Source organism: Hyposmocoma kahamanoa, unplaced genomic scaffold (genome assembly GCF_003589595.1).
Source record: "Hyposmocoma kahamanoa isolate Upper Pololo Valley unplaced genomic scaffold, ASM358959v1 180, whole genome shotgun sequence".
In the NCBI taxonomy this organism is placed as follows: Eukaryota; Metazoa; Arthropoda; class Insecta; order Lepidoptera; family Cosmopterigidae; genus Hyposmocoma; species Hyposmocoma kahamanoa.
This window is the reverse complement of record NW_020653711.1, coordinates 1,734,025-1,870,204: the sequence shown is the minus strand read 5'-3', so window position 1 is coordinate 1,870,204 and position 136,180 is coordinate 1,734,025. Positions and strand designations below refer to the sequence as shown.

The window sequence follows — 136,180 nt, the reverse complement described above, 5'->3', positions numbered from 1 at the left end:
AAACTTATTTAAAAAGTTTATGGTGTTCCTTTGATTTACAATAATGATACTTAAAAGGAATTAATCTTTATACTTAACCCTTTCTATTGCATCAGTTCATATTACAATAAAGTGTTTTTTTTTTACATTTGGTCGGTTCAACTGCCATATGACATAATAATGTTTCTATGAAGCAAAATATCCTATTAAATAGGATTACCTAACGCCCTTAATTAGTAAGGATAAGAGGTAAAATAAAAATTTAAGCAAAACGTAAATTACTCAACCCAATTTTATTATAAAAAAATATAATGATTACATAAGGGTTTTATACATTTTTAAATAATAATCATCCTTGCAAACATCCAGGAATTCTTTCCAGTTCGTTGATTTTTATTTTCTCGCAAAACGACAACTTTGGCACCGAATTAATGTCTAATTTTAAAAGATTCTACTTTTTTAGCTAATACTTGAATTCAAAGTCTACACAGTCATGCTGCAACTACAAGATTTATTATTTTAAAGCCTGCCTGTGATCTATATACAAAATAAATGCACCGCTAGTGTTGGAATTATTGTTAAATGAATGGAATTTTCGATGGTTTAAAATACCCATCACAATAATAAATATCTGCAAATATAAAATAGTCGTTAATTTTCGAGTTACAAGCATTATCAGCCTTCCTTTATCTACTGACTACATTCCAAGTTACCCTTAGATTGATTGCAAATGAAAAAGATACCGAATCGAATGACTCTTGTATTATAATATGGGTGACTACCAATTATAGGAATAGGATGTTCTGAATGAGTAGATAAATGACTAGATGTCAATACAAGGCGAAACCAGCAAATATTAATTAATTACTGTTTCCGTATTACGGATTATCGGAAATAGTTTTACTGCATTGTTGGATACATTTTTCACACAGAAAGCCGAAGTTAGCTTTTAAAATAATTCTAGTAGCCATGTAAAAAAATGCAGTAGATAACTAATCTTTCACCAAAGTAAAATTGTTTTTTAAAGCTGCAAGCAAAAGCTTATTTTATGTCGCTAATTTTAAATCTAGGGCATTATCAGTATCGTGTCTAGTTTGTACGTTACGTAATTGACATAAAGTTTATAATACTATGTAGTACTTCACTTCCAATCCGTTCCGCGGCAATGTAAATTGAGCCTTATGGTGTGGAACTGTAAGCATACATGATAATAGGTTTAATGGCATATATACTTACAATTTACGATAACAATGTCTTTTCTATTTGCAATCATCTTCACACTTGTTATTGACAATAAAAGGTTATATACTGAAAATCTAATACTTAAATTACAATTATCGAGACAATGGAAAACACAATATCAGTCATTTTATAAAATATTTAAAATTAATGAATATAAAATAATACTTTTATAATAAGATTAAATTAGTAACATGATATGAACGGTCTACATCTAGTGAATATTCAATTACAAGATCAGATGTAAACTACATTCCCGGACACATAATTCGAGTCACCGTGCATTTATATTTTTAAGGCGAAATGGTATTGTGGTTGCGTAGGCTTTGAAGCGTGTGAGGTCTACCGCCGAGAAATTCATTGCACGATATTTAAACATTTGGCTTTCAGAAATAAAATATTCTCTCTTAGTGAAAAATGAGCTCATAGTCACCTGACGTCTTTTATGATTACGGAACACGGGACACAAAATTTCATTAAAATATCTCTAAAATCGAATGAAACTGACTTTTCCGTAGATGCAACGTAATAAATAATGAAAACTTTCCGGAATTTTGCGATTTTTTTATCGAGCTAAGTTTAGTCAATGGAGATTCGGGCCCCATACCGTACTTTCTGATTTTATTTTATTATTTTATTTAGCATTAGCTATACGGCCATTAGCTTAAAGAGGTAACAAATAATATTAAGAAACTCAAAACGTAATAAGTACTTAAACGAAAAATGAACTCGTGTAAAAACTAAGTACAAAACCCGCCACTTTCTTTTCTGTTAAGTTTAAATGTTCGAAGGACCAAAACGAAGAATTATTTATTTATTTTTTAAAGTCTAATTCGTATTTTTTAATATCAAAAAGCTGATTTTCCGTGTGGTCGAGATACGTCAAAGCGTCTATATTGTGGCTCACTACACCTCTGGGGCTCTAATTCAAGCCAGTTTGATGAATCAATTTTTTTTTTAATTTAGGGCATTTATTACTGAATATGAAAGTGGCTCAAATTATGTGTCCGAGAGTATACTTTTAAAGAAATGGCACAAGACGGTAATAATGTCTAAAAATGAAATGCACATAATCAACATACGGACGCGTTAGGACTAACCATCGTTTTCTTAAACACAAATTATCCCTAAAAATAGAAACTTTGGCCTAAATTTATGTTTATATACTGATAGCATATTTTTGCAGGGAAACATTTATTATTGATGGTATATAAAGGGAACTTGGCGCCGCGCAAACGCATGTCTTGTGTTGGATACAATTGGTGTTGGGTCATGGAAAAATTTACATTTTGAAAAAATCATATTTTTCAGAAAAATAAATATTTTTCCGGATATTTATCCAATGTTTTTCCTTTAATTTTCCACATTTGACGTTGACACCTGTCAAAAGTTTAAGTTACTGAACCAAAACGATAGAGCCATTAAAAAGGTTTTTTTCGTTGTTGCGTCATTCATCAATCATTAACCGACTTTAAAAAAAAGGAGGAGGTTCTCAATTCGACTGTGTTTTTTTTCTATGTATGTTACGCGATAACTCCGGTATTTGTGAACCGATTTTCATGATTCTTTTTTGTTCGAAAGAGGGTACCTCCATAGTGGTTCCATTTAATTTTGAAGAAAATCATCCACCTCTAAGGGTGGCTGTTTACGCATGAAGGTTCATTTTTATAAATAGCGCCTAAATTTTATTATAAGGAAAAATTATTTTAATGGTTGATTTTGCTATTATCCAATTCAAGGCGTTTTTCTCTCAATATACTTTGAGTAGTGAGAACCTATTTTTATTATCTCCTGTGTCAAGTCCCGTATAGTGGCGAACTAGGGGATGAATCCGGGTTTGCTCACTTTCCGGCAACCGATTTCAATAAAACTTGGTAATTATATGTAATTCCACGTACTTTTGAAGTCGGTTTTTTTTACACTACGTACTGAGATTATTTATCTAAGACATGATACACGTTTGCGCGGCGCCTTATAGAAATGTGAAATTATTTATAATTAGCTAAATACTAAGGAAATACGTAGGGTTAAAGTTATCAATTTATTTGCGCCATAGTCATAGTGTAGCTTTTTATCGCTTTTAATGGCAATATTAATAATTTTCTAAATTTATAATATATTCGCTAAAGTTGTTTTATTTTTAAATTACTATTACTTTCGCTCCAAAATAAACTTGTGCTCTAAATATCTCAAATATTCGATAACGGTTACTTTTCATTTAATTTTCTAAACAATATTCATAAAACTAATGATGCCCTTTTCAAATGAGTCCAAAATGAAAGAGTAGACGATATTTTTTTTAAACATAAAATGTTGACCAAAACATTAATTAGCTTCACATCCCATATCGTATGTTATTAAATGTACGGGTAATATCATAGAGAAATATCTATTCTTTATTATATCTTTCTAGATAAATATAATAATTCCTACATTATTATTATTATAGACGATTATGAAAATAATACAAATCAAATTAAATGAGTATCAATCAGATCGACTGAAAAACGGTCTACATACACGATCAAACAACTGCTATTTACTTAACTGCTATTGCACTACCGGCTGCGCAATTGTGTATGTTCTTTTTTTACATCATTTCAGCGTGTTCAGTTCATCATCATCATCATCAACCCATTTATACGTCTCACTGCTGGGCACGGGTCTCCTCTCAGGCGAGGGTTTAGGCCATAGCCCGACACGCTAGCCCAATGCGATTTGGACACTTCCCACATTGCCCGAGGATTGAGAACCTGCCTTGACGTGCATGTTTCATCACGATGATTTTCCTTCACCTAAACGCTCATGGTAAATTTGAAATTAAATTCAATTTTGCACATAATTCCGTGACATTCAGAAGTGCGAGCCCGGGTTCGAAAGCACATTCGTGCAAAAAACAAAATAAACTATTGAAAACATCCTAACAATGGATTTTTACTACTTGTTATTCAACATATTTAGCATGGTAGTTTTGATCATGTGTATAGGCCCTATAACCGAGTTTATATAAGACAACAAAAGCTCTGTGACGAGCCTTAATAATCTCATACAAGATACATGGAAAATTATTGTCTATAATATTCATTAAAATATTAGTTAATGTAATAAATTGAAATATAGTTTCATATAATTGAAATAGTAATTATTTCTGCGTCACTTGTTCTCTATAGTTAATTTTAATATTTAACATACCAGTTAATATACTAAACTGACAGTTCCAAAGTTTGTGGCAGTTGAAATTGCATATTAAGAATATTTATTATCCTGCAATAACCTCTGTCTGATAGGTGGGCACTTCCGTTTGTCTGTTAGCCCATATGTATATTGCAAACTGAATACCCATAAAAATCTATGAATAAGCTAATCTGCCCTCCTTATCTAACCATGGACCAATAAATCAAGAAGACTGCTAATCTCCATTCTACAGATCGTAACAATAAAAAAGGTCGAAATTCCGTTTTATAGATGGCGCTGATCAATAGCCTGAAAGTAGGTTATATATTGTGTAAATGTTAAATATAAAAAGTCAAATTTTTCTTTATAATAAATAAATAAATATTGATCATAGCGATGCCTTACTTTCTAAAAACTCGTATTTTATAAAGGGTGATTATTCAGGAGATGGCAAAACTTTCTATTTATTTATAATTTTTTTATCAAGGTTGTTAATTTGGATGCATTACTTTAAGAATAAGTAAAACTCAGTGTGTGAATATGAAGGAAATGTGATGTGAAATCAGCCTGCAAAATTTGTATATACAATCCATTATTTGAATTTCAGTAACTTTGTGGTTTAAGATACGAGTTTGAGAAACTAAGGCGACGATAAGCAAAAAATATTTTCTGAACTTTGACAAATATACATGTTAATAGATGGCATTGTGTGTTACAGATGTAGTGAATAATCCTTTCCTTTCGTATTTTCTCGGAAATGTTCGTTTTTGTCTTACTACTTCACTCGCACTCAGTACCCCTCGAGACAACGTAGGGAAAGGTCGCATTGCAAGAGGAAGTATCTATATAGAGTAGTTAATACCACAGAAATATATTTATGTTAGATTTTGTGATAAACTTCATGGACTCGTGTATAGACCTTTTACATGTCACTCTTGTCTGTCATTTTTGTAAATAATAAACATTGATTTTATTCGATCCACATTAACAATTTATAACAGACATGCCGAAAGCACTAAGAAAAGGGAAACGTTTAGATCGGCAAGCCTGCGAAGTTATTTTCAATATTTATTTATATTTCTTAGCTGAAAATGATAAATTCAAACATACCAACTATACTGCTTACTTTTGTACAGTCCAAAAACGAGTTTCGGAGGCCAGTGGAATTTCTCAACGAACAGTAAATAAAATATTGCAAAAAGAATACATAAATCAATCTACCTCCAATAGTCCGAAGTCGGCAAAGTTGGGTAGACCAAATAAATTATTTTGTCTAGGTCTTGACGATTTTGACTACAACGTTATACGCCGATTAGTGTATAATTTCCATTTGATATACAAACAAGTACCTGCAATTAAAGCCCTGAAGTCCAAGTTATCCGAAGCCATACATTTTAAGGGATGTGACTTTACGCTAAGAAAAATTCTTAGAAAAATGGGATTTCGGTATAAAAAAGTTGAAAACAACAGAAAATTACTTATCGAGAAAGATGATGTTCGTTTAAAAAGAGTAAAGTTTTTAGCCGCGATAAAAAAGTACAGATTGCAAGGGAGAGAGATTGTTTATATGGATGAAACATACATCCATACCTCACATTTGGCAGATAAAAGCTGGGCTGACTCGTCAGAAAACGGAGTGAAACAGTTAATTTCTAAAGGACAACGTCTTATAATAGTGCACGCTGGTAGTAGAAAGGGGTTTATACCTATGGCATTGTTAATGTATCAGTCTACTGATAAAACAGGTGACTATCACAACGCGATGAACAATGAAAACTATGAAAAATGGCTTCGTAATCAACTCATTCCAAACTTAGCTCCACATTCGGTACTAGTAGTAGATAATGCTGCATATCATAATAAGTACGTAGAAAAACCTCCTAATTCAAATACCCGTAAGCAAGACATGATTGATTGGCTATCCAAACTTAACGTTCCGATTGATCCGTCATTAACAAAAATTGAAATATCGTCGGTTAAAAGGTAAAACTCATTAAGTGACATTTTGTTCAAAAACTAGATTTTTTCAATTTTGCTTTATTGGGAAGAACATCTATGACAAGAAAAATTCAGTAAGTCTGTGGTGTCCTTCATGTTTTAATACATACCAGTCCTTTAGTGATTTTTCATAATGAAAAAATACAAAATCTTAATTATCTCCCTTTGGCCAATTAGGCTATTAGTGAGTTTTACCTTTTAACCGACGATATATGAAATTATTTGCAAGTACAAACAAGACTTTGTAGAATACTCTATAGATAAACTTATGAACGAATATGGACACAGCGTACTAAGATTGCCACCATATCATCCTGATTTCAATCCGATTGAAAACATATGGTCTCAAATAAAGGGATACGTATCCAAAAGAAACATCAGTATGAATATGACTACTGTGAAACAATTGGTACAGGAAAAGGTTAATATGATTGGTTCCGATGTTTGGGCCAAAGTATGTGACCACGCCATCAAATGCGAAAACGAGTACCGAAAACACGAACCTGAGTTGGAAAATTATATGGCTAGTTTTGTAATCAACGTTCATGAAAACTCTGACGATGATACACCAGAAAATAGTTCTGAATCTGACTGTGATATGGTAGTTGGAAGTATTGTTTCGCATCACACTGTCCACCCCGCTCCTCCTCCTCTTATCCCGCTGTCATAATCGAAGTCGTTCATCCAATCAGAAAATTATATTTATTTATATTAATTTCTCTGCTGGTTTGTTTTGTTTTATGTTGAGGTGTCTTTTTTGTTATGTCATAGTATTTTTAATTAATTAAAAAAATCAATTGTTATAAAAAAGGTCTGCAAAATCCTACTGTAGTTTTGACTTATAGTTAGACTTTTGGGGTTCCAATCCTTATAGAATCATTAGATCATCCCAAGCGGAATTTGGTTTTTATCAGTGCGTTTTATTGAAATAAAACGTCCTCGGTAACTAGTTATATTTTTGTTTACCTAACGAATTCTTTATATGATAGAATCGTGGTGGTTTTAACATCTCAGTGTAATATACGTCAAACGGGCAGTTTGACATTTGACATTGATAAATAAAGTATGCGATTTATTTAATACCTACACGTAATTTAATAATACAGTAATTCATAGACACATCGGCACCATTCGGGTGTTATCGTTGTTCCGAGTTTTGCCGATAGGAAAGGATTATTCACTACATCTGTACCAAGTTATTTGTAAGTAACGCTTCCTGTTATGGGTAGATGGCGTTAATCCTATACAAAATAAAAAAATAGCGGGCACTATCCATAACAATTTGTGCAATAAGCGTCATCTAGTTGATTTGTTTGTCACCACTTGAAATTAGAGTATTATTATTAGTTACAAAAATAGCTATTTGGTTCCCATCACGCGACATCTGGTATACCAATAGGTACTAAATATCCGACTACGTTCTGTCCTGTATCGCAATTAGTAGGGATGCACATTACGATTCGATTTTTATGAAGATAGATTCAATTGTATACGAACTAGTGATTTATTGAAATTGAATTAAATTGAATGATTTTTAAGCGAATCGGTTCAAATTTAAGGCGAATCGTATTCATAATTTAAACAAAAATCTCATCTTATCAACGCTTTCGTCAAGTACAGAATAAAGAGGATGACAATGCTTTGGACATTAAGTTATATATGATATTATTATTCAAAGATTTAGGTAGGTGTAAAGGATGGGCATCTGTGAAAAGCAACAAAAAATATTTACATATTATTATGGCAATTAAATCATGTAATAAAGGCGTTTTATTTATTACAAATTTTGAAAAGATTTTTATGAGATCGGTTTAGTAATATACATACGATCCGACCCCTGGATCGATTCAGGGGCATATGATCCATTACGATTCAAAAAATCGTGCATCCCTAATTAGCAGTCCTTATTGGTCTATGTCATAACTAACGTAATCGTCATTTTTAGCGAAATATAGTTATTAACATCCAGGATCAGTGAAACACGGTCTACAAGCCCCTCTAATCAGTTTCTTATTCCATTCTATTTAGGCTCAGTCTAGTTGTTAAACAAAATCAACGATAAATGACTTATTTATTAGCAAAAACTCTTTAGATGCCAATATTTCGAAAAGTACCGAAATGCAAATGCATTAGTTATGAGAAGGAGGGTTCTTACCCGAATTGTATGAGAAGTGGAGAACTTTATGTAAACACGTACATCATAATGTTATTGTTATAATTCTAGGAATGCCATAATAAGAGATATTGGATTAATTAAAATTAACCCTGTATACTTTGATGTTGATTACGAATAGGTGACGCAGTAGGGGATGGCGTAGAGTATCGAGGTGACCACGTCGCACGTTGCCAGCCGGACGCGACTGCTGTCCAGCTGGGAAACAATACAGGCAATGAAGAATCTATATCACTTAGTATTAAGAACGGTCAATAGTACATCCGAGTGTGTTGTACAATTAATTACACGTAACAGCATGGATGCAAGGCACCTTAAAATGTGATTGAAGGGAAAGTTAGTTCATGCAACAAATTCGCGGCACGTCTGCTGCAAGAGTTTTAAATCGCAAAGATCTCATCATAACTTGACAAGGCCCATGTGTTTGTAACTTCACCAGTACCTTCAAAACCGGAAATCAGTAATTAACATGATAGCTTGGTGGCAGAAATCGATCCCTCCTACGTAAAGTATCATATGTCGAACTTGCCAAGTTTCAGGGGAGCGTTTCAAAGTTTTGAATTTCCTGAAATGAGCATAACACGTGAATTTAGCATTTCTCAGTTTTATTCCAGAATGAGTTTTAAAATAACGAGCTTTGCCGAATAAAACTGAGAAATGCTAAAGTCACGGTGTTTGATATATGTATATGAATTCAAAACTTTAAAACGCTCCTCTGTAAACTTGGCAATTTCGACATACGATACTTTACGTTGGAGAGGTCGAAATAGGTAAGGTAGCAGTATTTCCCTGGACGTACTCTTTCACAAGGAACAATGCAATACTTCTGCATGCAAAGTACATTAAAATGTGATTGTAGGGAGTTTTAGTTCTTGCGCCAAATATTAGATTATGTATAAGTGCGTGTAACTAAAAACTTTCCAGAAGGTCTATTTAACACAAATTGGTACAGCTACGATAGAATAGAATAGAATAGAATCATTTATTTCATATTATCGATTTCATAATATTACAATTCGAAATATAATGTCAAGGGATAACATGATCGTCATATAATATACAATTGCAATAAAAATGTTGAATGAAATATTTATTTATTGAATATCATGATTTTTACTATCATGATTTTCATATATTATATTTTTTGTAAAAGAAAGATAAATTCCTTCGATCTGACCTGACTTCGAACCAGTGACCGTTGCCATGTCGGGGCCACCGCTTGGCCTCTCGGTCTCTAGCTCAGTTGATTAAGTATTCATATTAATAATAATAATAAATTTGTGGAATACTCCATATTATTGATACTATATCAAGTGAGCTATTAGAGACCGAGGGGCCAATTGACATGCTTGTCCATAACAGGTGCAGTGCCAATCAGGGCTTTAAATAACAAAGATCTAACTGCCACAGCACCCGTAACCCTGAGACAAAAGTTAATAAATACCCTTCAAAACAGAAACGGAATGCTTATTACATTACTGCTTGGCGGCAGAAATAGGTAAGGTGACAGCACTTCTCTGGAAGGAGCTCTGTTGCTGCTAACTAGATATAACTATAACTAACATGGCAACAGACAATGGTTCAAGCCCTGATAGCTCGAAGGAATTTTTCTTTGTTTTGTTTAATCTTTGTGTTCATAATAATGTTGAATGAAAGTTGCATCCTCTTTTTTTGTATGTGATCAAATGCAATACATTTTTATTAAGAAATCGCATAAACCCTGTAGTGCGGGTAAATTGTACCTGTGCAAGAGACTGGCACTATGCAGTTGTTGTATTGGCCTGCTGCAGTTGCATCTGGCGCTGCATCTGCTCCAGCATCTCCTGCATACGACGCAGCTCCGCCTCCTGATAATTACAACCATGTACGTGACACTAAAGTTTATCACAAACTTCAATATCACAAAAATAAAATTAAATACATGTAAAACATACCTATATATTAACACAATATATCTATGTACAAGCGTAGGTTGCAGGGAATTGTATATAGCAAAATTAAAATTCCAATGTCTTAGAAAATATTGATTGAAATCATAAAATGTTCTACATAAAATATTCGACCTCATCGTCACTTCCCATCCAGGTGTATACATTTTATTGCAGGCGACTGTACGAACCTAGAACTCCAGACTGTTATTATAAATTTTAATAAACAACTGTCCCTTTTTATTTGATTTTTAATTCGGGACTTAATCATGTTTGAATTACCTGCACGTTTTGGACATATTTTAACGTCCATGTTCTCGAAGGGACTGAAGAGGCGGGTGTCAGCATCTTCAAGCCGTGCGAGTTTTTCCAACTACCCGCACATGATCCTCATTATTTATTTGTGCTAGCATTGTCGTTGTCGAGGTAATTAAATTATGTTTTATACATGATTAAGTCCCGAATTAAAAATCAAATACTGTGTGAAAATCGGGAATGTCCCTTTTTAAGTAATATAGGTATTGAAAAGTAAAAAAAGACAAGATCAACATCTTACCTTCTCACGTAGGACTCTTTCACGTTCAACGGCGTCTTCGGAAGAGCCATTGGAAATACCGTTAGAGTCCGCTTCGCTTAACCCACTTTCCGTCGACCTACAAACATGAATAACAAATAAATGCGTATAACAGATTTCGCAACCAAACCAACCAACCAAACGTAAATAAATTTAAAAAAGCGTACACGACCTTGGCCATTTGGCTCGCGATAAAAGATTTTTTGTACATTGTGCTATATAGGGTTCCTTGTGTAAAATACTAACAACCTGGTGAAATTACAGGCACATGGAATTTGTCAACTTATCGTCGCCTTACTTCTCAAACTTGTATCTTAACGCAAAAAATATACAAATTTTGCAGTCTGATTTCACATAACATTTCCTTCATATTCACAAACTGGCTTTTGCCTATTCGTAAAGTAATGCATCCAAATTAACACCCTTGATAACAAATTTAAAATAAGTAGAAAGCTTTGCTATTTCCTGAATAATCAATCACTCTTTATAAGATATGAGTTTGAGAAAGTAAGGAATGGTTATGTCTCAAGGTAACGGGCCCAGTGGCAGTGCCCATAAGATCTTTGCGATTTAAAGTTCTGAGTGGCACTGCAACTGTTTTGGATAGGCATGTCGTATACCATCAGGTGGACTTGTTCGTCTCATAACTTATAAACTTATAAATTTTGTTTCGCCTGTTCTGTTTTTATTATTTTTGGTAATTGAAAATGGCGGCCTTGTGTTTTGTTTTGTACCTGGTGGCAACCAGGCGCACGACTTGTTCGTCCCGTCACTTGGTATTACAAAACAAACCTCACAGGACTAACTTTTATTCCATAACTTTTTACAAAACACGATGCATTTACCAAAAATAGACTTTTATACTTGTTTTTTTGTACTATCTGACACTTTTTAAATCTGTATTGGGTAGTAAAGTAGTAAGTTCCAACATGAAAGCGTCCGCCCCGACGATCCACACGGTTCTGCGTTTTGCACAGAGTTATCAGTTTAGTGCGATCTTTTTATATATTTTTATGTTTGTTCGAAAGTAAAATATGATGAACTATTAAAAAGGGTGGAACAAAACTTGTTGTTTGTGGTGTTATTAGTATTTTCCAAGTTGCACATGAAACTCAGGGTCGTATTCCAGAACTCTACTCAATGCTCAAGTCAGGATTTGAGCAGTATGATTTTAAGCACTGGAAAACGGCAAGGGCTTGAGTATGATTTTCAGTGCTCACTGTAATACTCAAGTCCTGACTTGAGTATTGAGTAGAGTTCTGGAATACGACCCTAAGTTTTGTCGTAACCCAAAATCGGGGAATTGAGAAAACCATTTAAAAATAAAAAAAATACAGAATGGGTCGTACTGCGAATAATCTGATTATTTTCATTTATGGATAAAAAGTCGATACAACCTCAAGTGATTTTGGTTGATTCCGCATAACAGTGAAGTACTGGATCAATCACTTTGGAAAAATATAATAGTAAAATTGATGTACACTGATTACTATACGGTGTGAAAACATGATTCCTAAAAATTTCACGACTGGAAAAAAAAAAACACAAACGTACCTCGAAATTTTACAAGAAAATCGCTGTAATCAATAGGTACTTTACAAATAACAATGATTTTTTTTACACTACTAACTAAATAGAACACGATATACATTTTTCAAATGACTTTAATTTCGTTAGTAAAAAAATCTAAAATAAAGCCAGTGTTTCTGCCGCTCAACCCAAGCACAATGAACCATATTAGTATGGGAAAAATTTTAATTCGAGCTGAGATATTAACGACTCCTAATTATCCATTTACAAATAAATTTCATTAATAAGTTTCATTTAATTATTTTTTAATTTTCAAATCGTGTTTTCTCAATTCCACAATTTTGAGTTACGAATAATACATGGTTTCGTGTGCGATGTATATATTTTATTGTATATGTTTTATTTCGTGCGTTTTTTAAACTTTATTTTTCCAAATAACGTAGACACACATTTCGAATTTCGATTTTTCGAACAGGACACATCTCACACGGTGACGTAATGAAACTCCGACTTGACATAAGGTTGACTATAATTTAAAAATAAATTAATTCACTAAGTGCTTCGGTGGAATTCTGGGTACGGTAGTGGGCTTCTGTCGCTGAATATCATATTCGCAAAATATCATGTTCGCAAAACGTGATATTCGCAAGACATCACTTTCACAAGGTATCATTTTCGCAAGATACCACATTCTCAAGATATTACATTCTTAATACACCATATTCGATAAACACCACATTCGCAAAATATCATATGTGCGATTTACAACATTCTGTACTGTTAGGAACCAAATACAAAATTACAATTTATAAATTCTTCATTTTCTGTCATTGTTAAAAAAAGAGGCAATAATATAAAATAAAAAAAACATTTCACTCATAAAAAAAGAAATAGAAAAATAATACAGAAAAACCAGAACAAATATGAGTATAGTCAAAGATAGCGTAAATAAAATAATAAATATTCAAGTGTGTCTGGACCGGTTAAGTGTACTACAGAATCCGGATCACTGAAGAATTTTAATTTTAGTAATGAACAGATACTTTATTTTAAAATGTGTATTATGTTTCGTCATAAATAACTGCCCTCTCCGTCGGCGTCGCTTCATACTCCATACTTCATGCATCATTATGTAGTGCATTTCGAGGTATAAACGAAAGGAGTTTATTTATTTTTGTTTATTTTTTATTTTTTTTTTATTTCATGATTATTTGCAATAAGTCTATCGCATGGTTTTCGTAAGTTACGATACAGATTTGATTTACGAAATTCTATATCCAAATGTAATAGGTATCATGAGTAGGGTCTTATTTTAAAAGGATGCTATTGATTTCGACTTTACCCTGTATGTAGGTATACATTATATACCTACACATATACATATAACCATCCATAAACTCCCTTAATATTTTATTTATATCCTATATTATATATATAGACATAGAAAATAGGAGAGGGTTTATGGAAATGATTTTTTTAACTATAAATGTACACCATTAATATACACCATTTTAACGTAACTGCACAAAAAATTGCAAGGGGTCAATTTTTTATTTCCAGTTACATAGAGTACGTCTAATACTACCTAATATAACCCTCTGTCTGTCGCTAGTAAGACCTGCTGTTTATTACCTGTACTTAGAATGTTGTGTTTAGCGAATATGGTGTTTTAAAAATGTAATATCTTTGAATATGTTTATTTATTGAATATCTTTGTAATATTTTAGCTCTGCAGGAAGAAATTTCTATTAGAAATAAGCAGAACCTTTTGTTTTTAATTTCCCTTGTATTCTTTGTGACTTGTTGTACTTTTCCTGTACAATAAACTATTAAATAAATAAATCTTGAGCATGTGATATCTTGGGAATGTGATATTTTGTGAAAGTGATGTCTTGCGAATATCATGTTTTGGGAATGTGATATTCAGCGACAGAGGCGTAGTGGGCAACTCTGAGTCGATGGGCCTTCGCGAATACAATGAGTTAAGGCCCATTTAGATGGAGAGTTTCTCGTCTCGAAGATACGATTATCGAAAGAATATAAAAAAACTTTCGTCGTCTAAACATTCGCGATTATCGACCGTCCACGTGAGTGATAATCGCCTCGCCATGGAATATCGAATGTCTCCATGTAAACAGAACATGAAAGCAAAAATCGTATTTCAAGTTTTTGTGCCAGCCAGTCGCTAACATGAGTTCAGTGCGCGAGGGTGTTCTGCTTTTCTAAGACAAGAATTAATGAAATTAGAACGAAAATAAATTTTGGGTTAAGAAATGTTATAAAATTTAAGAAAAGTATAAAAAAATATATATTTCTATACAGTGCAATGAACTTAATATTGACAACAGTTCCAAATTTAAATGATTTTTGCGTCATTTTGGTATATCCATAGTCACTAACGCAGTAATCACTGAACTTGAATGGCAATTCTCGCACTCAAAACGGTTCGAACCGATTTGTACGATTATCGTATGAACTTGAAAAAATGTCATACGAGATCGTGTTTAGACACGTCGTAAACTCGTAAGCATGAATCTTCTTACTACATTATTTCTCTGTGTTAACAGTCGAGGAGGCGATTAAGTTGCTTGCGAATCTTGTATGACATAATCGTAGGCGAGATTTTAGTTCCTACCTGAATGTAAACATTATGATACGATAATCTTATGGCGAAAAATCGATACGATTTTTCGTCACGAAGCGTGCGATAAACTCTCCCCATCTAAATGGGCCTTTAACTACTGAGTTGAATAGTATTTGATGCACACAAAAAATACTAACGTATGTCTCTTAGGCACTTGTCCGTTGCGCGCGAGTCGCTCGGAGCGGTAGTTCTCGTAATGTACCTCTTGGGTCACTTCTTGCAAGTCTTGCATGTGAGTACTGCAAAACAAATGTACAGGGTGCAACAAGTGTAAAACAATGAAATCAGTACAGAGTCCTAAAACAACCGACTTCAAAAGTCATTCATCCCCTTGTTTGCCACTCTTAGAGGTGGAATATTTTCCTCAAATTTAAATGGGACCACTACTGGGTTACCATGTTTCCAACAAAAATAGAATCATCAAAATCGGTTCACAAATTTGTTATCGCAATGAAATGTTATAAAATGAGTTATCGTGTAACATACATACAAAAAAAAAACAGTCGAATTGAGAACCTTCACCTTTTTGAAGTCGGTTAAAGATATAGATAATGACATCAGGTTTTCGCGGTTGTTACAAATCAGAAAGAAACTATTTTTTTCGAATCTAAATCGTATTTTGTTATTTCAAACAAACCAACGTTTCCGATTTCAGGTCCGCCGTGACCATGGTATAACCTATAGTCTGTCTTTTTTGACGACGGAGTAAAGTGACATTTGCAGGGTTACCAGTTTTAATAAAACTTTAAATAGTCATGTAGTTGTTTTCGAGAGTTTTATCGATAGATTGAAAATGAAGGTAAAATTTTGCCAAAAATATTTGAATTGTGAATGTCACAACGTTCTAATTGTTGTTAATTGCCTTATTGTCATCTTTATTTTTATTTTAACAGTTGATTTACTACTATCGAAATCAATTTTTATATACACACATATTAATAAGAACAGGTGAATTTGATTATCTATATTAAATTAAAAACTTTCATATACGTCACCTCTTTGTATTTTTAATAATTATAACAGTTTTAAATGTAGAATAAGATGTACGAACTTGCAAAAATTGACGATTCAAATGTACCCAGCAGTTGTACGAATGGCCCGATGACGATTCAAATGAAATAAGTTCGGTTATATATTGATAAACGTAACTAACATTCAATCGATAGCCGATAGAATATTTATCGACTGCAATCACTGGCTGCTTGCAAGCGGGCAACACTTTTGCGACATAAACTGTTATTATACTCCGTCTTCAAAAAACATAAACACATAGTCTTTGAGAAATGAGTATGCGGAAGCCTCAGTCGACAAGATTTATTGTAAGAGATGATAAAAGAAGAAAAGAAAGACTGGAACAAACAATAAAATGATATAATAAAAGGTGCAATTATAATTATTTTAATTATTTGTTATCCTTTCTATTACAATAGATGAATAAAGCCATTAAAATTTCTTCTTTCTTGGTCCATCGCACCAGTCATGGGTGCGGTAAATGCCTTGTGATATAATTATCTGCGTGGCAGTCCAGCATTATAACCGTTCCACGAAGGCAGTTTCTTTTTAATTAGTTCCCTAAAATTCCGCAACATGGCAACGGTCTTTATACAACTTTTCTAAACACGCTGTTGGCATTTTCTGCAAAATCTGGTACTTATACTTACATAAGCATGGTCCTCAATTTAATAAAGTCACAATGCTCTGGGTTTTCGACCTCAACCACCCCCCACGGGTAAAGGCGGCCTCTGACACGGCGACCGCGTACTTCAAGCTGCTGCCCTGCACCGCAAACTGCGAACGGCACTGCTGCTTTCAGTTGACGTACCTGTATAGAGAGAGATATAGTCGATAAGTTCGAAAGGCGGGTGTGACCGTGCTATGTTATAAGATAGCGAGTGTAGTTGTCAATAATGACCGTGACACTTTATACGTTCATTTTGATATCAGTAAATCCAGTGTTTTAATTATAACTAATTGTGCGAACACCACAGACCGGATAGAGGAAGTCCATGAAAGAGGGCACTTCAAAAGTGAATTGTATAAGTAAGACTTAATGCGAAACAAGTATGTAAATAAGATCACCATTTGCTTGATGACATATGACATTACAATATCTGACATACTTTACATTAAAAAATATTATAAAAAAATATATTAAAACATAAACAAAAAAATAAGAAAACCTCTGCCGTCAGTGGGTACTTTACATATGCCAATGATTTTTTTAATGTCAACTAAACTAAATAGAACTCGTATACTAACTATACGATACACATTTTTCAAATGGCTTTAATTGCGTTTGTTAAAAAATAAATTCTGAAATAAGGCCGATGTCCCACACGCTCGACCTAAGCACAATGAACCGTATTAATAGGGGAATGAATGAATGAATTCGAAATGAGGTAGTAATAGAATAGAGGTTGACTTAATAACAGTACAAATGGGGATAAACCCGATAAAATCTATTAATAGGTTGATTGAGCAACCAGGGGGCCTAATATGAACTCTTTTTTCAACGCAGTTTACGCCGTAAACTAAACTGCCTTGTAATTTCGTATTATGAACTGGTAGTATCAGCCAGTCAGCGGTCACGTGACACTAGGCTATCTTCTGCCTGAAGTTTGGCTGGCAATATCGTGTTACACGCGTTATTTTGACATTTTGTCCACGTTTGATCTGTCAAAAGTAACAGCAGTAAACCACTCAGTATACTGTGTCTTGGTGTAGCGTTTATTGAATTGTTTTGTGTATAATTGTATAATACTAATTATAATTTTGAGTTTACATTAGGTATTTTAGGCAATCGTTTCGTCATGTGCGATGAATATGAAATGTTTGAGTATCGCGAGTCTCACAAAGTTTCACACGATAATAATTTGGAAAAAATCCAAAGGAGACAACTGCGAGATCGTAGTGATCCATTTGAAATGGATGCACAACAATTTATGAAAAAATACGGGCTTAACAAAAATATGGTCCAAAATCTTTGCGATGAACTTAAACCGCACATGTCGAGGCCTACAAAATCCACCGATTTATTAGTTGAGACTAAGGTTATTTTTCACTAAAGCCAAGTATAATTTCTTACAATTTTATTTATAGTCAAATATTCTTAAAATATTTTTGACATGTTTTCAACAAACTACAAAGTAAAAATTTACCCGCGAAATTTCGTCGACGTTTGAAGTCGTCATACGGAAACTTAATTTGCGCTTTTCTCTTATTTACAAAAATTAAAATATAACACTTTTAGTATATAGTGTCTTTATTTATTTTCGTACATGAATAATATGTATCTATTTTTTTTCTCTTACAGTAAGTGACAAATACAACACCGTAATTTACCGGTAAATATTCATCCATGTTTTTGAATGTTACATTATAAAGCACGAGCTAGTCAAGTTCCAGTCATAGACAAAATAACCAGCGAGAAGTCGGCGAAAAATATGTATGTCGTAATACAAATTTTATCCAGACAGTTTTTGGGCGTAAAAAGAATTGCCCGGAACTTGCACGGTTTTTTAAAAGTTCATAATACGCCAGGTCCAAACGTAGAGATAATTTATAGGAATTTGTGCAAATACATATTAAATGGACTTTAACCCGGTTATCACTATTTGTAACCATATTATAATGCAACGCGACAGTTTAAAAATGTATAAGAGGTTGTAATTTTCACGTACCTGCTCCTTGTAATCTTCATCTTCGTCGCTATCACAGTCTGGGAGCGGGTAAATCTTGATGCCTTCTCTTTCGATTTCTTCCATCACCTGAATGGGGTAATTAAAATTGATAGACTTTTGAAAGGCAAATTTTCATTTTTAATATTTTTCAAAGTGATCTGATAATTTAGCATGATGAGTGGTTTTAATTCTGGCTTCTGTACCAAGTTTTAAGAAAAATGTTATTTTATTAATTTGATACGTTCCATTGTTTGGCAAGGATGATGTTTATCGGGATGGTAAGTTATAATAAAATAATTCATAATTCACGAATTACAAACCAGCAGAAATATCAGCCAGCATGTCTGACGATCAAAAATCGACGACTTTACCGATATCAGCAACAAAAAAATTATTCGTGCCTGATTAACCAGGGCATGGTATGTATGAACTCAAGTTTTGCATGAACTTTTGTTTGACTTAACTTCATGCTTTTTGACCTTATAAAAAATATTTTCCTCTAAACTTTTGTCACGTCACAAACCCACAGCACCATGCAGTTTTTATTAAGGGCGCGTTCCCATTATGTCGTAACGTTTATTTTATCGTTGAACGACTGTCGTGTCTAGCTGTTCCCACTTGATCGTGACGACAATTTATCGGATCACGGCTGCCGTCTTAACGTTTGCACGACAAAATAGTTTGAAGCTGCGATTATCTGTCGTCACATTTCTATCGTGACGTTTTACTTATAGTCTGACGGTTGTCGTTCTAGCTCTTCCCATTTTCACGACACTCTGCCGTCGTAACGGCAAAAAAGTCGTGAACGACAGTTAATCGAGTTGTACAGTTAATATGTGAACCACTTCATTTAAAACTACAAGTCACGACACCTTAAACTGCACGACTGTTTGTCGTCACGACATAATGGTATCGCGCCCTTACTCTGTTTAAGGCTTCTGTATAGTCTGTCTTGTTTGAAGACGGAGCAAAATTATATTTGCAGGGTTGCCAGTTATAGCAAAATTTTAAATAGTTATCTAGAGTTGATGTCGACATTGTTATCTATAGATTGTAAAAGAAGATAAAATGTTGCCAAAAGTTTCCGAATTGTTAATGTTAGGGCGCGTTCCCACTATGTCGTGACGACAGATTGTCGTGCAGTTTACAGTGTCGTGGCTTGTATATTCAAATGAAGTTGTTCACATATAGTACGACACGATTCCAGTCATTCACGATTTTTTATCGTTACAACGACAAACTGTCGTCACAGTGGGAACAGCTAGAACGACAGTCGTCAGACGATAAAAAAACGTCACGATAAAAACGTGACGACAGATTGTCGCAGCTCCTATTGTCGTCACGATCTAGTGGGAACAGCTAGTCACGACTGTCGTTCAACGATAAAAAATCGTCCACGACAGATAGTCTTGATATGGGAACAGGCTAGACAGGACAGTCGTCCAACGATAATTAAACGTGACGACATAGTGGGAACGCGCCCTTACGACGTTCTAATGACTGCTGTTCTTAATTTGACAGTTGGCTTACTAGTATAGAAATCAATTTTTATTCATATACATTTTGTAGTAAGAAGAGGCAGATCAAATAAAAAACACACGATTTGATTTGAAAATGAAAAACTTTAAAATATTTACCCTCTTTGTATTTTTAATAGTCATAGGTGTAAATGCAGTGTATATATGAACTTAAAAAAATTGACAATGCAAATAAACCTGTGTCCAGCAGTTGAATGAATAATGGGCTGATGATGATTTAAATGAAACAGGTTCGACTATTTATATAAGTCGATAGAATATCTATCGACTGCAAGCACTAGCTGCTTGTAAGCGGGCAACACTTTCGCGCAATGAACTGTATTTTACACCACCTTCAAAAAAGGCGCACGGCTATAGTTTATTTTGATATAATAAAATACAACGAATATATTTTATTCAATTATGTAAAATATGACCTCCAAAATTTTCAAACTGTAATATCTTTAATCCGAGACTTCTCAGCACAGTAAACCCAAAACCAAATTGTTCAAGAATTTAAACTATATTTTACATATTTTTCATAAACAGACGCATACAAATCATGTGAACAAAATTTTATATAGGAGTTCGCCATTGTTCTTTATAAACAAAGTAACCATAAGCTCTCTCTCCAAAAGCATTTTTGTAATAGAGAACTTTAGTGAAGGACGGGCGAGAAAAAAAAAAAAAAAAAGGTCGACGTTAGTCAAGGAGAAACAGAAAGAGAGAGAGAGAAATTAAGGTCTACAAATTTTTCGCTCGGGTTACACATGTGTTCTATTTGGTTCTATAATTTCTTTTATAAATAAATAAGTGTGCCTTAATGAAGTTACCAAGTGACTGCTTCTTTACTTAGAACAATCCACAGCCACGTATATCAACAAAGCTCGAACAGTGAGCAAAAGGGAATAAGACAGAAAAAAGATGGCGCACACGCATTTTTCGAACTTGGTTGTTAGAATGATTTTATTTGATTACAAAAGTGAATTGAAGTTAAGTAATTGTATGCTCTGTATTTTAATATTACCAAATCGATTGAAGTCGAGCAGTTGGTTTGGTAACACTCTAATGCGCCAATTTTGCTGATGGTAATATGTATCTATCTTACCCTAGTCTTGAGTCGCTGCACTTCCTTCTTAGTCAGGCAGTCGGCTTTGGCGATCACGGGCACGATGTTCACCTTGTTATGCAGTTGTTTCATGAACTCGATGTCTAACGGCTTCAGTCTATTCACAAAAAAGTTTTCTTATAAATTATACCATAAAGGGGTCTGTTAAATGAGAAAAACTCGTGGTCCACCACGTGGATGTTGGAGGTTCGTGGACCTTCTATAGTCCGTCTATTTTTGAAGAGGAGTAAAATGCCATTTGCAGGCTTGCCAGTTTTCAAAAAATATTATATAGTCACGTAGTTGTTATCGACAATTTTATCGATAGATTGTGAAATTGAATGATAAAATTTTGCCAATAATGTTCGAATTGTGAATGTTACGACGTTCTAATGATTACTAGTTGCGTTATAGCCTTCTTTATTGTTATTTTGATAGTTGGCTTACTAGTGCCGAAATTATTTTTTTTTCCTACACATTTTAACAAGAAGAGGCGGATCTGATTATCTGTATTGAATTAAAATGAAAACTTTAAATATTATATTTAATAGACTAAATAGTATTTTTAATAGACTTAGTTCTAAATGCAATGAACTTACAAAAATTGACCGATGATGATTCAAATTAAACAATCTCGGCTATTTATTACATAAGTGTGACCAACATTCAGTCGACAGTCGATAAAATATTTATCGACTGCAACCACTACCTGAGGGTCCATTCAGAACTTGACGACAACTCAGTTGTCGACGGATTTGATTTGATATCGTACGATTTCTTTTTATTTTTATTCACAATCACCCGAATCGAACGTCAAACTGCGTCAGAAGAAGTGATTCAGAACACAATTACCGAATGAAAGTTACCGAACGTGCCATTGTTTACAAAGCAAGAATTAATATGGAAATCTCTTTTATTTTAAATAAAGTCTGGATTTTGTTCAATTTTATTAATTTATTTTAATGCAAGACTAATGCATTCCTATATTTTAGGCCTTTAAATTCTTAAAAATGTATATAAAAGGATTTTTCTTATAATCTATTTCGCCGACTAACTCCGTAAACGCTGTTGGATAAGGATATCGTATCCGAATCCGAATCGAACGCTGAATAGTCCAAACTAAATATAAAATTATACGGTAAACTACTACCGACTATATCCGTTTTGCCCGAATTAGAATTTAAAAGAAAGATAAAAAAAATTTTATTAATTGAAAATCCATTTTATAAAGTTGACGAGAATATTTTGACCTTATGCATTAAAAAAAATGCTCATTATTTTATGACATTTAATGTTATTGATGATGATTACTTATGCGATTTATTTCATAACAATATATTATTATTATTAAATTAACATTTTCATTACGTGTATATGTGCAAATCTTTGAATTTAGTTTTGTAATACATTAAACGTTACTAGTGAATGACTTTGATAAGATATTTTGTACTATTGACGTGTTAATATCAAATGTAAATGTTACGAGCTTTGTGACGGTGGCAAATAAAAAATCTCAATTTGAAAAACACATGGTAGCTTGTGCACAGTGTTGAGGAGATCCCCTCATCTGGCCGCCATTTCCAATTACCAAAAATAATAAAAACCGAACAAGCGAAACAAAATTTATAATTTTATAAGTGATGGGACGAACTAGTCGTGCGCCTGATGGTAAACGACACGCCTGTTCAAGGATCTGAGGTGCACTGCCACTGCGCCCATCACCCTGAGACATAAGTTGAAAAGCCCCATGTGCCCGTAATTTCACCAGCACGTGTCCTGTACATCTGCATTTTACGTCTACAGCTTTTGTTCGCTGTCGTATCTTCACGATTTATATGAGAGAAATGCCGAGGATGGCGCGCTCCTTTGCCCTTTGAGCTACTCTGATATATACTCTACAATTATTTAATTGGTTAGTTCAATAACTCGGATTATTTAGATGCTGACGTACACTAATAACAAATAGCTAAATTAAAGTATACTGCGAGCACATTACCCGTGTCCAAAAGGTGATATGAAGTAGAAGCAGCAATGTATGCGGTTGTCGATGATGTTGCGACGGTTGAGGCCGCTCTCGTCACGAAGGAAACGCTCGAACTGCTCATCGATGTATTGGATTATCGACTGCGGACAAACATGTGTCATACAGGATTGGATACTACTAATGTACGCGTCACGACATGTAGTCGTTACTGAAGGGATATTGGCAAGTTTTTACAATAGATTTTTGACCATATTAAGCCCGAAAATAGAGCAGAGTACTGCGTTCAAGCAACCAAGAAATATATACGTATATATTAGACCACATCACTTACGTTACTCTGATTCCAAAGTAAGTAGCTAAAGCCCTTGTGTTATGGAAACCGGAAACAACGATGGTACTATAAACACCCAGACCCGAGACAATATAGAAAGTTAGTTTTCTACACTCATCCGGCCGGGGATCGAACCCGGGACCTCAGAGATGATGACACCATGGAAACCGGTGTGCAAGCCACGCGACCACTGAGGCTATTAAGTACCAATACCAGACCAATAGTTTATTTATTTTATTAATATGCTACATATTGCTTACAGATAAATATCCAAACGCAATAGTAAATCCTTAAGGCTAAGTGGATAATATCCAAGCGTAAGATCGTAATTTAAAAAAGAAATGTAATAATCTAAAATACAATCTGTTTAAAAAAAAAAGATTATAGAGACATGTTGACCATGACAAGTAAGTCTTAGGTTAATTAATCAATTAAAGCCCGTACCTAACTGGTACGCCACAATGGTCCCAACCAATTTCATATATTCCATTGTATACCAGCTATTATGTGGGGAAAAAATATGCTATATAAAACTGTAAAACTTAATATACCAGTAACGATAAAGATATTTCTGCAGTATGTTGATTGTCACATCGATTTGGAGTGAAATAACTTTTGTAGGAGTTAATTTTAATGAAAATTAAATTATTATATAATGAATTATCACTTTGAAACTAAATACAGTAAAAGTGGTTAGCTGGCGTCTGACGCGTGCCAACTATAGGTCTCGAAAGACCCCCGTCGAGACCTGTCCTCGTAGAGTGGGTAAACCGGTCCCACGGGCCACTGTCGTACCACCTTGTGCAGGCGCTGACCGGGCACGGCTGCTTTAGTCACTAAACGCACAAGGTGGCGAGGAGGGAACCGTCCCCGTCGTGCCACGAGTGCGGCGCTGGGGATGACACCGCGCAGCACACCCTAGAGGTGTGTAGCCAGTGGGATGAACAGCGCCGCACTCTGACGGGGACTGTAGGGCAAGATCTCTCGCTGCCGAGCGTGGTTGCCGCCATACTCGATAGCGAGGAGTCCTGGGAGGCGGTGGCCTCCTTTTGCGCAGAGGTTATGTCGCAAAAGGAGGCCGCGAAGCGGGTGCGCGAGGACGCGGCGGACGCGCACCCGGTCCGGCGCAGACGTACGGGGAGAAGGCTAAGGCAGTTCGCTGCTCGCCTGCCAGCGGGCTCTGGACAGGGACTACGGAGCCTGCATTGCACGGCCTCACGCACCAAAAATATTATCCGTGGTGGTATTTCATATCATCGGAAAGTCTTATTTTTAATAAATTTATGTTTATTGAAGTATTTTTTTGTTACAAGTAACGAAAGTAAAACTTATAATACCCTTGCAATAGTCGCTTCTTTTTTGGAGAACTATACTAATAACTCCAATACGTCGTCGTTTAGCAATTAACCGCTAAATGGCAATACATTGATTGAAATTTTAATATAATATCAAAACGTCGTGACATGCAATAATAGGTATTGATGGTATTGAACTTTCAACGATATGCCAACAGAGTAAATTTTAATTATATTAACAATCCAGAATTTGTTATTTCTTTTTAAATTTGAAACTACGACCAATCAATATCAAGGAGTGTTTCAAATTAAGAACGTGTGAGTTGTGGCGACATCGATTCTCATAGTAATCGAGGCATAAGGCACTTCCATTTTTTTTTTCTTTCGTGACTTTGACAGATGATCACATGTGGCTATGTTATACTAAGAGTAAGTCGTCGGTCAGGCTTACGTTTTTTTTTAACTTTAAAAAATACTTACACGGAAGCAGTCAGTATTGTCGATAGCGTCTCCGTAGCCCGGCGTGTCCACCACCGTCAGGCGAAGTTTCACTCCACGCTCCTCTATTTCTACGGTAGACGCATCCAACTTTACCGTTTGGTTTGTTTTCTCTGAAAATAATACAGAATTTAGTGTATGTTTTTAATGATCATAATTTATCGAGATATTAGGTTTTCATTTCGTGTGTGGTTGCTACACATACGAAATGAAATAATTTTTTCAAATGTAAATCGCGCATATTTGTCTCTGCAAAAGAAACCAACGTTTCGGGTTCTCTGAGTCACGGTTGACTGTGATGGTTCTGAGTTATGTCCACTATTAACAAAAATTATTAAATTAACTACTTTATTTTAATTTACCATAAACATAATCCAATTTACGTTACATACGTAAAATAAAACAAATATAGGAAAGATATTTCCAATGCCACTCCTCAAACCTCAACAATCAATGATATAAATATCTGTTCGGCTATGTTTTTCTAAACACGTGTTACTGTTCATTGTTGATTTGTATTGTATTATGAAATTACATGACGTGATTTTACTGTTTGTGTTTTTGGTATTGTTTTTTGTTCAATAATGTTTAGAATAATATTTTTACGCGTATTTGTAACTAATGTACAAACTAATAATAAGTCTAAGGCGCCGCACAAACGAGTCTTGTTCTATTTTCATACAATTGCGGTTGCGGCAACCGGGCACTGTCGCCGGTTGTGGCAACCGTAATTGTATGAAAATAGAATATTCGCTTCTAGTTGCCGGTTGCTTGTACGCAACACAAAACATGTTTGCGCGGCGCCTCATATTATGTTGACTTATACAATCGATTCGTATAGGGAAGAACTCTTAATTAACAAATTCCTTTAAGTTTTAATAACACGAGCCCATCTGATGGCTTTCGCCGTCACACCCTGTGTTGTCATTTTCATTTTTTAAATTCCCCATCCTAACGAAATCGACAACTAATTTTGCAAATTTAGTAATTAGTGCTAAGCATTTTAAAGTAAATAATACATACAACAATAGTTTTTGCTAACAATTATAATAAATAAATATTTTACATTAAAAGCTAGGCTGCATTTACAAATCTGCTGCGTTACTTCCGCTGTGAATAGTTTGTATGAATCCGTGTAAATTATCTGAGCTACACAAAACCACAAAGGTATTTAATCGGAAATGTATTACCTATTTACTTACCGGCTACATATTATGTAGTTTTATTATAACTAACTGTTGTTTAGAATTCACAGTTCAAACACGAGTCCACGGAGTTAGCATTAACCATCGTCATCATCGCAACCTATAGTCGTCCACTACCAGTCACAGGTCACTCACAAGAATCGCCATTTTCTAACGGTCCTGCCCTTTAGCTTCCAATGGCTTCCCACAACTTAAATGACGTCTCCGGTCGATGTAGTAGAAAGCCGAGGCGTATTCCGAATCGAGGGCGCCACTCGAAAATTTAGCGCCCCATATTATTACATGGACTTATTGTTATGGTGGCTTCATCCAGGGCCTATACAACCCCTTATCAGAGCGACCATTAACTTATCTATTGTGATCACCACTTATTACAGTTCGGAGCGAAGGCCAACAGCATAAAAAACTGAAAGACTTTCCCGGCTTCAACAGTTTCTATGCCCTCTGGCTGTGGCCTGCATCTTTTATGTAGCTTCGTTCGCCCATCAAGTGTCAGGACTCCCATGGACTTAGCATTACTCTAGTACTATAATGAAAAACATTCGTGGCTAACACATTTGGGTGTGGAAGGACAGGTAAGAGTGGAAACAGTAGAAATCCTTGTCCTTTTCATAGTCTGGCGATGATGACGTTGTCCTTCTTGTTTGCTTTTACTTCTACGAGTTTTAGTAGCAGCAGAGTTCTTTGTGAAAGGGTTCGTCCACGGAAGTTCTGCCACCTTACCTATTTCTGCCGCCGTCTTTGGAGGGTATTGACTTATGTCTCAGGGTGACGGGTGCTGTGGTAGTCAGATCTCTGCGATTTAAAGCTCTGAGCGGCAGTGCAATTGTTACGGACGACAGGCGTGTCGCTTATTACCAGGCGCACGACTTGATCGTCCCGTCACTCGGTTGGTTTCATAAAAAAGGCCTCTTAAAAGTCTATGGAACAGCCTAAGCACTCACCAATGGCGTCAGGAATAACTCTCTCAGGATACAGGTCAGTGAGGAACAGCGAGTTAACGAGGGTGGACTTGCCCAGTCCGCTCTCGCCGACTACCATGAGAGTGAACTCAAAACCTTTCTTCACAGACTTGCGATGAACTTGGTTGGGCAAGTTGGCAAACCCAACATACCCTGGAGTCTCCAGATTGGAGAATTGCTGGAACAATATTTTTACATTAAAAATTGTATAGTGATGCCATAACGATTAGTAGCAGCACGGAGTAAAGGCGTGTTCCCGTTATGTCGTAACGTTTTATTAATCGTTGGACGATTATCGTGTCTAGTCTGGACCCCGATTCACAACTCTTCCATATCTTAACCCAATCGTTCGATTGGATATCGTTCTCGAATCGAAGGATGCTTTCCGAGCTATTCAGAACATTCGAGTTAAAACGTTCGATTCAGATTCGGATACGATATCGTTATCCAACAACGTTTGCGGGGTTAGTCGGCGAATATAGATTATAAGAAAAATTAAATCCTTTTATATACATTTTAAGACTTTAAAGGCTTGAAATATAGGCATGCATTAGTCTCGCATTAAAATAAATTAATAAAATTGAACAAAATCCAGATTTTATTTAAAATAATAAAAGATTTCCATATTACATTCTTGCTTTGTAAACAATAGGACGTTCGGTAACTGTCATTCGATAACTGTGTTCTGAATAACGTTTGTAGCTTTTGTCGGTCGAGAAGTACCAGTAATCGTATGAGAGTGACGTCATTTCGGTTCGGTTTCGAATACGACAGTTTGACGTTCGATTCGGTTATTGTGAATAAAAATGAAAAGAAATCATACGATATCTAATCGAATCGGTCGACAACGTAGTTATCGTACGGTTCTGAATCGACCCCTTGTTCCCATATCACGACGATCTGTCGTGACCATGTCGTGGACGTTTATGTTACCGTTGAACGACTGTCGTGTTTAGCTGTTCCCACTCGATCGTGACGACAATGTGTCGTTTGCACGACAGAATTGTTTGAAGCTGCGATTATTTGACGTATACATTTTTATCTTGACATTTTATTTATCGTCGAACGACTGTCGTTTTAGCTCTTCCCATTGCCACGACAGTCTGTCGTCGTAACGTCAAAAAAGTCGTGAACGACAGTTAATCGTGTTGTTCTATATATGTGTGAACAACTAAGTTTCATTTTCATTTAAGTTTTCATTTGAGTATGCAAGCCATGACAATTTAAACTACACAACTATCTGTCGTCACGACATAAGGGAACGCGCTAAGGAGTAAATAGCAATTGTACGAATTTACTTCGTGGTAGTGGTTTTGTGTGGTGCAATAACGATATTATATTCAATTGTACATTCTTGCCTCATTCGTCAAAGAAGCGCAATCCAACGTAATTCCTAAAAAAGGATGTAATTCTTTACCAGTTCAACCATTAGCAGCCAGAATAACGTTGTACGTATTCAATATAAATTTGTACAATGTTGAGTTCTTATGTTGCGTTTTCGCGATTGTTACAAATACAAATTGTTGGAAATAAAACTATTTTTTTCGAATCTAAATCGCGTATATTAGTTTTTTCAAACAAATAGATAGGTATACGCGATTAAGTGTGCTGGTGAAACTACAGGCATATGGGACTTGTCTACTTAAGTCTCAGGATGACAGGTGCAGTGGCACTACAGCTGGTTTGTACAGGCGTGTCGGTTAACATTAAGCGCACGATTTCTTCGTCCTGTCACTTGATATCATAAATATTCAATACATCTCTGTTTTAATTAATGAATCTAGTTTTCACTAAGCCTTTAAAACTCGAGCGTTATTGCCGTCATTAAAATAAAAAAATACTGATACCTACATGAAGAAGCTGTACGTTCTAACGTACCGCTTCTTCATGTAGGTATCTACCGGGTATATTCACTCTTATACCCTCTGTAGATGTTTCTATAATGTTTTGTATTGTGCATTCGATAAAAATGGTCACAGGGTGTTATTTGTTAAATTTGCCGATGACATAGCTGTAATTACAGAAAACAGAAATCAATTGGAAGCCCTACTCAATAAGATGAATATAATTTTTAAGGAATTTAATTTGACGATTAACAAAAATAAGACCAAAGTATTAGTAACTGCAAAACATCCTTCCAAAATTACACCCAACAAAATAAATGACATTCCAGTAGAGCAGGTAACACATTTCAAATATCTTGGAAGTATTATCACAGAAGATTCCAAATGTACCACTGACAAAAAGACTGGGATTGCAATAACAAAACAGCTTTCCATAACAAAAAACACATTTTCACCTCTTAAATACCTATACAATCGAAAAAAATATTCATCAAAACCTATGTCTGGAGCACCGCACTGTACGGATGCGAGACATGGACAATAACATTAAAAGACAGAGAGATTGAAATCATTTTAAATGTGGTGCTTGAGGCGAATGGACAAAATAAAATGATTGAAAAGACATCAAAGGAGGAAGTTTTACACATAAATGGCCTCTGGGGTTGTTGTAAACAAACAAATGTCAATTGCCCCTGTGGCCGAACGGTTACTGTTCTGGATTGCCACGCCGAGGTCTCGGATTCGATTCCCGGGCCGGTAGAAATGTTTGTATGGCCTACATTTATTTCTCTCGTGAGTTCGGGTGTACTTTGTGGGTGTCTGTATTAATTATATATAACTTAATGTAAATGTAATCATGTGACGACCTATTTTTCATTTATTTTGCATGCCTAAATTATCTTCGGGCGAAACATGCTTGAACTTATATGTATATTACTGTGTTATCATGACCACCATGTTTTATGCAAATAAACGATTTGATTTGATTTGATTTGATTTGATTTGATTTGATGGTACCCACAATAAAGGGTTTCCCAGTGTGGGCCTATGAGTATGTAAGTTATTATCGTTATTATTATGTAAAATATAATAATAATTATTATTTACTTATTTCCACAAATACAAATTACAGAAATACACTTTCGAAAATTCTATATATTGGATCAGGGTAGGCACATTCAGAGTGTTAAATATTAGTTTTAATGTGAAGTGGTATATTATTGCAACATAATTTTGTGTTTTACACATGCATTATGATGATAATTAATGTAATTAAATATAATAATAAAAATGTGATATTTACAACATATAAATTCACATAATGATGTCAATTTAACTTTTTTTGAAAATTATGCCATTGTTTTTAATTATATTACTCAAGTGATGTCAAAATTGGGACAGATTTATAGCGATCGATTGTTTGTCGCTGTAGAATTGACCTGACTATCATGTCTTCGGCATGATAGTCAGGTCAATGACCTTAATTGACATGCCAAATAGCACAAAGTATAAATATGGATTTGTGGCATCAATGTTTGTTTGTTAGCAGGGTTCGAAGTGAAATCACGATAATTATGTTGATAACTATACCTTGATAATCTCTTGTAAAACGTTCATAAGAAAAAAACCACCCTTAACATGGTGCCTAAACTCTACAAGAAACTGCCACAAAGATTGAAAATCCTATCCTTGGATATGTGCAGGAAGTAATTGTCAATGCTATGGATTAAAAAATGTTATTACACGGTTGATTTGAATGACAATATAATGTATATGCTTATAATTGAATATATACATTGCACTGCTATTACAATAATGTTGTAACTCAAAGTATGTGAAATTCAAGGTTATGTCATTGCTGAATGCAAAGTTCGGCTCTAAATAAATGTAGGCCATACAAACATTTCTACCGGCCCGGGAATCGAATCCGAGACCTCGGCGTGGCAATCCAGAACAGTAACCGTTCGGCCACAGGGGCAATTGACATTTGTTTGTTTACAACAACCCCAGAGGCCATTTATGTGTTACGGTGATTTCTAATATGGCACGAAAACAAGAACACGTTTGCATATTACTTTAAACATGGCCAAAAAGGGTAATTGCTTACTAACCTAATTGACGTGCTAAACGGCACTTAGTACATATAACACCGCGTTAAAAAGATACAAATGCACAAAACTGTAGTAGCAAAAAGAAAGATATATGTATAGCCATATAACTACATTTAACATAGCAGTGATAAGACATATCCTGTGGAATGCTTACGGAAATTAGTTCACACATGTGTCGATCACTTATAATGACTAGTCAAATAAAACTGAACTGCCTACAACAGCAGTTTAAAGTACATTTTTGAATAATTGGAATTGACTTTTTAAAATACTTAGACAAAGGCATTTTTCGATTTGATGGTAACTCGTTTTATGACTACAAAGTAAAACATCCCATTCCCACATGTAGTAAACATCATTTAGCCAAAGATATTTTCAACACAATTCACTTACGGCTTTCTTAAGAGGGACCTCAATTACTTCTATTAGCTTTAATTAGGCATACATACGTACTGGGAGCTAGGTGGTAGGAACCTGGCACAAAAGACTAAGAACGCTAACTGTGCAACCAATCATGGTCAACTTATCCAAGGAAAGATTGCAATTAGAGTCCCCTTTCATTTACACAGTATTTCAGTTTCAGTTTTTAATTATTTTACTCTCATGTATTGAACTGTATTAAAAATGTTCTCTTCACCCTTTTCCCATTACATACATCAGTTTGGTTAAAATTACTGTGCAAAACTGTCAAAATGTTTTAAAATCAGCTGTGACCTTGTGGTCATGTTTGGCACTTCTTTTGCAGCCATTGGTCGCGGCACTCGCAAAGCGACAAAAATATTACGTCACAGTGCTCGCCATGTTAGCTATTCACTTCACTTTTTATTTTTATGGCTCCATCATTATGAGAAATGATGTTAGCTATTGTGATAAAAATTTTGAAATGCTGGTTTATCACTAGAATTTGACAGCTAATTGTGGATATAATAGCTTTATAACTTTTGAACGGTAGACCAACTAAATCTAGTTTTTTGCAATTATATTATATTAGGGCTGACTAAATAGGGACTTTTTAACTGGCTAGTCAAATTTCAAAAACTCAACCATGGTCACGCTGGAGTAAGGCACGCGTTTCTTTAAAATTATTATTTAAGTGCTATAAACAGAAGAAAATATCAAAACGGCCCATATAATTGTAAGCCTAAATGAACAAGTTTACAGAGGAATGTTTTCATGTATTGAAAGGATTAAAATGAGTATAATACCTGCGAAGGGTAGGGGAGCTGGTGAAATTGCAGGCATTTGGGACTTGCCAACTTATGTTCAGGGTGATGGGGGCTGTGGTAGTGTGCCATAGATCTTTGCAATTTAAAGCACTGAGTGGCACTGGAACTGCTATGGACAGGCACATTGTTTACTACCAGACACACAGCTTGATTGTCCCATCGCTTGGTGCAATAAGAATAAAATGATTCTGAAGGTATTACAATTAAATTTGACACATACACATTGTTTTTCATGCTTTATAATTTTACTGCTGAATTTACATAATATATTGACTCATCCGAAGAACAGAGTCGGATGTGATGATACAGTAAAAAAAGGATAAAACATAATTTCGTTATTCAAAAGGTTTATCTAAAGGTGCTTCAGATATTTTTTGTGCATTTATTATTTCATATTGTTTCATTTCAATATAAAATCGAACAACAGTCGATCTTGACTGTGGATATCCACAATCAAGAACAACAAACGAAATGTACAATGTACTGACAATAAGCAGCATCTTGCACTTAGGTCTTTGTTCTACGGTTGAGTCGATATCTACATAAAAATAATGTAATTTATGAAAAACTTTATACTATTTTTGTTACTTGTGATAGATTGATACGAGTACGAGTTGATATAAGGTTACGGATCAGAGGTTTTTAAATTTTCATTTAAAATGTAAATAATAATTGGTTTATAATGCTACTCACTAACGGTAATGAACTTAAATCAGGCGAATACTGCCGTAAAGGTACGCAACATTGCAATTCCACATATATCCAGGCAAAGGTAAATATCCGCAGCTAACTGTTTCGAATCTAGAACGCAAAGCACCCGGTATGCATAATAAAACATTCAAAACATAAATACCTACGGTCCTACTACGTGACTCATACTTTAAAAAAATGTCAATTCTTCTCAATACTACCACAGGCTGTAGACTACAAACATCCCAAATACTTCTTGCCACCTAACACATTTACTGATTATCAGCTAAAAATAGTAATTAAACTTAGAAAGCGATAAATACATACTTGCTTTCCCGTTTCACTTGACATTCCGATTTCACTTCAAACTAAATCAAATTTTTAAATGGAAAACGGACAATATGTAAGTTGAACACTATTCAACACGTTTATTATTGAAAATTTAGAAATTATGACTTAATTGCTGTACAAATCCCAAATTATATAAATTGTCGGCAGTGCTAGCGCTAACGTTTGACAGAACGGATCACAGAACACTATACCCACATCACAAGGAATAAGCCGACAGAAAATTGATCACAGACAAGATTTAAAAAAAAAGAGTGCTTCATGACCTCGCACTTCATAAACAGCCACATGTGGCGACATCTAGCTCACGTATCACAGCTACAACCATAGCACAAAAATATAATAAATACCTTGTTTCTTATATCAATGCTATAAACAATAGGCTTGTATAGTTCAGGAACTACAAACTATTAGAAATATATTCCCGACACTGACCGACATGAACTAGTTCGTCTTGGATGGTTTTAATAGTTTATCATTCTTTTTAGTTCAGTACGAACTAGGAACTGTTTGCGTTGATAGTTCACCTGTCTTTTATTCAGTAGGAACGGTGCGAGCGGGACAAATAGCGACCTTTCACTACTTTTGGTACAAGTTCGAGTGGGATGCACGATTGAACGTTGCCAGCTCGTTCTAAGTCCCTAATAGGTATCTACATTGTGTATATTATAAAAGCTTGCAAAAAAAGTAATATTTTTTGGTAGGTGTGGTAGGTATCTGTATGTATAATATCAACCTACGTGTACGAATATATGAAATAGTTGTACCCAAATATTGATTTTTAAAGACACGATTCTAACCAACATTCTTATATATATAGCAGTTCATGTGAATAAAATTACTAGTTTGGAGCGTTCGTTCAATGTCCAAGCAAGGACAAGACGAACTAACTAACTAGATGAAGTAGAAGACCGACCTAGTTCAGTTGACCGATTGAAATAACTAGGATCACTCCCTCTAAGGACCGATCATGTACAAGTCTAATAAACAACTATATCTATGTACTAGCGTACTAGATGCGGCGTTCCATAGACACGCTGTTTCACTGATGTGCGGTGAAGACGCTTCAAATCATTTAGTCGGTTATCAAACATTCAAGATGGCGGAAACAGATGCGGTCCTCTTTGAATGTGAACAACCATGTTGTTCACATTTCGCTATTTGACTAATTGTGTGAACATAAATTCAAAATTTTTAATTATTCGCATTGATTCGGTAAGTATTGTTGTGGTTTTGGATTAACAAAGTATGTATAATATGATTATAAGTTATCAAGGTTACCATACAAATGTAAAAAGTATAAAAGAGACTAGGTTCTACGATATATATTTACTTGACTAGGATACGTGGTCTACAGATCTTTGCCTTTCCACAAGGAAAAGTAATTATCATAATATCAATCATTTTAACAACTCGACTGTATTTCTTTCTTTTAATTAATTTGTATTTCTTTTTAGTAATATAATAATTATAAATAGTAAGTGGAAGGCCCTGGGTCAAAGCAAAATGAAATGCATTGTGCAACTAATAGCGACTTTGCCAGGGGCTTTACGTTAATTCCCCAACTATGGATAAATACAATTGGTAAACACTCAATATTATCTGCCTGTCTAACTCATTCCTAATAGTTATAGACTGTTACGTCTATGGACGGTACTAATACGGTACTGATACTCTTTGCCAAAATTCAACACTAAAATAAAACACTATCACTATTAATAGTGTTTTGTTTGGAACATATAGTTGCTGTGAATGTTCTTGTCTATAGATTGAAATCGTTGGCTATAAAAAAGGCATTCGCGATTTTGTACTTGCTAAAGATTTTAACATTCTTCCAATTACACGATACTTTCCTTTAGAAAAAAGAACGCATCTTCAAAATTTAAAAAAGCGGAAAGTACAATGGTAAAAATTGTATTTTCATAGGAAATATAAGTTTACTTTATTAAGTAAGGTACGGTTCTTCAAATCAATTATTTGACGTAAGACTTATTATGCCTTAATAAAACCATAACTCATGTCTTGTGTCGGTCAGTTTTGCTGAACATTCTGAAAATTAATTATAAAGTTTCATTAAATTTGCTCTAGATGTCACTACTAGTCAACCAAAAATGATAAAATAGTAAAGGCAGCATGCGAACTTAACTACTCTATGGTACTGACTAAACAAGACTTACATAAAGATCGCCGTTCACGGCCTAACAGTCTGTCACTGTCAGTCAGTTAAAAAAAATACGTACTGACTTGCCTTCCGTCCTGTTAATCATTATTCAATGGTAATCAAGATTACTTAATAGAGACCAAAATTAGATTACTAACTAAAAAAAGAAATTATTTCTTTGTCCTGAAATATAAGCAGACAAAATTGTGAACTAAAAAAATGAGGTATTTATTGCATCATCGCTATGCTACTTATGTTGGTAGCAATGGTTGATTTAATTATTTTCCCAGAAATGTGTGTGTATACATGTGGTATAGATAAGTTAATCGACAATAAACATACATATATTTTATACTGTGCATAAAGTGCTGCGTACCAACATGATGCCAACGCACACAATGTTCGCTTCCGATAAAGAAGATCTTTGAAGGCCGAAGGACGAATGAGCAATCTTAAAAGCATTAGATTTGTCTAGGCTGTTCTTCCACGGAGCGGAGGAGACTTTCAATCTATACTGAGAAATGAGCCACAATCAGTACCTAGTCAAATAGTGTATTTGTTGTGACAAGAAATTATTATAACATTAAAGGAGACGATACTGACACCACAATAACTGGCGACCACCCAGTTACCACGCCTTCATGTACATTAATGGCGAATCTGAATTCTATTTATTGTGCAACAACATTTAAATTCCTCTTAATAAAATTACCGCCCGGCCGCCGCGGTCATCGCGCGCGCCACGCGCCGCGTAGGCCAAATTCAAGCCAAGCTAGCCTGCGTGCCCGGAACGCTCAATTAAATTAAAACGTAAAAGCTAAACTAGTAGAGCGTATTTTGCCATGAGAGTCAGCCGCCGCGGACTCCGCTCGGCGACTGTGAGCGCGATGAAATTCGTGTCGAATAAATGCGCCATAAATGTTCTAATCCCCAGGATGGCGAGGACTTTTTACCATTAGGGTCGTATTTCCATTGCTCGATATCATACTCAAGTCTGCTCAAACGACCCAGAGAGTCGTATTCTAGAACTCTACTCAATGCTTAAGTCAGGATTGCACTGGAAACACAAGCACTGGAAATACGACCCTAAAGGCAGGGATTTGAGTATGATTTCGAGTGCTTTAAACCATACTCAAATCCTGACTTGAGCATTGAGTAGAGTTCTAGAATACGACCCTAAGACACCGACTGAGCTCTCGACTCTCGATTACACCTTGTGAACATCAACTAATATTAGGGGTTAAAGTATGAAATTGCCGTTTTATTGCAATAGGTTCTTTGAATTTTCATAGAATCTTCATGGTTTGAGGTTTTCGAATGAAACTTTTTTCAAATGGTTTCTGTGATTTTTTTTTTTCTTAAATTTGAAACATTTGAATATCGACTTTCAATTGTTTTTGTTATTCAATTTAGACAAGAAAGATGGATACTGCGAAAATTCGAGTGATTTTTGAATACGAGTTCCGACGCGGAACTAACGCGGCAGAAACAGCCCGCAATATCAATGCTGCGTTTGGAGAGGGGTTTACTAATGAACGCACCGTGCGATTTTGGTTTAAACGCTTTCGTGATGGAAATTTCGACTTAAAGAACGAGCCACGAGGAAGACCGCCCACACAGGTGAATAACGATGAATTAAGAGAGATAGTGGAAGCCGATCCTAGTCAAACTACCCAGGAATTAGCGGCATGGTTTAACGTTACCTTACCCACAATATTGACTCACTTGCGTCAAATCAATAAAATAAAAAAATACGAAAAATGGGTGCCTCATGATTTGACTGATCTGCAGAAAGAAACGCGTGTTGAAACTTGTGTTGCCTTGTTGAACCGGTACAGAAATGAAGGAATATTGGATCGAATGGTAACATGTGATGAAAAGTGGATTCTTTATGATAACCGGAAAAGAAAAATGCAATGGCTGACCCCAGGTCAAATGCCACAACAGTGTCCTAAAGCAAAACTTACCAATAAAAAGGTAATGGTAACTGTTTGGTGGTCTCAGCATGGTGTTATTCACTATAGTTTTCTCCGATCTGGTCAAGCAATAACGGCAGATGTCTATTGTGCCGAACTCCGAACCATGTTGACAAAACTAGCAGTAAAACAGCCCCGACTCATGAATCGATCTTCACCATTATTGGTCCACGACAACGCGAGACCTCACACAGCACGAGAAACCATTTTGACCCTTCAGGAACTGCAGTTAGAAACCATTCGTCATCCTCCGTATTCACCAGACCTTGCTCCAACGGACTACCATTTTTTTCGTGATTTGGACAATTATCTACGTGACAAGAAGTTTTCTTCCCAGGAGGCAGTACAAAATGCTTTCACACAGTTTGTGCAGTCTAGATCGTCGGAGTTCTATCGCAAAGGCATTAATAACCTTCCCATTAGATGGCAGCAATGTATAGATAATAATGGCAACTATTTTGATTAAATAAATTTGTTAAAAATTTAAAAAATAAACAATTTAGATTTTCAGTACAAATCGGCAATTTCATACTTTAACCCCTATTATTATATTTAATTAAGAGATTGCTCAAACTATTGTTATATGTTTAAGGATGATTCACGCTACACCGTGTCGCGACCGGGCCGGGCCTCGGCCGGGACACGTCCACCGTGCGCCGGTCGGCCCAGTCATTCATGTTACACCGGGCTGTTTGAGTGTATTATTTATTTGCACGAAATCTGTGTTATGTGGTTTTTGTCAGCCAGTGATTTCATCTGTCGATAGGCGTGACGCTTATGTAAATATGCAATTTTCACAATGTAAGTTGAAATAAAACTTACTACTTACCAGATTGTTTTATTTCGTCTGAAATTGTTTTCCAAATAATATTTTTGTATTTGTTATCTAAATACTTAGGATGGCTCATGTCGTAAATCACAGGGTACTTGCGCACACATTCTAATAATTTTTCATCGTCCATTTTGGTGTTGAGCTGCTCACCTTACTAAGATTTGACGTTGACTGCTCTTCGGGCGCCCGGGCGCATATGTTCATGTTACAACGTGTTGGGGCCGGACCGTGACAGAGCCGGGAAACAATACCCACCGACATTTCAACGCCGTGCCCCGGCCGAGTCTCGGCGGCGCACGGCCGGGGCAGGGCCGAGTCACGGTCAGGCATGAATCACTTCATACAAAAAGTATACCATAGTGTTTGACCGTGCCCCGGCCGGGGCACGGCCCGGTCGCGACCCGGTGTAGCGTGAATCATTCTTTATGCATGTTTGTCTTATTCCTGTCGGTGCGTGCTGCTTATGCAATCCTATATAAACAACGTAATATTTATTTTATTTCCATTTGCGGTTTCGCGCGTAATAGATAAGCAGTACTTCAACACTTACTTACGTATTTCTCAAAACAAAACAATGTCGGAAGTAAAAAAGAACAGACGGCAATACTGTGCGGAATATTTTAAATTCGGATTCATTGAAACTTCTACAAACCCGATGTCTAAAAACATTTTCGGATGAAGCAATGAAGCCTCCAAGACTGCAAGATCATTTGAATAAAATGCATCCAGATAAGAAATACAAGAATGTAGCATATTTTCAAGACCTAGAGAAGAACCATAATACTCAGCCAATTGTAGCAAAACTCTTTTCGGCGGCTGCTAAGCAAGATGACGACGGACTTTGAGCTTCGTACAATATCTCTTTGTCAATTGCTCAAAAAGGCAAACCACACAACATCGGAGAAGAGTTAATTTTGCCAGCAATAACGGAAGTAATAACTACTGTGTTTCATAAACCTGCCGCAGATATTATCCGAAAAATTCCTTTGAGTAATAATTCTGTGCAAAGACGAATTGATGAAATGGCTGAAAACATTGAAGAATCATTGTGCAATCATCTGAGGACTAGTCAATTCTCAATTCAGCTCGATGAGTCCACTTTACCAACTAATTGTTTACCAACTAATAATATTAAATAAAAAGCATTGTTGCTGTCTTATGTGAGGTTTATTAAAGATGAGAAAATATGTGAAGAACTATTTGTTTGCTTCAAATTTAGAGACCGATACAAAAGGCGAAACCATATTCCATACATTGGAAAAGTTTTGTGATGAGAAAGAGATTCCCTTGACAAATATTATATCAGTTGCTACGGATGGCGCTCCGGCTATGACAGGGTGCCATAAAGGCTTCATAGCGTACTTAAAAAATAAAATTCCAGATGTCCTTGCTGTACATTGCGTTATTCATAGACAACATTTGGTTGCTAGAAATTTAAGCGAATGACTATTTCAATCACTGCAATATGTCATCAAAGCAGGCAATAAAATCCGTAACAGCTCTTTGAATGATAGATTGGGATTCGGAATGTTCTTCGTCAGCCAAGGAAAGAAATCGGGCAGAACTTGAATTCACATGTGACTTATCCTTTGAGAATTATTTAACTTTCCAAAAGATTTCCGCTCACACGAGAAGATTTCTGAGCAAAAAGAAATTTCAAGGATGGCGTGCATTCTGCGAATCTCTGGAACCCCGCACCCACCCGTCTACAGTCTGGAAGAGAATAAAATCCTTTCGCAGATCTCAGACTGATCACAACAACACCTCGTCTAACGACCCGACACCCTGGCTTGTGGATTTTATTACAAAATTATCCCCCCCTTTTGTTCCTTCAGAAGCTCCTGCCGTTATAAACACCTCCTTGTCATCTCCTGACAGTATGAATGCCCCCTTCTCTTTTGAAGAACTAAGCTGTGCTTTGGACCATTTAAGGGATTCGGCGCCGGGTGCGGACGGCATTCCCTATTCGTTTATTACCAGGTCCTCTAATCCTACCAAAATTTTTTTTTTGAATATTATAAACACAATTTTTGAATCTGGCATAGTCCCTATTTCATGGAAAACCCAAATTATCATTCCAATCATAAAACCTGGGAAAGACCCATCTAATGCAAACTCGTATCGACCTATCGCCCTATCATCTGTTTTAGCTAAAATCATGGAACACCTAATAAAAAACCGTCTGGAATGGATAGTAGAGAGCAAGGGATTGTTACCCAGAAGCCAGTTTGGCTTCCGAAAAGGCATGGGCACTATGGACAGCCTAAGCATTTTTACATCAGATGTTCGACTAGCCCTCTCCGAGGGAAAACACGTCATAGGTGTGTTCTTAGACATAACATCAGCTTATGATAACGTGAATCTTCCACTACTCTGGCAGAAGATGCTCAATCTGTGTATTCCTGTGAAGATGATCAATGTCATTTACAACATGTTTATGGGTCGCTCTATCGCAGTGCGTGTTAACGGTTCCACAACCCCCTCCCGTATGGTCTGGAACGGCTTGCCTCAAGGTTCCGTTCTTAGCCCTCTCCTTTTCAGCTTGTACACGTCTGACCTCGGCACTTCAGTCAATTGCTTCTGCAAAATCTTGCATTATGCAGACGATATCGCCCTGTACGCTTGTTCCAAATCTTTTTCAGATACTGAAAGACGCCTCAACTCTGCCCTTTTTTACCTAGACTCTTGGCTTACCGATCACGGCCTCTCTCTTTCAGCTAACAAAAGCACAGCTGTCGTTTTATCCCGCAAGAGACGTCTTCCTGAAACTGAAATACATGTTAATGGGGAAAACATAGAACTGAGGGAAAAAGTAAAATTTTTAGGCATTATTTTGGACTCAAAATTATCTGGCATCCATCACCTCAACTATATTTGTCAAAAAGCTGAAAAAAGCATAAATGTCCTACGTGCACTTTCTGGTGTTCGTTGGGGATCACATCCGTATAACCAAAAGCTCCTGTACAACGCAATCATTAGAAGTCATTTTGATTATGGCGGCTTCCTTCTGGAACCATGCAACAAAATAGCCTTGGCTAAGATGGACAGAATCCAGGCAAGATGCCTGAGAATAATCACAGGTACCATGAAATCCTCACCAACAAACGCTCTTCAAGTCGAATGTCTGGAGCCCCCTCTACATCTACGTAGACAATTCCTTGCTAATAGATTCCTCTTCAAGATCTTTCAATATTCTTCTCACCCTTTGCTTCCCGTATTGCAATCCTTGTCGGAGATTATCCCTTCCTCCAATTATTGGTCACACAAGAAACCCCCCCTTCTTATCAACAGTTTTAACAAAGTTTCCAATCTCCCATTCCCTATTTACCAAAATTATATGAACCCGTTGTTTGAAACTGATTTTAAATGTTTAACGTTTCGCCCAACAGTCTACCTTGTTTTGGCATCATGAAAGATACCCCTGGAGCAAACCAAGTCTTCAACGATATAGTTGAGAGAGAATGGCATGGCACTGGACTACTGTTTTTACCGACGCTTCAAAATTACACGAACATGGCGACTTGGGAGCCGCGGTTTGGTTCCCCAAGTTCAATGTCGTACTCAGTTTTAAATCCCCCTATCTGAATTCGGTCTTTTCGGGAGAGGCAATTGCAATACTCGAAGCCATTTTATATATTGAGTCCCATAAAATTAATAAATGTTTGGTTTTCTCAGACTCACTAAGTTGCCTCCAAGACATTATTAAGCTACCGTTTCATTCCAAAGACAATTTCTCCATCACCCTCCAAATTAAGGAAGCTCTGTACCGATGTCATTGTGCGGGAATTGAGGTAACTCTGGCCTGGATTCCCGGTCACAGTGGGATTAGTGGCAACGAAGCAGTAGACGCCTTTGCAAAGGATGCGACAAGAATTGGCGTATGCAAATACTGTAAGTGCTTTCCCAGAGATCTGCTCGCCATGACCAAACCCCAAATGCTAGCCTCCTGGTCGGTCCTTTGGCAGGAATCACGACAAACTGTTGGTAGACACTATGGTAACCTCCAACCAAATCTACCCACTAAACCCTGGTTTTTTAAACGTCGCGATTTGCCTAAAAACATCACTTCCACTATTATTCGTTTGCGCTTAGGCCATGTTTGCACACCTGTATTTTTGCGTAAAATCAGAGTTCGAGACCACTCTCTGTGCGAGTGCGGCCTAGAAGACGGTACCTTGGAACACATTTTTTTCAATTGTCCTAATATTGCTGTTCCACTTTATAACTTACTTTCTCCAAAATTCCCCCGCCCCATTAACATAAACAACCTCTTAACTTTAGTGTTCTCCCCCCATATTGTTACTCTATGTAAATTTATCCACTTAAATAACATATATTTATAAATATTGTTTTGCTGTTTTGTTTTACATTCTCAACTGAGTACTCCCGTAGTCCAACTTACCAACACCGGTTAATGTCCTATTAGAGCTTAGCGAAAATTTTTTTTTGTTTCGTTTTTTTTCTTTCAACTGTGACATTGGCAAAATCATCAGTTCTCATATTGATGGAGCCATAAAAATAAAAAGTGAAGTGAATGATAGATTATTTCATCAGCTTTGTATTACTAATGACGAAGATTTCAACCGTTTGCTGTTTCATACTGATGTTCGTTGGCTATCAAGAGGCAATTTTCTGACTCGATTCTACAACCTGTTTGACTCTGTGATAGAGTTCTTGGAAACTAAAGATACAAAATTGCGCAACAAGCTCATTACATTAAAGAATGATATAGCTTACATGACAGACCTGTATAAATTGTTCAACGACATGACTCTCCAACTGCAAGGCGATGAACTAAATTTAATTAAAACAAAAAATGTCGTTGCTGCTTCCGCAGCCAAACTGCTTCTACACAAAAAGAATATGGGCAGACGTGAGTTTCACAATTTTCCGAATTTATCAGTATCCTGCAGTGACGACGACTTGTTTGCCTACTGCCAACATTTGGAAAACCTCCACATTGACTTCACCGAACGATACCAGGACATTTTGAACTTGGAAATACCAGACTGGGTGCTGGATCCTTTTTCAAATGTCAACACAGCAATATCACCTCAGCTGGAAGAAGAACTTATAGAATTGACAACGAACGAGGAAATAAAAATCAAATTCAAAAATGGCTACCAAGAATTTTGGCTACAAAAACCGATCCCGCAATTGTACCCTGGATTGTGGTCAATCGTTCAACGATTCTTGATAGCATTCCCATCGCCATATTTGTGTGAACGTGGTTTTAGTGCTGTGACAACGCTGCTTACTAAAAAGAGAAATCGTTTGCATGTTACCGAACGTGGTGACTGACGTGCGGCTGTTCTTGAGTAAATTGGAACCTGATATCAACAAACTTATTAGACAGCATCAGATTCATCCTTCACATTAGTTTTTATATTAGAATCGATTATGTTTGTTTTATTTTGAATAAAAGATACTCTGTCTGAATACTATAAAGTTGCGTTTCAATAATCATTCTCATTGGCAGGTGTAGCCCGTAAGAGTTAACTTGAGACCTGAGCGCCGCCGTTGTGAACTACCTACTGCGCTCAGGTCTCAAGTTATCTCTTGCGGGTTATAGTAAGTCTCGTTTAGAATGAACGTTTAGTCTCCGCTAATATAGCTCACAATAATTAATTTAATTTGAAGTTATAGTGGTTGTTAAGTAGATGAAAAAATGGGGGCGCTAAAAAATAATTTATTTTCAAAGTGGGCCTAGACAAAATAAGTTTGGGAACCCCTGGTCTACACACTGGCACTAAGCTTTAGACTTGGAAACTTACCTTCGAAGAGACAACAAGGATTCCGTAGTCATTCTCTATTATTATTTATACATACTAGCGATGGGCGAGTCGAGTTATTTAATACGGTTAAGTCGAGTTACTCCTAGCGATGGGACGAGTTGTATTTGTTTCAACTCGAGTTACTCGAGTTGCCTTGACTGCTACCCCGAGTTAACTCGACTGTGTCTTTGACAGAGCAACCGTGAGTCGCGAGTAGAACTCGAACCGACGATTCACCGAGTTGGACACGGTCGGCCGGCCGACCGCGACTCGAGCGTGATGACCGAAGGTCACCGAACCGAGCGTGCTCTGAAGGTCACCGACACACTACGCGACGGATAGGCGGCGGGCGGGACGGGTCAACCGAGTTAGCTCGAGTTCATGAAAAAGTGACTCGAGTTGACTCGTTACAGGAGGAACTCGAGGTGACCGAATTGAATAACTCTACTCGCCAATCTAGTTATTTCGAATTCGAAAAAAATTCGGTAGTAAATTTGAGAGGATAAGGTTTTTTCTTTAAAACCTAACTTAACCGAACCATTTTTTTTTAATATAAAATATAAGTGCGCATTTGACCTCCATCTCACCTGATGAAAAGTGACGATGAGGTCGACGATGGAGCATGCACACCTAAATAATGCCTATTCACTCTCGCCTTGAAAAGACCCAAATTACCTAATCGTGTCTTTGCGATAAACATTCAACATATCCTGAAAGAACAACTGTTTCGTTATAATTCGGTTTTCGGTGTAATGAAAATTCGAACAAACGTTATTTCGGACAAAAAATTTTGACTGTGATTTTTTGGGTTACCCTTCTAACTTGTAACGAGGGAATATTGGTTACCTGCGAGACAGGCTTAGCATAGTGCAGGAATCAAGACCAATTCTCTGTACGCGATATACGCTGCAACAAGTTGTGCCCATAGTGATGTATTTCTTGTTTATTATGTAAGTACCTGCACAATTCTGTTGTCAAATAAATAAAAGCGAATATATAAAAATAATTAAAAAAGAAAATAATTGATTTTAAAACAAATTATGCAAAGTCTGATTACAAAATTACTTAACTGTGGAAGGAAACGTCCCTGTTTATTCATCTATTCATAGATGCGGTGTTTTTGCAGTTTCTAATGGCACAGTTAGGCGTTTTCAACTGATGTTTAACTACTATAACGGCAAGTCGCGTTCTGAAGAATAGTATTCATAGTAGGCAACTAAGAGTTAGGGATGCACATTACGATTCGATTTTTATGAAGGTCGATTCGAATGTATACGATCTAGCGATTTTTTAATCGATTCATTTCAATGCGATTTTTAAGTAAATCGATTCAACATTAAGGCGCATGGAATCGTCTAGATCGTATTCACAATTATTTAAACAAAACATCTATTTCTGAACCTCTATTTTATATAAGCCTGGAAGAAAAGTAGTTTCGCAACATCTAAGTAAAATAAGTCTACAATATTTGGCGATTTCCTATAAATGCACTTAGATTTAGACGCGAACGATTTAGCACGACCTGCATGTACTAAAAGTAAATAAACTTAAGTACATACTGAGTATTTTATTTTGTCTTCAATTGTAATACAGATAATCTCAGTACAAAGTACTAAAAAAACCGACTTCAAGTAATTCATCCCCTAGTTTGCCGCCCTTAGAGGTGGAATATTTTCTTCAAATTGAAATGGGACCACATCTGAGGTACCCTCTTTCCAACAAAAATAGAATCATCAAAATAGGTTTACAAATGCCGTTAGAGTTATCCCGTAACATACATACAAAAAAAAGAAAAAGAAAAACATACAGTTGAATTGAGAACCTCGTCCATTTTTTATGTCGGTTAAAAATTAGACAAGAACGGCCGACGAACATTCGTCTGAACTCCGAATTGTATTGGTTTGTTAATGTGTGTACACGCCCCCCGAACTCGGGGAACTTTGCGAGTGTATATTTAGTTGTCCGTTAGCTATAGCTATAGTAGCATAAGTATGTATAGAACGCAACTGACGCGTCACTCGGTCGGGCATAAGTTGTCTAGAAAATTTAATAACCTTATATTTTGTTTATTTAGATGGTGATGTTTACGGTGATAGTAAAAAGTTTAGTAATACATTTAAGAATCAACCAATACCATGGTTAACATTGATAATCATTCTGAATCAGTGTACAAATTATTTGACTTATTGCGTTGTAACAACAGGAAAACCTAGGGATTAAAATATATAAAGAACATTTTAATAAAAATAAATGTGTTTGGCGTAAATAAGTAAGTATGCTGCTCACCTTCTGTTCAGTTTCTGTTGTATTTATTTGGAGCAATAAAGGAAATATTTTTGCAGTGTAGAGCAAGAGCTAGAGTTGAAATGCCTACAAAAGCTGACCTTTCGTTAAGTAAGTGACCTTAAGAGTTGAATTTTAAACTTCAGAGTCATTACTCGGTTATCATCATCGCCATTGTGATATCTGAAATTAATTAAATTGAAAATAAAACTAGTTTTTCGAATCTAAGAGCGGATATACACGGCAACTTTTACCAGCAATACAAACGCGCGTTTGCATCGCCTAAAGTCGCGTGTATTTGTAAATAAAAGTAGACGATTAGCGACTGCGTCGCTACTACATCGCGACTGAATCGCTGCAGACGCGCTGCTAAAAGATGTCGCATATAACTGCTCTATTGAGTGGGTATATTTATTTTATTTATGCACATGTACAGATATAGCTATAAGGAGCGACATAGAGCTGGTAAAACTACCAAATATTAATCAATAACTATTTACTCACGCTACATTAAGTTTTACAAATTATTTTATTGAATGAATTTTTATTAAGTTCAATTTATTATTAATTAACATTGACTTACAATTATATGGACGTCGGGTCCGCGCTAAAAAGTGTCCGAACTTGTAAGGCGTTAAAATCGTATACAGAGCGTCAAACTCCGCTTTAGTCTTCATTTGTTCGACTGACAGCGCGATACTGCGATGACATTACAATTTAAATTCAACGTTTTAGCTTTTTCATATTTCTTCACATGTCACTACGTTTAAATAGGTTGACTTGGGACATTTTTTTCGTGGTTTTTGTATTAGACCCGTCGTCCATTTATTTGTAAGTCAATGTTTTTTAATAATAGAAATTAGAATGTTTTAAACATAAATACATAAATTTTCCCATGCCTTTTTTTCCAGTCGATTAGAATAACTAGCGGAACTGATATCCCATATTGCAAGGTGTTGTTCTGCATTCTCTATAAATTCTTCAACTTGATTTTCGTCCATCGTAGTCAATTTGAAAAATTAACATGTACACCTTACTAACCGTGATGCAACCGAGGGTGGCTGCAGCGCGACAGTCGCGCGGCCGCCGCGCGGTTGCAGCGCTTCTAGAAATTGTATGAAAAGTGAAAATCGCGTCGAAAGACGTCGCGCGGCTAACAGCGGCTAGTTTGAACGCGCCCTAAGTAACAGTGACTGTGTGTGTGTGTGTGGCTAAAATGTACGTCGATGTTTTTCAAGAATAGTGACTCAAAACAAAATAGTTCCTATTAATAAGATATTGTAACACAGCTGCATTCCGAATTAGCTAAATTTTATTGTGAAATAAACACCGATGGACCGGTTTATGATCCGTCGGCTTTGCTACTACCTACCATTCGTACGCTTATGCTTGGCTAAGTTACGGTGTCATCCTGTGGGGTAACAGTACTGATGCATCAATTTACTCGTCAGATAAAGCTTGTAAGAATTCTCGTAAATATAAAACAGACCGACTATTGCAAACCTTTCTTCCAACAGCACAAAATTCTTGCTTTACCGTGTATATACATCCTGGAAATATGTAAGTTCGTCCGAAAAAATTTCAATTTATTTGCAAAGCGCGAAGACATTCCAACTAAATATTCCTTCCGACACAAAGACAGATTAAACTACCAGACTCGCGATTACCATTGCATTCATCAAGTCCGTTTGTTATGTCAATTAAAATTTGTAATATTTTTTTTCAAACAATCCATCGATCGTTTCGTATATTTCGTTATTAGCATAATTAATAATGCTGCTATAATTTTAAAACCTTTTTATTTATTTATTGCATATCACACATGAAGCTTACAGATAGTACTTACACTATAGGGCAGTTAATATGTGACGCCCTGTAAGGGCACAGCAACTGTGGAAGACAGTCTCACATTGACATTATTAATACAGGAATTTAATTAATATATATACAATACAATTTATACGTTATGAGTTATCAATCAAATATTAGAACTAAATAATCATTTTATCAAATCGTCAAAAGATAAACATCTTTCTAATTGTATTAAATAACATATGTCAATTAAACATTATAAGTAATTAGAATCTTTAATTAATTATTTTAAATGTAAAGTCATTGTAGCAAATCGTCAAAAAATTCTTTTAAATTATAATTGCATTTACAAATACAATACAATACAATACAAAAATTCTTTATTGTACACCAAAAAAGGAAACAAGTACAATACAATTAAATTAAAAATAAGCGGTGGTACAATGGTCGGTCTTATCGCTTTAAGCGATTTCTGCCAGACAACCTTTGGATGGAAGTAATTATATAATTACAGGAAAAATAGACATTTACGAATAAGGAATAATTTATTATTTTTAAGACTTTGCAAGACTCTGACAAAACGTGTGGGCCAGACGCAACTATTTTCATTTTGGAGAAGGGGATTTTAAGTTTGTTCATGTCGGTCATTTCTTTTATTATTCTCTAGAGGTGAATAGAATTGGGGATGCTTTCTAATGAATTTACACGATTCCAGAATGTAGATGGAAGTAAGTGTAAGAATTTGATTTTTAACAAAATAGGGGCGACAAGATTCCATTTGTTTAATGTTGGTTATTATTCTTACACACTTCTTTTATAGTATGAATACTTCATTTATCCCACAAGAATTCCCCTACAAAATGATACCATACGACAATACCGAGTATGCAAATGCATAGTAAGAAGTAAGGGCACTCTTAGAGTCCGTTACACGTTTGAGATGCAGAAGTCCATAAATAAATGAGTTTAATTTGTTAACTACTTTTTGTATGTGTTGTTTCCAATTAAAATTTGTATCCAAATTAATTCCCAGTAGTGAAGCCGAATTTACTGTTTCTAGCTCAACATTATTGTACTTACTTATATGATATTTGCAGTGCAGTTTTTTGATGTGGTCTAAATTGGATAATTTTTGTTTTATTTAGGTTAAGTTCCAAATTATGCAAATTTAGCTAGTTTACAATTTTATCCAGATTTAAATTTAATTTTGTTTCTAAATCTGTACTATTAAAGCATGGGATTAAGACGGAGATGTCATCTTATTTCAATATAAGATTTTTTAAATTTGGAATACTAATTATCAATGGTCGGAATAAGGTGTTCCACAGATATAGATTCATATTACTATTATATTGCTACAGGGAACGACATAGAGTTGTTAAAACCACCAAATATTTATTAATTACTTTTTTCGATTTCCGGACGAAAGAAATCCATTAGAATGTTTTTATTTATTCTAATTTCTATTATTAAGTATTAATAAATTGAACTTAATAAAAATTCATTCAATAAAATAATTTGTAAAACTTAATGTAGCGTAAATTGGAATGTTTTCTTTGTAAAATTAAAAATAAGGTATTTAATTAATAACTATTGTAACTATAGTGGAAAAAAATAGGGTGGTTTGCATCAATATTAGACATAACTGGTTGACGACTTTATCCACCTCAGTCAACCGTGACCATAGGACCTGTAAAGGGCCCGAAACGTCGGTTTGTTTGAAAAAACAAATATACGCGATTTAAATCCGGAAAAATAGTTTCATTTCTTAAAAGGAAAATGTTTAAATTAGAATATTATTTAAATACTTTTATATAAAAAAGAACTAAAACAAAACGAAAAAGTGCCATTTTTGACGGCCTTACCCATGTACGGCTATTTATCTTCATAAATGAATAAAGAGATGGATTTCTTTCGTCCGGAAATCGAAAAAAGTAATTAATTAATATTTGGTGGTTTTAACAACTCTATGTCGCTCCCTGTAGGTATTTGTTTTCACGATTTTTCAAGAAATGCAATATGGGTATCTTTTTTTGTGTCCGCCATTATGGATTTAGAAATAAGTGCTATATTCGCAATGAGCACCCCCAAATACTTCGAAAACTAAACCCAACTTGCCATTATTCGAAAAATCGTGCCCGCCATCTTGGATTTAGAAGTGAGTGCCATATTCGTATTGAGCATCCTCAAATACCTCGAAAAGGATACCCATATTGCATTTTTTTGCAAAATCGTGTCCGCCATCTTGGATTTACAAATAAGTGCTATATTCATAATGAGCACCCCCAAATATACATTTCTTGGCTTAAAAACTATAGACCTCCTTGGCTACAATCATTGGAAAGGTACTGGACAGTTTGCTTGACAAGCACTTGAGGAGGCTGTTCTGATCTGAAGTTACATGATGCACAATTGGGTTTAGATCAGGTCTATCTACAAAAGCTGCTATCCTTTGCCTCAAGCACACTCCAGTCCAGTATTATACCTCTAGGAAGACTCCAATCTATGCTTGTTTCCTTGACCTGTCCAAAGCTTTCGATCTTGTATCGTATGACAGGTTATGGACAAAGCTGCAGGAGGAGACCAGTCTTCCAAGAGAATTTATAGGTCTATTTAAGTATTGGTACTGTAACCAGAATAATTTTGTAAAATGGGGAGGCTCGATGTCGAGCATGTACAGGTTAGAGTGTGAGACAAGGTGGGTTAAGTTCGCCAAGTCTCTTCAACCTTTACATGAATCGTGTAATTGATGAGCTTAGCAACACCAAGGTCGGATGCTCGATAGATGGAATAATGGTGAATAATATTAGTTACGCGGATGACATGGCGTTGCTGAGTCCCTCAATAAGTGCACTTCGGAAATTAGTTATTAGTTAAATTAGTTAGGTATATGTACAAAATATGCAGAGGCTCATGGTCTAGGTACAACGCGAGTAAGAGTGAGTTGCTAGTTTTTAAATCAGGTAGCAAAACCTGTAGCACAGTCCCGGAAGTTACTCTGTGTGGCACTCCTCTTAAAAGAGTCTCCGAATTTAAGTACCTAGGGCACTGGGTCTCTGAGACTTTAAAGGACGATTTAGATGTTGAAAGGGAGCGTAGGGCGCTAGCAGTGAGGGGCAACATGTTGGCTCGTAGGTTTGCTAGGTGTACTGACGACGTCAAACGTATGTTGTTCAAGGCGTACTGTCTAACTACATGTATAAAAAAACTTTATACATGTAGCCTATGGGTCAATTACACCCAAAAATCTCTAAGTTCCCTCCGTGTGTTGTATAATAATTTATTCAGGATGTTGTTGAAGCTGCCTCGATTTTGCAGTGTATCGGGAATGTTCGCTGTGTCTCGCTTAGATGGCTTTTCAGCTATCATGCAAAAAAGGGCGGCTTCTTTGTTGCGCAGGATTCGGGACGGTGATAACAGCCTCCTGAGTATAATTGCAAACCGTGTACAGGGTTGCTTCCTGGATCACTGGTCTAGGATGCACATTTTTGTTTTTTGTGGCCTATAATAAATTGTAAAATAAGGAATTTGTAATACTAACCCTATTTTTAAGTGTTTTGTTACTAACCCTTATGGACTTAGTCCGAAATAAAGAATTTTATTATTATTATTATTATTAAATACCTCGAAAACGATACCAAACTTGCCATTATTAGAAAAATCGTGCCCGCCATCTTGGATTTAGAAATGAGTGCCATATTCGTGTTGAACATTCCCAAATACCTCGAAAAGGATTATATTACCCATATTGCATTTTTTGAAAAATTGTGTCCGCTATCTTTGATTTACAAACAAGTGGTATATACGAATATACACTCATTACGAAATGAGCACCCCCAAATACCTCGAAAATGATATCCAACTTACCATTATTCGAAAAATCGTGCCCGCCATCTTGGATTTAGAAATGAGTGCTATATTCGTAATGAGCACCCCAAATATCTCGAAAACGATACCCAACTTGTCATTATTTGAGAAATGGTGTCCGCCATCTTGCATTTAGAAAAGTCGTGTTAGCCATCATGTCATTGTATTCAGATATAAATGCCATTTCCGTAAGGATTACCAAAAATAAAGTTTTGAAATATCTTGGCAACCATCTTGGATTTAGAAATTAATGCCACATTCTCAATAAGCACTGCCAAACAATTCGAAAACGTCTATAATTCTCGTTGTCGATCGACAATGTCGATTACACGTTGTCGATTATATTAATACGTTCTGGTATTCTTTTTAATTATTTTTTTTCTTCAGTTTTAACAAAATAAGTGAAAGTAACGTTTCTTTGTCAGAATCCCTAGTGTAACTGAGTCGAAAGATAAAACATACTAAAAATTGGTCGCACTTCAGCAGCGCGACAGTCGCGCGGCCGCCGCGTGGTTGCAGCGCGACCGCCGTGCGGCTGCAGCGTTGCTGCAGCGCGGCTAACAGCGACTAATTTGAACGCGCCCTTATAGTTATATGTACCTACGTTAGTCATAGTACGAGAACAATACATTTTTAGTGTTGTACAATCAACAAACAGCACATCAACCTATACCTACACTTTTGTTCGAATTTCGCCTCCAGTGCAACCGAACAAGATCCGTCAATGTGTCTCTTGATGTGCTGCCGTCTGTACGTATGGTTTGAAAACGACGCACCACATCGAAGCTCTGGATAACAAGTGCTGAACGCGCGCTCTGTTAGTCATAGTCTAAATTTCCCTTAGAGAATATAACGTTGGAGGCGCCATCCACTGCCCTCTGACAAGTAAAAAAAATACAATAAAAACTACGTAGTTTTGAATCGATTTTTTTTCATTTGCACTATCGAATTCACCGCGTCAAATGCTAAATAAGCCGTCTGGCGCCCTAGAAACCTATAAAAAAAAACTCTGCTACATCTAGTGTAATCAAGTGTGAGACCATAATAACACAACTTGATATTGCATTTGAGTGCACCTGTTGGCTTGAAGTAGCCCTCTAGCCCTTCAAAGAATGGCAGAATAATGTTGTTTGAGAAATAATGCTTTAGCGTCTCACGTGTTGTATGCTCTAAGAATAACCCCATTAAAAGTTAAACCTCATGACGTAGTCATAGCTGATCTTATGTTTTCGCAATATCCAAATTTTAGGTATAATTCTGTGTACCTACTCATTAACCCAACCATGTATTTTTGTTGTTTTCAGATGACTTAATTAAACAAATTATGATTCCCATACAAAAAATCCTACCATTTTCTACAATCTTTGGAATTATTCTAGTCTCCGTAGGCATATATTTTTTATGCAGAACAGAAACAAATTCGGTGAGAGATTTATTTTATTTTTGTTATTCACCGTATAATCGTCTCATGTAATATTAGTGTGTAGTGACCACAGAATCTTCAATTACGTATAACCCAAATTATAATGGCACTATTGGTTTGCTCTGGCACGCACTCTTTTTTGGCATACTCAAAATTTACATTCATCTCAAATGCATGATATTTTTTAAATAATACTTTTGTGTAGACTCTGTAAACTCAATGTCCTGTTGGCACACGTATCGTGACGCCTAAGCACTTCTACATCTGTTGTTCTGTGATTGAAACTATACTGTAAGCAAGCACATATTACATTTTATTGTATTTTGGGGTAAAAAAATGTATATTTCGCTGTACAAAAAAAACTAAACTACTTTTTACTTATCTACTTCTCCGAAACAATCTTTTCAAGAAATATGTAACACAAGAACAAGTCATCATTAAAAAAACACCAAAACGTCTAGTAAATAAGCACGTAAATACCTATAAAGGAGATACCTATAAAGTAATATTAAATATAAGTAAATACCTATAAAGGAGATGTCTGCTAATAAATCAGGATCTTTACACACTTATAGAATGAAAGTAACTGAATCTCAGGATTTTGTGTTAGGTTACTTTAGGTTGCTTTTTGTGAATACGAAACAAGATTTAAAATTGTGACATTTTCAAATTATTCAGCATGACTCTTGAAGTACTAAAGGTAATTAATGGCATTGTCAAGCCTGTAAAATAATGATGAAACATTCGGCTTCATAACCTCAACAATTGTTACTGATTATTTTAACAATTTAAAAACGTAATTAACAAAAACTTCAAAAAAGTCACTTTTTTAATGAACTTATTAAATAACAAACATTTGATCTAAAGCCCGCAACACATGTTGGCCAAGCCTATACGAGTGAAGACCAATACCAATGTGTAGACAGCCTATTTGCCTTGCCTTCGCTCGGTGCCGCTCGCCTAGCTTGCCGAGTGAAGGCGAGCGCCAGCGTGTATAGGGCTCACTTGGCGTGGCTTGTCACGACTAGCCGTCGCTCCACCAGACCACTCATCTCCTCACTTCGAAGCGCTGACGGTATTTTTGTACAAATCAAAGGCGCTCACCTGCTCTCGGCCAATAATACGTGAAAAATGACGCTTAGCACAAATCAAGATATTTTCAAGTTTTTAGAATTTTATCAGAATGAACCTGTTATTTGGAACCCCAAAGACCTTATGTTCATCTTACCTTGTTCTATTTTGATGAATACTCAGCATCCAAGACCTTCTTTTTGTCTTTTTTTTTACCACTTTATTGCGGTATATATTGACTTAATAATATAGGCGCTCATTAAATAAACAGCAGCAGCTGCAATAACTTCTACATGTCGGTGTCATCCATACTGTACCAGTGCACAATGAAAACTGACAACGGCCAACGTGTGGGCAGCTCCACAAAACCCGTCTAATCAATTTGCCTACACTCGCGTTGGCCTAGGCTCGGCCAACATGTATTATGGGCCTAACAAGAACGGAACGGAACACGAAAACGGATGCGTACGTTACTTTTTCGCCAATGACGGCGTGACACTAATGCGGTGTTTACGTACCGGCACGCAAGAGTAGAATTTCAAACATATAAAACACCCATATAATAAATCTGTGCCTTAAGCCTCGATTGCTGTCTAAACCGCTGTCGCCAGAACTCAACACTATCATAATGTGAACACTATGAAATGTTAATAATGAATAGGTCTTTCTTAGTTTCTAATTTAAACAAATGTAGCAAATTCTAGACTGTTAATAAACCTAATTCAGATTGGCATATCGCTGAAAATTCAACACATAATTATTATTGCAAGTTCTGTTATCTGTGCCATTCGAGTTGGGTGAGATTTGTAACCTTTCAAAAAACTATTTTTAAAGACGTTTTGCGATATAAACGTATATAGTTGTTTTTTTTTAATTAGGTCACTTTCATTCTAAAGGTGCTGCATATTTCGAACACAAACAAAGCGTTCCAATTATTTTGATTTTTTTCAGATATGTACTCGTGGTACGGACAGAATAAAAATTATAGACAGCAAAGTGGTAGATTACACTCATTGCATAAACGGTTTTGAACTGTCTTGTAGAGAAGAAATACTCAAAGGACGTCAAAAGCACTGTCAGTGTTCTATGGTAGAATTTACCTTAAACTCTTCACTGCCTGGGGAAGTGATCGTGTTCTACCAGCTGGATACGTTTAGCGGAACTTCAATATACAATGGGACAAATTACACACTATCAAGGTATTTTCTGTTAGTCATGAATTCCATTATCACTTGGTTGATTTAATATTATAAGTATAACACTGATAAGCGTGAAAAATGACGGCTTTATTTTTTTTTTCATCTTTTGTATGTAAATATAAAGATATGTAAATATAAGAACTGGCTCCGTGCATGCCGCGCAGAGGTCCTGGGTTCGATTCCCAGGCCGAGAGAAATATGCATATGGCCTACATTTATTTCTCTCGCGAGTTTGGGTGTCATTTGTGGTTGTCTACGTGCGTGTTCATGGCACCCGTGACACAGGGTTTCCCTAGTGCGGTGCTATGAGTGTGTTGCGTTATTATTATTATTCTTAAAGATAGTAGGCACAACAACATTTTAAAAGTTTTTAAGTGTTTTATAAAGTCATGGAGCAAAAGTTATTGTTTATTATGTTAGTGTAGTAATATATAATTGTATAGTCCTGCAAGGTTGTTAGTATTTCAAAAATAACCCTGTGTAAATATATATAAGCTTTGTTCTCGTTTTGGCTGAAGTTGAGTGTTGATATTATTAGAAACATTTCTTAACGTAACATTGATTTGATTGAATATCGTGATGTTTTACTACCATGGTATTATTTATCTTTAAATTACTCCACTAGTCTGTTATAATTATAATATTATTACGAACTTAACTCGGAAATAATTTAAAAAAATTACAGTGTATAGCCTATTATGCGCCGCAGGGCCCTTGCTGTTCAGTAGGAGAATCCCTAGATCTAGGGAAATTTCCTAAGAGCCGACACGATGTAGCGTCTCTCGGCCCATGCTCTTGAGTACGGGGATCCCCGGATCTAGTGCTTAACATTTGTGTTGTCGTTACCAAAATATACTTATTATACTTATACACTAACAAATACATGCACCTTGATAGACATTGCAACGTGGAAACAGCAGATTAATTATAATTTATCCTGGAAATAGTCGTCTTTATCCTAATATCTTTTAGAAAATAATAGCTTTTTCAATACATTTATGAATTTATTTTGTTAGGTTGTTTTTAAATATTGTAATATATATATTACAATATGATATATATATATATATATATATATATATATATATAGTATAGTATAGTATAGATATATATATCTATACTATACTATCTATGTTCAATTTTGAAGTTGTTTGCATAAGGTTGTTTTTATTTCTAGGAGTGTAATGTTAAGTGACGTCTCCTACTTTATTTTAAAAAAGCGACGATTCGCGTTTCCGTCGGGCTAGATAATAACAATGTACCAGACAACCAGTTTAATTATCTGGTCTCAAGTTTCTCAAATTGGTCCTACCGATAATCGAATCCGGGACCTCCTCATATAGCACAGTACTAACCGTTCGGCCGCCGAGGTCGTCAAATTATACTTTTGTCTCATGTGTCTCAAGGATCGAAAATAAGTTCTAAGTGTTGTGGTGCAGAAATCAAAATAAGTCGAATTGATTATTTTCATTTCCTTCCTAGGGCGTCATGAAAAACAAATACGTAACGCAGACGTTATTTGTGTATTTATTTTTTTAAACAATTGTGGGTGTTATGTTATGATAATGGTTATTAAGTTTTTAATCGAACATAATTAGCAAACGCTACTGTTATGTGTAGGCTTTGGATAAGTTTGTGAGGTCACATCTCAACATTTTAGTACTGGTTGATACTAAAACAAAAACACACGTAAGGTAAATGTCCCAATGGTTGACGCTTTTAGACGGAAAATCATGTGTTTTGCCAAAAAAATATTTAATTTTCAGTCATTCTGACTACCTAGGTATGTTAGCATATTGAACGGTGTGTCATTTATCTTCTAGAAACTATAAAATTTAAAATAATCATAGCATTATTAAGATATTCCACTTTTCCGCAACCTCTAAAATTGTACCAGTGTATGACAGACAAAATTTCTATTGTCCCAATGGTTGACTATGGTAAAATTAGATCAGTGTACTAGTATTTGACAGGACATTATAGATATTAAAATTTCATAGTTATTTAATTGCGTTGATTACCTTTATAACAATAAATTTAAAGAAGCACAAAAGCCAAATTCAAGCAAGATGCTTTTATTGAAACGAATAAGTACCTACATTTACAATAAGATTGTAAAAAAAACTTAAAACAAAATTGAAACTTAAATGTCACATGATCATAAGATATTTATTATACTTTTAAACAACATTAATAAATACATATTTTCAACTTGCAGCGATAGTAATTCCGTTTAGATACTTCATCTTCCGAATAATGTTGGTGCCCTTTAATGCCGGTTAATGCCCTTGGTGGCATTTTCTCATTGCACAATATTTCAGGTACCAATTAAAAAAAAAAGTTGACACGTCCTAGTGTTTGACACCTCATATACGGCTGTCAAGCATAAGGTTCCCATAGTAAAACAGTCTTTGACGCCCATGTGGCACACTACTCAAAGTACCCATGGAAACTTGTCACTAACGGAGTAATACAAATCTACGTTCTTCGTCCTTAGGTACCAAATGGTCGAAATTAAGTTTAAAAAAATATTCAATGTACGATTGCTTGACATGGGTGTCAACTACTACTAAACGTGGACATTTTGCACCAGTGTTTAACATGCCTCTAAAATAAAATATAAACGATATACGTAAATAAATACACACAAAATAAATTCTTTGTACGGTTACCTAATAGTTTTAATAAACGCTTACAGATAATTAACAAAATTCCGTCTAATAAATTCACTTAAGCTACTCAAAGTCAACGATTTTTGGAAGAACACCAACGCGCTTTCAACTCGGATCACCTGTTCGCAGAAATTGTCGTCATACTGAAAAAGTATTGAGTGAATCGAAGAAAGCTTTTAAGTCGAATTCATATACCTATGCCATTACTAGTAAATTTAACACGGTTTTGGAGATATATCAATATTAGTTTTCTCATTTAAAAAAAAATGAAGAAGTACATTGGAACAGCGTCAAAGATTGGTACATTTACCTTAGGTATGTTATATTTTCATCAACGATCATAATATTAAATGTATATACCTATATACCTGGCAAAGTTATGTTAAGTTTTTTAAAGTACGATTTACAGCTTTCTATTTGCTTTTTAGTTACAAGAATCCGGATTTTTTTTTTCTGTGCGGGTAAAAGCTCTTGGGCATTTACGCCAATTTAGCGCAGTTGACTGCGCATTATATGCGGTCAAATTTATTCTTTCAAATTGATTTTTTTCGTATGTTTTCGTCATGTCAAATAAAATTCCTATTGCGTACTTTTATCATTTAATATGTTTAAAATGTCATTATTATGTTATGCGGCCGATGTCGTTGATCTGTTTATTCTAATGCTTAGAGGATGGAAAAAAAAATGTGTTTAAGTTCTAGAGTCGTACTAGGTGTCAGACCAAGTAATTATCTGTCTGGTTCGAAAAAAATTTCAGAATTTTGGTTCGTGATTTTGTTGTAAAGCGTAAACGATTGAAATAAATATTTTTTCTCGCAATCGAAGTGAAAACTAATAGTTTTAACTCTGGACTAAAAGCCAATATAACCCCTCGCTAATGCTCGGGTGGCTAATCACCTCGGGTACGTCGTTGGCTCATGTTAGTCCCTCGATAAAAAATATAGGTATATATTTCCGTGGCTTAGTTGGTATAGTGTCTGGCACAGTATGCTAGAAGACGTCGATTCGAATCCGGCCGGATCGAAGGAATTTTTTTCTGAGCGTTCGATCTTTGTATTAATAATTATAACAAACTAGTGGAGTAATTGTACACAAAAAAGTAATTGAATATCAATTCAATAAAAATTTAAAATACAGTGAATAGCGACATTTATCGCCAGGGCCGGTACCTGTGAAGGTATTTAACTGGGTGATAAAACTTTCATAGATTTGTCATAGATGGCGCTACAACTAAAAAGTCGTTCAAAAACCAAATACAAAGACATGACAACGAGCACAGAGAGAAATTCGTGAGGTCCGCTGGTTCGTTCGGTACCTTAGTTGGTATAGCGTCTGGCACGGTATGCTAGAAGACGTCGGTTCGAATCCGGCCGGATCGAAGGATTTTTTTCTGAGTGTTCAATCTTTATATTAATAATTAAAACAAACTCGTGGAGTAATTTCACAAAAAATAATTGAATATCAATTCAATAAAAATTTAAAATATAGGTATTATATATATATATATATCTACCTAATATTAAATTTTAATTAAAATTGATACAAAGATCGCACAAATAAGAAAAATTTCTTCGATCTGACAGGACTAGATCCTGAGAAGCTTCATATATCTCTCACATGTGTTGCAACGGTGATACTTTAAGCCGATAAAAACCAATACAAAGGATCTGTAACAAATAAAATAATTCGTAAGGTCTGCTGACTCGACCGATAACTCAGTTGATAGAACAGTAGACCTAGCATAGCATACAGATGCAGGATAGAGTCCTGTCAGATAAAAGGAATTTTTCTTCGTATGCGACCTTTGTATTAATGTATAATTATTTTTTTTTTTTATTTAATTGCATAACGTTTAATTTAAATCTTTATTACAGAGATGACCAACAGTTACTTGGCGATTTGACAAATGCTCCATCAAATTCTTGCATACCCTACGCCTATGGAAACGACGGCACACCAATAGCCCCTTGTGGAGCTATCGCAGATGCAATGTATACAGGTAGGTAGAGAAATATTTCCAACAAATTTAATGGAGGTCAAATGCGCACTTGTTTTATTTAGAGGAAATAGATGTACGGTCAGAATACTTCATTGAGAAGTGTAGGAACGCACTGAGGTGGTAAACAGGTTCTAAAAATATCTCAACGTTTTTTATTTTGTTAACTATGCTGCTGTTAACACCACCCACGAGATCTACGTTTTTTTCGAACCGGGGCAACTTGATAGTGGCGCCCCCTCTCTTCTGTGTTTCAGATAAAAAAACTCGCAAATATAAGTAGGATTTTTTATTGGTGTGGAGAATAAGAGCCCTTTACCAAAATTGCACTCTTCATAATTTTTTCATTTGTGTGACATAAAATTAAATATAGAAAACATAACCAGGAAAAACAACAGACAATCAAGCGTTCAAAAATCAACTTCGGATACAATCATAAATCAATTCAGGATGACTAATGATATTATACGGTCGACGAAATGAATAATCGATAGAACAACGCCAACGTATGCGAGATGCTAGGCGATTTGTGATACAAGTGTTATTTCAAGTGAAGTCGACGCGCGAAGCCGTTCCACTGTAACCAAGTGTCGACGCCAGTTTCCATATTTGCATAACACAAATTTGTACCTTAACAATGGGAAAATAGAGATGAATATGTAATACTTAGGCGAAAAACATGACCCGTCGCGACGCGGTCCGCTCCGCTCGGCGACCGCGCGGGGTGAGCGCAATGAAATTCGTGTCAAATAAATGCGCCCTTAAGCTTCCACAGTTTTTTTGAAATATGGTTATTATTAAACTAAACTAATTTAACCGTAGAATTTATAAAGAAATTATGTTTTCAGATGAATTAATGATTTTAGACCAAAATATTGAGAACTATCCTTACATACCAAGGCTGTTTCATGGTATTGTCTCAGATGCGGATAAAAAGAACTACCGTAATCCTCCTAATTCATCAGAAGATTTAGCCACAGGTTTGTTTTATATTCTGCCTTAACATAAATACCTGTTATGTAGTGTAATTATGATGCCGTTTCTTTCTCGAATAATATCGAGAACGTGTACCTACGTATATTCTCCTAAATAATTTTCAATTTTTTTTTCAATAGTGTTCAAAAATTATTCACGACCTAAAAGTTGGAACTTTCCAATTTGGGACTTGGACCCTACCAACAGCAGTAACAATGGTTTTCAGGTATGTCATTTAATAATTATAACTTTCATATAAAAAAAACTGACTCCAAAAGTTTGTGAAATTACATTCATATATCTGCCGTCCACAGACTAAAACGCGGCTAAGTGACAAATAGTCAAATATCCGTTTTAAATAGAAAAAAATAGAGCACAAAATTAGTTAACATGTTCGACTTATAGGAATTTACCCTAACGAGGCATAGCTGAAATATCATTAAATAATTTCAATATTCTAAAACTGGGTTATGGTTTTTTAAGACATCTCAAAAACTTATTTCATCACTTAGCCGCGTTTTATTTAACGGACGACAGATATTTGCCGAGTTTTTTAAAGGAGTGAAGTCCGATTAACCAGGTTCATCCCACTAATTTGCCGCCTCTGGAGGTGGAGCAATTATGTTCTTCAAATTTAAACGGGATCGTTACTGACGGTACCCCCTTTCCAACAAAACAAAAAAATTTCGGAGTAATTGCCTAACGTACACAAAAAAATACAGTCCAGTTTACTTAACCTTCTCCTTTGTTTGAAGTCGGTTGAAAATCAAGTTGCTGACCAACAATTTGCTAATAAAAAATATTATTACTACAAAATATACATGCCCTAATTTAACAAACAATTTTAAAAAACATTATAATTGTAACTTCGTACCTCCATTCGTGAGAACTTTTGAGTACCTGGGCACAAAAAATAAAATTACTATAAATAGAAATGATATTTCATTCTATGATTATACCTTTATTTTATAACTGAAAAAGGGTTTAGTTATCAAGTGACGGGACGAACAAGTCGTGAGCCTAATGGTAAGCTACACGTCTGTTCATAACAGTTGCAGTGCCCCTCGGAGATTTAAATCGCAAAGATCTGAGGGGTACTGTCACTGTCGATTCGGATGGAGAACGTGGGTGGACTCCCAGTTCACTTCTTGTGATGTTCTGATGGTATTCAAACTAAGTCTTTTTTTCCGCTGTTGCTCTCAGCGTCGGTGGTGATTTGGATTTCTCATAGTATGTCCATACATGTTAATAATGACAGCTATTTGAATTTTTAATTGAAATGAAGTTTTATAATTATTGGAATATGATTTATTTTCCCTCCCTACACGAACTTTGCAAAACGTATTGTCGTTTGGTCATAGTATAAAAGACAAGTACGGTAAGGCTCAACTCACACTGCCGCAGAGTCGAAGCGTCGTGTCGCGTCCTGTTTTTCAACTACAACGCCTGGCGACTCTCGTATAAGTGCGCCCGGATCACAGTGTGATCCATATTTGCATAACACAAATTTGTATCTTAGTAATGGGAAAATATAGATGAATATGCGATAGGCGAAAAACATGACACGTCGCGACGCCTCGACTCTGCGCCAGTGTGAGTTGAGCCTAACTCCATCCCTACGCGCGCAGAGCGGCTTGTAAAATATTGCTTGCACCCCCGCTGCGCACTGTGTATAGAGTTATGGACCCATCCAGTCGCATAATCTCGCGACGCACTCGCGTTGCATAACGCGGGTCATTACACGTGCCGTGCCTTGTAATCGCCAGGTGTTTAAAAATGACATCAAATAGTAGACGTGTTTATTGTTGTATTTGTGATAGTTTGAACAAGAGTGCTTCAAATTCAAAATTGTTCAGCATGTCATTTCTATTTTATGATCATCTGATCATACTTCAGAATCAAGACACCAATCAGAGTAAGATATAAGTATGAGTATCACTTACGCGCTGCTATGTCGGCACCTCAACCGTGAGTTTACAGTCACAGTTATCGCTAGCGACAGCGTAAAACATTTGTATACAAAATGTTACTTCTCCTCGTAATCGCTAGGGGCGCTATATAGTTTGCCATACAAAATTGTGAAGTAATTTACGGTCGCTATCAAAAACTGTCACAGGAAACTCATAGTAGAGACACAGTATGGAGTTACCACACTTGGTCTTATTATACCATGGTTTTGTTTTAGTCTTCATTAAGTGATATTGCATCACCTATAGTCGTCACCAAATAAGAGGCCAAATTAGAAACTTGGACATAGTTATGCAAACAAAACCAACCCACACCTCGAGTGAAATTGAGTTATGTACACCAGACGTGTCCTTTACTCGCTCACAAAAGATCCTGGCAATATAGTAAGCCAAAACGGAGAAAATAAAAGTCCTTCAGGGTACCAACCCTAAGTAAGTAACTTTTTAATAGCTAAAAAGAACCATGCTACTTAACTTCATATTTATTTTATTTTTTAAATATGCTAAATGGATCCATGTCACATGTACTGAAAGTACTGCAGATCTTTAGCGTTTTTATTACGAAAACTAGAGCATGGTTCTCGTTAACTAAATAAAAAAATACATAATATTTCCTATTTATGGCTATATAATAGTTTCCCTATATCATTCTCAATGCTACACATAACTCACGTTGTTTGTCTCAAATAAGTTATCTATTTATGTCTTCACACTGTTTTTACAAAAATCTAATTATCTCGAAAGTGACATTTTGTGGGTTGGTTCAAGTTTGCATAATTACGTCCAGTTGTCATCGTGACGCGAATAGGGATCTGGACTTATCATATCGGTAATCACATCATCATCATCATTTCACGAGAAATCGATTCAAAATTTTAAGAGTTTGCGATTGTTTATATTATTTTTCGGTTCATTGTTGTTCAGGGGGCCTAAAACGCCAAATCGTGCAATTCTGTTAAAAGCAAGTCATTGACAGAATTCCTTGCAATTCCTCTTATTTCCATAAAATTGTCCCACATTCCGATGAATTGTATTAATTTCTTTTAATTTTGATTTTATAATATTTATAAATGGTTTATTACGAGAATTTAGTGTAAATAAATATGTTCATCGATAAAACAACTACATTAAAAGTTTAAATTACCAAGAAACCAAGGATTTCATAAATTTTCAATTCTAAAAGAAAAGGAAAAACAAGTTTTTCTATGAGTACGGGGCTCTTTTAAATTTGATAAGTTATAAATTTATTTGCAATAGTCAGTGTGGTCAGATGTAATATACATAATTATTTAAAATACACCTATTTTTATACATTTTTGTTTTAATATTTAATAAGGCCATATTTTTTCCCAGAAATCGAAGTGACTCGGTGAAATTCGGCAATTAATTGCTTACAACACTATTATTAAAAAAAAATACCTTGGTAAAAAAATACCTTAATAAAATACCTTTTTTAAAAATACTATTATATTTAAAATACACGTAACTGTTTTCAGGACGTTTCGGGGTAACTCAAAATTGCATTTTATTTTGGAATTCGTGCGAAAACAGTACTTCAAATATGTTTTAATAAAATTTATGCATTTTTTTTAAACTCACTTATGCTAATAATTGTTTAGTTAAATTTTTTCAAAGTTACATACATACTATCGCCTTCGCTAGCTGTCAAATTTGGCCTCTTATTTGGTGACGATTAAAGCTATTGTTTGCATTGAATATATTCTTCCATTTAGTATGTTATTCTTTAAATACCCTTTGTGTAGGTATACTTGTTATTTGTGAATTAACACATACTTCATGTTTTGATAGGTAAAAATAATTATTTAATTCAATGTTAATGGGTTTATTAACAGAATGAGCCCTTTATCGCCTGGATGAGTGCAAAAGATTCGAATGGACCAATAGCTGCATGGCGAGTGAACCGCAACGATACTGTATACAAAGATGGGCTCCCGGCTGGAAATTATACTCTAATTGTCAACTATAGTAAGTATTAGTAGGCAGGCTAAAGCACATAAATCCAGATAGAACTTCATTCATTTAAATCTATACATCGATCGATTAAAGCACTTAAGTTAAATTCATTTGGCATCTTTTTCAACCTTGTCTTTCTCTTCTCATATTCCGACATTACAACCAACGGGGAACAACAAACTTTTTTGTTTATTTTTTTACATTATGTGCTTAAATCTTCCGACCCTAGATTTATTTTTATTCAATATCATAATGTTTTTACTTCAATCATATTTATCTTTTTTTGTGAAAATATAACACTGGTTCGTTATTATTTATTATTGATATAAAGTTCGAGCAAAGACAAACAAAAATCCTTTCGACCCGAATGGATCTGGATCTGACTGGTCCAGTCGGTTACATCATCACAAATAATTAGATGATTTAGCTGGAGTTAACGATGCTGATGAAGCTAATGACGCAGCAGCTTCGGTCCGTGGCGAATTCGTCGTTTCCCCAAATGATTCACGAATTTGTTATTTATAAGTCTTATTGTCATTGAAGCTCTGCTTGATAATGCAATTTCACGGCTATCAGAGTCACAAAAAGGAGTGCTTGAATGTCTTTTCGTAACTGGAAAATGAGGTTTTGACTGAAGTACGGGCCAAATTGAGTACTATGAATCTTTTAAATGGCTCTGACACGAATGAACGATAACAGTAATTTATTTATTTATTTCACATATTCTTTTACATGTTTTGAAAATTTTTCAACGCCGATTGCACGCCAGTTTTCATGGTGTCGCCATCTCGGAGGTCCCGGCCGGGTCAATGTAGAAAACGAACTTTTCGATACTTTTCTTTACGAACAAAAATAGCCTATAATTAGGTTAATACCAATACTTAAATTTTACTACTGATTTTGTGGTTTTTGTGATTTGTGTGGTGGTATCAAATGTCGCATCACGGGGCATTCACTCCTAGCCGCGGTAGTCTTCAATAGGCCGTTGCTGCTTCCACGTATTCTGTTTAATAAAGACGCCAACTTCTTCCGTAAGAGTACCATAAAGCTATCGACGCGAGCTTCAACAAATATGGTAGACGCGAGCTTCAACAAATATGGTAGACGCACTGCAGTACCGTGGCAGCCGCGCAGCGTCCTGAAGGCGTTATTGTATTGCGCACGCAGGGCACTGAGCGAGCTTTGGGTATAGTTGGCCCACAGGGCACCCACGTACAGTGATGTGCAATAGACTCTACAGAGAGTGACCTTCACCTCCGTACATCGAACAAACCTGCGAGCCAGCATATGCGCCATCACCGACAGTGCCCAGCGCTCGCATTCCATGTCCATATACATGGGGCGCACTATAAGTTTCCGGAACTTTGCCGGTTCGCGTCACTTGGTGCAATGCCATGCTTACCAGATTCAACGAAGGGGCATCAAATTTGGTATGGGACACAGTAACAGGTGATGAAACATGGATTTATAGTTACGATCGCAAAACAAAACTCTTCTTCCAACAGAAACAACCAAAACAAACTTCTGCAAACCAGCTATAAATAGTCGTCTTGCATGGTCCTTCATCGCCAAAAGCAGTTTGAAGCCGAGTGAAGCTCTGCTGAGCTGTTAAATTACACTTAAAGTCGTAGAAAATTTTCACGAGTTAATTCCACGGTGATGTAGACAACCAATTTCTTAAATGACGCCACAATGTAAAAACAAGTGACAATCAGATGAAATAAACTATATTCTACAGCCAAAGAGTTCCATTTTCAAATGTTGTAATTACTTTTTAAATATTGTTTATGTAAGTGGTCAGTTTCGAAAACTTGTAGTGCGCCCTTGATGTCGTCGATTTTTGCGGACAACCCCAAAGTCCATATACTCAGTATTTTTGACGTTATAAATTAGTACCAAAACTCGGCTTCTGCCCATGAGATGTTAGTCCATGGGTCTAGCGTGATACATCATGCATTGTGCGCGGTATCTTTGGCTAATTGTCCAATAGCTAACAATTAGCCAAAGATACCGCAGAATCGAGAAACAAAGACAGTATCTATGGTCGTTACTAAAAAAGTCGTTACTAATAGAGACCTTCTGAACAGGCTCCTTTCTTTCTTTCTGGCCTTCTAGTACCAAGGCTTAGATAGTTACCTAGAAAGAATAGGAGAATTTTATCAAAAGCTGTTTTAAACCTTAAGTATTTAAAACAATTTTTTAAATGACTACCGTTCTTTGTTGTTATTTATTTAGATATTTAATTTGTGATTATTTAACAACTAATGAAGAAAATTTATGTAAAAAAAAAAATGTTTAACAATTTACTTAAAGATATACGAAATACTGTACTTCAAACCCATACGAGTATATTATATGAATTTATCACATAATTTAAACCCTTTTTTTCTATTGTTTCCAGAGTATCATCCTCTACGGTACATGGGTTCTAGAAAAGCAGTAATTGCATCGACAGAGCACGAATATGATCCCGACAATTGCACTTCTACCACCACGAGAAATCATTTCGATCTTGGAATCAGTAGTCTAATAATAGGAATCATATTCCTATTAATAAGTATTGCTGCGGTCGTGTACGGGAAAAAAACTAACTGTAAGTATTAGGTACGTGTACCTCCCTACACATTATAATGTGCGTTACTATTCCGATCAATTTTACATTGCTGCGAAACGGAATGGAAGCTTTCTGTAACCGTAGCGTAATGAACTTTATGTCAAACTATTGACATAATAAGAACGAGAGTGCAGGGTCTATACGAGTCTAAAAACAGGTCGCGCGTCTTCCGGAGAATTAACACGCAGAATTATCGTATCTAGTTCGTACGTTACGCAATTGACAATAAAGTTCATCATGATTTGTACAGTCAACAGCACATCAAGCTACACATTAACGTTACTTGTTCCGTTGCACTGGAGGCGATTTTCGAACAACAGGTCTCAGGTTCCATTCCCGAGCCGGGAGAAATATTTGTTTGGTCTATATTTATTTCTCTCGTGGGTGTAATTTATGCTTCTCTACCTATGTGTGTGTCCATGGCACCCGCGATACGGGGTTTCCCTAGTGCGGATCTATGAGTGTGTGCGTTTTTTATTTATAACTAATATGTGAACGATATATTTAACAGAATACAGGGGTCATGATTGTTATTTTTTAACTCTATTTATTTAGAGACTTTAATAATCATTGAACATGTCAGCCCAAAACAATACATAAAAAAACATTTAATAGAATCTAAACAGATAAATCAAATTAGGTACTACCTAACTAAACACATATACAAAATCTTCGAGGAAGTGCGGCGGAAGTAGTGCCGCTAAGTTAACTCGGATACAACGGATTGGAATCAACCATTATTCAATGTACCAAAATCAACATGTGCAAATAACCGCACCCTGATAGTTTAGTCATGTTAGTTTAAGCATACGTATCATTTTCCTCATTATTTATTTCGATAAAAAACTTATAGTTAAACGAACAATTTTTAGTTGTTAAAACCGTCACCTATCGGTTACCACCCACAATTCAAGTTTTATAAAAATGGGGCCCTATTTTCGATGTTGACAATTATTTTCTTCGATTAATGAAATTAAATTTTAAATCAATTAACGTTCATTGATATAGGTGGGTTTATATCGTTTAAAAATTACAGTTTTGTTAAAAATGTCTGTGTAAATGCGGATAATGTGTAATGTTTTCCTTGTAAAAACCAGTAATATTGTATTTTTAGTAAGTTCCTGCTTATATACCTATGAATGTATGCACAATGTATGTACCTTCTTAATTATTATTTTAAATTAAGTTGCCCGAGAAACCTCAAAATACACGAATCAAGTATAACTTACGTAACGTACGTTATTGCACACATTACTAGTAATCCGCACTCTTGTGTAACTGGATCACATTTGCGAAATTATCATGCTCAAATGGAAGATTTATAAAATTTCGCATTACATAATTTGTTTCGTATTGTTCGTATTATTTTTATCACTTTCACGTGGTTGAAGTTTGCTAAAAATGTCCTACTTTATTTAAATGCTATCCATATTAATATTTAAAATTTATGCACAATTATTTTAGTGTGCAATTGTGTGCTAAGTTAGTTCGAAAATATTGGCAAGTTCTCCCAGCATGCATATTATATACAGAGTGTTTTTTTAATGGGACAGTATGGGGAAGTCCGAAACCATAAAAGATATAAGGAAACTGTCTTAAGAACCATTAAGTCTTTTTTTGGGAAAATAATTTTGGCATAGTCAACTACGTGAAGAAGTGCGCGCACATGAACCTTATAAGTTCAGGTTCTGACCCCAGATCAGCCAGTGTACAGGGTTGTCACAGATCTCTGTCACTTGACTTCATCCGGTTCTTCGAAAGGCTAGTGCCTCGGGTGAGCCGCCCCGGGTGCACGTACAGTACCTATACTACATACTATTTCTCAGATAGGTACCGGAGCTGCGTATTGCACAACTAGCGGTTGCCACCGCTAAGCCGTTGATTCTGAGTCCACTACCAAATCTCCTCATTGGTGGCGGAGCCGTAAAGCACGCTCACTTTCCGACGTCGAAAAACGACGTCTCTCCAGTTCCCAATAACCTAAGCGGCTGAAAGGACCGAGGGTATCTAGCTTATCCTCTACTAGTTCTCCGGGCTAGTGCCGGAGATGCCAGTCGCAATGTCCTGCGACAATGTCCGGACATAGCTTCCAACTTAAAGGGCAACTACGTGTCCCGCGTGTATCCTCGCTTCAGGCCCTCAACTAGACCGCCACTAAGACGCGCTAGCTGCTCACGAGACAGACGCCCCGGCCACACCCAACCGGGGCACACAAACATGTCCGTCTCTGCAGCTAACCACAAACCCCAGCGAGTCCATACCCAAGTCCGTCCCAACATCTATTGTTTTTTTTTTTTTCTGTTTGGCCCAATGGTTTAAACCAGCCGGTAGAGAATGCCTTATGGCATTAAGTCCGCCATTTGTACTTCAATGTATTGCACAATAAAGTTCAAATAAATAAATAAGACCGGAGTCCATCAGGGACGTCGGCAAAGGCGTATCACTGGCGGAGGGCTTGGCCCAGACGCCCGCTGTACCCTGGTCTTGCCGTCGAGCCCGTAGTCTCTCCGAAAATCCTATCTCTCGGGTCGGTAGATAGGGACAGTCGTCAAGAACAGTCTTAGCATCGCCACCCAAGGTCCCTTCATCAAGGTACAATAAGTATAATTTGGAAATCAATTTAGATATAGTTGGATGGACGGCTAAAGAAAAGATTGCCTGACAGAGAGGTCACCCTGTTGACAGCCGACTACTGAATTTAACAGACGACGATCGAATGATCGACAAAATCGCGTTAATCTTTAGGCACTTGATCAGCAGTAACGGTCGATAAAATCGAGCATATCTGTAGGCACCTAATAGACATTAAATGTGCCTACAGGTTTGCTCGATTTTATCGATCGTGTGCCTACAAATTTGCTCGATTTTGTTGATCGTTACGTTCAATCGATATGATGTTTTGAAACAGAAATTTTGCATACTACGCTTACTACATGCACTGCACTGTCCACTATATAATATCTGCATGGTACTTGCAGCTTTACAAATAAACATGCGGCAAAATGTCTGTCTCAAAACACATATCGATCGGCTGTACCAAGCAAATCAAAAGTGTAGGCGTAAGTGTCGATTGGGTAATCGACATTGTCGATCGACTGTGACCGTCGACAATGTCGAGCTAATCTATAGGCACCCGATCGACGTTATCGATCGATATTGTCGAGGAAATCTGTAGGCATCTATGTTAAGTTTTTAAACCCACCTACCTCATCTCAGTCTCCAGCTGAAAAATAAGCCCTGAGACTATACTCAGCATAAAGCTGAACTGGCTAGCCTTTTCGAGTATTGTTGTGTATTTTAGTTTTTTATAAACAGGCTGAAATGATCATGATGTTGATAATAATAATTATATAAACTAAAATACTGAAATATATAGTTTTTATAATTTATTACTTTTGTTTTTGTGTGTTTTGCTTTTATAATTTATTTCGTATGTTCTTGTGTTTATGCAACGTGTTAACTGATACTGTGTTTGAAATAGTATATTATTGTGAATAGCCGAATAAATGTTTCTTTAAAATATTATCTTTACAATAGGCAAGAAGTATATGAAGCATTTTTTCCTCCTTTTTTACAGGGGGTAAAGGTGAAGATAATACTATACACAATGACCAAAGACCATCTTCAACAAATTGTAATGGCACGAGACAACAAAACGGTGAACAAAAACCACTTCAAAGTCAGAAATATCAAATAACTGATAACGAATCTCTTACTGCTACAGCAGCCGTACTGCGGACTACGACCGACGACGATTGAAATTTTAAAATGGTTTGTTAATAAGCAAATTATTGTTTAAATGTATCTTATTATCTTGTGTCGGTGTAGTTTAAACTCATTATGGTAAACGTTTTGATTGCATTGATCATAATATGCTTCTGAAGATATTGCTGGTAACTGGTGTCCATAGTGGTTTGCAACGACGGTTTGCGTCTTATAGAGATAATAGTAGCCAGGCAGTTGTTTTGTGTGGAAGTTAAACAGACATCAACCCCGTCTAGTGTTCCGCAGGGTTCTATTCTTGCGCCATTATTATTGCGTTATTCATCATCTTTATTAATAACAAAAAATCGGATTTAATTTATTTATTATTATTATTATAGGAAATGAAACTATTTTTCCGGATTTAAATCGCGTATATTTGTTTTTTAAACAAACCGACGTTTCGGGCCCTTTACTGTCCCATGGTCACGGTTGACTGAGGTGGTACAGTCTTCAACCAGTTATGTCTAATATTAATGCAAACCACCCTATTTTTTCACTATAGTTACAATAGTAATTAATTAATTACCTTATAAAAATTCATTCAATAAAAAAATTTGTAAAACTTAATGTAGCGTAAATTGGAATGTTTTCTTTGTAAAATTAAAAATAAGGTAATTAATTAATAACTATTGTAACTATAGTGAAAAAATAGGGTGGTTTGCATTAATATTAGACATAACGGGTTGAAGACTGTACCACCTCAGTCAACCGTGACCATGGGACCTGTAAAGGGCCTGAAACGTCGGTTTGTTTGAAAAAACAAATATACGCGATTTAAATCCGGAAAAATAGTTTCATTTCCTATGTGAAACAATCGCGAAAACCTAAGAACTCGATATTATTATTATTTTTTAACGTGAGACAATTAATACCTGTATCGTTTCGTGACTGCAAAATTTACATTACAAATTAGGTACTTTTAGCACGTCCTAGCTAATAGAAACTAAACAAACAGTGATATAATTAAAACATCATAACTATTAAGTACAACTAACTCAAGCGTGCATAATAAAATAATGTATTGTTAAAAACGGTGTTATTAGCGGCCTGTCATAATATCACCTAAGTCATTAGGAAGATGGTTTAAATTGGTACGGAGCTCTACCAAGAGCGCTGCTTCGATATATACTAGTAAATAAACAGTGAATTTTCCTAATAAAAAAAAAATAGCGATAGATCGTGCTGCGTGGACTGTTGTGATCAGAAATGGGCAGTAGATTAAAAACCCAATCAACCCACCCGGAGTTTAACGGGGTATTTACCCAAAGCGGGTTTTAACCCCTTTCTGCCCAATCGTGGGCGGAAACGGAGAATGCGAAATTGGTATAATTCCACACTTATTACAAATTCCTCGATGTAAACACCATTTTTAAATGAAAAAGAGACGAATCCATAAGGGCAGGTAATCTTATGGATTCTCACTACTAAGGATGCATTTACGATTCCATTTTTATTAAGAACGATTCAAATGCATACCGATTTTTGTACCTATCGATTTATATCAATGCGATTTCAAGCGAACCGATTAAATAGAAAGGCACATCGAATCATCTAGGAAAGCAATAAACATTTAATCATATATTTGCATAAAAACTCAATTTAGGTGCAATGGATATATAGTTGTAAAATTTAAATGTTTTTGTCCTCGATTTCTATTTTGACCCGATTTAATCCTGACGTTAACAAAGCGCCGCGTTAAAACCCTTGGGGAATCCCCCATCTCTGATCGTGATGCGTGATGAAGTTATTGTTTTTAAGGATATGACTTAAACAAATCCATCAGAATTGAAAAACGGGAAAACCTAACCGTTAGAGCGGTTTCATACGGCGGCTTTTAGCAGCGCGTCTACAGCGATTCAGTCGCGATGTAGTAGCGAAGCAGTGGCTAATCGTCTACCTTTACACACATGCGCGAGACATTGGGTGGGACTCATCACATTTGTTTACACGGAATTGCCTTGAGTAGGTCAGAAAAACCGTTATATCCAAGCAATAAGAGTGAAAAAGACTCTTGACAGACACAGATTCTTACTCTTGACTTTGTGCAACTTTGTTATCCATAGCGCTACTATACAGCGCTGTATCTATATAGCAGGGTTCTTTATCTTTTTCTAGTCATGAACCCTTCTCAAAATTTCAGAGTCCGTGGACACTTTCCGAAAAGATGAAGAAAGGCTCGCGGGTTGCCTTGACCACAACATATAGTATACCAATTTTTATATAATAATAAGTAATAATAATATATCTTTATTGTTTCTCTCACAAAGTCTTAGTATAAATACAAAAACAGTGCTTAATTATCTAAATAGTACAATATTTAAGTCTGTGTGAGAGACTGGCATCCGTACTAGGAGACCTGTATTACAGATCACCAGCCCCTCCACACTCCGGACCAAAAGCAAGTACAGCTTACTTATACTTAGATAGTTACATCAAGAAATGACTTTATTAATAGACTTAAGGCGCGAGGGTGTGGATAAATGAGTGTGTGCATGTGTGTGTGATGGTGTGTATGTGTGTGTGAAGGTGTGTGCGTGCGTGTGTGTATTTGCGTGTGAGTGTGTGTGTTCTGTGTGTGACATAGAGTGTTATTGACTATGTAAGGTGTATACAAAACCCAATTTACCTAAATAATGAAATAACCATATTAATTTTGTATTAATTATTTTAAGTTGAGATAATTCACAGATTTTAAGATTAAACATAATTTAGATTTTATTTTAAGTTGGAACAATTAAGAGATTTTCAGATTCATCATAACTTAGATTTTTAAGCCAACTAGTGACAACTCTTTTACAGTTGAATTTAGTGAGCGAGTATATTTTAGTTGTTTTATTTATTTTATTATATAAATACCCGCCTAGAAAACCGAAGAATCTATTCGAAAAAGCTGTGGTCCAGCGAGTAGAAGAATGACATACTTTATATTTCAAACGTTTGTTAACTATAATAATATAATGTATACTTTGTCATGTTAGGTAGACGCGCCATGTATCTTTTTTTTCTTTTACTTAATTTGTTTTTGTTTTTAGTAATACAATAATTATAAATAAGCGGAAGGCCCCTAGGTCAAGGCAAAATAAAATTAAATATTGCTCAACTATGGATAAATATAATTGGTAAACAATATTATCTACCTAGCTCATTCCCAAAAGGTATAGAGACTGTCAACGTCTGTCCAAGGTGCTACAGTATTGATGCTCTTCGATAATATTCAACACTAAAACAAAACACAATCTATCAATACATAGTGTTTTGTTTTGAAACATGTACCTAATTGCTGTGAATGTTCTTGTCTATAGATTGAAGTCAATTGTCATTTTTTTTTCATTTTAATTTCCTTACTGATTTGAATGTCGCGTTGTTGATTTTGCGTTCTCGTCTTTTATTTCGTAAAGTTTATTTGAAATATTCATTGAGAAATAATTAGGGAAAAATAAAACATTGTGAAATAATTTTATTGACTATTTTTTTCTATTTTTTTATTCCTAACATACGGTTGTAAGATTGTAAATAAGTAAAGACTAACAGACAAGGTGCGTTTTTTAAATATTCGCCCTGTTGAGGAACCACTATGGGAACGATTTACCTACATATTACTAAGTTATATTATTTGATAACCCTCGCTTGCAATGGATGTAACGCCGAAATTATAATATGTTAATCATCACAAATATGTTTCATAATATAATTAGGGTTTCGTTTAATAAATAATGAATAGAATCAAGGTTATTTTACAGAAATGGATGTTAATAAAAATGGAAGTATATTACTTAGTCAATCCGCGAATCCAAGGTTCAATAGTGCAGAGTAGCTGCGCGTGTGTTGATTTTTTTAATTAATACAAAGATCTAACACTAAGGAAAATTCCTTTGATCCTGCTGGATTTGAACCGCGGTATGCTGAAGGCGCTGGTTCAAATCGAGCCGGATCGAAAGAACTTTTCTTTGTGTTCGATCTTTGTATTAATAATTTTATAACAAACTAGTGGAGTAATTTCACAAAAAAAAAATAGAATATCATGGTACTAAAACGTCGCGGTATTCAAGAAACTTAATAATAGTATTTCTATCATGCAATAAATTTACGATTCTTCCTCCACATAAAATTCATGAAATAACTAACACAAGGGCAACTACACAGTCACAAACAACAACTCAAGTTGCTTCAGCCGAGTGTGGAACAATCAACAACTCTTGATGCCTGGGGTTGAAATACATACCTACGTGTCGGATATAGTTTTGATGTCTTTTTTTACTCTTTATTTATTTAGGAGCTTTGATCATTATTGAATACTTCAGCGTATTAGCATAGCTATACAAAGAGGCAACGCTGCCAACTTCTTGGGCACCTTGCAGCGGGGACCCAATTTTGTTCATTTAATTTAAGTCCAGTTTTAGTTGCTAGTATTTAAGTTTTTATTGTAATTTATACCTTAACTCGTTTAAATTGAAATAAGTAACTCCACTCGTCAGCCCCATTAGAATAATAATACAATGTCATCAAGAAAACACTTAACACATTCGCGCGAGTTAAGTAATCTACTATGCCCTAAAAATTTATAAGTGATGTAGAACAACGTACTATTACGTCGTTTAATTTATGTTATTTCATCGTAACTATTTGGCCACACAAAATCTTATTAGTGACCCACTGGTCACTAATGGCGGCAGGAATCGAAGGTTGTGGTAAGGTTGGCCCGGAGCCAACTGCCCCCTCTATTTTCACAATTATAAAAGTAGTTAGCTCGGGAGGGCTCGGCTCGATTGTACACTCCTTTGTATTCTTCAGGATATCGTATTCTCTAATAAAATAAAAATCATTTTGACTAGTTAGAGCTAGGCCGCGCTCGCTGCTGCCCCCATTGCTGTGCCGGCCGGGGCCATGGCCCCCTCTGCACCTCCCACGCTACGCCACTGATAGTGACGTCATTGCTCTACGACATATCAAAATAATAAATCTCTTGCGACACGCAGTATCGAAATTTCACAGGATAAGTAATCACTACTCACACATACCCACGATCGCTGGCAACGTGTTGTCGGACGGTTTATAAACGTCAACGTTTATTGACGGCACTATCATTTTAATTTACATTTATTTATTAGCCTGTAAAGGAAACGTTTGCATTTATGCATGTACAAGAAAAGTACAATACTCGCGCGAATGTATTAATAAAATCCAAACAGATAGGTAAATAAAAATTCTTATTAATGATTTTTTTTTAAATTAAACTGTATTTAAATGACACAATTTTTTACAATGTAAATGATTATATGAACACGACATGAATTTAAAGCTAAATTGAAAAAGTGTTTCTGTCTCATGATCTGTATTTTGTACTGAGTAATTTTAACAGAATTAATGTTATTATTGTAATAACTGCCTCGGTGGCCGAACGGTTACCATGCTGGACTGTCACACACAGGTCCCAGGTTCGGCCCGAAAATATTTGTATGGCCTACATTTATTTCTCTCGTGAGTTTGGGTGTAATTTGTGGTTGTCTGTGTGTTTACCATGGGTTTACCTAGTGTGGAGCTATGTTGAGTGTGTGTACGTTATATTTCATAAATTTTTGTCATGTCGCACTATTAATACAATAGTGTATTTTCTCAGAATCGACGAAAAGCTAATTACTCGCTTCCCGTGAAAGATCTGTGTAAATTTATATATAAGTTATTTCCTACTTGCCAACTACACATATATAAAAATAAAAGAGAAAACATAGTTTCATATTTTTGAATAAGGACTATTTTGACCAGAACTAGCTCACATAAAGCGTGTCTCATTTTGAGTTAAGTAGATATGTTTTAGTTGTTTTTTACAATATTCTAACGACGTTTTTATTGATGTGTAGAGTATCAAATTTTATGTTCAACAATGGTTCAATCTTCAATTTCACATATTTTGATTATATTTATTAATATTTTGTTATAACACTATTGTAATAGCAGTGCGATGTGTATAGAGGAGTAAAAATATAGATTACATAAGTTTGACATTCACATGCTTATTTTGGAATGTTTTTGACATTGTTATTTTTGCTGTATCGATCTCGACATGGTTATTAGTACTATTCTTTTTTACAGTTTCTAATTATTAATACTTTGAATATTATGCGATCACACTAATCATATTTACATGTTCTTTACAAAATTGGTTGAAGTAGCACTGTAATGTAGTATTTAAGACCTAACTGAAATCAATTTATTGTATCTACTTTCACAAAGAAATATATCTTTATCTACCTAACCAAACATGTTGGATGTTGGATTTCGCCTTCCACGCGTTTACGTAATGCATTACATTCGTATTGGTTCCGAGGGGTCTACTCTCGATCTCCGTCCGAAACAATTACTGCCAAGTAAGCAATACTTGACCAAATGAAAAGACGCGTGATGCGAATGAAGCTTCATACTGAATACTTGTCTTTTAATTTTGTCGAATATTACTTATTTGACAGTAATTGTTTCGGACGGAGATCGAGAGTAGACCCCCGAATCCGAGACAACAAACCTAGAAAACTCTGAAGCACTTCGGATGTCGCTTGTGCACTAAGTCCGATACGAATCCGAGAAAATACGAATATCGCTTACTGTGACACTTCGGACACCTGTGACATTTCGGACCGTCATTTTCTCGGATTCGGAACGATACGAATCGGACGTAGTGCGTAATTGTAATTCACGGAGTAGCTAAGTTACGTACTTCCATTTTTGTTGTATTGTTTATTTTTATATTCACTCACATGTTTTTTTTTATTTCTGTGTTTAACTAATCTCTATGTGATAGTTAAGTGCCTAATGTGCAATGCTTTTAAATTTGTGTGATAATGCTTTAAACCCATTATCACACAAGTACCTTAGTATAAGTAGGTACACAGGGTTGTTTATAAAATACTAACAACCTTGTAGGACTAGACTACTAACATAAGCAACAACTTTTGCTCCAAGAGTGCATATAAAACTTACTTAATAAATTTACCAGAAATAACTTTCTTATACAGGGTCAAGAGCGCGTCAAGCTTGACATTTAAGATTTAAATCCAACTCTATACCGCTTAGGATAAGAATGGTCCAAAGTACAAAGTATCAAGCTTGACTGTACTATTGAACAGTTTTAGATCTATATTTGACAGTAAGGTAATATAGGAAGTTCAAGCGTGATAACATCCTCTCCGACGTCTCCCGCGTTTAGCACAGAGTTATCACCGTTTATTAATAAGCTACACGCCTGTCCACAACAGTTGCAGTGCCACTCAGAGCTTTAAATCGCAAAGATCTGAGGCGCACTCCCACTGCGCCCCTCACCCTGAGACATAATTAAGTTGACAAGTCCCGTGTGCCTGTGATTTCACCAGCACCGTTCTCCTTACCCTTCAAAACCGGAACGCCGTAATGTTGACGTTATGGCTTGGCGACAAAAATAGGTAGGTAAGGTCACGAACTCTTTCACAAGGAGCTCTATCTAGTATTTATATGGTCTGTGAGCTCTACTGCTACTAAAAATTATTTTTGTATGAAAGTCAAATCCGACGAATTTGTAAACGTCATGGAACAAAAGTTGTTGTATATGATGTAAAATGGGCGCATTCATTATCCTACATTGCAGTCCGCCTACCTGTCCGCCGCGTAATGCAGGACAATGAATGTAGTCTCAGCGTGCAAGTCATCCTGCAATCTTGCAATGCGTCCTGCGAGACTCCATACGTGGGCCATATGCAGGATAGTGTGTGAACAGTCTCCTGTCTGCGCGGCGGACTGCCATGCAGGTAGTGAATGGGCCGTTTTAGTAATACAGTACTGCAAGGTCGTTAGTATTTTACAAATAACCGTCATTATATAATTCTATAATCAGCAATGTTTATTCGTAATAATTCACTATTTGGCTTGACATGTGTAATTAACTTAGTTTTTAATGTCTTCATATATTGAAGTTTTTTTATTATTATTGGTACAAAGATCGAACACAAAGAAAAGTTCTTTAGATCTGATTTCACGCGAACCAGTGTCTGTTGCCATGCCGAGGCCACCACTCCTAACTGTGTAATGTTTGGAGGTATCTACTAGTGGTCTCCTCTTTAACGATTTCTTCTTAACGAAGTTAGCACCACTGACTATGTGCTCAGGCCACACAGGGGCGGCCGCGGAAGCATTCCGGGCGTGTGAATTTTACGAGTTCATACCCTGCCACACTGAAACGCCCGGAACGGGATTGCCATCCGCCATTGCCATAACAGTTTGGTGTATACGACAACTCAAAGTCTTGGAGGATAATGCCTAGTACAGAGCGCCCTAGTTCATCACTCGCAAATGGATTCCTTATAAGTACCTATAATAATCTCAGTACAGAGTTCTAAAAAAACCGACCTCAAAAGTTCGTGGAATGACATCTATTTGCCAAGTTTCATTAAAATCAACGGAAACTGCGCGAAATCGGATTCATCCCCTAGTTTGCCACCCTTAGAGTTGGAATATTTTCTTAAAATTTAAGTGGGGTCAGTACTGAGATACCTTCTTTCCAACAAAAAAAAAAGAATCATCAAAATCGTTCAAAATGTTGGAGTTATCGCGTAACATACATAAAAAAATACTGTCGAATTGAGTGCCTCCTCTTTTTTTTGGAGTCGGTTAAAAACAGAAATACAACCAGATTACTCATAAATTTCAAACACATTAATTCACTCCTTTAATTGCGTTAGGGTACGTAGGTACTAGTTAATTTACCCTGAGAACATACAGTTATTTAAGATAACATACGAATTTCTTTATGTGTTTGTTACAGACATTCGTATTTTATGCCATCAGCCAATTTGTAAGACCTGCTGACTCGGTCATTGTAGGTCAGTTGGTTAAGAGCTGGTGGCCCCGGGCATGGCGATAGATACTAAGACTCCAGTAAGATCGAAGGAATTTTTCTTTGTGTTCAATTTTTGTGTTAATAATAATAACGAACTAGTGGACTATTTTTACAAAAAATATTAAATGTATTTACATTTTTTTAGATATAGTAAAACATCATGAATACTCAATAAATAAATATATTGCAGTTTTTTTTTTACAATACTCGGCAAATTAAAGCTGCTACTGTAGGTCCTGTCGTTATTATGATGAGTACAGAGTTCTCAGTAGTAGTATATAAGTACTCTTAGCCTGTCCGCAGTTGCAGTGCCACTCGGGTTTTTAAATCGGAAAGATCTGCGCCTGCGACACCCTGCGACATAAGCTGACAAGTGCCATGTGCCTGTAATTTCACCAGCACCCTTACCCTTCAAAACCGGAACTCAGTAATGCTCACATTAGCACTTTGCCCCAGGAATGGGTAAGGTGGCAGCAATTCCCTGGACAAACTCTTTCACCAAGTAGCTCGAATACTACAAAAAAATCTTGCTGTAACAGCAAAAAGATTAACCATAATGGCTGTACATAAGCTATCAAACGTTCTTTAGAAATATTATACAGGAGAATTGGAAGAAAAAATCTTAAAAAAAAAACATTTAAGCTTCATTTACTCCTTTGCGATAGAACAGTAGGTACGGTGCCAAGCTCCAATACTGTGGAGTCCCTCCACAGTCTTGGAATTGATTTTCAACTGCTTCACGGAAACAAATTGTTTTCCTTGCAGATGTGAGAATTTTCTTAATTGCAAAAAGATGTAAGGCAGCATTGTAAATTGCAATTTCGATCGATTTATTCACCTACTTTTTAACATGTAAAAGTAGCGGTGTAAAATGAACTGCCTTGCCATCATCGATCGCATTTCTTCACTAAGTGATCAGCTGTGTCGCGGTTGTACCTACAGAACAATAAATAAAGTAGAAGTGTTTACGTAGGCGTAACACGCGTGCCAATAGTAGGTACGCGGAGTCCCACATACCTACTCGATGTCAGTCTGCCATTTTCGCTTTTACGTTATGGTCGGTCACTTATGTCACGCAATACGTCGAAAATCGTAGGCAAATGTCTTATTTTGGTCAATAGTTTGGAATGCAAAAATTATAGTCGCACGTTTACACGTTTACCGGGGCAAATCACCGTGGGTAATGTTACCATTACCCACGGTGATTTGCCCCGGTAACACTATCCATAGTGGTGTTTCATATCATAGTTACTGCCGCAGTTAGTTGAAAGGGCGTATGTGACATTTTTTCAAAAATTTTATTATGTGTACTGCCGTGATCAGTAAAAAAAGGCTGACTTGTCACTATTTTTCCTTTTTTTCTCGGTGGATAAGGTATGAAGTTACCGCAAGAGAAGAGTAGATATTTTTAATTTCATTTCTTTAAAGCTTTAAACATTGTTTTCTCGGTTTTGAGTTTTTGTCACATGCGCCCTTTCAATTAACGGCAGCATGTTAATTCTAGAAAGAAAAATTAGAACTTCGATTATTTGTCGCAGTAGTAAGTGACCATCGGTCTCCTCTTGGCTGATCTTACAAAAAGTTAATATGGCTGATTTATGCACTAAGATTGTACTATAAGCTAGTTTTTCCTGCAAATGTAAGTAAGCAATGAATTTAGCTATCTGCTGGAGCTCAGGTTTCTGACTGTTGACGTAGTTTGCGTTACACCATTGTATCCATCTTCTGATGGCTGGTAGAGTTTGTCATGGTAGAATGCCTCCAGGTAGAGTTTAACTGACACAATTTTAGTTGTGATAGGCACAAAAAGAAAATATTAAAAAAGCAAAAATAATTTAAGCACTTACCAAAATCAAATCTAGTGTTACTGCCTGAATTACGCGCACACACTCGAATCGACATAACCGGTGTCATTACAAACATTTGGAGAGTGTGCGAATAAAATACAAGAAAAAAACAATCTCTCAGAGTGTGAAGTGCACACATCCAGTCAGCCAACAACATTGTAATATGAATTGTGGAATTGACGAGTTACATTACATTTACTTTGAGATAACTTCAAGTCGGGTACACATCGCCCTTTCTTAACTACTTTTAGTTTATCTTAAAATAAAACTTTTTAAATTCGCCGTTAATTAACTTTCGCGAAAACACACGATCAACACAACTGTCACCGCTAAAACACATATTTGTTGAATTATGACACTATGTCACAACAAATTATATGAATAAAGTAAGAAAACCACATAAAAATCAATTACTTTACAAAATTAAATAAGGTTACACCGGTTACAGCAAAATTATGGCAAATAAAGTTCAAACTTACGAAAAAAAGCTGGTAAAATAGGACGTGCCAAAATTACATAGTAATAGCAAAACAAAACTACTATCACATTTCATCGTATAATACCACTTCGCGCATGCGCAGTACCATTAGCGAGCCATCACATATCGCGTAGGAAGACTGCGATTTACATGAAGAACTTATAGCTTGCTTGTTTTGTTTGTACTCGTTTTCAAGCATCGGCCTAGTCGGCACGTACTGGATTTTGTGTCTTTCCTTTGATTTTGAAGTATGAAAAATTATGTCTTGTTTGTGTGCGTCTCATGTAAGTATGTATTCATGCGGAGTTCTCAGACGATATTTTACACGCGTCGTCGGCTAGATTTGGTTCGGTTCGCTATTGCAGACAAATTACTCAGTACTTTGTTGATTTTGATTTTATTTAATGCAGGACGTTTTGGGTGCCATAAAATAATGACCTCTCGCGCCAAAGTGCGTTGACCCGTCTATGGTGTAGTGATTACAATGATAGGCTCTTGTTCCGGTGGTGGTGGGATGGATTCCCGTAGTTAATAGCCTACCTCCATACCAAAACGGGTGGCACACGCAGTCGCAAAGAAGTCCCGCAAGTCTTTTGGCGGCAAAACCAGTGTTGGGCGTTAATCAATTAAATTTCAATCAATAATTCAATCAGATTAAAAAATCAATTCAATTGAAATCAATTGCGCAATTGATTTAATTGCAATTGATTGAATATTATGTTCTTAGTTTAATGAGCAATATAGTTTTTTTTATAATTTTTGTAAAAAGGAGATTGTAGGTAGTTTATATGAATTTGATATTTATGCATGTGGGTAAACTGAATAAAGTACAGAACAAGTTAAAGTAGTCTTGATCCAGAACTGGCGTTTCATTGTTGCTCCCAACCAACGAGTACGTTGACAGGAAGCATGACATCAGAAGTCATTCCCAGAACAGGATGTTCCAGAATTGAGTCCTGCGTCGATATCAATGTCTGGGAGAGCCATCTAGTCCCTAACCTGGTGGAGAGCCTATACACGCTGTTACTGGCCTCTTTCTGTATGAATAAATGCAAGGGAGTCAGATTCAGCAATGCATTTAGGGCCGCTCCAGGTGTAATGGACATGGCTCCAGTTGCTAGCAGGCACGCTGTAGACTGCCCAATGCGGCAATAGTGGTTGTTTGACTGACTTTGCCACTCCAAACAATAGAGGCATAATATGTTTGATCTAGGGTTACCCCGAAGTATTTAACTTCTGCGGAAAAACTCACAGCCCTGGCACCAAGGATCGGTTCCACTGGCTTGAAATGACGTTAACTATGACAATATTAATGATACCCTTTTAAAGGTAGTTTATTTGTTTAATATTAACAATTTATTGCTCAATGCCAAAAAGACAAAGTGTGTCAAATTTGAATTACCTAATGTAAAATCGACTAGCCCAATCATAGAAATTAATGGATAACTTTTCAGTTAGAACTAGTTAATAAAGCTATCTTCCACATACATCTTCTTTGGCCAGCAGATCAAGCTCTGCTGCATACACAGTCTGTAGAATACGTGAACTTACCGATGTTGCTACTGCTAGATTAGTTTACTTTAGTTACTTCCATAGTATAATGTCCTACGGGATTCTCATGTAGGGTAAAGCGGCAGATATACAAACCATATTTGTGTTGCAAAACCGAGCAATTCATTCTATGTACCGTTTAGGTTCTGGGATTTCTCTCAGAGAAAACTTTACGGAGACTGGTATCATGACTGTGGCGTCACAGTACATTTACTCAAATATTTTGTATGCCCGTAAAAGTATACATAACTTCGTTAAGAAAGAAGATATCCATAATATTAACCTTAGAACTAAGTCCAAACTCATGGTACCATATTTTTGTTTAACTAAGGTAAATGATTCTTTTATGGCGAACTGTATACGTTTTTACAATAAGATTCTGGAGCATATATTAAGTTTACCATTTCCTAAATTTAAAACTTATTAAAAGTATTTTAATTGAAAAGTCATATTACAAAATTGTAGACTATGTGTTAGATAAAGATGTATGGAAAGACATTGTGACTCTAGATTCCACACAAATATGATTCAAAACGTATTTTATAGCATTTAATTTTTTTTGGAAAAGAGCAATCCCTAGAGTTTCTTGCTTGTTCTTCTCAGGGAGGTCAGCATAGTGAAAGAGAAGTAGCTTAAAAAATGATGTTTTCAAGTGTAAAAATTTTACGTATGGAATAAACAATTATTTGACTATGACATTGAAGAAGGCCTCTCGGCACCACGAAGTTTGCAAAATATACCTGTCCTAAAATGTTTTGTAATTGCTTCAGATTGCATTTTCTCTTTTCTAGTACCTTTAATATGGTATTCATTATTTTTGTTACCTTTCCTTTTGACAGAAACATTCTGTTTGACTTGGTGTTGTAAGTAACTCCGAGGTACTCCAGCTGCTGACTGGGGACTAATAGACATTTTGAATAATTTATTTCCCAACCCAGTGATTCCAAAAGGCTGACCTCCGAAGTCTGTGAGATCAGTTTACACTGGTCCTGGTAGATCAATACGAAATTGTCTAGATAAACTAGACCTCAAATTCCTCTGGCTTGAAGGATTTCCGCAATCCAATTCATTAGCGCTGCAAATGTAAGAGGAGCAGACACTAGGCCAAAAGATAGAGCTAACATATTAAGGAGTTCGCCGTTGTATATCATTCTCAGATAGCAACAGTGGGACTCTACTATTGGAATATGAAAATAGGCATTGGAAATGTCAATTTTCACCATCCAATCTTGAGCTTGAAGGAATTCGGGTGCTGTGGTTATGAGATAAAAATTGAAAATGTTTTGTTCTCACAAATCTGTTCAATCCCTGAAGATCGAAAATAGGGTGGAGACCACCACTGTTTTTGGGTATACAAACATGTTTGACAACAAACTGGGACTCACCTGCTTTGGGCATTCTAAAACCCACTGTTCCTTCAACTTATTTATCATTAGTGTCAATTCTGGTGAAACTTTTCTTGCATAACACTTTATTAAAATAAGGGAAAGGTAATTTATGTAGGTAGCTTGCTATATTGGTATGCATGCTCCCGAGATTATTTTCATAATAATGTTGTTTGCACCCAGTGTTTTCCATGCTACTAGAAATTCCTGCAAACATCCACCTCTGAATCTGTGACTCATTTCTTGCCTTTGTTGAGATGAAAGCAATTAGAAGGTGCTTTGAAATCTTTCTTAGGGAAATTCTTATTATTGCTCGATTGGAATGAGCCTCAGTTAATTTGAGGAGTTTGGTATGAAGTACAATGGGGTGGGTTCAGCAGGGTGTTTCTTTGGCATTGGTTTGCTATCATTAAGGTATGCATATTAAGCCAATTAGTTGTACCTCCCAATGATTGAAGGACTGGCATTAAACTGTTATGATCAAATAGATGCTCAGCACTAGTACGTAATTGTCTCAAGGTACTTTTCAAATTTTTATTAAGTATCTCAGAAATTATGCACTCCCTTCGAACTTCAATACATTCCACTCTTTTCCCACATACAACCTGCAGAAGTTGCTCCACATATCTATAATTATATGAGTTTGGTCCAAAAGTAGACATTATTTTTTCAAATTAATTAGACGGAGACTAATCGGTAGATGAGTTGCGTGCCCAGTTTACTATGTCCTGTAAGTTTTGCCTCATAATTTCTTAATGCTCTAATAACCCCGCCATAACTCTTTCGGTCAAAGTGAAAAAATATTTTCCTGGACAGAGGTAACAAAGCTCATCATTTATTCTAAATTCTTTATCATTGTAGTTAGTGCCTTTGAATATTTAACTTCCTCACACTCTTCAGTTTTAGAGTGCTGGAGTTTAATTAACTCATTCACACAGGCCCGAGGTGCGATTTTAATAACTTTATTGGAGTCAGTAACAGTTTTAATGTCAGCCAAATCAAGTAGTCCCTCATTAGGTTTAACAAGAAATTGTGCATCAATACATGTGGGCTGTGCATCTGGAGCAGCAGGCGTAGCCCGTAATTGTGTATTTGGCGGAGGTAGAACTGTACGTAATTTGTTAATATACTTACGTGATTAATTAGAGTCCGCATTCTCTTCCCGTTGACTAATTCTCGTCCTCTTGTTAGGAGTACGCGAGGATTCATCTTCCGATTCTTATTCTTATCCCCCACTATCGTCTTCCGCGGTTTGATCATGTGCTATGACTCGCGGGAAAGAGTATTTCGTTGGAACGCTTCATCATGCACCGTTTGGGAACCACTAAATGGATTCCCGTCACTCCTTTTTACTGTACACGCAGTTTTCCTTCGAATTTAACACCAATAAACACTATTGGTACGAAATGCAAACTTTTTCGAATTTTACACATTATGAAAAAAATTTCGCAGTTTAAGCGGGAGTTACACAAAACGCTATGACAAGAGAAGTTGACAGCTCTGGAGTGGTGCCAACCTTTTGAGCTAAATATCACAAAGAAGGTGGCGCCCTCGCGGTGACATGCAGGTACAGTACAAAAAAACCAAACATGACGGGAGTAATTGTAATTCATAAAGCCTTCTTCAATCCAATCTTTCTAATTTGTGCTTCAATCACAACGACGCTGTGTGTTTTTATGAAGACACAAAATATAATATTTATACAAATTGATTTTTTTTTTAAAGTCCCTATACTCAGTTATACTCTTAGGGTCATATTCTAGAACTCTACTCAATGCTCAAGTCGGGATTGCAATTGAAACACAAGCACTGGAAATACGACCTTAATGGCAGGGGCTTGAGTATGATTTCGAGTGCTTTAAACCATACTCAAATCCTGACTTGAGCATTGAGTAGAGTTCTAGAATACGACCCTTAGGGTCGTATTCCAGAACTCTACTCAATGCTCAAGTCAGGACTTATGAGAAGTGAGTATGATTTCAAGCACTGGAAATACAACCCTAATGGAAAGGACTTGAGTATGATTTATAGTGCTATAAATCATACTCCAGTCCAAGATTTGAGCATTGAGTAGAATTCTGGAATACGACTCTCAATATAAATTGTTTGAAAGAGATGGCTTATATGCTATAATCACAGACTTATTTATAAGTCTGTGGCTATAATAAAGTTAAAATGATGATAACTCTTAACGTTAAAATGTCTTAACGTAAAAAAAATCTTAACAAAAAAATCTTAAAATCTTAACGTTAAAACTCTTTTTAAATAGCATGCATTGTTTAAGAAATAAAAAAGCGCATTATTGACATTTCGCGAACTGGATAAGTGATTGCTATTCCTTTGGTTTTCCGTAATTGTGTGGTTTTATTCGTCGTACTAAAGGAATTAGGTGCAATTAGTCGTAATGGCGACTTCTAGTGATACGTCGGAAACGAACGTAAAATCTAAACGGCCAGCAGGTAAGTTTTATGTTGAGACCATTGGAAAATTGACACACCTTGTTGGCCTTGTTGTATTGATCACTTATGGTGATGTTTTTTGGTAGAATCTGCATTCAAACAGCAGCGTCTGCCTGCCTGGCAGCCTATACTGACCGCGGGAACTGTCTTGCCGACGTTTTTCGTAATTGGTATTGCTTTTATTCCTGTCGGTATTGGTCTCCTCTATTTCTCTGATGAGGTAAGGAACATAAATAATTTTGACATTTGCTTGACATCATTAACTGATTCTGATGTTGTTAAAATACTTGGTCTTGATATTTACAAGGAAAACACTGAAAGGCTATAAAAGTTTGTAGCGTCATTTAATCGTCATTTGATAAACAAAGTAGGTTACGTCAATGCCGTATTCATTGTGCTCAACGGACAATCGTACTAACGCTAAGGGTTGTAAATTTATAAAATAAACTTTTACTTTGAGTAACTGAAAATGGTGAGCTGCGCAAGTGTTTGTATTTACAAAACGGATATTGCTTAAGTTTAAGCAATAAATTAAATGTAAACTTAAAACTTTGCCTAGTAAAAGTAAGAAATGAAAAGTGAACGTAAAACTTGTGAGTAAAACTGTTGTAATTTTTTGCTTAACCTTAGGCTAAGTTCGTTTTTGTAAATGTGAAAAACTTGCTTAGGTCTCTATTTTTACTTTGTCAAAGTCATTCTTCTTATTTAAAGTATTATAGCTCATGTCAAGTTATGGAAGACATTTATTACTCAATTTTTTTTGTTTTTTGAAAATGGATTAATGTTTCTGAAAATAAGTTAGAATTTGAAAACATGAGATTTTTCATTTAATGATAGTATTGGTATACATCTCCCCAGCCACAGGTGGTACATTGAAGCGAAAATCCTACAGTTCTTTAATTCTAGATAGAATCAACAAGACATATCTTGATTCAGAAATTGTAACACATTTAGGCCACATTAGATCAGAGACATAGATGTACAGGCCCAAAATAAGCTACCCTAATAATAATAAGTTGTTTTACTCGAACCTAACATAATAGGAGAGCATAAATTGAAAACATTTTATCTAGTACTAAACTTTACTTCTACAAAATTGTAACTTTGCACGGACAGTCTTTAAACTTTAACCTATTAATTAATATAGATATGGTAGTTGGTGTGCACATTGCTCACAAACCTGGTGCAATCAGTGATACCTACAGGTGAAGACTAAAATCAGCACTGCTGTCTTTAAACTTTTTATCTGCATCTCTTAGCTTTTTTACAGTAATGTGGCATTATTGTAATTTCGATATGATGTGGAGAAATAAATGTCTTTTTTATTTTTTACATCTCAAACAAAAAGAAGGCAACTATTCTGCCCTCCTTGCCATAACCTAAAGTTTTTTTACAAATAAGAAATGTCAGTTATGCTGATTTTGCTTAACAATAAAACTGAAACTGAATAAGATATAAAAAATTACAGACGTATCTAAATAGACGCCGTAAGTACCGCAATCTAAATAAATAAATAAATAACGCACACACTCAACATAGCCCCGCACTAGGGAAACCCAGTGTCGCGGGTGCCATGGACACACACATAGACAACCACAAATTACACCCAAACTCTCGAGAGAAATAATTGTAGGCCATACAACTATTTCTCCTGGCCCGGGAATTGAACCTGGGACCTCTGCGTGCCGGGCATGGTAACCGTTCGGCTATGGAGGCAGTTTATTATTATTATTACAGTTTATTATTACAGTTTAATCTGCATGAAAACCAAACATGTCACATTTTTCGTACCTCTTATGACGTCACAAGCGTTGTATAAAGGTAGGAAACCTCCTTCGGCGTATTTGAAATGATTTTTCAAAGATTTTTCATTGAATATAAGGCTCAATTGATATTGTGGCGGAACAGAATGGAAGCAAATTTTTGTATAAATTGAGTCTGAGGATTAAAAATATAGTGAAATAACACCAAAATAAGATAAGCATATCCTTTAATAAAACGTGTTTTGAAGAAAATGTTTATTCATTAAAAAATTAAAGATTTGTGGTTCAATTTTTAATCAACTGCAATGGTTAGTGTATATTAAAATTATTGTTCTTGCTATAAATGAGCTTAATATATAATTGTCTTTTCTTTACAGAAAATCTCGAATGCTTACTTAAATAATGAAAATGCTTGTCAATGCATTAACTTCTGACTGCCTTAATTAAATTTACTACCTGGTTTTCTGTTGTTGTATGTGATTGATTAAATTAATGAATGTCAAGACAACTGAAAATGATATTACTGTCACCTCAATCCATTTTTCATTTAATTTTGGGTTATGTGGAAAATCAGAAAAAACAAAATATATTATTTTTATACTTAACATATTCTAATATCCGAATTAACATCCCTTTGTTTCCTAAATCTGTCAGAATCGAGAACTGTTCTTGGTACTTGGTGTAACGGCCTGATGTCCATCGGCGTTTTATCCATCGGCGTTTTATCCATTGGTGTTTTATTAATCCATCATCAGTGTTCCATCCATCGGTGTTTTATTAATTCCCGCCTTCTCAGGCGGCGTGTCCGTGTACAGGCCCCTTTGGGATCTGAACCTGAGGTAGACCATGCCTAACTGAAAAGTGAAACGCCGGTCATGCCCCAGGACAGCCGGGACCAGTTCTTCGGGGAGGCTCACCACCACGAAGTTATATCCACTTTGCTGCTGTAGCTTGTGGACAAACCAGCGGTGAACCTCTGCCCATGGGTTTTACCACTTGAGGATGCGGCCGATTCGGCGTGCATCCTCCCAGTGGCCAGGGATCAGCAGCCCGCAGACCGCCCTCCGGGGAGCCTTCACCCCATTTTTCAATGAGAGGGGCTCCCCGGACGGCAGCCTGATGGTGCTAATGGCGTCTCTAGCCACTGGAACGTGGCTGTGTCGTGGCACCACAATTTCAGGGACCCGTCGCTATAGACAGGTTTACCTCTGAATTGTGGGCCAACGTCTTCCTCGCTGCACTCCTCCGCTCCCTAGGCGAGGCGCTCACATAGGGCCTCCTGAATTTTGTCGGCATCGGGGCTCCGTATGTAGCCAGTTTTTGCCGAGATGATCACCGCCGTCAGTTCTTGGCTTCCTTGGCTTGGTGGCCTCGGCGTACGTGCATGTTGGGCGGGCCTCTCAACCCTTTGCTGTTTATGCTCACCTCTCGGAGATATTGTCTCGTCGAGTCGGGCACGTTTGGCATTAGTCGAGGGCCTCGGCGCGATTACCGGTTTGTTTCCAGGAGGGAGGGGGGCCCTTCCAGGGGGATGTGCGGCGGACCCAGTAGACCGCACTGGTGCAGTCCTCGGGCCACTGCCGTCATCCACTGGAGGCCTCGCCTCTCCCTCCTTCGGCCGTTGGTTGTTAGGGTTTTTAAGGCGCTCGCGTTCCCTGAGACGACCTCTCTTGTTCTTGCGGGCAGGGCGTCCCCTGCTTCCACTGGGGGCTGGAGGTGGTTGCTCGCCGTGGCCACTTATCCTTTCCTTGCGGATGGGTGCCGTGGCCTTGAGTTTGGGTTTGCTGGTGAGTACCAGGGTCCACTCTGCTTCAAGAGCTATGTTCGTGGGATTCTGCGATGCGGAACCGGGTGTGTTTGCAGGGGCCGCAGAACGAGAGGTTCGGGCCACTACCGCTAATGTAAAATGGCCACTGTGCTAGCACCAGCATCGGTGCTTGATTGACCTTGGCGTTTCCCCTTTGGCCTACCACTCACTGTAAGGTGCTGTTGTGTGTGTGTGTACAGTTCCCCTCCAGTACCACCGGTTTTGGGTGATTGATTGATTTTAATTGATCTGCAGAGTCCATAGTGCAGTGTTCTGTGTTCACTCTCGTGATTTCCCACCCAATACGGAGCCCACACCTTTGGGGATGTCCCAGTGGAGACTAGGATTACCAGGAGAAATAGAAAGGCAGAAGGTAGGAGCTCATTGCGCGCCATCGGGGGCTCCAAATGTGCGGCTGGTTGACTCGATCAAAGTCAGCCAGGTGTTCCGCACATACACACCCCGTCAGCATGGCCGAATCCATCCCCCCGCACCTTGCCGGTGGCCCTCGGACGGGACACATTGCCGTTTCCCTGTGTTGGCTAGTCACAAGGCTACCGTTTAGCAGGAAATCAGGGCCGAAGAGGGCGTATTGCTTGCCGCTCGGGCTCGGCCCCCCAGGATTCCTTCATCCCTGCGTACGGCGCTCAACGGCGTAGACATGAACGCAGGAGGATGTAAATTAAGACCGCCCACCACTTGCCATGGTCCACCCCCAGAAACGCATAGCCGGGCCGTGTTGATCGCTTCGCGCCCTCACTGGTAAGACTCAGACTGAAGCCGAGAGTTGTCAGTGTTGGCACCAGGGTGTACCGGCAGTATTGTCTTTGGAGTCAGTAATTGGTCTTAACAAATGTTATCTTATATGAGGTGACAATTTGGAATACGCTGTTTTGTATCAGGGGTTTATTAAATGTTATTATTAATTATTTAAAATTTATTTAATATGTTATTTTGTTATTTACTAAAAATTGTTATCTCCTTATAGGTTAGAGAGCAGGTAATAGATTACACGTATTGTGAAAAAATTGACAGCGAGGGAACAAAATGTGCAGACTACATTAAAGATCCGGAATTCATTAAGGACCCATTGAACAAGACTTGCATTTGTGAAATAAAGTTCAACCTCACTGAAGACTTTAAAGGCGATGTTTATTTCTATTACGGCCTAAGCAATTATTATCAGAATCATCGTAGATACGTGAAGTCCCGGTTTGTATAAATCTTTCAATGCAATCTTATATAGTAAACAAACATACCAATTATGAGACATATCAATGTGTTTCTCAGAGCTTTGAATCGTAAAAGATCCGAGGGGCACTGCCACTACGTCTGTCACTCTGAGACATAAGTTGACAAGTCCCATGTGCCTGTAATTTCACCACCACACGTACTACTTACTTTCTAGAACTGACTGGCCATCTGTGAAAACAGAGTGAGCACACATTATTTATTTTTTGTTGTAACTTTTTACAAATTGAAAGATTGGTTTCTACAATTCTTTTAGAACTTCTACTATATGACTAATATTTTAAAACGTTCTTCAGAGGGTGCTCACTTAGTACACACACACACACACGCGTTAATTTTGCTATTTAAAGCGGCACTGCTACTGGTGAAATTACACGCACATGGGACTTGTCAACTTATGTGTCGAGGTCACGGGCGCAGTGGCGGTACCTTTGCGATTTAAAGTTCTGAGTGGCAATGCAATTGTTATGAATAGGCGTGTCGCTTACCGCCAGGCGCACGACTTGTTCGTCCCGTCACTTGGTATTGTGAAAAAAAAACTTACGCATATTGGGTGACCACCAAACATACGACTTGTTCGCCCTGTCACTTGATAATCATGAAAATAATCACACTTTAGGCCCCACATTCGGAACGGTGCGGTGATGCATTCAGTGGGTCGTCCAAGATTTGCGTGTACATTACGCGCAAACGTATCTTGTGTTGAATACATCCAACATACGACACAATGTACGCTCCCCTGAAAGCACTAAAATGCGAATTTGTGGCCTTAGAGATATGTCTCCAAGTCAAATAATCATTTATTCCATAGGTCAAATTTTTACACTTTGAAAACGTCATTTTTTAAGCTACTACTCGTTCACTATTCTGACCTCCCCGAGAATAACGAGCAAAACTCTAGGGGTTGCTCTTTTCAAATAAACTTAAATGCTATAAATACATTTTGAATCATAATTGTGTGGAATCTAGACTCATGTTGTGTTTCCATACATCTTTATCTAAAACATACTCTTCAATTTTGTAATATGACTTTTAAAATACTTTTAATGTAAGCTATACACTTAGGAATTGATAATATCTCCTCAACACTGTATTCATAAATTTATTGTAATATGATTATTTGTCAATTTTGTAGGGATGATGATCAGCTACTTGGAAGATTAGACCTTGCCCCAAACACAGACTGCGAGCCATTTTTATATGTCATGGTGGGTGATGTACAGACACGTGTAGCACCGTGCGGTGCTATAGCCAACTCGCTATTCAATGGTACGATATTTTTTGTCATGTACCATATAAAACAGATTCTTAAAACCATGTTATAAAATATGACATTTAAGAAATTTGTTTTTTATACAGATACCCTGACAATGCATACGCAAGATTTGAACGAGAATGTCCCGGTGCCGGTGTTGCGCACAGGCATTGCGTGGGCGTCTGATAAGCAGATCAAGTTTAGAAACCCACCCTTAGGACCAGGGCAGACCCTGAAAGATGGTAATCCAGAATTAAAAATCAATGGAAACTTAATTAAACTAAAACTTTGTTAACTTATTACAAAAATATTTTCATAACAACCAAAATCTTAAGCAAAATGTATTAAGTTGAAGTATGTATAGATTTTTAAAAATGTTATATTTTTCTATTTCAGAATATAAAAAATCAACAAGTTGTCAATTTAAAAAATCCCAAAAATGAGAAATCTAAAATGACTTAATCCACAAATTAAAATCGATTAATCTGTAATTAATTAATGTAAACAAGTTTAAGCAATTAAAAATAGAAAAACTCAGCACCAGATGATAATGCAATTAAAATAATTACATTCATTGGAGTTACAGATTAAAAAATTTTAAACAGTAAAACATTGCATAATAAAAAGAAATATAAAATCGATGCGCGTTTACAAATCCATTCATTAAATTTGTCGATTCGTTTCATCGATGCAGTATTTTTAGTCTGTACTGATAGTGACAATATTTCCTGGAACTTTTAACATTGTAAAGAGTTCAAATTAGATACTTGTACAAAAAAAAAGAACATAATATTTGTAAGTCAATGATAATATAGCATATGCGAATAGATACATTTTTTAAATATATAATTTAAATTTTTCCTAATAACATAACCCACCTTCAAGTTTACAAATATAAACATCAGCTGTTATGTATAGGTTGTTGCATAAACTCAACTTTAATAAATCTCTCCAAAATCTGAGAGCAGATGCGTTCCGTTCAACACAGCATTGGCGCGGACATACGTAAAGAATATTATTCTTACTAGGTATTATTTAGAACCATCTTTTTTCCATTTAAAAGAGCTACTGTATCACTTGGAACTCTAGTACGAATTTACAACCCCAGAGTCCTCTTTTATCTGGTTGATATGAATTATTTTACCTATCCTGCTTTCATTCGACTACGTTTTCTACAATGTTTTTGATAAAATTGTCGGGTTACTCAAGATTGTTCATTTTTCTTTTCAGCTTTTGCAAACTACACGAAACCACAGAACTGGCATAAACATATATATGAATTGGATACGGATCCTGAAAATAATGGCTTTCTGGTAAATTATTTTTGAAATTGATTAAGGAAAGGAGAATGAGCAGATTGGTCGAGCCTTCCAATACCAAGAATGGTATATCAATTGAAAGGCCACTTTGTGTAAACAATTTTATACTGTTACGCTAATTAGAATTTGTCTGCTCGAAGATAGTTTCCTCTAAAGGAGTTATCACACTTATCCGCGTGGAATCGGCTTGAGCCGGCCTGCAACAACTTAATGCCCTTGAGTAGTTTTTTTTACAAATAAATAAGTGCGCATTTGACCTCTGTCTCACCAGGGGGTCTACTCTCGTTCTTCGTCCGACGTCCGACCCAAACTATTACTGTCAAATAAGTAATACTCGACCAAATCAAAAAACAATGGTCAAGTATGGAAGCTTCATTCGCTTCTTACGTCTTTTAATAAATGGTCGAGTATTACTTATTTGACGGTAATAGTTTCGGACAGATGTCGAACGGAAAACGTCATTACAGTGCCTGATGGAAAGTGTCGATGAGGTCGACGATGGAGCATGCACACCTAAACAATGCCCGTTCACTTTCACCTTGAAGCATTCAGGGAATAAATATGCAGGCAGGAAATTCCACTCTATAACCATTCGCCATAGAAATATGGAATCGTAACGCTTCGTACGTGTTCTTGGGATATCCATAACAAAGGGTTGGAACCTGAGCCTACGTCTAGTCCCCCGATTATAGAAAGGGGAAAGCCGAATTAAATCATGCAATTCGACACAAATTGTGCGTTTCTAATATGTCGAGACCCTTACTCCATTTCCGGTAATGTCCCTTACATACACTCTTATTGCTTGGATATAGGAACTGACTGACGTATGCTCCATCAATAACCGTGTTGACTCTTTGAGGAGAAGATGTAGGCTATAACTCACTGCCCTTGCGCAATGCCCCGACATGTGTTTCATCCTGATGTTTTTCTTCAAGGCAAGATTATTGTCACTACATGTTAGGCAAGTCTGTCACAAAGCCTTATTTCGTACTTATTTATTTTCAGAATGAAGATTTAATAGTATGGATGCGTACAGCGGCATTGCCAACATTCCGCAAATTATATCGTCGTGTCGACCACTCAAAAGACGGATTTAGCACGGGACTTATCAAGGGAGCTTATAAGCTTATTGTTGAGTACAGTAAGTATGATTAGATTACCATGGGATACCAATTCTTATAAGTTGACTTTAGTACATATTTAAAACTGTAGATGGCGACACTTGTATATAAAATGAAGAGTTGTTGTGTTGTCTCCAAAAATTGAGGTATATCATACCAAAATAAGAAGTATAACATATAAAAAAAAATGAAAAACTAGTTAAACAACATTTTAGGAATGTTCAATTAAAATTCATTTACAAAATTATTGTGATAATTGGTGAAAACAGTAAACTGTCGTTGAAACAAATCGAAGGTTTCCCAATGGTATACTTTTTTAATTCTTAGTTTGTAATAAATTGTATACATGTCATTTCTTTGAATTTATTTTCGAAACCAAATAACATTTTGCACTGACTTATACTTCAAAATATTAAAGTACAGACTCGGTTTCCGTGCGATTTTGTTATATGTTATTATATATATGTATAATCAACTGCAAAGCCTGAACAAGAGCAATAACTTTGACAAAAATGTTATAGCTGCCATCTGTTGCCCTTTTTGAACATTATTACAAACGCATCGCGAGTTTACTTGGGTGCAAGTTGGGTGCATCTATTGATCGGAGCTAAGAATCAAAATATGTTTGAGATTGGATATCTGCAAAATATCATTACTACTACAGTATTTGTGGTATACGTACACTCAGCTACATCTTATTCGTCTTTCGTCGAGTCACTTTACGTGAAGTGAACTTCTGCAGTAGTCATGACTTCAAACTTATTATTTCTTACACAACATTTTTCCTAAAGTCATAACAAATTGAAAAGTACTGAATAAAGCACATAGAAAAATTCGTTAGGTCCTTCGTGGCTTAGTTGGATAGCGTCTGGCGCGGTTTGCTGACCAAATCCAGCTGTTCTGCTGACGCTGGTTCGAATCCAGCCAGGTCGAAGCAATTTTTTCTTAGTGTTCGATCTTTGTATTAGTAATTATAACAAACTAGTGTAGTAATTATACAAAAATAATTTAATATCAGGGTGGTCAAACGACGTGATAAATTTAAATAAAAACTTTTTTGTAAAAACAAACCGACCTCAAAAGTTCGTGGAATTACATTTATTTGCCAAGTTTTATTGAAATCGGTTACCGGAAAGTGCGCGAAACCGGATTCATCCCCTACTTTGCCGTCCTTGAAGGTGGAATATTTTCTTCAAATTTAAATGGGACTAATACTGAGGTACCCTCTTTACAACAAAAGAAGAATCATCAAAATCGGTTCACAAATGCCCGAGTTATCGCGTAACATACATACAAAAAAAAAATAAGCAAAAAAAAAATGCAATCGAATTGAGAACCTCCTCCTTTTTGTGACGTCGGTTGAAAACTGAATAAAGTTTAAAAAAAGCTATAATATCAACGCAGCTACTGATTGGGTCTCGGTCTGTAGCTCATTTGATAAGAGCGGTGGCCTCGGTGTGCCAACGGAAGCTGGTTCAAGTTCAATCAGATCAAAGAAGACTTACTAAAAGTTATTTTTTCAGATTACCCAGTAACAGATTTTGATGGCACAAAGACCTTCATAATATCAACTACGTCCTTACTGGGTGGCAAAAATCCTTTCCTCGGAGTCGCGTACGTCGTTGTTGGAACCCTTTGTCTTCTGCTGGGCATTGTACTCTTGGTTATTCATGTACGGTGCTCTAAGAGGTGAGAGATTTTTTTTCTTGTATACTTTACAAACCTTTTCAGTTACTGTTCATAAAAATCATTGCTGATTGAATGCAGGTTTATTTAAGAAGTTACCACATTTATCGACGATGTTTATGTTTTTACGAAGTTTAACTGTTGTGTGTTCATGCAATAACAGCGAAAAAGACATTTTGCTTCAAGTTTGAACGGGTCTGAAAAAGCGTAGCAATTTTTTACCAGCTCAAGCAGCGTCGTTAAGTCTGGTGACTCCCTTAGTCGCAGTCATAATAGGGTAATTACTAAAAATACTTAAAAAACCCTCAACTCCCACAAAAATGCTGAAAATATATTTGTAATTCGTTTTTCGATATCTCCAATAGTGCTAGAGATATTAATAGTTAAAGTCAATGGTGGGCGGAGGATGATCCGTGACTCATTAGCAAAAAGGATTATTTAGTATGTAACTAGTTTATTTATCGAATTTCAGTTCTGTTTTCATGTTTGACCATGAACTTTATATCTATTTTTAGTGTAAATGTGAGCAATTTTTGTAACATTTTTTCTGTGATGTCATTATCACTTTTTAAAATAATTGGGTACGTTTGTCCATTAGAATAATAAACTTAATTGGTGTTTATATATATGTATTTATTTATTTATTACCTTGAGTGTTTAATTAGACCGCAAAATAGCCTGGAACATTGGCAGCTATGCCATATTATAATTGTTACTGAAATTAGTCCTCCTACTACCTTATACTAAAAATAATCAAGAAAGATCCCTGACAATCCATAAAAATTTACGAACTAGAACCTTGTAACAACTTGCACGTATTTTATAAAGTATTTTTATAAGCGTTGCTTTTAAATGAATGAAATAGCTTTTGTTTAAGTAGATACATTAAATTAAAGTAAAAATAATAACAAATCAATGTTTATTTGTGAGAAATGAGCGGATTTTTTTTTTCAAAAATTCAATAATTTTTTACGACAACGTGTAAAGGTTACAGACTACAGATGAGTTGTATGGAGAAAAAGATTTCGATAATTTAATTTAAAAAATGTGTATTGCGTGTATTCATTCTTAAAGTATGAATTTTAATCCTAGACAATGAATTGACATGTCCGTGTGATTTACTTTTTGAAACCAATAAATTGTTATTTAAATTTACTAAAATATGAATTGAAATTGAATTTTAATTACAGTTGTGTGTTTTATACCTTCAATATAATACAAAACACTTCACACGTCTATACATCAAAATAAAACTATAACATAGAACTTTTGCTTCAAAAATCAAATACTCTAAAAATCTTTCGACTTTACCTCATTCCTACAACAAATGTGAAATGTAGTGTCACAGGGATCATCCTACTTTGTCTTTAGTATGGTAACAGAAAAAGTCAGAATATTTTCCTTTAATTAATACATAGAATGTTTTTATTTGCTGGAATGCATTTTTGTGGTCTATAGCTCGATCAACGGCACGTTTCCCTTTACACTTACTCTAATTGCATAATTTGATTCCGCCTTCCCCTTTCCATCATCGGGGAAATAGACATGGGCTGGGGTTTCACCCCTATGTTGTGGATATTCTCTGGATTCGCACGAAACATTTCGCTTCCACATTTGTGTGGCGAGCGGCTTGGGAGTGGAATTCCCTGCCTGCAGACTTATTGCCCGAACGCTATAACTTGGACCTTTTTAAGGCGAGAATGTGCAATGGCATTATTTAGGTGTGCATGGTACATCCTCGACCTCATCGTCACTTTCCATCAGATGAGATGGAGGTCAAATGGGCACTTATTTTTTAATTTTTTTTTCAATAAAAATTTCTTTAAACGTAACCTGGTAATTTTCAGGGTTGTTTTCTCTGCCTAATTTCAGGGACAATTTTTATTATTCAAACATTCTAGAATATTATCATGCAGTATTATTTAATATTCTAGTGTAGTAACCTGACATATTATTTAATATTTCAAGATAATATACTCGAATACTTAAATAATAAAAATTTCCACCGAAATTAGGTAGAGAAACTAACTTGACAATTACTCAACTATAAATTTGACTTACACGCATTGACTTACAATTTGTAAGTCAATGCTTACACGGTCGAAAGTGTAAAACCCAGCGTTCTGTTGACTGCATCTAAAAGAAGTTTTTTTTACTGTTTGTGCATGGTATTTCAACAACTATGTTTTTTTCCAAAGAATATATTCGCTGCGTTCAAGAATAGTGGCTCAAACCAAAATAATTGATATTATTGGTCTTGTAACACCGCTGCATTCAGAATGCTAAGTTTTATTGTAATAAAGACAACGACCTTTTTTATTGTTAAAATAAACAAGTGACAACATGGACTGGCGTATGATTGATCGCCTTTGCACTACATTATAATACTTCAGTTGTTTTTCGTCTTCCTGATGAATTAGGTTGATTCTGAGATAGACCACTATTCTTGAAAAGTGTTGATATGTGTTAGAATGCATGTATTATATTTCTATTAGGAGGGGCTGGGCTAACGCATGAGACGGCAGGCGCTCCATTACCAAGTTACAGGCTAAGTTTTATGTTTTTCTGTGAAAGGAGGCTAAACTTGAATCTAATTAATATTTTTTTAATTTCAATGGCTATATTAGAAAAACCATATGGATTCGTTCTTGTTTCATTTTTTTGTTTGGAATGGAATATAACTTACTTTAAAAATAAAATAATGTCATCATGAAGCAAAATATCCCATCTACAATATTTAAAGTACTTTCCCTCTGTGTCGCATAGCCCTGACACAACCTTTATACCTCCGAGTCGATTGAATGCGTCCGGTTTGTACCAAATGCAAAAAGACAAATGATAAAATTCCGACGACAACCGAAGATTGCCGAGAAATGTTAGGGAAATAATTGTACTGTACGTTGAGTGGCAAATCAATTTTGGCCTCCTATTATGTACCAGCTTTTCTAATTACTCACGCGTAATGTTCATTTATGTTTGTGACGTGCGTGTTCTAACCTCTCTAATCACGGTAATAAATAATCGTGGAACTCCAAACTTTAAATTTTGTTTATGAAACTGTAGTTTCCCTATAGTGTGTAGAATTTAATAAGACCCTCCCACACATAAGACAAGTAATCCCATTTATATTGTATTTTTTGAAGATAGAGTAAAATGACAGTTCATTGCGTAAAGTGTTGCCCGCTTGCAAGAATTTATGTAGTCGATAAATATTCTATCGATTATCGATTCTATGCTAGTCACGCTTATGCAATAAATGGCCAAATTTGTTTCTTTTGTATCATTATCGGTTAATAATTCGTCCAATTGCTGGGCACATTTTTTTTTAAAGTGAATGAATTGTCAATTTTTGTAAATTCATACATACATACACACACTGCAGTTAGAACTATGTCTATTAAAAATACAAACAGGCGACACTTTTCAAAGTTTTTAATTTTAATTCAATATGGATATGAAATCAGCTTGTTAAAACGTATGTGAATAAAAATTGTTTTGATCCTGATAGGCCAACTGTCAAAATAAGAATGAAGAAGACAATAACGCAATTAGTAATGTTTACGAGTAGAACGTCGTAACATTCACAATTCCGTAATTTTTGGCAAAATTTTACTTTCTTTCACAATTTATCGATAAAACTGTCGACAATAACTACACGACTATTTAAAATTGTATGAAAACTGGCGACCCTACAAATGTAATTTTACTCCGTCTTCAAAAAAGACAGAGTATATAATATGAAAACAAAGTTTATCTTTTTATGGTAGTAGGTCAGTGGGAGAACGGTTGCTTCTCAATTGAGAGGTCAACAATTCGAGTCCTTGTGGCGGCATTATAAGTAACGTACGTTTGTTTAAAAGCAATACTTCGTAAAACGAAAACATCCTGATTGAAATCTGTGTGACGACCTCGGTGGCCCAACGGTTTATACTGTGGGCGCTGGATGAAGAGGTTCCGAGATCGGTTCCAGGTAGAACCAAATTAGGAAATTAAATTTTTTAAATTGGTTCTGGTCTGAGTGTTCGCGAAGTGCCCTCAGAGTGAATTCCGTTGTTCTGGTACTTCAGGAAATTCCCTCAGTTTCGCGAGTAGGTAATTTTCAGGTTAGTTTTCTTTACCTAATTTCTTTAGCAATTTTTATTATCTAAATATTCGAGTTTTTAAATAATTTATTAAATAATATTTTAGGTTACTACACCTGAATATTAAATAATACTTCATGATAATATTTTAGAATGTTTCAATAATAAAAATGGCCATCGAAATCAGGTAGGGAAAACTAACCTGAAAATTACCCGAGTACAATCAGTGGCTTGCAGATTAAGACTTAATTGGAATTCACGATATATTTTAATCAAAGGGGATAATTTATGACTTTGAAAACGTCGGTTTTTCAAACTTGGAAATTAGACGAATTATCGATTATTAGCGTCACTGACATCGCGTACGGTGCAAAAACCAATTATTTATCCTATAAATCAAATTCCTAGATACTATCCTCCTCCCACGGCTTCCTTCATGATGGACTTAGACCCCCGTCTCCCACCTAACGAATCACTGTGCCCCTACAACCATGAATCCGAAGCAGAGTGCCCAAACATTCGTGTACCCTGCAAGTAAGTCAATTCTCTTTTGTTATAATGAGAACGCTCTTGTTTAATCAGTGCTGAATTGGATAAACACCAAGAAGAAGCCGCTTTAACGGAGATATTTTGTCATTCATGTAAAGCACGTCGGCCTGGCCGCGATGGTCAGTATTTTCCAAGTGGTTGTTTGACGGCCAAGAACTGTCACTTGATACCACGTGTTGCTTTCAAATGGACATCGAAGAGTTAGTTATGCTAGTGTAATTAGTTATGCGAAAGAAGAAAAATATATATAAAAAAAATTGGGTACGTCCATTGTTATGTGAAAGGCAATCAAAATAATTGTATCATAGTTACTACTTACATATTAAAAAATATAAAAATAATCGTTTATTTGAGCCCATATTTTTTAATTACAATATGTGCAATGAAACCGAAAATTAAAGATAATAATTTGATATAAAAATTGATTACTAAAAATTAATAATAAAAATGACAGTTTAAAAATTTTAAAATTACATTTTTCTTCATTTAATATTAAATAATAAATAACAGATTATAACTTTAATGAAGTTAAATTTAAAATAATTAAATAACGATACAGTTACTTAATAAAATTTGAAGCACTGGTATGGACTTCCAACCACCTAAACATAGGCGTGTTCCAAATTATTCAATTATATGACAATATCAAACTGCACGTCCATATGCAGCTCGTACAAATCTTTTGTTGCGGTTGGCAAGAAGCAACCTTAGGGTAGAGAATTAGGAAATTCACATCTTTGTGCTTGTCTATATTTTTTGTTGTTGATTGTTTATTGTTTGGTTATTTTTTGTAAACATTAAATTACCCCTTAGTACGTCGTTCCTATCATTTAAACAGACAACATTGTACTAATTTAGGAACTCAATCATTATTTCTCATACGAATGTATAATAAAGCTTAATGAGTCTAAAAATAATTTGTAATTATTTATTGTAATTTGTATGGCAGACGTGTTTGGAGTTTCAGGTAGCGTATATGGCTTAATTAATCAGAGACGCTTTCTTACGAGCGTTTCTTGCGAAAAACCGTACCCATTATAAGTCGTTCTCTAGTGGATGTATAGTAGTAATTATTCTAATGTCCGAATCCACTTGAGCTCTTATCTTTTCAACAGTAGCATTGTTAAGTCCAATGTCTTTATTCAGTTTAGAATAGAGTTTGTTAACCTGTGGTCCATGGATCCCTAAGAGATCCGTGTGATGACTTTTTTTTGACGGGGTCGAAATCTTTATACAGGGTGTCTCAAAACTCAACGTCAAGTGGTCACTGGGCGAGAGGCCAGGTTATATCAGTTCTGGTAAAAATTAAAAAAAAATCCATGTCACTTAGATAAGTGATAATAGGCATTTTTTTGAAAATGTTGAAAATCGATGATACCCTAGACCACATGTTTAGGTACTGTCGTCACAAATTTTCAAATTTTGGAGTGATTTTTTTTAACGTCGTCATAAATAACCATGCTATTTATTGCAGTCACAAATCAAACAATAAACGTTATGAGTTTAGTAAAAAAAAATAAGTTTCATTGAGTCGTAGCTTAAAAAAAAATATGTCCGCTAACTTTGACACTTCATATTTTAAACAAAATGTACTACACTACCCTGGGCAAGTTATTTTAAAAGATGGTCCATATAATCAAGATTTCAAAATGGTACAATACTTGGCACTCTTCATTCCATAAAAAATATTATAACTTATTTTTTGCAAAAGGAGCTCGTTTCAAAAAAAAATCGCCATGATAAATAACACTTTTGTGTGCTCAAAGATTGGCTTTAACATCGCGGAAGTGAGATGGTCATATGTGATAGAGTGATATGGATAGTGACAACGCATTAAACAAAATAATCTACCCTAAGACATGTGAGTGTGTCAACTTAATAATTAGTCGATTGTTGTATTATAATAAATTTTAATCAAAATGAAATGAAAGGAACTATTGTAATACTTTAATGTTAAAGTAAATGCTCAAATTGTTTGCCTTCGGCACGAATACAGGCCCTGCATCGCCTCACAAAATATCTTTTTATCAATCGTGCGAATCTTCTCAAACTAATTTCTTCTGCTGCTTCAACAATTTTGTGGCGTAATTGGGTTAGCTCTTTGGGTGGGCTCTTTGACATTTTGAGAGGGGCGGGGTCTATGACTAGAAAAAGGTTGAGAGTCCCTTGTTTAGAATCAAAAGAAGGAAACAAAAAATATTTCTGCGACGACCTCGGTGGCCTAACGGCTTAGACTCTGAGCGCTGGATGCCGAGATCTCGGGTTCGATTCCCGGTAGGACCAAATTTGGTAATGAACTTTTCTAAATTGATTCTGGTCTGCGTGGGGAAGTGTCCCAGAGTGAATTCTGTTGTTCTGGTACTCACAGTACAGGGAGTTAATTTGGTTGAGACCAGGCATTGGTGTGGTCGTCTGGTACATTATGTTGCATTATTACTTCGGTCAAATAACAACTTTACTGCAAACGCTAAAGGTTCAATTTGCAATGGTTGTTCATTTAAACGTTTTGAATTGAAAGTAACATCTGAGTTGCTGTTATGGTATGACGCGCGACGAATTTGATACTTTTATGAACACTATTTGCCACTTGCAATTTAACTGTGCAATAGTGATTGGTATCATGATGCCTAATGATAATATATTTTTTTTTAATTAACCAAAAAATTTTAGATCACCATTATTGTAATAGCAGTGGGATATACTGGTTTCGTTTGGTTTTTCTTTTAGTTTTCAAATCGTTTGTTTGTTTTCTCAATAGCATAATTTTGAGTTACAACAGTAGTAGGTTTCGTGCGCTATTTCAGTTGTTTAGACTTCCAAAAGCGTACCTGACTCACCTCTCTTTGGGGACGTATTATATACGGAAAGCCATATACGCTTCCGAGTGAATTAAAAAAACACCTTATAAAGCGTAGATAATTGATGTCTATCATTTTCTCATTGCAGCACCACCGAAATGATCAACGTGAACCCTCGCACTCCGTACTCATAAGAATGGTGAATACAAGTTTTTTGTTTGTTATGTCCTTTTAAGTCTTAGGACCAATCTACATTACTGAGATATGGAATGGAAGCGAAGTTTTGTAACTTCTTCTTTTTGCTTATTGACGGTACTCAATTTCGCCAGTGCCGAGTTTTCTGCTTAGTAATTATAAATAAATTGTAAAAATAATATACAAAATGTGGCGATAATATTGACTCGCTCCATGGTTATGGGTTGACGGGACAGCGGCAAATAACAGCTTTAGTGTGAGGCCAGACGAGCGTAATTTTGTGAGTTGCGTTTTTTTTGCGCTCGAAATTTGGTTGGAGCGCCAGACGAACGTATTTTATCCAGTTGCTTTTAAGCGTTTATACGGGGTGTGTGTGTCGTAATAGTGTAATGGATCCATTAATAATCTCAGTACAGAGTACTAAAAAAACCGACCTCAAAAGTACGTGGAATTACGTCTATTTGCTAAGTTTCATTGAAATATCCCCTAGTTCGCCACTATACAGGACTTGATACTGGAGATAATAAAAATAGGTTCTCACTACGACACTACTCAAAGTATATCGAGAGAAAAACGCATTGAATTGGACAAATAGCAAAATCAACTAAATAATTCCTAAAAGTAATTGCTTCGAAATTAAAGTTAGGCGCTATTTATAAAAATGAATCTTCATGCGTGAACAGCCACCCTTTGAGGTGGATGATTTTCTTCAAAATGTAATGGGACCACTATGGAAATACACCCTTTCCAACAAAAAAATAATCATGAAAATCGGTTCACAAATACCGGAGTTATCGCGTAACATACATACAAAAAAAAAAACAAAAAAAAAAGAACATACAGTCGAAATGAGAACCTCCTCCTTTTTTGAAGTCGGTTAAAAGTAGTATGCATTTATGAAGCATTAGAAGACGATGTTTGAAAAAGAAGCTGGGCACATCCACTTAATATGAAACGATTAAAGCGGGCAGTTTCATATATTACATACAAGTTTATGTGAACATCCAGATCAATTTGTTAAGTACTACCACGTGCCAATAAATGTTTTCCAAGAATAATTATAATTATATTAAGCCTAGTAAAACGTTTTATTGCTAAGTCAGATACAAATATGAGACAAGCCATCAGGCCAGAGGAAAGACTAACAATAACAATCAAGTAAGTTGTTCAATTATTTATATTTTTATATTTTACAAACAGGAGATTACAGAGTTTCACATTGTTCATCTGTTTCATAATTTTGATTTGCTTCATTATATTAATTTATTTTGTGGTAAATTCCATAAACATAGACGTTGTTCAATCTCGGTGATAAATTTTTCCGTATCGAACATTTTCGCAAGAAACGTCTACATTCACGCGCATCCTATACCAAAGTGACCCCTTCCCCTCATCCCTGCCTCCGCCCGCGCTAGCCCGAAACACGATGCGACCGAAAGTCAGTCGTCATTACGACCATGAGTCAGCAGATAACTCATTTTGCGTCGTCGTGTGAAACAAACCGTACTTTTATATGAAACCGAATGCAGCGCAAACTGCGCAACTCAAAAAACACAACTCACAAAATTACGCTCGTCTGGCCTCACACTTAAAAGCAGACATATCTGTCTACCCTTCTTCCCTGTCCACGACTACCTTCTCCTCGATTACTTGTGGCGTTACCATTGTCACTCACTTTTTACCGACAAAACAACTTCAACCAACGACAAACATACCGAAGTCATACCGTGATAAGAAACCTGTAATTAGTAATAATCACGAAAACCTTATAATCTATATTGACTCGAACTAGTATTTATGTCATTGTTGCAATGAAATAGTGCATAGCATAATGAGCTATATGTCAATTGTGTAATATACAATCCTACATACGAGCTAAAAAACAGCGCGCGTTTTCCGGAGACTTCTCGCGCAACCTCGGGAATTCCAGCAGCTCCCGTCTTGTATCTAGTTGGTACGTTACACAGTTGACATAAAGTTAAAATTTGCTATGTACAGAAAAATTAGCTTCCATTCCACTCCACGTCAATGTAAATTGAGCCTTATAGTCAGAAATCGAATAGACAATATAATTACCTACTTTGAAATCTGGGTATGAATAAAAATAAAAACAAGATAGTTCTATCGAGTTCTATTAAGATAAGTTCTAGTAAGATAGTTCTATTTTTATTTTCAATTACAAACTTTACAAAACGGGTATAAACATTTCAGCGTACCTGTGAGAAACAAAACGAGTCCAGCCAGCTGGAAGGAATTTTTCTTTCCGATTTTTATATTAATAATAATAAATAACAAACTACTGAAGTATTTTCACAAAAATAATATGATAATCATGGCACTAAAACATCATGATATTCAATAATTGAATAAAGTAATTCCTTGTTACGTATTAAAATTATAGAACAAAAGACATACAATAATTCTAGAATTTCCGAGAGAGGTATTATTCACTCTATGTGGGTTAATTTCTTTGAAGTTTAGCTAGATATACTCTGTCTATTCCGATTTCTGCTTGTAAGACCGATTACACACAGCTACTTTTAGCTGCGCGTGTGCAGCGATTCAGCCGCCTATTAATCGCAAGTGTCGCGATGCAATCGCGCGTTTATAGCTGCTAACAATCGCCGTGTGTAACCGTCCTAATAGAAAAGTGGTTTACAATACTTTATATCATTAGAAGACGTCTATCTTCTAAAAATGCAAAAACAGATTACACTATTAAAGACCACCGTGCGTACATTGATAAGTCATGTGCGTTGTTATAGTTCACGTTAAATCGTCTAAATGGCCTATTTTTCTCAGAAATACGCGTGTAGGTTGATTTCATTTACGCTGCAATACCTCTACAACGTTACGCCTCGAATCAAAAGCGAAACATTCAAAAATGGGTTTTAGACATCGCACATGACAACTAACATAGTATTATCTCAAAATTGCTTTAAGTTTTATTAATATTACCTATTTAGTGTCAAAGCGACAGTGTTGTCCTGTTACTTTGAAATTAAATCGTATATGAATGACACATCAATACAGCGAAATTTTGGAGATGCATTATTAATATAACGCAATTTTGAGATAAAATATAATATAACGCAATTTTTGAGATAATACTATGTTAGTTGTCAAGTGCGACTTAGCTTCCTAAAGTACGTTTTAGAAAAAACATGTATACAAGCTGAAACAAAAAAGGTATTCTATCTCCGCGCTGTCTGCGGAAAGGAAACAAGACTAAGAGTGCCTTCAAATTAGAAGCTTATAGAAGCTTATAGGGCCACCGTGGCGGTACAGCTGCGTCACTACTAATTTTCATATAACATTTAGAAACGCCGTTGCAGCGCCACTGTCGTGACACGCGCCTGCCACTTTTGCAGTCATAAACGAAATACTAAAACGTCGCCTTACTTTCTCAAACTCGTATCTTAAAGCACAAAGTTACTGAAATGCAAAAAATAGATTCGTTTATACAGATTTTGCAGGCTGATTTCACATCACATTTCCTTCATATTCACACATTGTCACACTTGCTTTTACCTATTCTTAAATTAATGCATCCAAATGTGTTAATTTGATAAGAAATTTAAAATAAATAGGTTTTGTCGTCTCCTGAATAATTACTCTTCATAAGATACTAGTTTGAGAAATAAAGCATCGAAATATAGTTCGCTAGAACTAAAAACTGCTAAAGCGCTACAGACGCGCGGCTGCCGTCCCAGCATTCGCGCCACTTTAGCTCTTCTACAAGCGTCTAATTTGAAGGCGCTCTTAGCTCGCTTTTGAATGTTTCACATTTATTTTCGAACTGTGCACTGAAATGACGGCCATTACATTAATTTTATTCGTTAACTAATGAAAATAACAATTACAACTAGTTGTGCCTTAGAGGTTATCAAATAGTGTTTTGTTTCTTAGATTTATAGAAGACGTGTTAATATTAAGCAAATAAAAGAGAAATGTGATAGTTTGCTATTTATTCTTATTTTTTTTTTGTTAAAAGACGTGTTTCAACGAAATTTCATATAGTTTTCGTTTTTTTATTCGCGTTTGCTTATTTTTAATATCCAAAGTGATCGACAAGAACAACATTTTTCTATTGCGTTATAATGTTGTTAAAATTTAGTTAAAATACAAATAACAAAAGTCCAACCCATTTACCGAAGTATGACATTGGTTATGAGATTAACCATAAACTAATTCTAAGCTACCATCCACTGCTAGATCTACCTAAATTATTCAAATTGCCTTTAAAATTTTAATTACAAACTACAAATTATGAGAATTAACTAATACCTTATAAGTGCCTTTTATGACTTTTAGGAATTTTACACTTTTCCTTACCATTGTATTTAATCATATAACATGGAAATAGACACTCATGAAAAGTATTTCTTGATACATCGACTCTTCATGCCTTGTTGCGAAAATTTATAGAACAATTTCCTTTAACGGATTTCTAAAGTTCGTATTAACGCCAACATTTTATCATAACAAATGTAACGTAAGCCTTATGCCACCCACTACGGCTCGTTTAAAAAATCGACCTGTCATATTAATCAGTCAAAATTACTAGTTACTAGCAACTCTACTCTTATCACGGATATATTGGCGTATCAGTACTTGGTAATCACCATTTGCATTGTAGTATCATTATTTTATCGATAATTTAGTCGATATCGCTTTAAAAATATTACATCAGTTCATTGTCTTGTATAGTTATATTTTTTGCACTTATTTAGAGCTGCTTTTTCAAAAAGAAATGTAAAATCGACCATTGTATTTTATTATGAAATATTTAAATAACACTCAATTGATCTCTTATGCCTATATACATTAACGTCTATGTATTGTATAGTATGTTATGGGTATTTTTGTGAAAAAAAAAACAGCAAAACTTCGGTTGTGTGTCATTGTATAAAGCTATGTATATGAATATTTTCATTGATTGACTTTTAGTGGTTCATGAAATGTCGTTCTAATTATATCTTGATATGGTGGGCGGGATACTGAAACAGTGTGGCGTCACCCTATCATTACTTATGTACTTACAGTATTGTATACACCTTAAGTTTGTTTTAGCTCTCATAATCAAATGCATTTATTTAAAAAAAATCTAAGATTCATGCTTAATTACACCATTTTCTATTATCAAGGCAAATGTTTTAGATGTATAATTAATTAACTTGTATTCTAGTTGTTAAATATAATAAATGTTTATTAAATATTATGTTTGTTTTATCTTGTACTGTTTGTGAGTTTGAAATATATATAGTACATCTGGCGCAACTGGCAACAATCGGCGAATACCGTCGATTGGCAAATCCTTTCAGCACGATGGCAAACATGCACAGTTCAGCATGGCGACTATTTTTGACTAAGTTCTAGCACACCACGGAACCGCCATACAACGATCGAAAGTTATTTACCTACCACTACATACAGTAAGGCGCACACCCGCAAATGTGTGCGTGAAGTGGCAGGGTTGCGCATCACTTTCTCGTACGTGGTCAGCGTGGCAACATAGCGAAAATCCTACCGCGAATGTGTTATCCATAATTCTATTAATAGCATACTAATAATAATTACACGTGTTCATTAGGTATTTATAGCAATATAATAAAGATTATATTTTTCATTAATTCACTGACTAGTATAATCCTGAAGGTTTATTTAAAAAAAAAAAATTTGTAAGCACCTGAAATATTATAATTTGGACAGGTACTTTTAAATAACGTAACCAAGGTATTTGAAATTGCGTGTTCAACTTTATCATTACTTAGTTAATAATTATATTCACTACATATTTATCGACAATGCTACCCTTGTCTACTATATTACATCTCATTATATTGATATAATAAATCTGTATTATATATTATTTTGCACCAAATAAATTAAGAAAACAATAACTAAAAGCGTCTCAGACATAAGTTTTTTTACTTTCTTCGTTCCATCTTCCGGAAAACAAACGAAACTCATCTTTTTATCCCGTTTAGATGATGTAAACAGCCTTACACCGCACAACTCGCGACCGTTATAAATAGTAACGTAACAGTGATGTTATATATTAGCGTACAAGCTTCCTAAAGAATAATTGAAAACTATATTCAAATATTAAAACCGTCTTAACGAGAAAACGGGTCGCCGACAGCCTTTTTTACTGTTCAATCAATGTGACTATCAATGTCCGGGGCGTGGTGCGGTATCTAAAGCTACTACGATACCAGGCGGTCATTACGAGAGAAAATTAACCTAAACACGTACATGGAGGTGAAAATATAGTTGCCCGCCGTATGCAGTCGTGCGGAACCGAATGCTAGGGTTGTACAAGGATTGTAATGTAAATAAGACTTGGTTGAGCGCTTGCACTGTCAGGTGCAACACTCAACATACACTCAGCGGTAGGCACTTATCGAGCGAGTGACGGAGCCGTGCCCTTGTTATTTGGGCGTGGACGCCTGCGGGTCGATATAGGTGCATCACTTTGGGAATCATTGCACTAAAGTATACAAACAAGATACACGTGATTGAAATAATTAACATTTCAAAATATGAATATAGCATATCTACAATATATAATTGAGGCTCAACAAACTCATTTTTTAACTGAAAACTACAGATACTAATAAGATACAATTTTGTCAGTTTGCACATATATCATGTGTGGCCCCTGGTACCTAGTAGTTTGCAAAAGCGTTAATACCATCAAAGGCGCACCGTAATGTTTAATACAAGTTATAAAGCATTCATTTGCGATTAGACAATTATAAAATGAATTGAAATAAATTTAATTGAGCAGATTAGATTAATTAATACGTTTCGATTACCCAACTATATTATTTTCTGTACATTTTAAGAATTATTTATTGATAATCGGTGATCGTATTAAGATACTAATACCTAAGTTCTACAAATCGCACTTAACAAGTAACTTAGTATTATCTCAAAAATTGCGTTATACTATATTTTATCTCAAAATTGCGTTATATTAATATTTATCTCCAAATTTTCGTTATATTAATGTGTCATTCATATACGATTTAATTTCAAGGTGACAAGACAACACTGTCGCTTTGAAACTAAACAGGTAATATTAATATAACTTAAAGCCATTTTGAGATAATACTATGTTAGTTGTCATGTGCGAAATATATAAGCTGTAAATGGTATACTTGCACTTATATTGTCCCCAATGATTGAAATTCGAGTGCAAATAGTAAAAATAAATGTTGAGAAGCAATAGCCATTTACTCTGCTTGTGCCGCGAGTGACGTAGGCTCTTTGGAGGCGTCACGTCAGTCGGCCGCGAGCTGCGCAAGACCTGGCGCCCGTGTGCGCCGCAAACCATAGGTAAAGCCAGCACTGGAAGTGCTATATAACCTTTGCTGCACTTTTTGTAAAAAAATGTTGAATTGATTTTGATAGAAGAATTTTATAATAGTCACTAACCTAAACAACACAAGTTTGTATAGAACTACACTTTTTTTAAATTAACCTATAATATCCCACTGCTGAGCAAAGCTCTCCCCCAAAATCCTCAATTGTTCCCTGTCTTTGGCGATCTCCTACCACTCCCTCTCAAAATCGTCAAGATCGTCCCGCCGACGCCACCTGACCGCCTCTTTCCATCCTCGGGCACCCAAGGAGTAACTATGTTCTCCCACTTCTCGGGTTGCATCCGGCTAACGTGACACGCCCAATCCCATTTGAGCCTGGCTGTTTTGCTTCCCACATCAGCAATGCCAGCCATCGAATGTAGCATTGTATTGCGTACTCAGTCAATACGTTTGAAGCTCAGAATGCTGCGTTCCATCACCCTCTGGCAGATATTGAGTTTAGACCTCTGGAACTGGATCAGTGACCATGTCTGTGTACCATAGGTTAAAATGGGAAGGATGCATATATCGATGAGTTGGCGCTTGAAATGCATAGCTGCCGTCCGCCAACTAAAACGCGGCAAAAACTAAAAGTGACAAATGGTCAAATATCCATTTTAAATAGCTAAATTCTCTTTTAAAAACAGTTAAAATTAGTTAACGTTTTCGGCTTATCGGAACTTAACCTAACGATACATAGCTGAAATATCATTAAACAATTTCAATATTCAAAACTGGGTTATGGTTTTTTTTATGATATCTCAATAAAATATTTTGTCACTTAGCCGCGTTTTAGTTAGCGGATGGCAGATAGGGACGTTAGCCCTCAAGTACTCCTTTAAAGATCAGTAGCTCGTCCAAGTGTTCTTCATGCGATGACCGATAGATCTACACATATAAATTCATAATATACGATCATCCAGTAAAAATAAAATGCTATTTCTTTGAAAGAAATTTCTTTACACTGTAAAATTCCAGTCACGTATGAAACATTTCATCATTTGCATCACTTTTCAGCTTTTCTTGTGAAATTTAAGTTTTCGCGCAATACATATGAAAGAATGATCACACTTAAAATACGTTTTAAATTAATACCGTCATCCAGTTCGATAAACGCTGAACGTATTTTATCTAAATCAGAAAAGGGCTTTAGCTTTTACTTTGAGTCATAAAAATAATTTATGAATGTTTTTAATAATTAAAATGGATTACGCAACGTTACACACATTATGTCAGCATTGACTTTGTTTCAGATAGTATTTGTGCGTGTCTTTTTCCTCAATATTTAAAAGTTCTCTAAATTAAAAATTATTTTTTACTAAAACTTTCCACAAGTGACTTTGATCATTATTTCCCTGGACTCTTCATATGAAAGTATGCACAGTACGGCAGCCTCAATCAATATCTCATTCAATAGCTTCCGTATTTTTCTGCGAGATTTTTCACACGAATAAAAATACGGAAACTATCCTACCTAATCTATATATAATAACCTGTCTGTTTTTAGTATTTGCAAAGTAAAGGTGCAATTTTTACATATGTAGGTATTATTAATTTTACCGTCTTAACTCTTTATATTTAGAATAGAATAGCCACAATCAAAAAAATTAAATTAAAAAAAACAAAGCAAAAGTCAGAGAAAAAACAACGAAGCAAGTAAATAAAATTTAAACAGTCAACACAATTTGAATTGCTGTCATGTGCGCAGCTGTGGCGTATGCAAAAGGATCCACTCGGCTAATGCCAAAACCGAGATTAGGCCTTGACGCTGGTTTTAAATGGAGTAGTTGTTTCGATCCTGACATTAAACATAAGCGAGTAATTTTCAAAACACCGGGTTGACTTTTGATTTCTTTATCTCCGATTACTAGCCAGATAGACATTAGTATATTTAAAGAGATATAGTATGCGTGTTCGATGCATGCAAGTCACGAGTAACTTGAATGCAAATATCATAAGTATTCATAAGGTAAACTGGGACACAGCGCACTCATTTATACACTTGGTTGACATTTTAGGGGTCGTCCTATGCAACCACCAGAATTTAAAGTGTTCATTACGGGCTAATAACTAATGCTTATATTGCTAAATTTATACTTACAACATTGATTTCTCTAAATTACTTTGTACATGCATCATTGTAGTAAATAAAATTCCAATTAACTATATGCATATAAAACATTATTGATTCGTTTGTAAAGATACGATACCCTTGCTGTAAGGCAAGTAATAGTAAGGCCATCACAGACCATTTTAGATATGTCTGTGAAGGCCACATATTTTGTTTTTTTTTATTAGGTCTTTTAAGCTGAGTTACAAATACCTTTTACATTACAATTTTACGTTACGCTTTAATTTTTTACATTATATATATATACTACATATATATATTTTTTTATAACATCAAGTGACTGGACGAACAGGTCGTGCGCGTGATAGTAAGCTACACGCCGCCCGTCCATAACAGTTACAGTGCCACTCAGAGCTTTAAATTGCAAAGATCTGAGGGGGACTACCACTGCGCCCGTCAGCCTGGGACATAAATTGACAAGTCCCATGTGCCTGTAATTTTACCAGCACCCTTACCCTTCAAAACCGAAACTAACATTACTGCTTGGCGGCAGAAATAGGTAAGGTGGCAGTTAGTACTGCCAAATAAGTAACTCACTCACTCGCCCTGGACGAACTCATTCACATGGAGCTCTACTGCTACTAATATATCGCACTGCTATTACAATAGGGTTGTAACTCAAAATATGAGAAATTCAAGTTTATACCGTTTCTGAATATAAAATTTGATTCTCTACGCGCCAATAAAACCGTCGTCGTTTGAATATTGTAAGAAACAACTAAAAGATGGCGCTGTGTTGCACCATCTTCCGTTACGATCGGAGTTCGATAAGGTGAGGACGTGTCGTAGTGTTTTTTATTTCGAATTACAGAGGTATTTTTGACTCAGGTATGTAAAACTTACATGATTAATTCGTGTTAGTACAATATAGATGATTTGAAACAAAACACAAAATTTTGGTATTACTATTTCCTACACTTATTGATTTACGCAAATTCAAATGAAAAAAGTATTTTTATTTAAGACATAATTGATTTGGATTAGGAGACTTACAAAAACAATGAGAATTCATAATTACACATACCACTGAGATTAAACCAAAATATCGATAATCATCCACTCAAAATTTACGTAAACTCAATACAGCATTTTATTTTCAGTTAAACGAAAATCGTATTAGAGTCTGCAAAACATTTTTTTTAAATACACTAGCATTAAACGACAAACCAATCTCTACCGCATTATCCAAAAAAACAGAGAGTGGTTTCGTACAAACAGAATTGCGAGGAAAACATGGTAAACAACGTACTGTAGAACCTGATGTATACGAAAGTCTTAAAACATTTATTAATAGTATACTACGGATTGAATCTCATTATCTACGAGCTCAGACGTCACGGGAATACATTCAGTGTGATAAATTTTTAGCTGATTTATATCGTGATTATAAAGAAGATCGTGTAAAGGAGAACTTACCATTTGCTTCTGCGTCTACTTTTAATCGCATTTTTAAAAGATATTAATATTTCGTTCCACACTCCAAAAAAAGATCAATGCGATCTTTGTGAGAGTTATAAAAATGTATACGAAGAAGGAAAACAAAAGATTATTGAACTTTTTGAGAATCATTTCAAAGAAAATGAACTATCTAGAGAAGAAAAAGGAAAAGACAAAGCTAGAGTTGACGACACAATTGTCGCTGTTTACGATTTGCAGGCTATGATGCCAATACCAAAGGGTCAAATTTCAGTATTTTTTTTTACAAAAGTAGACTTAATTGCTTCAACTTTGCAGTGACTTACATGTTTAAAACGTTGATTGCTTCTTTTGAGATGAGACGGACGGGAAACAAGGCGCAATTGATATTGGAAGTTGCATAATATATTATATACATAAAAAAACAGAAGGTTATCCTGATAAAGAACTTAACTTTATATTTTATTCCGATAACTGTTGTGGCCAACAGAAAAATAAGTATGTCCTTGTAGCGCGTACACTTACGCAGTACAAAAACTGAATGTCAAAAGTATAACGCACAAGTTTCTGATTCGTGGTCACTCTCAGAATGAGGGGGGCAACGTACATAGCATTATTGAGAAGCGAATTAAGCGCTTTCTTAAAGCTAGCCCAATCTATGTACCACAGCAATATGTCACCTTAATCCAGACCGCGAAAAAGACAGGATCACCTTATACAGTTAATGAGATGACTCACGACAAATTTTATGATTTGAAGTCACTCCAAGAAGAATGGGGCAGTAATTTTAATTAAAATGATGACAAGACCAAGTAAAATGGCATGACATTAATGTACTTCGTGTTGAAAAGAAAAATCCATTTTGTTTCTTTTACAAGAACTCCTACGAAGACGAATAATTTCAAAAAGAGCCAGAGATCAAACTTTATTTCCAATTGGTTTTTTTCACGCTTACTTTGAAAAGATACCCTTATGTCATAATAAAAAAATAGATATCAAAGAGCTATTACAAAACCTACTTTAGAAAATTAAATTTGACTGATTAATTTTAATAAAATAATGTAGATTTTAAGGGTAATTTTGTAATGTCATTTACTAATAAAGATTTCTCTGTGATTTTGTTTGATTTAATTTTTTAGATAAAATAAGTGTTGACATTTATGAAATAAAATAAATAAAAATAAATTGAGATAAGTAATTACAGAACATTACATTTTTAAGAGAACAAATCAGCTTAAATTGCAATAACGCAAATTTTCTCGTAAATACCTCCTTAACTCAATATGAAACATTTTTTGTATGCTATATTCCCAACAAAACAGTCCTTACTCAAAAAATTAAAATTACCTTTACCCTGTTAATTTTAAATAAATTTGGTAAGTAGGAAATTGTTTTCGTGTCAGTAAGAACTTTATACTATACGATAAATTTTAATAATCTATCACAGACAGTGAGTAAGAGGTTTTTCGAAGATTCTGAAAAAATACGTTTTTTGAGTTACAACACTACTATTGTAATAGCAGCGCGATATCTCTTAACTCAGCGTGTCTCTTGTCATAGGCCTCTTCCAGATCTTTCCAGTGCGCTCTATCAAGAGCTACTCTTCTCCAACATGGGTCTGCAGTTAGCTTCAACTCATGACGCATCTTTAGAGGCCACATTATGCAAAATAATAATTTTTCAGGGGGAATTAAAGATTCTACGAACGAAATTACTCGATAACTTTTTTATGCTTTAATTTGCTTCATATGGTTCGTATTATTTTTATAAAAGCTTTTTTAAATTATCGATACCTCCAATAAACACTACGCTAACAAAATTTTTTGTTCATCTCTGTTTTTATTATGTTTTTTTCCTTTTTCTTTCTTCACAAAAATGGTTTTTTGTTTCCGTGGTGTTTTGTAATAAAAATTAATAAACTGTAAGTACATTTGCTTGGCCTTGCTCACTCGTTGTTAGCACCCACTCTTTAACCCATTGATGCAGTCCGCTATAAGTATATCAAGTCGAATTTTTTTTTTTTTTTTAATATTTGGAAAAATAATTTTTTTTTTGATACCGACGGACAAACAAGTCGTGCACCTTAAAAACCGGAACGCAGTAATGCTCACTCAGAAATATTAAATTAAACAGTCCTCAAATCGTGATTCTCAAAACTCGCCGATTTTATTTCAATAATTATAATATTCACCGTAACACATCGATTACATACAATCTTTAACAACCAGCTTCCTTACAAAACATCAAAAGCCATTTATTAAGACGGTAGTGTATTTCGCTATAGATATCGATCGTATACAATAACAAAACAGCGCAATTGATTACTTTAAGTCCTCTATCGACGCTACCTAATAAATTTTATCGTAATCAAATCTATTTAGAAGGTTTATCTTTTGCGTGTATGAACTTATTGTTATTATTTAGACTCTGTTCTTCTGTGTTCTACCTCGAGGCTTGTATTACGCGGAAGGTTCACTACACGTAGTAAAGCGAGCCGCAGCGCATCACGACAATGTTAATTCGTTTGTTAATTCTAACAGGTGTTTTATGTACATTAGCACAAAGTGATGGAGTTTTCGAATTGAACATTGTGCATTTTAATGATTTTCATGCTCAGTGAGTACCTTCCTACTTTGTATTTAGTTTTACCTAACTTATTATTTTGCCAAGTGTTACGCACCTTCTTTTTTAAATACTATCAAAATGGTGATAACCAGCAGTGGTCGTAATAGAGGGAGTTAATTTTGCTAAACTAAAGAATAACATGGATATTCCCTTCTATAAATACTGGGACTTTTCGAAACTGATTTAATTTGAATATGCGTATTATTTATTGAAATTTGAGTACATTGGCGATAAATTATTATTTCCTACTACAAATTATTGTCTCAAAAAATAATATTATAGTGGTGTTTCTATAGGTACTTACGTATTTAAATACTTTAACCAAAAACAATCTATATATTGTTGGAAAATAAATAGTAAAAAATAAAAATATAGCATTGATGACAAAATGGGCATGTTCAAACTAAGAAAACGTTCATACTTTACATAAATTTTCCTCAATTCCGATTACTGGTAATAACTTCTTATTCCTTGACAGATAGCTTTTTGAGGATATAAAACAAATTAAATCTATATTATTTAGCATAATTCGTGCCCTTATAAAGCCACATGTGTACAAGCAGTAGAGTTTAATCAATATGACGATTTCAAGAGTAATTGCTTACGAAAAAATATTTTTTTTACTTTGACTTGGACTTTGTGATCATACGTCAAAAGAGATTTTATTACATGAAAGTCATAAAATTTATACGAAGTAGGTACACGCAATGTTTACGTATATTAGATTATTGGGTACACGAAATAAATTATGTACATTTATGTGAAATTCTGTACCTCTCATATTTAACTAAAAATCAAGTTATTGACTAATTTAATTCATAGAATCTGTAAACCTCTTATTCCATTTTGCAAATGTGGCCTTATTAAGGGATAATAGTGTGCGAATTCTTACCCGAGTTAACCCGTCCAAGGACAGTACTTAGCACCGCACACTAAATGTCACTAGGTACTGTCGTTTGTGGCGTAGTGCTTTTATTAGTTCAATATAATTACGCTTTATCACCGAAGGCTGATCAAGTCAACGTTCTTATATAAAAGAAAGTGCGACAATGAGTAGTAGGATGCTTGCCGTTGTGTCATATTGAATTAATAAAAACATATGCGTTTTATTTAATTTTAATTCGAGAACTTGTCATGTATTAAGTCGTGAGTCCTATTTTTTTAACGAACACATTCGACATTGCCCCGCACTAGGGAAACCCTGTGCCGCGGGTGCCATGGACACACACATAGTCAACCACAAATTACACCCAAACTCACGAGAGAAATAAATGTAGGCCATACAAATATTTCTCCCGGCCCGGGAATCGAACCTGGGATCTCTGCGTGGCATTCCGGCATGGTAACCGTTCGGCCACTGAGGCAGTTTATTAAAAAATGTATGAAAATCGTGAAAGTTTAAATCAAAGTATATGCGTTTTAGAGAAAAAAACCTGTTGTTTTTTTGAACTCTTCATAGCGAAACGGGGTACCCCGTACTCTGATGTTTAAATTTACGGGAAACGCCGTTACTGTCCGTGAACGGGTTAAGCATACGAGTTAGCAACATAATGAAACCTTTTGTACTTCAAACGGTTTCTAAATATCTATGTACAATGTAATAACATCTTGTTACGACCGATTCAGCAGATTCCTGCTATCTAATAGCACTTGGTCATGTTGCCTATACGAGATATGGTGTTCAAAATGTGTAAAATCTCTAAATATAGCTTCGATGAAACGAGTCCTAGAGGAACAGCATGTGTCCCAGAAGACGCACCATGCATAGGCGGCTACGCTCGTCTCTACACCGCTATAAATCAGGCAATTGAAGCTGAACCTGACTCCTTGGTCCTCAACGGAGGAGATACCTTCCAAGGCACTATTTGGTATAACTTTCTAAGATGGAATGTCAGTCTGCACTTTATGAATTTGATACCACATGATGCTCACGTAAGTATGGGGCTATTGGTAAAAATAATTCATCTATTTTTAATTTTTATCAACTTGATATCGTCGGTGTTTTGTACAAACGGCGTTGTAAAATGTTTACGTCCTGACGTAAATAGTTTAAGATAGTGGTGAAAGTCTAAAACTCCCCTGAAAAAAACACCGACGATATGACCTGGTCCTCTTCTCCTTAAAATAGAATTTCTTTTAAAATACGTTGCTATTTGCTGATAATTTGGCGCTACAGTCCATAAAACAACACAGAGCAGGAAGCAGTGATATATGAATCCGTTTTCCTTGTGCTGGGACATAGTATTCGGTCGATAAAAAATATTAATTGATAGGTAATTAATTTACTTATTACCATTATAACCGGGAGTCAATACGATACGTTTATTAAAATGGCGGCTTGTATTAAGCTAGATTGTAAAAGGATTATCTACACTGTGACCATGATTATTATTTCGTAAGTTATTAGTGTATGTAACTATAATTTTAGCAAATGAGACTGTTTTCGGATCAAAATCGCGTATATTTGGTTTTTTCCTACAAACCAATGTTTCGGGCCCTTTAATGGTTCGATGGTCGCTAATTGACAGCCGAGTAGGTTTGTTAGAAAAAACAGATATTACTACTTGATTTAGATCCGAAAAAATAGTTTCATTTCCTATGTGTAACAATCGCGAAAACCGAAGAACTCGATAGCTTTAATTTTGTCTATTCTTGGCACCAATAGAGTAACAATGAATAAGCTTTATTTATATGTCACAACCGAATTGTATAACACACTTTATTATAAAACGCCTAGCTAACCGTATTACGAGGCTGCACCATTTTGAACATGTATTTTAACAATTACGTAGCGACAAATTTAATATATCGTACTTCCGGTGAAACACTTCATTTACATTTGCAAAAATTTACAGAAGTTTTATTTCGCCCCCTTGGTGTAGGTAATAAGGCGAGATCTGCAAATTGACAATGTTTCTGGAAAGAGGTTTAAAGATTCTACTAACAAAGTTAGTCGAAAACTTTTTTATGTTTTAATAGGAGTTTTTTTATATGATACCAAGTGACGGGACGAACGTGGTGGTTCGTGGTGGTAAGCGACACGCCTGCCCGTAACAGTTGCAGTGCCGCTCAGAGCTTTAAATCGCAAAGATCTGGAGGGTGATGCCACTGCGCCTATCACCCTGAAACATACAAGTTGACAAGTCGTCTCATGTGCCTGTAATTTCACCTTCACCATTACCCTTCAAAACCGAAACGCATTAATGCGCACATTACTGTTTGGCGGCAGAAATAGGTAAGGTGGCAGTACTTCCCTGGATGAACTCTCTCACATGGAGCTCTACAAGTACCTACTAACGTAAACGAGTTATATACAGGGTGTAAATTTGAGACAGGGCAGCAAGGCCAGCTACCTTAATCGTTGTAGTTACAGGAAAACGGTTCTAGAAAACTATCCATGAATTTTAAATATATTTTTATTGGCATTCGCAGATTCTGAAAAAATGGTACAGTCAGCTAGATTTAAGATTTAAGAGGCAATTTTTACAAAAGTTTTTTTTATGCCATTCGATCCGGTCTCCAGTAAGGATCAATAGTCTCTATGGAACCAACTGAGGTAAGAGTACTCGAAAAAACTTTTTAGCATATATTTTAGTAGCAGCTGAAATTTTACTCGGAAGGAATCCATTGAAAATTGCTGCTAGTCTTCTAGAACCGTTTTCCTGTAACTACAACGATTAAGGTAGCTGGCCTTGCTGCCCCGACTCAAATTTACACCCTGTATATTATGCATATTATACGCATATTTTTTATTTCGATGATTTGTTTTTCAAGGTACTAGGAAACCATGAATTCGACCATGGAGTGGAAGGTCTGTTGCCCTACTTGGAGGATCTGAATGCTCCAATGTTAGGCGCCAATGTGAATACCACTTTTGAGCCTGAGATGGCAGAGTACGTGAAAAATCATGTTGTCATTGAAAGGAAAGGCCGGAAGATTGGTATTATTGGAGTGCTTCTACGAACCGTAAGTTTTCTTAACACATTCGTTATTGAAAGGTTTTTTATTTGTGTTAGTGACTTCCACCGATGATAATTTTGGCCTACCACCTCTCAAGCAGAGGCATTGTGTTCGAATCCGGGCTTTCACCTCTAAGTTCTCGGAATTCATGTGCGAAATTTAATTTGAAATTTACAATGAGCTTTTTGCGAAGGAAAACATCGTGATGAAACCTGCACGTCGAAGAAGGTTCACAACCGCCGTGCCCAGCAGTGGGACATATAAAATGTGTTGATGGTGATGATGAGTTATTGGCTTTGTTTAAAACTATACAAACTAGGTATAATATGTTACCTTAATCTATATTATCTTCAAATTAAAATTGAATTTTCATCGAATCTTTTCTACCGTTACTTTTACAAGTAAGCGTTCCCATTATATCGTGACGACAGATAGTCGTGCAGAGTTAAGTGTCATGGCTTATATATTTAAATGAAGTTGTTCACATATAGTAAAATACGACTAACTGTCGTTCACGACTTTTTTGACGTAACGACGACGACTGTCGTGAGAATGGGAAGAGCCAGAACGACAGTCGTCGGACGATAAATAAGACGTTGCGATAAAAATGTGACGACAGATGATCGCAGCTTCAAATGATTCTAACGTGCAAACAGCAAGGCGGCTGCTGTGACCCGCTAAATTGACGTCGCGACCTAGTGGGAACTGGTTGATACGACAATCGTTCAATGATAAAATAAACGTCCACGACACAGTCACGACAGATAGTCGTGATACGGGTACAGGCTAGACGCGACAGTCGTCCAACGATAAATAAAACGTTACGACATAATGGGAATGGGATTGCATGTTGTGGAAAATAACTCCTTATACCAACCATTCCATAATAGCTTCATTGTATAATTTCAACCAACCCACGGTGTAAGAATTTTGCAATCTAGCGGAATTTAAATCTTAGTAATTACAAAGTAAAAAATATTGCTGCTGCTTTTTATTTATTTACGATGAATTATACAAATAATTGTTGTAATTAAAGACAATTTAAGTTATTTGCCAGCTGTTTGTGCCAAATACACACAGAAACAAAAAAAACCATTACTCACTTTTCAACTCTAATCTAGATACAAACAGTAAAGATAAGAATGTCGGTGTCATTACAATACGTGTTTTCTTGGGTCCATGTCGCAGATTCGCTATATAAGAGTCCGACGATGTTCAGAAGGTCTATGTTGGTTGTAATACGGGGCGTTTTCCTAGTGAAAAACTCGCGATATCTTCTGTTATCTGTGTTGTGAGCCTCTTGTGTCTCTTTAGGCATTTGTCCTATTTGGAAGAATGCACGAAGCAATGACATCTTGTCCGTGAAATAGTACCTTGTGCACACTGACAGGCATATAATACCAAGAATATTCTATATAAACAGCCTTTCTGAAAAATTAAAGAACATTTTCTAATTGTATCTGAAAGCTGAGGCCTTGGACTAAATTATCATGTAATAATATAGACACCTGTATACCTAATGAGGTATAACTAGTTTTTCAGACCACTTTACTTCAGCAACTTCAATATGAAATAAGCTGTTTTTATTTTCACCAGATAGTAGTATAATGACTTAAAATACCTATAACTTCATTGAAATATAATACTACTTATCTTAGTAATAGGTAATGAAATGACCACAAAGCAAAAATATTAAGTAGATGTCATGTGTGCGGCAGTGGCGTATGTAAAAGGATCCACTCAGCTTATGTCACCGCCGAGAAAAGGCTATGACACTGATTTTCAGTGGACCCTAATGTGGTGATTACGTTTACATTATATTTTTGGGGGTGTGTAACAGTTTCCCGCACCTTTATATTTTTCTCGTTTCCAGTTCTCAGCACCAATAGGCAGGGTAATAATGGAGGATGAACTAGAAGCTGTCAACCGAGAAGCTGCTATCCTCACGGAGCAAGGTGTTGATATCATTATTCTGCTTTCACATGTTGGCTACACAAGCGATATGTGAGTAATATGTATATGTGTATATTTTGGAGTAATAAAGTCAAGTATGCTTTTTCCGACCGGCTCAAGCCGTTCACAAATGTGCTAACTCCCTTATAAGAATTCCATTTATGACATTCATTTTCTAACTAGCTAGCTCGATATTTACTGATCACATCAACGTAGCTATATAGACATCTTCCGGGCCCTCCGGCCGCGTAGGAATTTAGGAACTGGAGAGACGCCGTTCATTCGGCATCGCGAAGTGAGCGTGCCTTACAGCTCTGGTACCTATCTGGAAAATGGGGAGGGCGCTGTACGTACACCCGGGGCAGCTCACCTAAGGCACTAGCCTTACAGAGAACCGGATGAAGTGCAAACGGGCTGATCCGGGCCGATCCAGGACTTGACTTCTAAGTCAGGTCCTGGATCGGCCCATCTGGTCAGTGTGAGGGTTCGCTCGCACGGGTCATTGTGCCCTTCCCACATAACCAAGACGTTGATAGGGAGGGGCATTATAAACAAAACTTATGTAGAAAAGTATGGGACTGATCACATCAACGCAAGTAAAAACACTGAATAAACCGTGAAAATTGCCGAAAGCTGTGCCTGTAATTTCACCAGCACCCTTACTCTTCAAAACCGGACCACAGTAATGCTAACATTACTGCTTGGCGGCAGAAATAGGTAAGGTGGCAGCACTTCCCTGGACGAACTCTTTCACAAGGAGCTGTACTGCTACTTTCAATAGCAATAGCAATAGCATGAATTTCATTCAATAGTATTCTTTCAGTTTCAGAGAGGTTCGTACAAGTGGGTCGTATTGATGAGTAGTATTACCTCGCACATAATTTACACATAATTGCTCGCATGTCAAATAATAACGCGTTTAAATTAATAATCTCGTCAGTTATACAAGAATCGTCCTTTTTTTTAAAAATAAATTCTTCTAAGTGGAAAACTAAAATATTCTATTCTGTTTAAGTTTCTGACTTCTCTTGTAGAATTTTGCCAATGCCATGTCAGTCATGGGAGTTACTCTTTCGTTTTTTAGATGTTTAATTAATGAACACTGAAATAAACATATAACATTATTAACAAACATATTCTTTTTTTATATTTATTATAGCCTGGGCTAGTTTGCTCGGGGACGTGCTGTGCATCCGGTCCACCTCGATCCAATCAATGCTTTCCACAGCCGCATCAAAATTGCACTTATTAGATTGGCTGTAGGATCTGGCGAAGCGGGTTGGCGCGGGATCAGGCAGTTGCTCACATGGTACACACCTCCTTAAGTAATGTATGTCAAATTTGTTCTCTAGGCGTTTAGCGCAGAGTGTTTCCCGCGATGTCGATATCATAGTTGGAGCGCATTCCCACACCTTGTTATACACCGGTGAGGCTCCTGACGGCAGTACTCCATTGGGCGAATATCCTACCGTTGTTACGAGAGACGACGGACATAGAGTAAGTACTTAACAATCATTTCAACTATATTTGAAAGGGATGTAAAGTTTAACATTCGGGCGCAGGACGTTTGCGCCGGAATTAATATAAATTCACTAATCACCTTAGACACTTACGCCGGGTAGATATCTTGTTTATTGTTATACAGAAAGTAGACACATGCGCCGGTACTTTGCGGGGAAGGTCCTTGCATCCAACGTTCAAAAACGCTAAAAGTTATTGGCATACGTGAGGCAGTAACAACTGCCTCCGTGGCCGAACTGTTACCATTCTGGATTGCCACGCAGAAGTCCGATTCCCGGGCCGGGAGAAATATTTGTATGGCCTACATTTATTTCTCTCGTGAGTTTTGGTGTAATTTGTGGTTGTCTATGTGTGATCATGGCACCCGCGATACAAGGTTTCCCTAGTGCGGGGCTATGAGTGTTTTGCGCTTAATTATATAGTTTTTTTATAATATCAAGTGACGGGACGAACAAGATCGTGCGCCTGATGGTAAGCTACACGCCTGTCCATAACAGTTGCAGTGCCATTCAGAGCTTTAAATCGCAAAGATCTGAGGGGCACTTCCACTGCGCCCGTCACCCTGAGACATAAGTTGACAAGTCCTATGTACCTGTAATTTCACTAGCACCCTTCACCCTTCAAAACCGAAACACAGTAATGCTGCTTGGCTGCAGAAATAAGTAAGGTGGCAGTACTACCCTGGACGAATTCTTTATAAATTCTTTACTCTATGCTACTAAAATAACATTGTATACAAGAGGCGACATATCGCGCCTCAAGTTTGTTAAATTTCTTATATTTTCCAGATAAACATGGATTGCATTTTTTTATTTTTTTGTAGACAACAAATATATAGTTCAGTATGACGTATTTACAAATGCGTATCTCACTTAATTCAACATAGAGGTATCTACTTAATGAAATTTATGCTGGTCTCTTGCTGCGTTTTCTTAGGCGCAAGTGTCTGCCCCATGTATCCGTTTCTTCAGGTAAACAAAAATTTTTTTGCATGAGCTACAAAATTTTTGTTTACCTGAATGATTATGGTTACATCCCACAAATGCCCTGCGCCCATAACATTTGTTGTATAAGGCCACATCTGCAAAATAACAACGCCAGGGCTATAATGGCCCGAACGTTTGTAATTGCTGTCCCGCCCCGTGTGTCATACAATATTTTCATCACACTTGCTAGGAAGCCGAAAAAAAAAATTAGACTTAATAACGTTTGTAACATTTACAAACTTTTAAGTATTTTACAAGTACTTAATGGAATGGGTCGTCGATTGTTCCGTGTAAACGGTACTTTACTTACATAAATATCATTGGCTCAACACATGCTTGGATGACGGTACTATAGTTCCGCATGATTCCAAATAAACACGTTTAATGTCCTTACAAAAATATACGACAATTCGTATTTTATTTAGATCCCTATAGTGCAAGCGTCGTGCTACACGCGCTACCTGGGCATTATTAAGTTGTACATTGATGAAGCTGGCATTATCGCAAGTTGGGAGGGACAACCTGTGTATCTGGGATCCTCTATTGTGCAAGGTAATGATAACTGTTCCAAATGCGTAGATAAATAAGTACCTATCGTCGCTGTTTTGTAGAAAGGACGAAAGAGCCATTTCGAAACATTTTTCAGGAGCGCTAGGTTTTAACGACTGTTTTAAAATATATACGTCCTGTTTTAAAATTCAGTTAAGTTTAAATTTTAAAATTGAATTTAAAACGGGATGCAAATATATTAAGACAGTCGTGAAAATCTAAAAATTAGTTCCTCAAAAATTTTTCGATGTTGCGCTTTCGCCATCTCAACATAACACCGACGATATTATTATGGATACAAGAAGTAACATGGAGTGTTAAAAACCCCAAAATATGAAGTATTTTATTGAATGTCAGAATGTTTCACCACCATGATATTCATTATGTTTTGTGAAATTACTCCACTAGTTTGTTGTACTTTTTAGCCGTACGAGAAATCGCCATCTATGAGAAATCTATGAAAGTTTCATAGATTTCTCATAGATGGTGCTACGGCTAAAAAATAGTTAAAAATCAGATGCAAAGATCCGATACCAAGCACATAGAAAAATTCGTGAGGTCCGCTGGTTCGTTCCGTGGCTTAGTTGACATAGCGTCTGGCACGATTTGCTAGAAGACGTCGGTTCGAATCCGGCCTGATCGAAGGATTTTTTTCTAAGTGTTCGATCTTTGTATTAATAATTATAACCACCAATATTAATTAATTCTTTTTTTGAAGTTTTGGATTTCCGAAAATAGTACTACTAAATCGTAGGATAAAACTATTCGCCTAGAAAGCTGAACTTGGATTTTAAAGTAGATATTTGTAGTGGTGCCATAACATAAATAAATTCAGTAGATAACTAACCTTTCACCAAAGTCTTTTTTTTAAACTACAAGCCATAGCTTGATTTAACTGATGCGGATATTGTAGATATTTTTATATTCATGGAGTGCAAACCACCCCCCGCCTTAACTGATGGTGGAATTCGTAAACAGTAATTAATTAATATTTAGTGGTTTCCACCACTCTATGCCACTCCTATATGTAGACATTTATCTACTTGTTTGAAACACCTATTCCGTCAAGTGGTGGCAAACAAACTAATTATATAGGCATTCATCTGTTTTGTTATAAGCAGGGATCAAAAGAAGCAAGTATATTTACTTAAACTTGAAGCAGACTTGAAGACAGTAATACACATAGAGTGCATAACACGTACCTCTGAAATCCCGGAAGTATAGTATTTTATTCTTAAAATGTAATTAAAAATTACTATGGTAATGTATTTATAAAAAAATTTTGCAATTGTAAGTAAAAATGTAACAATTTTTGTGGTTTGCTTTAATAAAACTGTTGGACTTTACCATCTCAGTCAGTCTACTACTACAACTACGCCACCACAGACTACTTAGTGAACAAGTCGCGACTATGGAACTTGTAAAGAGCCCCAAAAGTTGGTTTGTTTGAAAAAAACAAATGAGTAGTTACATACGGCTGTTAAAATCGCGCATGTGTGTAAAGGTAGACGATTAGCGACCGCATCGCGTTTGCATCACTTCTAAAAGTCGCCGTGTGATAGATCGATAGATAGATCGGAAAAAATAGATTAATTTGCGATGTTTTTTCATTTCATTTTTATTTGTCTCATTTAATTTAATTTTAAATGTTTTCAAAGGGAGGTTTTATCAACTCTATATGTATTACTTAAAGTTAAATATTGAATATATTGTTAAGATCTTTGGTTGTAAGTAAGAAAATGATAGAACATTTTATTTTAGTCCAGAGTTATCAAATTACTCAAGCTGTAAGCTCTGACTGTAGTTATATTTGTATCACAACTAAAATAAGGAGCTATAAAAATTTGACAGCTCTAAACTAAAATGAAATCTTTCTTCATTTAAGGCCCTAAAGCATCTTGTTGATCCACTTCAATCAATTTTTATTTACTAGATCCTTATATCATGGAGTTACTCGAGCCTTGGCGACAAGAGGTGGACGCAATAGGCAGAGAAGTGCTAGGCTCGTCTCTCGTTGCTCTGAACCGCGGCTCGTGCTATCGCGGCGAGTGTAACATTGGCAGCTGGGCTTGCGATGGATTTTTGGAAGAGGTATGTAGATAACTACTTTTTACCGTAGTATAACAAGGGAGTCACCACAGTTATTACCGCAGAATCGCATTAAGCCGTTCAGAAAACGCTTAATGTCCATGAACGTAAGATGAGAAGGCCATGTTGAGTGTGTGCGTTATTAAAAAAAAAACAGCAGTCGCTACAAATCTCTTTTGTAAATATCTTATAGAATCTTTATGTAAGTTTTAGTTTTATACTTATTTAAATTCTAAATTTAAATGTGATTGTTTTTGGCGCCTTTTCTTGACTTTTGTTTTGCTGTTTTGCTTAGACAGATACGTGTTTTCTAATAAATTAATAAGCTGTAAGTACGTTTGCTTTGGTCTTGCTCACTCGTTGTTAGCACCCACCCGAACCCATTGATACAGTCCGCTACATATTTTTTATTTGACAGTAATTGTTTCGGACAGAGAACGAGAGTAGACCCCTGCTTCGTGCGAATTTCTGATTGCATCCGTACGCACGCCGACGACGACGGCGACGACCCTGGTTTAGAAGAAACAACTGGGGCGCGACGGCGCGTGAACGGCCGCGTCAACGGCGAATCGGCTTAATGCGACAAGTGTGCTTGAACACGACCGCATCAAGACGATTCCGCGTTAATAAGTTTGATGACTCCCTAAGACGACTAGTGCAAAAACCAAAAAAGTAGTGCAACTCCCGCCTGTTCGGCATGTCAATACACGAACTTCGCTCGGAGCGTAGGATTGTCTTACTATTATTGTAGCAGTATCTACCTGGGTAGTTTTCAATCTAGTTTACCTAATTTCAGTGGCAATTTTTATTATTTAAACATACGAGATACTTTAAATTTTTATTAAATTGATATTCAATTTTTTTTTTGTGAAATTACTCCACTAGTATGTTACAATTATTAATACAAAGATCGAACACTTAAAAAAAATTCCTTCGATCCGGCCGGATTCGAACCGACGTCGTCTAGCATACCGTGCCAGACGTTATACCAATTAAACCACGGAGCGAACCAGCGAACCTCACGAACCTCACCTCAGTTTCGCGGGGTTCAATACCTTTGAACCCCGCGAGACCTTCAAGACCTTTCTTATTTCTCATTTATATTAATGATCTACAATTTTTTGTTAAGAACCTTTGCGAAATAGTATTGTGTGCTGCCGACACATCCTTGATTTTTAAAACAGACAGACATGACGTTAACTATGACAATATTAACGACACCCTCTCAAAGGTAGTGATGTGTAAAAACCTACATCAGCAGCAATCTTGGTCCGTATTCGTGCGAAGCGGATGTGCACAAGCCGCGCTGCTACATTTGTATGGGATTACACTACATGTTTTATTGTACTATGTTTTCACCTCTTGTGTCTTGTGTACTTAAACATAAATATTTTTCCGGATTGCAAAATTGTCATGAAAAAATTTAGATTTTTATTGAATATAATGTTTTATCGTCGTGATGTTTATTTCTGTGAAATTACTCTACTAGTTTGTTATAATTATTACTACAAAGATCGAACACAAAGAAAAATTCCTTCGATTGGACAGAACTCGAAACTATGCCAAACAGTGGCCACCACTCTACCAACAGAGCGACAGATCGAGTCAGCCAAGCTTATAAATTTCTATAAGTCTTTGTTACAGATTTTTGTGTTGTTTTTTTCGTTTTTTTTTTTGCCATAAGCGACACCTGTGAGAGGTCTGTGAAACTTCTCACAATGCTTCGAGTCCTGTGAGATCTAAGGAATTTTTCTTTGTATTAATATTTTTTTCGAAATTCAAAATAATTAAATTATTTTACCGTACAAGTTTCCATTACAAGATTTTAGTAATAAATTAATAATATTTGACTTTCTACTTACTCTCCTTAATTTGAAACCCCAGGTGATGATGAAACTCTCAAACGTAAACTTACAACGTGCATTAAATTACTTAAAAACTCACTGCTTGTAGTATATAGTGTAGTAAGGGCTTTAAATACGAAATTACGAACGAGACCATTAGAAGCCCGAAGGCGAAGACTGAGGGCTTTCGGGGTAGAGATTCGTAATTCCCGTACAGCCCGTGAAACATACAATGTTTCTCATCACACTTGCACGTAAATAGAATTATTGCATGCAGGCTAACTTGACTATAATGCCCTAAATAAAACTCTCGGGCTATTTTTCTTCTTATTACAACCATGGTCGTCGTGGTAATGAGAAGAAAAAAGGTAGCCTGCATGCTTTATTGCCCAGTTAGCCTGCATGCAATCATACTATTTACGTGCAAGTGAGATGAAAAGTATTTTAAATTCAGAACTAGTGTTCTTTCACAGGTTATGTTGATGGAGCCGAGACAAGCGCCACGCTGGCACAACGCTCATGTGTGTATGATGAACGCAGGTGGCTTGCGAGCGCAGATCGAACCTGGCAGTGAGTGTACCCTTAGTATATATAATAAAGGTGCATGTGACCATACGTCAAAAGTGCTTTTATAACATGAACGTCATAAAAATAATACGAACTACATGGAACAAATTGCATATTCTGTGTTATTTGTGAAATAAAACAATCTCCCAGGACTATGTCACACTGTTAATACTTAAACTCAAAAAGGGTATATTTTTAAAATCGCTGAAAAACGAATTCCTCGCTTCCCGTGAAAGATTATTCAAATTTCTGTATAGGTTAAAGTTTATTACAGACATCTGAACAATTTCCTAGTGCCAGATATATTTAAAAATAAAAGGACAATTTTGTCCAGACTAGCTCACAAAAAGTTTGTCTCATTTTGAGTTAAGTAGATATTTTTTCATGGTTTTTTACAATATTCTAATTACGGTTTTATTGACATGTAGAGAATCAAATTTTAATTTCAATATATGTATAATCTTGAAATTCACTTATTTTGAGTTACAACACTATTGTAATAGCAGTGCGATACACAACAAAATTTATCTACATAAAAACTACAATGTCCAATACAACCTTGCATAGTTGTGTAAAAATATTGCATTTTTGGGTAACCTATCACAAACTCGAATTTATTTTTTCCGAAATAACGTTTGTTCGAATTTTCATTACCCCGAAAACCGAATTATACTTAACGAAACTGTTCTTTTTTCAGGATATGTTGGATGTTTATCGCAAAGACACGATTAGGTTCGGTTAGGTTAGGTTAAGTTAGGTTTAAAAGAGAAAAAAGAAAAAAAAAAAAAAAGGTTTAAAAGAAAAAACATTTTCCTCTCAAAATTACTTTCGAGATTATGAAAATTTGAGCAAACGTTATTTCTGGAAAATGTCATTTCGGATTTCTGATAGGTAACCCATTTTTTGCCTGTTTTACAGCTTTGGAAATGAAACTTTTTTTTTCAGATTTAAAATACCCTAGATATATTTGTTTTTCAAATACCATCGTTTCAGGTGCTTTACAGGTCAAAGAAAATAGTTTCATTTTCAATCTGCAACTATCGCGACAGCTTAAGAATTTTGCAATTGTAAAAAATTGATAAGCAACGATATCTACGTATGTATTTACGAAGTCTGAAAAAGTTTAATAAAAGTACAGCGAACTGCCTCCGTGGCCGACGGTTACCATGCTGGACTGCCACGCAGAGGTCCTGAGTTCGATTCCCAGACTGGGAGAAATATTTGTATGGGTTACATTTATTTCTCTCGTGAGTTTGGATGTAATTTGTGGATGTCTATATGCGTATCCATGGCCCCCGCGATACAGGGTTCCCCTCGTGCGTAGCCATTTGTGTGTAAGTTATTATCATTATTTTAGATGTTTTTTAGATAGTTTTAGACTCTCGCTTCTCCCATTTCAATTTTGAATGTTTGAATGGCGCAGTCGGCCGAGATCAGGAACCCAGGTTCAAGAACCGGCGAATAATACGTGCCGTATCGAGGCGGACGGCCTTCCACCTATTATTTTCTTTCTATTATTCTATTATTATCTTTTTATTACTTTCAGAAATGTAGTCGAATCTAGCGCTAAACAAAAAGGATAGAGCCTCAGTACCACATTCTGCTTTTCAGTTTCCACCATTTTACTAATTTAATATTTTCGCAGACATAACAACCGAAGGGTTACTCCGAGCAATTCCATTCGAGAACTATGTGCAAATATACGAACTGAAGGGCAAGTATCTTCTAGAAGCACTCGAATTTTCGGTTGGTGGCAACGTGGGTAGTTCGCCTGACCAGTTCAACAGTGGACGAATGTTGCAGATTGGAGGTGAGCTATCAAAAATACTTTTTTTATAGTACCAAGTGATTAACGAACAAGTCGTGCGCCTGGTAGCAAGCGACACGTCTTTCCATAACAGTTGCAGTGCCACTCAGAGCTTTCAATTGCAAAGATTTAGGGGCACTGCTACTGCGTCTGTCACCCTGAGACATTAGTTGACATGTGCCATGTGCCTGTAATTACATATTTTGCAGAACAGAATGTCCCAGGATGTCTCCTTTCCAAGGTGAGGATTACTTCACACCGGGACAGTTGCTTCAGTTGTACCAAGCACAAGTCCGGTCGTGTATGGAGTACTACTGCCACTTATGGGGTGGCTCTGCTAAATATAAAAATAAAAAGAAAACAACTGGCCACCTTGGACATAGTTGACAAGCGTGTCACGAGGCTTATAGGTGACTCGAAGTAAAGGCAAAGCGGCAGAGCCTTAAACACCGCCGTAAACTTACCTCTTATCGGTATTCTACAGGATATATCGCGGAGAGTCTGCGATGGAATTGCATGATTTAATTCCGCCTTCCCCTTTCCGTCATCGGGAGACTA

The 136,180-nt window shown here is 35.9% G+C and overlaps 4 protein-coding genes across 7 annotated transcripts; 3 read left to right on the top strand and 1 right to left on the bottom strand.

Annotated features, from left to right (window-relative positions):
* Positions 1 to 8,278: 8,278 nt before the first annotated feature.
* LOC113225932 (septin-1) lies at positions 8,279 to 34,212 on the bottom strand. Its single transcript, XM_026458406.1, has 11 exons — positions 34,018 to 34,212; positions 27,802 to 27,997; positions 25,635 to 25,765; positions 23,541 to 23,668; positions 21,545 to 21,662; positions 18,920 to 19,006; positions 16,901 to 17,061; positions 15,377 to 15,478; positions 11,048 to 11,144; positions 10,306 to 10,410; positions 8,279 to 8,761 (listed from the first exon to the last, which is right to left on the bottom strand). The coding sequence occupies exons 1-10, from the start codon at positions 34,039 to 34,041 to the stop codon at positions 10,324 to 10,326; spliced, it is 1,131 nt and encodes a 376-aa protein (XP_026314191.1). The 5' UTR covers positions 34,042 to 34,212; the 3' UTR covers positions 8,279 to 8,761; positions 10,306 to 10,323.
* Positions 34,213 to 47,152: 12,940 nt separating this feature from the next.
* LOC113225887 (cell cycle control protein 50A-like) lies at positions 47,153 to 76,742 on the top strand. Its single transcript, XM_026458349.1, has 10 exons — positions 47,153 to 47,175; positions 54,048 to 54,166; positions 56,189 to 56,436; positions 60,983 to 61,107; positions 61,953 to 62,084; positions 62,220 to 62,305; positions 65,900 to 66,032; positions 68,422 to 68,613; positions 72,212 to 72,434; positions 73,273 to 76,742. Exons 2-9 carry the CDS (start codon positions 54,068 to 54,070, stop codon positions 72,391 to 72,393), a joined length of 1,197 nt encoding a protein of 398 aa, XP_026314134.1. The 5' UTR covers positions 47,153 to 47,175; positions 54,048 to 54,067; the 3' UTR covers positions 72,394 to 72,434; positions 73,273 to 76,742.
* Positions 76,743 to 88,888: 12,146 nt separating this feature from the next.
* On the top strand, positions 88,889 to 109,809 carry LOC113225951 (cell cycle control protein 50A). 4 transcript variants are annotated; one of them, XM_026458435.1, is made up of 11 exons: positions 88,889 to 88,979; positions 89,066 to 89,199; positions 93,538 to 93,761; positions 94,936 to 95,069; positions 95,160 to 95,297; positions 96,286 to 96,368; positions 97,380 to 97,515; positions 99,019 to 99,184; positions 103,672 to 103,797; positions 106,759 to 106,809; positions 109,017 to 109,809. In XM_026458435.1, exons 1-10 carry the CDS (start codon positions 88,925 to 88,927, stop codon positions 106,802 to 106,804), a joined length of 1,242 nt encoding a protein of 413 aa, XP_026314220.1. In that variant the 5' UTR covers positions 88,889 to 88,924; the 3' UTR covers positions 106,805 to 106,809; positions 109,017 to 109,809. The 4 variants fall into 4 exon arrangements, with proteins under 4 accessions (XP_026314220.1, XP_026314222.1, XP_026314219.1 ...); XM_026458437.1 differs by lacking the exon at positions 103,672 to 103,797 and having other exon boundaries at positions 109,017 to 109,807; XM_026458434.1 differs by lacking the exon at positions 109,017 to 109,809 and having other exon boundaries at positions 106,759 to 107,143.
* A 10,374-nt stretch (positions 109,810 to 120,183) lies between these two features.
* Positions 120,184 to 135,658, top strand: LOC113226015 (apyrase). The gene is made up of 9 exons (XM_026458521.1): positions 120,184 to 120,338; positions 122,057 to 122,279; positions 124,122 to 124,313; positions 126,181 to 126,311; positions 127,613 to 127,757; positions 129,193 to 129,319; positions 131,250 to 131,407; positions 133,722 to 133,818; positions 135,461 to 135,658. Exons 1-9 carry the CDS (start codon positions 120,235 to 120,237, stop codon positions 135,652 to 135,654), a joined length of 1,371 nt encoding a protein of 456 aa, XP_026314306.1. The 5' UTR covers positions 120,184 to 120,234; the 3' UTR covers positions 135,655 to 135,658.
* The last annotated feature ends 522 nt before the right edge of the window (positions 135,659 to 136,180 follow it).

Excerpts from the sequence above, each read along its gene's own strand:
- LOC113226015 (XM_026458521.1), top strand. The coding sequence starts at position 120,235 with ATGTTAATTCGTTTGTTAATTCTAACAGGTGTTTTATGTACATTAGCA. Across the intron at positions 126,312-127,612 it reads GTTGGCTACACAAGCGATAT|GCGTTTAGCGCAGAGTGTTT; the intron begins GTGAGTAATATG and ends TTTGTTCTCTAG. Across the intron at positions 129,320-131,249 it reads GGGATCCTCTATTGTGCAAG|ATCCTTATATCATGGAGTTA; the intron begins GTAATGATAACT and ends TTTATTTACTAG.
- LOC113225951 (XM_026458435.1), top strand. The coding sequence starts at position 88,925 with ATGGCGACTTCTAGTGATACGTCGGAAACGAACGTAAAATCTAAACGG. Across the intron at positions 95,298-96,285 it reads AGGGCAGACCCTGAAAGATG|CTTTTGCAAACTACACGAAA; the intron begins GTAATCCAGAAT and ends TTTTCTTTTCAG. Across the intron at positions 97,516-99,018 it reads TAAGCTTATTGTTGAGTACA|ATTACCCAGTAACAGATTTT; the intron begins GTAAGTATGATT and ends TTATTTTTTCAG.
- LOC113225887 (XM_026458349.1), top strand. The coding sequence starts at position 54,068 with ATGATTCCCATACAAAAAATCCTACCATTTTCTACAATCTTTGGAATT. Across the intron at positions 66,033-68,421 it reads TACTCTAATTGTCAACTATA|AGTATCATCCTCTACGGTAC; the intron begins GTAAGTATTAGT and ends TATTGTTTCCAG. Across the intron at positions 68,614-72,211 it reads GTACGGGAAAAAAACTAACT|GGGGTAAAGGTGAAGATAAT; the intron begins GTAAGTATTAGG and ends CCTTTTTTACAG.
- LOC113225932 (XM_026458406.1), bottom strand. The coding sequence starts at position 34,041 with ATGTCAAGTGAAACGGGAAAGCAA. Across the intron at positions 19,007-21,544 it reads TGCAGCGACTCAAGACTAGG|GTGATGGAAGAAATCGAAAG; the intron begins GTAAGATAGATA and ends TACCCCATTCAG. Across the intron at positions 15,479-16,900 it reads AAATTGAGGACCATGCTTAT|TACTCACATGCAAGACTTGC; the intron begins GTAAGTATAAGT and ends TTTGTTTTGCAG.